At 55.3% G+C, this 133,513-nt stretch overlaps 10 protein-coding genes across 23 annotated transcripts in view; 3 read left to right on the top strand and 7 right to left on the bottom strand.

The window, feature by feature from the left end:
- Nucleotides 1–7,184, bottom strand: part of PRMT1 (protein arginine methyltransferase 1) — a 9,565-nt gene extending 2,381 nt beyond the window's left edge. Inside the window, exons 1-8 of one of the 4 annotated variants that reach the window (XM_047836636.1) lie at nucleotides 7,043–7,129; nucleotides 4,798–4,851; nucleotides 4,163–4,264; nucleotides 3,200–3,355; nucleotides 2,995–3,058; nucleotides 1,208–1,350; nucleotides 349–436; nucleotides 139–254 (exon numbers count right to left, since the gene is read on the bottom strand). In XM_047836636.1, the coding sequence (XP_047692592.1) occupies nucleotides 139–254; nucleotides 349–436; nucleotides 1,208–1,350; nucleotides 2,995–3,058; nucleotides 3,200–3,355; nucleotides 4,163–4,264; nucleotides 4,798–4,851; nucleotides 7,043–7,078 (759 nt within the window). In that variant the 5' untranslated portion in view covers nucleotides 7,079–7,129. Of the gene's footprint in view, nucleotides 1–138; nucleotides 255–348; nucleotides 437–1,207; nucleotides 1,351–2,994; nucleotides 3,059–3,199; nucleotides 3,356–4,162; nucleotides 4,265–4,478; nucleotides 4,591–4,797; nucleotides 4,852–7,042 lie in introns of those variants that run through there. The other 3 variants (XM_047836637.1, XM_047836638.1, XM_047836639.1) reach the window with 3 other exon arrangements.
- Nucleotides 7,185–11,122: 3,938 nt separating this feature from the next.
- On the bottom strand, nucleotides 11,123–17,593 carry BCL2L12 (BCL2 like 12). Its single transcript, XM_047836282.1, has 7 exons — nucleotides 17,454–17,593; nucleotides 16,698–16,812; nucleotides 16,339–16,481; nucleotides 15,396–15,482; nucleotides 15,216–15,307; nucleotides 13,060–13,347; nucleotides 11,123–11,345 (listed from the first exon to the last, which is right to left on the bottom strand). Exons 2-7 carry the CDS (start codon nucleotides 16,802–16,804, stop codon nucleotides 11,295–11,297), a joined length of 768 nt encoding a protein of 255 aa, XP_047692238.1. The 5' UTR covers nucleotides 16,805–16,812; nucleotides 17,454–17,593; the 3' UTR covers nucleotides 11,123–11,294.
- Nucleotides 17,594–17,683: 90 nt separating this feature from the next.
- Nucleotides 17,684–23,197, top strand: IRF3 (interferon regulatory factor 3). 5 transcript variants are annotated; one of them, XM_047836280.1, is made up of 8 exons: nucleotides 17,690–17,878; nucleotides 18,755–18,927; nucleotides 19,792–19,963; nucleotides 20,049–20,119; nucleotides 20,800–20,992; nucleotides 21,091–21,468; nucleotides 22,314–22,429; nucleotides 22,940–23,197. In XM_047836280.1, exons 2-8 carry the CDS (start codon nucleotides 18,763–18,765, stop codon nucleotides 23,105–23,107), a joined length of 1,263 nt encoding a protein of 420 aa, XP_047692236.1. In that variant the 5' UTR covers nucleotides 17,690–17,878; nucleotides 18,755–18,762; the 3' UTR covers nucleotides 23,108–23,197. The 5 variants fall into 5 exon arrangements, with proteins under 5 accessions (XP_047692235.1, XP_047692234.1, XP_047692233.1 ...); XM_047836279.1 differs by having other exon boundaries at nucleotides 17,684–17,882; nucleotides 22,314–23,082; XM_047836278.1 differs by having other exon boundaries at nucleotides 17,685–17,842; nucleotides 22,314–23,082.
- Nucleotides 23,198–24,293: 1,096 nt separating this feature from the next.
- SCAF1 (SR-related CTD associated factor 1) lies at nucleotides 24,294–37,611 on the bottom strand. 4 transcript variants are annotated; one of them, XM_047836170.1, is made up of 11 exons: nucleotides 37,457–37,611; nucleotides 34,642–34,755; nucleotides 34,337–34,394; nucleotides 33,502–33,596; nucleotides 33,137–33,237; nucleotides 32,931–33,046; nucleotides 27,369–30,197; nucleotides 26,636–26,718; nucleotides 26,187–26,405; nucleotides 25,022–25,150; nucleotides 24,294–24,727 (listed from the first exon to the last, which is right to left on the bottom strand). In XM_047836170.1, the coding sequence occupies exons 2-11, from the start codon at nucleotides 34,747–34,749 to the stop codon at nucleotides 24,536–24,538; spliced, it is 3,930 nt and encodes a 1,309-aa protein (XP_047692126.1). In that variant the 5' UTR covers nucleotides 34,750–34,755; nucleotides 37,457–37,611; the 3' UTR covers nucleotides 24,294–24,535. The 4 variants fall into 4 exon arrangements, with proteins under 4 accessions (XP_047692126.1, XP_047692127.1, XP_047692128.1 ...); XM_047836171.1 differs by lacking the exon at nucleotides 37,457–37,611 and adding an exon at nucleotides 36,993–37,409; XM_047836172.1 differs by lacking the exon at nucleotides 37,457–37,611 and adding an exon at nucleotides 36,594–36,976.
- A 1,528-nt stretch (nucleotides 37,612–39,139) lies between these two features.
- Nucleotides 39,140–43,165, top strand: RRAS (RAS related). Its single transcript, XM_047835572.1, has 6 exons — nucleotides 39,140–39,337; nucleotides 41,277–41,364; nucleotides 41,507–41,609; nucleotides 41,694–41,802; nucleotides 42,605–42,723; nucleotides 42,801–43,165. The coding sequence occupies exons 1-6, from the start codon at nucleotides 39,185–39,187 to the stop codon at nucleotides 42,883–42,885; spliced, it is 657 nt and encodes a 218-aa protein (XP_047691528.1). The 5' UTR covers nucleotides 39,140–39,184; the 3' UTR covers nucleotides 42,886–43,165.
- Nucleotides 43,166–47,194: 4,029 nt separating this feature from the next.
- Nucleotides 47,195–75,309, bottom strand: PRR12 (proline rich 12). Its single transcript, XM_047835571.1, has 14 exons — nucleotides 74,761–75,309; nucleotides 73,106–73,218; nucleotides 71,915–72,076; nucleotides 68,514–71,830; nucleotides 67,308–67,968; nucleotides 64,346–64,737; nucleotides 56,791–56,907; nucleotides 56,403–56,536; nucleotides 55,624–56,096; nucleotides 50,256–50,381; nucleotides 50,051–50,148; nucleotides 48,804–48,950; nucleotides 48,611–48,706; nucleotides 47,195–48,202 (listed from the first exon to the last, which is right to left on the bottom strand). Exons 1-14 carry the CDS (start codon nucleotides 74,844–74,846, stop codon nucleotides 48,056–48,058), a joined length of 6,069 nt encoding a protein of 2,022 aa, XP_047691527.1. The 5' UTR covers nucleotides 74,847–75,309; the 3' UTR covers nucleotides 47,195–48,055.
- Nucleotides 75,310–75,545: 236 nt separating this feature from the next.
- Nucleotides 75,546–82,588, bottom strand: PRRG2 (proline rich and Gla domain 2). Its single transcript, XM_047836392.1, has 8 exons — nucleotides 81,960–82,588; nucleotides 81,398–81,502; nucleotides 81,176–81,273; nucleotides 80,812–80,987; nucleotides 80,621–80,660; nucleotides 77,442–77,580; nucleotides 76,452–76,598; nucleotides 75,546–76,133 (listed from the first exon to the last, which is right to left on the bottom strand). Exons 3-8 carry the CDS (start codon nucleotides 81,258–81,260, stop codon nucleotides 76,115–76,117), a joined length of 606 nt encoding a protein of 201 aa, XP_047692348.1. The 5' UTR covers nucleotides 81,261–81,273; nucleotides 81,398–81,502; nucleotides 81,960–82,588; the 3' UTR covers nucleotides 75,546–76,114.
- Nucleotides 82,589–82,795: 207 nt separating this feature from the next.
- NOSIP (nitric oxide synthase interacting protein) lies at nucleotides 82,796–98,124 on the top strand. The gene is made up of 9 exons (XM_047836391.1): nucleotides 82,796–82,934; nucleotides 92,644–92,714; nucleotides 93,265–93,370; nucleotides 94,413–94,494; nucleotides 96,870–97,029; nucleotides 97,121–97,239; nucleotides 97,408–97,595; nucleotides 97,719–97,827; nucleotides 98,018–98,124. Exons 2-9 carry the CDS (start codon nucleotides 92,645–92,647, stop codon nucleotides 98,087–98,089), a joined length of 906 nt encoding a protein of 301 aa, XP_047692347.1. The 5' UTR covers nucleotides 82,796–82,934; nucleotide 92,644; the 3' UTR covers nucleotides 98,090–98,124.
- A 10,057-nt stretch (nucleotides 98,125–108,181) lies between these two features.
- RCN3 (reticulocalbin 3) lies at nucleotides 108,182–121,570 on the bottom strand. The gene is made up of 7 exons (XM_047836357.1): nucleotides 121,434–121,570; nucleotides 120,765–121,012; nucleotides 118,714–118,916; nucleotides 117,401–117,573; nucleotides 112,546–112,606; nucleotides 108,974–109,173; nucleotides 108,182–108,755 (listed from the first exon to the last, which is right to left on the bottom strand). Exons 2-7 carry the CDS (start codon nucleotides 121,004–121,006, stop codon nucleotides 108,648–108,650), a joined length of 987 nt encoding a protein of 328 aa, XP_047692313.1. The 5' UTR covers nucleotides 121,007–121,012; nucleotides 121,434–121,570; the 3' UTR covers nucleotides 108,182–108,647.
- An 874-nt stretch (nucleotides 121,571–122,444) lies between these two features.
- On the bottom strand, nucleotides 122,445–132,350 carry FCGRT (Fc gamma receptor and transporter). 4 transcript variants are annotated; one of them, XM_047836353.1, is made up of 7 exons: nucleotides 132,215–132,350; nucleotides 131,195–131,278; nucleotides 130,421–130,675; nucleotides 128,969–129,244; nucleotides 123,897–124,166; nucleotides 123,075–123,191; nucleotides 122,445–122,774 (listed from the first exon to the last, which is right to left on the bottom strand). In XM_047836353.1, exons 2-7 carry the CDS (start codon nucleotides 131,262–131,264, stop codon nucleotides 122,695–122,697), a joined length of 1,068 nt encoding a protein of 355 aa, XP_047692309.1. In that variant the 5' UTR covers nucleotides 131,265–131,278; nucleotides 132,215–132,350; the 3' UTR covers nucleotides 122,445–122,694. The 4 variants fall into 4 exon arrangements, with proteins under 4 accessions (XP_047692309.1, XP_047692311.1, XP_047692312.1 ...); XM_047836355.1 differs by having other exon boundaries at nucleotides 130,421–130,672; XM_047836356.1 differs by lacking the exon at nucleotides 132,215–132,350 and adding an exon at nucleotides 132,116–132,133 and having other exon boundaries at nucleotides 130,421–130,672.
- Between the last annotated feature and the right edge of the window lie 1,163 nt (nucleotides 132,351–133,513).

The following is a 133,513-nucleotide window of genomic DNA, read 5'->3' as shown; positions in this document are numbered from 1 at the left end:
CCTCCGGCGCCACCTCTGGCTGACAGGTCAGACTCCAAGACAAACACCTGGACCTGAGGTCTTGCTCAGGCCCAAGTGGCGGCCCTTCCTTGTCTCCAACCCCGGGGACAACCTGGCCACACACTCTCCCCACCTCACCTTTATGAGGCAGGCGTTGGTGACCAACTGCTTGGGGTCCACCACGTCCACCAGGGGCTCCTTGATGGCCACGTCTTTGATGCAAGACATGTCAAAGCCATATACGTTCTCCCACCCTGGGGAGGCAAGCAGGGAGGAGGGTGAGCCCGGCAGGGGGCGCTCAGGGCAAGCCAGTCCCGCCCCATGGGCGTCCGAGGGACCCAAACTCACAGTGGATCTTGTAGTCTTTGTACTGCCGGTCTTCAATGGCCGTCACATACAGCGTGGCCCGGTCTGGGAAGATGAGGCCATCGGGTGCCTGCCGAGGGGGAGGGGGAGGGTGTGAAGGATGGGGGGAGACTCGGGACACCGGCCCCAAACCTGGACAACTTGCGTCTCTCTATCCATCCACACACTCTATCTCCGTCCTGCCCACCTGGACTCCTACAAGCGGCCTCTTCACTGGTTCCTGGCTTCTGTCCTCACGCCTCATCTAGGAGCACCTAAGTCAGACCTGTCCTTCATAGGTTCTGAAGGATCTGCAGGACCCTCCCTGGCTCCTCTGAGAGGAGAAACCAAAGTCTCATGGGAGTGCTCAGGCCCCCTGCACGTTCTGTTTCTTCAGTCCACTCCCTGTCCCTCAACACACAGTAAAAACTCTCCTGCCCCAGGACCTTTGCACTAACTATTTCCTGGGCCCAGGTGCTCTTCCCCCCAGGATGTCATGCAGCTTTCCCCTTGACCAGGTCTCAGTCACCTCCCCCTGGGAGGCCTGCTCTGATCTGAGCACCCGGAAGCAAGGCCCTCCAGCCTCTCCTATCCTTCTGCCCTGCCATGTTCTTCTTCCCAGCACCAACCACCTCCTGACACTCCTCGTCAAACAATGTCTAGCTCCTGGTGCCTGTAACATCCCATTTTGGCTCCTGGCCCTCCGACATCGGAGTGGTCAATCCCCTGTACGAAGTCCCCTGTGTGGGAAATATCTGCCATGGCTTTTGTCTTCTGCCCAGACCCCGACTGACAGGTATTCAACACGTGGCCGAAGGAGCCTAGCCCCAGCGCACAGCCCCCACCCCGCCGAGGGCCTCACCAGCCACTTGTCTCGGGCATAGAGAACGGTGTTGAGCATTGACTCGTAGAAAAGGCAGTAGCCCATCCACTCGCTGATAATGATGTCCACCTTCTCCACCGGAAGCTCCACCTCCTCCACCTTCCCCTTGATGATGGTCACCACTGCAGGGGCAGACAGAGGCACGTGCACCCAGCCCTGAGGAGACCCGTCTGCTTGCCTCTGGCAGGGGAGGGAGTCGGCAGGTGGGGGGGGGCAGGGCCTAGGGATCCCACTGAGCAGCCCGTTTTATCCAGGAAAGGTTGGGGGCCGCATTTGGGCATCTTCAAAGAACTCGACCAGCTGAAGCCATGCTCTGTGAACTCAGGGTTTTTTATTTCTTGTTTTTTAAGTAATCCCTATGCCCAACGTGAGGCTTGAACTCACAACCCTGAGATGGGAGAGTTGCACGCTCCACTGACTGAGCCAGCCGGGCGCCCCTCTGTTAACTCCATTTTAAAATTCATCCATCACTCTGGATATTTTTAAGGCAGAAGCAGAAATTTTGTATGGGTTAGGCATTAGGTGATATTAAGACTTTGTCGTTAACAATATGGTCATATTTTTTGAATGGCTTCATCTATTAGAGACACACACAGCAGGATTTACAGGAGAAATGATATAATGGTTGAAATTTGCTTCAAATGGAGACATTTAAAGCTGACTGATAGATACCTGGGGGCTCATTATATTAGTCTCTCTCTCTTAATTTATATATACTAGTCTCTTAAAAAAAAAAAAATCACTTCAGGGGCATCTGGGTGGCTTAGTCAGTTAAACATCTGACTCTTGATTTCAGCTCAGGTCATGATCTCCTGCTTTGTAAGATCAAGCCCTGTGTCAGACTCTGTGCCGACAGTACAGAGCCTGATTGGGATTCTCTCTCCCTCTCCCCGGCTCGTGCACACACTCTCTTTCAAAACAAATTAACTTAAAAAAAGATAACAATCACTTCAGTTTCTAGGATGCTAGGAGCCTCCACAGCCCGAAAACCCACCATCTTCTCATATCCTCTGCCCCTCGAACCTTGCAGGTGGGAACTTAAAAGCCATTCGGTGGGGTGCCAGGGTGTTTCAGCTAAGCACCTGACTTTGGCTCAGGTGATGACCTCACAGTTTGTGAGTTCAAGCTCCACGCTGGCCTCTGTGCTGACAGCTCGGAGCCTGGAGCCTGTTTTGGATTCTGTATCTCCCTCTCCCCCTCTCAAAAATAAATAAACGTTAAAAAAAAAAAAAAAAAAAAAAAGCAACGCGGCAGCATCTACACAATTTGTATTTTTGACCCGAGCATCCTACTTTTATAAAACTGACCTCACGGACACGCTAGTTCATATGTGAGATGACGTTATGTGCGAAGGGACGAACATCTCAGAAGCTGCTTACGTGTCCGCCCCCAGAGCCTGAATAAGAAAGCTGAGGTGGGAGCGCCTGGGTGGCTCAGCCGGTTAAGTGTCCGACTTTGGCTCAGGTCATGATCTCACAGTCCATGGGTTCGAGCCCCACATCGGGCTCTGTGCTGACAGCTCGGAGCCTGACGCCTGCTTCCGATTCTGTGTCTCCCTCTCTTTCTGTCCCCTCCCCTGCTTGTGCTCTGTCTCTTTCCATCTCTCACAAATGAGTAAACGTTAAAAAAAAAATTAAAAAAAAACAAAAAAGAAAGCAGAGGTGTGTGCATCCAATGGGGATTGTCGAACCCCACTGCCAAGGGCCCCGGGGAAGTGGGAAATCACTCATTCCATCCCCACAAACCCATTCTCTTCCTGGGCTCACCATGGTCTAGCTTGTTGGCTTTGACGATCTTCACCGCATAATCAGAGATACTGGAACACTCGATCTGGGGGCCCAGAAAGAAGGGAGGGTGAGACTCCCCCACTCCGACCCTCAGCCCCCCGTTCCCCTCCATCCCATCCCTGAGCCCTAAGGGGCCCCTCCCCGTCCCCAGGCCCAGGCCCACCCGCCTGCCCAGGACACTCACCCCGATGACCTTGCGGGCTCCGGCCTTGGCAGCGAACATACAGAGGATCCCTGTGCCCGATCCCACGTCCAGCACCACCTTGTCCTTGAAGAGGTGCCGGTTGTGAAACATGGAGTTTCGGTACGTGAGGGTGCGTACCTCATCTTTCAGCATCTCCTGGGGGGCACGAGACACAAACACGCCATGAGGGTGCCCGCGTCCCCAGCTGGAAAACGGGGCAGCCTGGCCCCTGACACACTGGTGGTCTGGAGAGCTAGAGCTCAGCCCTCCCACTTCTTAGTCCCCTTGGAAGAAGTCATTTCTCTTCCACATGCCTCCGTTTCCCTATTTGTAAAATCAGATTGGATGGACTAAACTCCCTTGCACCTTGGCCCGATTCTATTGTTGCCTCCTAAGCCCTAGTGATCTCTGGCTTTTACCCACTCAGTGCCACCAAACTGTTCACTTAAAAAAAAAAAACCAAAAACCAGTGTAGTTTGTTATGTATATTTTACTACAGTTAAAAAAAAAAAAAAAAAGAGTCCTTTGCAAAAAAAAAAGAAAAAGCAGAGGTCCTCAGAATCCCACCCCAGGCGCTTTCTGGGATACCAGCTTCCAGAAGGTGCAAAAGGGTCCAGAAGCCCTGTGCATCCGGGCGGGAGAGGCTGGGGGGGCAGTCCCACGACCGGACACTAGAGGGCGGCAGACACCAGCTGACCCTGACCTCTGGCTGAAGTCGCAGGCAGGGAGGCAGGCAGGCAGGCGCCCCAACCCCAGCCTCCCAAGAGCTAAGGGCTGAGCTCCATCTCCAAGGCAACGGCTGGGAGAGGCGACCCCGGGGTGTGTGCCTCCTACCCAGAGGGGCGGCCAGGCCCGCTGCCAGGGGAGGCAATGCGCATGCGTGGGACATTAAGTTCCAGCCCTCCGGAAGATGCACATTAACCCCCTCAAGATGCGGCAGCTTTTGGAGCTGCTCACACTCACCTCGTGAATGCCGAAGTGAGCATAGGAATCAAAGTAGTAATCTTTGGACGTCATGTCCTCAGCGTTGGGCTTCTCGCTGCTTTCTGCTTGGCCACAGGAGACCTGGGAGGGGTGGACGGGAGCATGGGTCAAATCTGGTGGCTCTCCAAGCCCTCTCAAACATTCAGGTCCCTACTTCTCCCTCCCGAATCATACCATGGCAACCCTACAGCCCCCGCCTGCCATCTTGCCTCCCCCAGAACCCCCAAAACCTAACAACCCCACTTTCCTCTTCCAGGACCCCCCCAGAGCACCATCCAGGGGAATACCCCAATACCTCAGCCACGCCTACCATCTCTCCAGTTTCTCTGCCCCCGTCTCTAGCTCAGCCCACAGCTGGGGAGGGGAGGGGAAGGCAGAACTGAGGCAGACACGGGAAGGGCAAAGGGGGGCTGGAAATGGAGTTAAGGAAGTAGCCACAGTATTTGGGGAGGCCAGATGGGAGCCACAAACCTGCAGGGGGTTTGTGCTAACGGTTTGGGGGCACAGGGTGAGCTGGTTTGAAGCAAGAGGAATCATGGTTAGCCGGCTAGAAAGGGCCTGATGTGTGGCAAGATATATTTATGTGGGGAAGGGTCTCACAAAAGGATATTTACTTCTTCAAGAGGCGGCTGGAGGCTCATCCCATTAGCCAAGGTGGCTACAAAATTCTAGGAGAGAGTAACAGGGAGAAAGGATTAGCTACTGGGAGTGGCTAGGGGAGGGCCAGGCCAGGGGACCCCCAGCTCACAGGGGAGGGGGTGTCTCCTGCAATTTGCCTATTCCTTGGCGGGGAGTGGTGGCAGAGGGAGCAAGTAAAGAGGCAGGGCTGCTTTTAAAAGGGAGGAGGGGAGTGGGGGGAGAAGAGATGGGGTTCTGTCCCAGCTATGGCTGGAGAGATGGTGGCCCGCCCCCAAGTTGTCCCTCTCTGGCCAGGCACCTGACCATCCACACCTCCCCCATCCAGGCCAGAGGAACTGGCACCCGCCAGGCACACAGGCACTGCCAGCTGTCGCTCCCCCTCATCATCTAATCCCCCCAGATTATGTGACACTTCCTGACACGCACCCCCATCCTGGGGTGCCATGAGTAGCTGGCGGGGGGGGGGGGCTGGCAGGGTGTACCCACTGGGCATCTGCCACCGCTGCAAACAAGTCTCTTGTCTGAGAGGGTTCCAGAAAGGAGGTGTGGCACACAGGCAGGGCTGGCACCCTGGCCACTAGCTCCTGCCTTGGGCTCAGGGAGCCCCCAAACAAAACCAGCTGGAGCCAGTCTCCTAGCTAATTACCCTCTTCCCATGAAGGCAGAGTCTGGGGAAGGAGGCCAGACTCTGGAACCCCTAACCGGTCAATCCCCATCCCAGGACCCAGGCCCTAAACGTCCCCCCCCCCCCATCCCACCACAGCCGCCTATCCGCCCCGTGTGGGGCCAAGTCCTGAGACAACTTCTAAGGAAAGTACTTCCTCCACCCACACAGACCCTGGTCCAGGAGCCAGCCAAGGAGGATAGAGGGGTCACTGGAGTGACCCCTGGGAGCTGCCTGCCCCCAATGCTACAAGGGAAGAGGAGGGAGTTCAGAGGCCCCATCAGATTACATCTCTTCCAGATGTGATCATCCTCTGGGCCCCAAGAAGCATGAAGTCACAGACGTGACCCACACAGCTCCAAGCTCCACCCCCACCCCACCCCCAGCCAGTGAGGACACCTACCTATACAGGGTGACGGGTAAGGGGATTTCCCACTGGGACCCATTTCTGAACACCACTAATACCACGACCAGGCAAGTCCCAAGAGAGCCTGAAACAGCACCGAAGGCAACCCCACATGGCTGCACGAAAACTAAACCTTTCAGGAAACCATTTCAAGCCTCCAGGCTCAGGACCCTCAAACAGGGCTTCAGGAAGGGGGGAGGGGACCATACCCCACCTTCGCGTATGCGCCGGGGAGAGAAAGATCTCCAATAGGAGGTAATTTATATTCCACCACATCCTTTTCATAGCAGAGACTCTCCCTCCCCTCGCCCGGGGAGGTGGGCTTTGGGGCACGCCCCATGAAAAAGATGTCCCTCCCACACACCCAGACATGGCCACAAGGGGGTGCACGACGCCTTATCGGGAAGGATCTCCTTCAACTAGAGGCCCCCCCACCACCCAGAGGGAGGTCACAGGGGCATGCCCCATCCCCCCAGCTCCCAAAGTCCCGGGCAGGGGAGAATCCACGGACAGGAAACCGGGGGCCCGGTGGGAACCAATTCTTCCTCTTCCTCCAATCCCAACCCATGACTGCACGGAACCTGGACCGAAGCCTAAGCAGATGCCTCGGTATCAGGAACGGCGTTGTAGAGAGTCGAGCTACACTGCTCCCCTCGAGAGACCCTTTACTTGTCCGAGGAACCGAAGTAAGCCCACCCCGAGGGGTACAGAGCGATCCCGGGGGAGAGGGCTGGGGGCCTCGGAGGGAGGGTCGGAGCCTCCTCTCCGCCCCCCCGGGGCGCCCCTCCCCCGGTCGGGGGCGGGGCCTTTGTCCCGCACGTGGAGCCCGCCGGGCCACCGGGCACGGCACACCCCCTCCCCACCCACCGTGGCGCGGCCACGTGGGGGCCTGGCCGGAAGCGCCCCCAGCCCTCCTCCACGTGGGAGGGGGCACGACACCCTCGGCTCGAACGGGTGCCGCAGGCCCCCGAAAGCCAGGAAACCCGCATCCCAAACTGTATCCTGGGATCTGGAGCATGCGCTTTCCCCTCCGTACGTCCGAGACCCTTCAGCCCCAATCCGCCCATTCGGAGCCCCTTCCCCACGACGAAGGCACAAAACATCGACCCCAAAACCGCCTCCTATCCCCGGCGGCGCTCCGGGCGCTCACCTCCATGATGCAGTTCGCGGCCTCGGCTGCCGCCATCTTCACCCGCACCTACTCCTCCTCCTGCCGCCGAGACCCCCCCCTTTCTCCGCACTCCCCCGGGACCGCCTTATACCGGAGGGTCCACAGCCCGCCCACCACGACCCCGCCAGGAGATCTCATTGGCAATGGAGGCGGCCCGTCTGAGAATATCGCTTAGCGACTGGGCAAAGAAGACGCCCATCAAAGTTGACGGGCCCGCCCAGTCTGGTGTGCGGAGCCCCGCCCCCTTAAGTCGACGGGATGGGAAAGACGGTCCGTCTATCGTAAGAACTGCGACTATGATTGGGCAAAGTCTACCAGAAGTTCCCTCCCCTGCTCCGCCAAGCACCGCCTCAAAATTTCCCGGTGGGCCCCGCGCTAAGCAGACATCTTGAAAGAGAGCTGTCCATCACCTAAACAACCCGCCTCTTAATAGCTGCTATTGGTTTATCCGGAATGTGACGTCATGAATACTTTGGACAAGCCCTGTCAAGCTGCTGGTCTCAAGGGGAATGCGGCGATTGGCCCACGAGGAGGGAGGGAGGGCGGTCTTTAGGCTCCAGCTATTGGCTCAAAGGAACTGTCACTCCTCCTCCCTTGGAGGAGGCTTCTCCAAGGAGCCTTGGGTGGCTTCTCCCAGCCCTATGGGAGTTCAGAAGAAACAAGGGAGTTTGTGCCCACTTACCTGAGGGACAGTGAGAGGCTCAAAGAAAAGGAGGGCTTGTCTGGGTCCGAAACAAGTCAGCTATAGGACTCAGGCCTCACGACATATAGCCACCTAGTCCTCTACCTGACTGTCCCGAGTTTTCTAAATACAACCCTGCTCAAGCCACTTGGCCTTTGCCGGGTCCCCGCCCCCGCTGGAATACTCACCTCCCTTTGCCTGTCAACTCTTGTACATCTTTCTGGGCACACCTGAGATGCCACCTCTTCCGGGAAGCTTTTCTCCTCTTGCAGAAAAAATTACTACAGACCTTCCTGACTTATGATGGGGTTACGTCCCTGCCCCCAATAAACTGATAGTAAGTTTAAAATAACGGAACTTGAAAATGCATTTAATCCACCTAACCAGCCGAAAATCATAGCTCAGCAATGTTTGGAATACTTACATTAGCCTACACTTGGGCGACATCATCCAACACAGAGAGTATTTTATACTTAAATGTTGAATATCTCCTATAATTAATTCATCGAATGCTGTTAGCATGATTGTATGGGTGCAGAATGGTTATATGTGCATTGGTTGTTCACCCTCGTGATTGCTTGGCTGTGAGCTGTGGCGTAACATGAGAGATCAGGAGCCCAGGGAAAGATCCAAATTCAAACTCAGAGTATAGTTTCTAATGCAGAGTGTACCCCTTTCACACCAAAAATTTCAAGTTGAACCATCATGAGTGGAGGACATCTGCAGTTGAATGAAGGTGAATGCAACCCGAGGAATATATCCATCACCCCACAAATTTCCTTCATGAGTCTTTTGTAGTCAGTACCTCTCCCACCCACCCCCACCCCAGAAGCGATCACTTTCTGTTTTCTGTGGCTCCCATGTAGCTTTTTCTTTTCTAAAATTTCAAATGAATGGAATTATACAGTATGTTTTCTTTTGTGTTAGTCCTCTTTCACTCAACATAATGCTTTTGAGAGTCATCCCAAGTCGTTGCATGTAACGTTTCTGCAAACTTTTTTATTGCTGAGGAGAATTCCATCCTAGGGATGTATCACAGTTTATCCATTTCCCTGTTGATGGACATTGTATACTTTGGGGGGCTATGAAGATAAAGTGGCTATCCCTGTTCATGCAGGAGTCTTTCTGTGGACTCATTGTCTTTTATTTCTCTTGGGTAAACCTAGGAGCAGATGGCCAAGCTGTATGCTAGGCGTATGTTTCACTATAAGACATTCCCAAAAAGTTTTCCAGTGTCTTCTACTACTTTGCATTCCCATCAGTGATGCATGAAGAACCCCTGTTGCTCCACATCCTCACCAGCACTTTTGAAGATCAGTGTTTAAGGGTGTCTGGGTGGCTGAGTCAGTTAAGCCTCCGACTTCCTCTCGGGTCATGATCTCACAGTTGGTGAGTTCGAGCCCCACATCGGGCTCTGTGCTGACAGCTCAGATTCTAGAGCCTGCTTCAGATTCTGTGTCTCCCTCTCTCCGCCCCTCCCCTACCCATGCTCTGTCTCTCACTCTCGCTCTCAAAAATAAATAAACATTAAAAAAAATGGTATTTAATTGTAACCATTCTGGTGGAAATGAAGAGGTGTGTCATTTTGGTTGTCCTTGGCATTGTCCTGACCATGAATGTTGAACGTTTTCTCATGTGCTATTGGCCATCGGTAGAATTCCTTTTTTGTTTGTTTGTTTCTTCATTTATCTATTTTTGAGAGAGAGCACGAGTGCTACTCTTGGGGTCATTTTAAACAACAAAATCACCATAAAAAGTACAAATATGCAGGGGCGCCTGGGTGGCTCAGTTGGTTAAGTGTCCGACCTCAGCTCAGGTCGTGATCTCGCGGTATGTGAATTCAAGCCCCGCGTTGGGCTCTTGTGTTGACAGCTCGGAGCCTGGAGCCTGCTCCGGATTCTGTGTCTCCCTCCCTCTCTCTCTGCTTCTCCCCTGTTCGCACTCTGCCTCTCTGTCTCTCTCTCTCAAAAATAAATAAACATTTTTGTAAAAAAAAAAAAAAAAAAAAGTACAAATATGCAAAAAAATGTAGCACTAAACAGATTGAGGAAAGGATACTCATTTGCAGCATGACAGCTGAAACAAGAGGGCAGAGTGCCATCTGGCTCAACCTTAGCCAAAAAGGTGCACAGTGGGTGTCAGATCTTTTGCTGCCCTGGACGTATGCATGCCTACCAACAACCACCGTGTTAATTTGGGGATTACAAATGAATTTTAGCGAGTAGGCAAAATTCACAAATCTGCCGTCTGTGAATGATGAGATTCAACTGTAATTGGCTTCCTGTGTCACCTTGTACAGACCGTTTTGTATATTTACAAAGAGAATTTTTTGAAGGGGGCTATAGCCCTAAAAAGGTGACAACCCCCTGGTCTATAGGTAGATGAGTAACTGGCCAAAAAGACTCAGAAGGAGGGGCACCTGGGTGGCTCAGTCAGTTGAGCATCCGACTTCTAATTTCAGCTCAGGTCATGATCCCAGGGTTGTGGGATCGAGCCCCACCTCGGGCTCTGAGCTGAGCATGGGGCCTGCTTAAGATCCACTCTCTCTTGGCGCGCCTGGGTGACACAGTTGGTTCAGCGTCCGACTTTGGCTCAGGTCATGAGCCCCCACGTCAGGCTCTGTGCTGACAGCTCAGAGCCTGGAGCCTGCTTCAGATTCTGTGTCTCCCTCTCTCTCCACTCTGCCCCTCCCCTACTCGTGCTCTCTCTCTCCTTAAAAAAAAAAAAAAAAAAAAAAAAATTCTCTCTCTCTCTCCCCGGCTCACACACTCTACCTCTAAAAATAAAATAAATCTTCAAAAAAAAGGGTGGTGTTCCGGGTGCCCCGTGTAGGAAGATCATAGCTTTCGTTTGGAAATAGCTGGAAAGACTTCATGGCCATCAACACAGGAGTAACTGGAATGCATAAATCATGCAACAGGAAAACAAAATGTAATTAGCTGGAATCATATCTGTAGATATCCTCAAGTCTGCAAGTATGATCAGGTGACACACACTTGTAGGTGCTCCAAAGAAATATTTCTAAAAAGAATGAATTGGCTCTTTCCTCAAGTTATAAGCCAGACAGAGAGAGAGAGAGAGAGAGATCTGAGCCAAATCTCCTACTTATTTATTTTTTGAAAGTTTATTTATTTATTTTGAGAGAAGAGAGAGACACACACAGCGCGAGTGGGGAAGGGGCAGGGAGAGAGGGAGAGAGAGAGAATCCCAACCAGGCTCTGCACTGTCAGCACAGAGCCCGATGAGGGGCTCAAAGTCACAAACCACGAGATCTCATATGACCTGAGCCCACATCGAGATGCTCAACCGCCTGAGCCACCCGGGCGCCCCCAAATCTCCTACTTACAACTCTAGTTCTCAAGATAAAGGACAAACCATTGAATACTTGAAAAAGTCTTTAATGTGAAAAAATTTAAAACAATTTCTTTTTGGCAGAAACAGGCAGGGCAACCCACCCCACAACCCTGAGTGGAACAGGAAGGTTTGGCAAAGCACAGGAAGAGCATAGAGACATGAGGTCTAATCTGGTAGCAGCTTCTGAGGAAGATCTCAGTCCAGGGGTAAGTTCAAGTCCACGGGTGAAATGGCCAGGATGCCCTCCTGGAGGGGAAAAGTGGAAGAACCCGTGAGCATTCACGCAAAGAGCCTGCCCTCCATTCACCATGGCATCTACGCCAGCCCAGCGGGAGCAGAGACAGGGAAGGCAAGGAACCAGACAGGGCGGGTGGACAGGGATCCAAAGAAAGGATCAGAGACCCCTGGGTGGATGGGGACGGAGTCCTAGAAAAAGGGAAGGAAAACAAAGCCCCAGGGTGGAGAGTAGACAGAGAGACAGGGAACAGAGACTCAGAGAAGGGGAACAGTCCTGGGGTTTTAACAATTAAGAGCCTTGGCTTTGTGTCAAAGTCCTAATTCCCATCCTCTGCATGAGGGACTTTCCCGGAGTCTCCATAAAAGCAGGAAAAAATCCAAATCCCATGAGGTGGTTGTGGGGATTACGTGGAATCATTCCACTAAAGTCCTTGGCGGTGCACGCGGCCAAAAAATAAAAACAATTTCGCATAACAAACAAGCTTCGGCACCGAGCTCCAGACACGGTATCCACTGTCCCCTCCACCCTCATCTCCTCCCTGAGCCAGCTCAGTCACCTACCTCCTCCGAACTCCCTAGAACTCCCTACTTCCGGCTCGCCCTCTACGGTATTCCCCCAGGCGGCCGCCAGAGGGCGCAGGTTAACACCTAAGTGAGCTAGCGTCCCTCTGCCCGGAGGGCTCTAGGGGGCCCCAAGCTCACAGATCCCCGCAGGATCTGGTCGCCCCTTCTGTTGTCATCCCTTCGCTCACCCTCCTGAAGCGCTACTGGCCTCCTCTCTCTACTGGCTCCTCAAACACATCTGGCCAGCTCCTGCCACTCTGTGAGGCAATGGTTACATTCTGAGAGCAGGGCACACATCGTTCTGTCACTGAATCCCCACAGCCAAGAGGTAGGTAAGTGAACGGTGCCCGTTGGGCAGGGGCCGGGGGGGGGGGGGGGGGGGACTGATGCTCAGGTAGCTGGGGACAGTTGCCAAGGTCACACTGCCAGCACACTGGAGCCCAATCCAGCTCTGAGCCTGACACTGGATTTAAAGCAGTGAGTAAGGTTGCTAAGATTCCCAGGTCTTGTGAAGCTGATACGTCAGGGGCAAGAGAAAACAACAAATAAAAGGAAATAATAAGTCAAACAAGTGACTTCTGCCATCTGGAAGCAGCTGTCCTATAGAAGGAGGTAAAGCAACAAAGAAGGAAAGGAAGTGGGTGGGTGGGTATGGAGGTGGCCTCAGCTTTAAATGAGGACCCAGGGAGGCCTCACTGCGGGTAACCCCCGAAGGGAGCAGAGGAAACCAGGCAGGGGGCTATCCAGGCAAGTGCATTCTGGCAGGCAGTGTCAGAGAAGCAGTCACCAGGTAATCAAGCAAATGCCTACAGGGTGCCAAAGATGATCCCATTTTAGTCTTGACGATAACCCTCTGGGACAGGTACTTCTACTCTCCCCGTTTGACAGATGAGGAAACCAAGGCCCAGGAAGGGGCCTTACTTGCTTCCCACTCATAACTGTTAACGTTTGCCAGCATGGTTTAAGCGAGGCATGGGGTCTGCACGGATCACCTACTACTGGTGTACAGAAGGCGCGCAATGGACACGGAACAGATGAATAGTAGGGCTCCGAGAACACGCGTGAGGTCTGAAAAGAAGGCGAAGAAGCCACCCCCCTACCACACAGACACAAGTTACAAGTGGGTAAAGGGAGGCCAAGAGAAGCTTTGGCAGCTCACCCAGCCCCCGTGGGCCTGGATCCAGGGCGCGAAGCTGTGCACGTGCTCCACGCTGAGTCCGGCCAGGGTGCCCCCCAGCCCGGCCACGCGGCGGCTCAGCTCCATGGCCAGGGCCAGGCGGGCCAGGGGCTCCGGGGAAGGCGGAGGGGGCCCAGGGCAGGGCAAGGAGGGGCGTGCGCGACGGGGCAGAGGGCTGCTCTCCCGGCAGGAGAACAGCTCCACTAGGCGGGCGAAGGAGCCCGCGGAGAGGCGGGCCAGCTTTCCGCGCAGGGCGGGGTCCAAGGCCAGCTGTGGGGTGGGGAAGAGAAGAGGCCGGGTCTGCCTCGGTTGTGCCCCCGTGGCCAGCCAATAGGAGGATAGGAGGCGTGGCTTCTTGAAACGAGTGCGTTTGCTACTAATAATGTGAGCCACGCCCCATCCATCACACCAGCCAATCATAAACGAGCCTCTGATCTCTGCCAAACCACTCCTAGGAAAGTGGACGAGAAGTTAAGGCAAGGCCTGGACAGCCAATGAGGGCCAAGTCCCTCTTAGCCGAGTTCTAGAATGTTAATCTTATAGCCACGCCCCCTTAGGGGTTCCCTGAGAGCACCTGAGGCCAGGCTAGTGCCTGCAACCTTGCCTTCCACCATACAATACTACAGGATTATACACTGCCCAAGTTCCTGAGCCAATCAAGGTCCGTGACAGTCATAAGCCAGACCTCCTCCGCAGTCATTTCCCTTCACATTCTAAGTCATGCCCCTCTATAGTTAACAAGGGCTTCAGATTTTTTAAGTTTTATTTTTAAGTAGTCTCTACACCCAAAATGGGGCTCAAACTCACAATCCCGAGATCAAGAGATGCATGCTCTTCCGACTGAGCCAGTCAGGCGCCCCCAGGGTTTCAGATTTCAGACAGCCCTCTCCAAACCAACCCCCCTCCCACCACCATACAGTCCCTAACTCCTTAACTGGTCTCAGTCAGTTTCAGAGATCTAGTTTGGAATGGCCACACCTCTTCTCTCTAGGCCACGCCCCTCTGGCGATGAATGCAAACCAGTTTAAAACACTATCCTGACCCTAACTAACTGTGGCTCAACACGTAGTGGAGAAACTTAGCACGTCTGACTCCATATTGCTTCTATTTCCCTTACTGCTGTGACCTTTAATTTAGAAACTTCTGCTTAGCCCTGCACGTAGGCACGTTGCAGCTAAGATTTGCAAAGACCATATTTTACCCGAAATCTGCCTCACCATAGGAGATAAGGAAGGTACCTACAGGGGTCCCTGGGTAGCTCAGTCAGTTAAGCATCTGACTCTTGATTTTGGCTCAGGTCGTGATCTCACAGTTCATGGGTTCGAGCCCCGTGTGAGGAGCCTGTTGGGGATTCTCTCTCTCTCTCTCTCTCTCTCTCTCTCTCTCACATCCTCCCCCACTTGTGCTCTCTCTCTCTCTCTCTCAAAACAAATAAATTTTTAAAAATTTTTTAACATTTATTCAATTTTGAGAAAGAGAGACAGAGCATGAGTAGGGGAGGGGCAGAGAGAGAGGGGAACACAGAATCCGAAGTAGGCTCCAGGCTCTACGCTGTCAGCACACAGCCCGACGTGGGGCTCAAACTCACGAACTGTGAAATCATGACCTGATTTAACCAACTGACCCACCCAGGCACCCTCAACTTTTTTTCAAAAGGAAGGTACCTACAGAAATGACCATGCTATGTATGAGATTTACAGGAATGACATGACCAGTTTCCTGTACACAAAGATCAACTGACCAAGGACAAAAAACAGTTACACAACCTCCCTCCGTTATCTACAGATGTCAGTCACCCTTTGACTCCCAACCCCCTCCTGCTTCCCCCCCAATCCCAACATAAAAGAGGCCCAATCTCATGCTGAGGGAGATTGCTGTTTGGGTGGGTAGTCTGCCCGGTTTGCTCCTTTTCCAAATAAAGTCACTTTCCTTACCCCATATCTTGCCTCTCGACTTATTGGCCTGTGGTGCTGTGAGCAGAATGAGTGTGGACTTGATTGCAAACCCTACACTGAAGGCTAGTCCCACCCTCTCCTCACTTGACCGTCTAAAGAGAATACAGATCCAGCTTTGGATCCCAGGGCCCAACCATCCCGCGATTCCTATCTTAGCTAAGGGTGGAAGAGACCGCCCATCACCTTCTGGTTGATGACGTCTGCCTCTTCCTCCAGCAGGGCCACCAGCTTCCGCAGCAGGGCTTCCTTCTCTGTGGGTGGGGGACCCTGTAACTCTGGGGGGACAGAAGAGAATTCGGCTGGGAGCAGAACTCTGCCAACCCTTCCACCCTCCTCCTTCTCCAGGGCCCCTGTGTACCTCACCTGGGCTAGGTGGGGATCTCAGTTGCTCCTGGACCAGCTGTTCTAGCCGCTGGGCCACCAGAGCATAGAAATCCGGAGTAGCTGGGCCTGGGGTGAAAAGAGCCAATGATGGATCTCCGGGACATGGGGAAGTCATGGATTCTCTCCGTGTCCCCACCGCCTTGCCAGGTAGCAACGATCTCCATTTCACAATGGGGTAAACTGAGGCCCAGTGAGCACACTTGGCAAAAGACCTTTGTACTTTCCATTTTATGGTGTCCCCCCCCACCACCCCGCCAACTGGACTGAGAATGTTAGAGCTGAACTAGACTTTGAAGATTATCCCAACCAAGGAAACAAACACAGGGTGCTCCAGCTATTATCACTCTATCCCTTGCTGGTTTCAAGTGTCATCAGCTGGTCACAGGACTCTTCTCCCCAGCTGCGAAATCCTTTTCAAGCTAGCTCTCCCAGTAGCCATTACTAGTCTATCCAGGCTCACATACGAGAGGAAAGAAACCTTCTGGTTATTCTTGATCAAGTCCAATGACACCTCCCCCCACTCCCCTCATTCCTACTTTGCTAGTGGAGAAAAATAGGAGCAAGGAAGAAAAGGAATGTCTCAGAGACCTGTAACTAAATATCCAGGGAATTGTGTTTGAATGCCAGGTCTCCTGCCTCCCTACTGGGGATACTGGTGGGCTACAAAGTCCTAGGGAGAGGGAAGCATGCATGGAAGGAGAGAGATAACAGATAGAAAGGGACCAAGAGTTCTCCTGAAGCCAGCTCACAGAATGGACAGACAATGTAACTGGGGGCAGGGGGAGCACAGAATGGGGAGGGTAGTCCCCACTCAGCTCCCCCTTTGAGCTGAATGATCTTGGACTAGCTCATCCTTTCCATCTGTAAGAATCAAAGCTCCTGGCCCTGCCAGTTCATGGGTGATCTAGGGAAAAGCTCTTACCAGGCTCTGAAACATAGCATGGGCGGAGGGGCAGGGAGCAAGGCCGAGGGGACTCAGGAGGAACTGCTCCTCGCCCCAGGGGGCAGGGAAGACATCTTCGAAGACGGCTCAGGAAATCTGTTGGCTCCTCCTGGGCAGGACTCCTGGGGAAGGGGACCTCAGAGAGTGACCCCGGAGGCTCCTTGCAAGCAGTCCCTTTTTCCTCCCACTGAAGGCCTCTCACTGCAACCCCAGGGACAAGGAATAGAGCCAGATATAAAGAGAGGGGAGTGCAGGCAGGCTGAGACCAGGCGCAAGAGTCAGAGGGGGGGCCCCGCCCCAAATGCAGGCCCCTGAGGGAGGAGGGCAGCTCCTCTTACCTGGGTGGGGTTGGAATGGGGGACCCGGCGGCCTCACCTCGCCTAAAGAAGGCCGCTAGGACTCTCAGCGTGTCCTCCCGGAGCCCCAGCTCTTCCGAGCCTGCCATGGGGGCACCTGTGAAAGAGGGAACTGGGGGATGGACTCCAGGGTTGCACTGCATTGGAGGATTGGGGCCCAAATGCCTAATCCCTGAATAAGGAGAGGATCAGGACTCGTGAGTCCCCAAGGGAGGAAGGGGCCGAGAGTCCGAATTTCCAAGTCCTTTAGGGGAGTTAGGGCCTGGGGACCCAGATTCTTGAGTCCTCGGAGAGAGAAGAGGGATGAGGAGGAAGACTCCTTGATGCTTGGAGAGGAAGAGGCTGGGGACCCGGATTCGTGGGTCTAAGGGAGGAAGGCACTGGGAGCTGGACTCTTGAGTTTTCGGAGAAGGGGGATGGGGAATCTGGATTCTTCAGTCTGAGAGAGACGAGAACTTGGGGCTCCGACTTCTGGGTTCTGAAGGCAGATACCAAGCTTCTCAAGCTTTTAGAGAATCGGGAACTACGAATCCCAGCAGGCTTCATGGCAAACCTTCCCCGCGTTCCGCGCTAGCTCGCCGCGCAGCCGGCCTGGGAAGTGTAGTTCCACTATCTGACTGAGGCTGGCATCTTGGGGACTCGGGACGCGTGGATGTCGGGGAAGCGGGACCGAGGTGCCCGCTCCTAGATCCCGGCCTCTCCCCTCCTCACCCCAGCCCCCGCGAACGGCCGGCTTACCTGGTGCCGGGAGCCACCTCCCCCTCCTCCTTCAGTGGACTTGGGTAAACTTTTAGAAGTTCAACTTTCCCGCGCCTGCGCAGTGGGTCGGGTTGGTGCCGGCCCTGTCGCCCAAGGGGCGGTGCGCGGGATGCCCACCTAATTTGCATGTGACGTTCCCAGCATTCCCTTGGCCGGAAGACCTTAAAAGGTATGGTTGGGAAGGGGTGGGGGGGACGTCCGGGCTCTTGGTGCCGCCTCTGGCTCAGGAGTCTGTCAACCATCTGAACGTAAAGTTTTTATTTCGTGAAATCGATAGAAAAAGAAAGGGCCACTGCTCTGAAGCTCAGCTGACGAGAAGGAGGGTGTGCAGCTGCAAGTTCGAGAGCTATCGGACCCCAAAAGCAGGGGTGGGTCCTAGCACTCTGCGCGCCGAGACCCTCTGCGTAGGTAGCAGGGCGGGGAGGGGGGGGGGCGGGTAGCTGGGGAATTGGTGACGTCCGGAGTGAGAAATGGGTGAAAGGATGGGTCTACCCTGATAGCACAGAGGGGCACTGTGTACTCCAGGGAAAGTGAAGCAAAGAGGAGAAAAAGTGAAGCAACCCGGTGCTGGAGGTCGGCTGTAAAAACAAAACAAAACAAAACAAAACAAACAAAAGAAAAAAGTAGCGGGGCGCGAGGAGGTTGCGGAGATCGGAGGCGTCTGCACTAGGGGATGAAAGGAAGAGTGGACCCAGAAAATGGAAGGCAGTCCACTCTATGAAGTGTGTGTGTGTGTGTGTGTGTGTGTGTGTGTGTGTGTGTGTGTTGGGGGGGGTGCCCTAGAGGAGGGAGGCTGTTTGGGGGGGGGGGATGTGGATGGAGGGTCTACGATGGAAATGGGGGAGGGGCTCTTCTGTGGGGGAATTGTAGGAGGGGTCAACAACAGGGATAAATACGGGAGGTAGAGATCTACAAGTGAATAGCGTCTGCACTGAAATAACTAGGGGAGGCTCTACCTTGGAAGTGGAGGTGACTGCGTTGGGTGATGTGGGGGAGGGGAGAGGAGAAAAGGGTTTATAACGGAAGAGGGAAGGTTCTACGCTGGCGGAATTGAGGAGGTAGAGGGCCCGGACAGAAGCAGCTAGAGAAAGGAGGTCGGGGGGGGGGGTGTCTCGAATTGGGGAGCCTCTCCGGAGGATGAAAAAGAAGGGCTCTTATGTTGTACCCAGGAAAATATACGTGAGGGACCCTGCACCGCGGTCCCGTGAGAGAGAGAGGTCTGGGTGTGGCACCCTCAGGCCACATGGGCCCCCAGCCCACGAACTGCTCTCTAAGCGCAGGCCGAACCATGGGTACCCAAAAGCCGCGGATCCTGCCCTGGCTGAAGTTGCAGCTGGACTTGGGGCGGCTGGAGGGGGTGGCCTGGCTGGACGAGAGTCGCACGCGCTTCCGCATCCCGTGGAAGCACGGCTTGCGCCAGGATGCCCAGCAGGAGGACTTCGGCATCTTCCAGGTGAGTGAGCTTCCCGGACGCCCGAAACCCTGAGCTGCCAGCCAGGCGGGATGGACTCCCAGGGGGTGGAGCCGGGAAAGCGGGGTTAGCACGCCTGTGATCGGCCCGAGCTGACGCTGGCAGTTGGAGGTGGGTGGAGTTAGGACAGGACCCGGCCGGGTTATCGGTGCCGGGGTTATCGGTGTCGACCGCAGGCAATGTTGGAGCGGCCAGTTTCCGGGAAAAGAACCGGAAAAGCGGGGTAATTTCTCGAAGGAAATGCATCCTGGGGGATTCAGAGCTCGCAGAGGGCGGGGGGCTTGGTCATAGAATTCTGGGGGCGGGGCTTGGAACCTTAGAGGCGAGACTTGGCCCCCAAGCTGAGGTGATGCCCCACCAAGTTAGAATATACCAGTGGTGCGGTACCCCGGGTTAGAGTGTGAGGGGGCGGGGTTATTACAGGGTATCCTGGGGCAGGTTGGTGGCAGAGTTAGACACCCAGTAGGACCTGGAAGTTTGGCTTAGAAAGCAAAGGTTTTCAAGGCGCCTGAGTGGCTCAGTGGGTTGAGCATCAGACTTCAGCTCAGGTCATGATCTCGAGGTTGGGGAGTTGGAGCCTCATATTGGGCTTAGTGCTGTCAGCACAGAGCCTGCTCTCCCCTGCCGGGTTTACACTGTCTCTCAAAAAACAAAACAAAAAAGTAAAACATTAAAAATTAAAAAAAAAAAGAAAGCAAAGGTTTTCAAGAAGTGAAGATAGGGGATCTTGGGGTGCAGACAAGCCAAGGGAATCCTGGAACCTTGCCAGGTTAGAGCGTGCCAGGTTAGAACGTTGGGGCAGGGGGTCTTAGTCACCCTCGCTATCCTGGTCAACTGGATCCCCAGGCCTGGGCCGAGGCCAGCGGCGCCTACACTCCTGGAAAGGATAAACCTGATCTGCCCACCTGGAAGAGGAATTTCCGATCGGCCCTGAACCGGAAGGAGGTGTTGCGTTTAGCTGAGGACCGGAGCAAGGACCCCCACGACCCCCACAAGGTCTATGAGTTTGTGAACTCAGGTGTGCCAGAAATGGGGCTTCACGTGGAGGGGTGGGATTTTGAGTGTCCCCGACACCCTTCTCCACTTACCACCTTCCTTGACAGGAGCTGGGGACTTTCCTGAGTTGGACACCTCTCCAGATACCAATAGCAGATGCAGTCCCTCTGACACCCAGGTCAGAACGCATCCCGACCCTCCTGCCCTCCTGTCTCTGGCCCGTCTTTCTCTCTGTCCCCATGGCCTTGTTCAGGCTTCCTTTTCTCCCCCTGGACCTTCGCCTCCGTCTTCCTCCTGAGCCTCCCTTCTCTCCCCTGCGGTCCATTCCCAAACTGAGCTAAAGCTGACCCTGTCCCTCCCCTGCTCATAGCCCTGCCATGGTTTCCTGGCATCCTCAGGAGAAAATTCCGTTTTCACCAGGCATTTAAGGCCCTAATATACCTTCCCAGTTTCATAGCTTCCCTTGCTATTTAGGGTACCCTCAGCCTCCTGGGAACCCAGAACCACCCTCCCCTTGGTCTTGCTGATGTCTGCGTTGGGGTAGGTCCCCCTCTGAAGTCGTGTCCAGCCTTCTCTGCCCAGGTCTTGCTGGCACAGGGCCAGATCCTGGGGCCAGATTTAGCCACTCCCCTTGGGCTGGCAGTAGACCCAGCATATAGCAGAGCATGTATTTTGCCATTCTGTGCCCACGGTGGTCTCCCACCCCCACCCGCAACTGGAAGCCCCTTGAGGGCAAAGCTCAGCTGTGACTCCTCTCTGGGTCCCTACACTGCTGGGCACAAAGGCCTGGTCTATATGGCGTCTCCAGAAAAGGCTGTGGAAATGCCTGGGTCCTTTTCTTTTTTTCCTTCTCTCCAGGAAGACATACTGGAGGAGTTACTGAGTGACATGGCCTTGGCCCCATTCCCAGGTGGGGGGCCCTCGAGCCTGCCTATGGTCCCTGAGGAGACCCCTCCATTCTTGCTGAGCCCCAGCGTAGACATCCCTGCCCCCTGCCCAAACCTGCAGCCCCCGGAAAACCCACTGAGGCGGCTGTTGGTGCCTGAGGAAGGTGAGCGCCGACTCTAGGGTGGGAGGGGCTGGGGCGATGGACCCCCTTATGCTCACTCAATCCCCCTCCCCCTTCATGTCGCTGCTGCCGCTGCTCAGAATGGGAGTTCGAGCTGACTGCCTTCTACCGGGGCCGCCAAGTCTTCCAGCAGACTGCCCTCTGCCCGGGGGGCCTGCGGCTGGTGGCGTCAGATGCAGACCAGACGCTGCCTGGACAGCCAATAATCCTGCCAGACCCCGGGGTGTCGCTGACGGACAGGGGCGTGATGGGCTATGTGAGGCGTGTGCTGAGCTGCCTCGGTGGGGGGCTAGCTCTGTGGAGGGTGGGACAGCGGCTCTGCGCCCGGAGGCTGGGGCACTGTCACACGTACTGGGCCTTGGGCGAGGAGCTCCTCCCTGACAGTGGCCACGGGCCCAGCGGCGAGGTCCCCAAGGATGAGGAAGGAGACGTGTTCGACCTGAAGCCCTTCGTGGCAGGTGAGTGAGGCAGGGCCTTAGCTCTGCTGTGGAAAGAGCGTACCCCAATGGTTCAGAACTCTGAGGTCCGGAATGGAATTCAGAGGACTGAACTTCGGCCTGGGGCAAAAAGACTGGATTGCTCTGAGTCTGTCGGAGAAGGGTCTCCTCTGCCTGGAGCCGGTAGGCGGCCGGGGGCGCGGTGTGCGGAAGTGCTCAAGGAATTACCTGCCACAGTCATCACGATCACCAGTTATTAATACTTACCAGGATAGGGGGCCAGAGAGATGCAGGAGAGAGAGGTCCTTCAGAGCTTTGCTGTCTGATAGATAATGTCTGCAGTGCTGGAAACGCTGTGTGTGTGCGCTGTCGGGCGTGGTACCCGCTAGCGGTGTGTGTGTGTGGCTACTCAGTACTTAGAGGAGGCCAATGCAACGGAGGAAGGGACTTTTAAATGTTGACTTTAATTAGTCACAACTTAAATGTGAATGGCCACAGGGGCTACTGGCTCCTATCAGGAGAGGGTGGCCTTGGGGGGTTGAAGAGCAGTTAAAACTGCCAACCACCTGGGCCTCCAGAATCCTGGAACGTCCCTGCGGGAGCGCGCTCCTGTCCCAAGGTGGGGGGGGAGGGGGGGGGCGGTGCACATCTTCCAGCCCCACCCCATGGGAGGAGGAATGTTTAAGATTGTGCCACCACTGTGGGGACTTGGCCCAGATCAGCGGCCATCTGGTCATGGTGGTGTAGGGATGTTGGGCTTCAGGTCAGGGATGAAGGTGAGGCTGTTTGTTACTCAGGTCTGGGGGGCAGGGAGGGGGAAGGGGAGGGTCTTCTTCCCATGCCTCACTAAGCTCTCGGGCCTCCAGAACTGATTGCCTTCATTGAAGGAAGCGGACACTCACCACGCTACACCCTCTGGTTCTGCGTTGGGGAGCCATGGCCCCAGGACCAGCCGTGGATCAAGAAGCTCGTGATGGTCAAGGTGCTGCGGGCCTGGGCTCCTGGAGCTAAAGGGGGGGGGATCTTAACAAAGGGCAGAGGAGCTACAAGTCCCAGAAGCCCCTCTGAAAAACTACAACTTCCAAGAGTCTCTGCAACCACCAGATTCTCATCCAGAGGAGCTTCTGGGTGTCCCTCTCTTCTCCTCACCCCTACAACCTGTTTTGAACTCTCAAAACCATGTGGAAGTCGGTGGACTACGAGTCCTCACAGTCTCTGTGAGGAACCACAGCTCCTAGGAGTCCTTCTGACCACAAGCTGCTCAGCCCTAGCTTCTGGGAACCCCTCCAGCACCTCAGCCCTAGGAAACTTCTTGGACCTCTGGTGGTTGTGGTTATAGGGAAAACTACAACTTCCGGCCGCCCTGGGCCAAATAGTTCACCCGGAGTTACAGTGTAGGGGCTGCTGGGAGTTGTAGTCCACTCAACCCTACCCCTGCCCGTGAACCAGGTGGAGTGTTTTCCCTGACCGGTTTCCCCCCCACTTCCTGCAGGTTGTTCCCACTTGTCTCAGGGCCCTGCTGGACATGGCACGGTCAGGGGGCGCCTCCTCACTGGAGACCACCGTGGACCTGCACATCTCCAACAGCTACCCACTCTCCCTCACCTCGGACCAGTACAAGGCCTACCTCCAGGACCTGGTCGAAGACATGGATTTCTAGGTCACTGGGGAGATCTGACCCCTCACGCCTCATGGACGATGGCCTCTTGTGCCCTCACCTTGGCCAATAAACTGTTTCTTACCACTGTCACCACTTGTGTGTCTGGTATTCAGGGTCTCCGGGCTAGCCCTGACGCAGGCCAGGCATTATTCCTTCTTAGGGCATCAGCTGACCCCTCTGTGCAACCCACAACCCAGATGCTCACTGCCCAAGGACCAGACACTGCAGGGGCAGCTGATACTGGTCACCTCCTTTCCCCTTCCCAGGGACCTGGTGAGGAGGTGTGACAGTCACCTCCGTTTTATAGACCAAGACACTGAGGCTTGGCGAAGAGCAAAAGTCAGACAGTAGGAAACACAGGACGGGTTAGAAACCAGGCTGGATTCCAGGGTTGCTGCTCTGCGAGGGAGGCCCCAGGGCAGAATCTAGAACCTCTGTCTCGTTTATAAACAGTTCAGGCCCCTGTCCAGTAAGCAGAGAGCCTTGTCCTGTTGGCTGGGGGCACCTCGGGTCCCCTCCCAGCTCCTGCCAGGTGACCTCTGGCCCTGGACTCCCTGCTGCGTGGGGCTGGAGCAGGCAGTCGTAAAGGAGCTCGGTGCCCCAGCCCTGAAGCCCGCCCACTCCGGTGACCCAGGCCTACTACCTCTCCTCACCACGTCTGGGTTCTGGGTAATGTGGACTGACGAAGGCCAGTGTGGCCCGGACTCACTGTGTGGCCCTTGCCGCTCTGTGCCTCAGTTTCCCTCTACCTCAGGAGAATGGGTAATATCACCCCAGCCTCGAAGGACTGGTAAAAAGGGAATCCAACTAAATGGGGGACAAAAGTCCTGTTGCTGAGGCAATTCCAGGGCAGACAAATAGCACCCAGGTGCCCTTAGCCTGGAAGACACTGAGCAGGTGGGACCTGGGACCCCAACCTCCCACCCGCCACCATTTTCTGTCAACAGCAACCACTTGTTATGTAGCTGATACGGCGGTTCTAAGTACGTCGCTTGCCTGGGTCTTCGTCCTTGTAACACCCACTTCAAGGATCAGGAAACTGAGGCCCAGAGAGGGAAAAGCACTTCCCCCGAGTCACACCCTGCTAACCACCCTCAGACCTGGGTCAGACCTGGGCAAGTCTCTTCCCAACCCTTTCCCAAACTGGTCTCTGAAAAGAAAGGGCTGAAATCATGGGGCTCGGGGCTAACATTTCATGAAATCTTTAATGAAACTGGGGGAGGGGCACAAACAGAAGGGAGGGGCGATGGGGACAGGCTTGGGGGCAAGGGGCACAGGGCTGGGCAGGGCAGGGGGCTCTCCTCTTCCCTGCAGCAACCCTCCCCCAATCATCCCACTGACGGGGCGGGGGAGGGAAGTGGGGAGGTGGAGCCATAAATACGTCCAGAATTCCAAAGAGGCGAAGGAGGGAAGGGGTGGCCGAGGGTCTCAGAGAGGGGGCAAGGGCAGGCCTGGGCCACCCTTGTCAGGGGGTCCAGGCTCCTTGGGCGGCCGCGGGGGCCCTGGGGGGTCCCCCGGCTTGCGGCCATGCTTGCGGAAGTAGCGGTAGCGTTGGACGTAGGCCCGCACCAAGTTGCTCACCTTCACTGGGTTGATCTCCCCGCTTTTGCTGTGGCAGATCTAGGGGGTGAGAGGCAGCTGTGGTCACCTCCAGCCCCCCAGGGTCCCCTCCACCTGGACTGCTGACTGCTGAGCACAGCTGCGAACTGGGATGGGAGCCGCTCCCCCAGATTCCGGACCAACACCCCTACGTGTCCCCCTGATGTCAGCGGGACAGGCCCAGGTGGGCTTGAGCAAATCCTGTCCCCTCCTCACCTTCCACACTGACCCACCATCCCCGGCTCCCCATGCATGCACATGTCTCCTTCTTGTCCTCTCCCCACTTCTGTGGATCTGTCCCCCGCTGGGCCCCACCTTGTGGACAGCCTTCCTCAGGATGTCCTTGTACTCCTCCTTGGTGATGTCCTTCTTCTGATAGTACGGCTTGATGGCCAGCTTCACCTCCTCCACTGCCCTCTCCTGCGTGTGCAGCTTCTTCAGATACTGGCAGAGGGGGCGACGGGGAGGGAAGGAGGGACAGCAAAGGCCGGATGAGTTCCTGCGGAACCCCAGGCCTCCACTCACCTGCCTGCCAGCTCAGCCTCCTTGACACATCCAGCTACTCCTGGAGGTGGAGGTCCTGCTCGGGATCTGCCCTGTGTTACCCTTGCTGCGGTCACCCCAGACCACAGGCCAGGCCGGGCCTCTGAACATCACTTGAACATCACCTAGGCTGGACCTGGGGCTATCCCCGGTGGCCTTGACCAGGACACGTATGTCCACTGCCCATACAAAATTTACACGAAGTAAGATGGGGGCGCTTGAGTGGCTCCGTTGGTTGAGTGTCCGACTTCGGCTCAGGTCACGATTTCACAGTTTGGTTCAAGCCCCGCACCGAGCTCTATGCTGACAGCTCAGAGCCAGGAGTCTGCTTCAGATACTGTGTCTCCCTCTCTCTCTGCCCCTCCCTCACTTGTGCTCCCTCCCTCTCTAAAATAAATAAATAAGCTTAAAAAAAAAATTACACAAAGTAAGAAATAGGCGACACCATCATCTGGCAATTGGCTGTTTGACCAGAATGACCTTTTTGGACCTGACCGAAAGGAAAACCGGCCTGAGGCCTGTGAGTAGAAGCCAGACGTAGCTGAATGAAAACTGGTTTGTTCCCACTCGTGCATTTGAATCAAAGTTTAGTTCCTTGGGGTGCCTGGGTTCCTTCTTCAGTCGGTTAAGCATCTGGCTTGCACTCAGGTCACCATCTCACTGTTATTGAGTTTGAGCCCTGCATTGGCTCTGTCCTGACTGCTCTGGATTCTGTGTCTCCCTCTCTCTCTCCTCCTCTGCTGCTCACACTCTATCTCTCACTCTCTCAAAAATAAATAAACATTGAAAAAAAAATTTTAGTTCCATACAATTCAACGACTTCTGTTTTATCTGAGTTCCCACCTGTTGGCATCAGTCTGCTATTCTCCTTGGGCCCCTGCACTTCAGCATCTGCAAAACTGTCACCATCAACCCACCTCTCCCAAACCCAGCTCACCTTGTCTGTGTCCCCACGTCCCTCGGAGCTGCTGCTGCCCTCTCGCTTGTCAGATGCTGCAGCCAGCCCAGTGGGGGTGGGAGGGGTAGAGCCGCAGCCCCCCAGGGGGAGGCTGCCAGGGAGCAGGTAGCTGGAGGGGCCAGGGGGCAGACCCAGAGAGGTGGGCACAGGAGCTGGGGTCACCCCCAGACTGGAGGGTGGCTTTCGGTGGCTGAGGATCTGTCGGAAGAGGTTGGAGAGCGGATGAATAAAGGGAGGGGGAGGGAAAGAGGGAAGATGTACCCCCATCCTTCCCACCCTGATTTCCAAATTGTCCCAGAGGCAAGAGGCCCCTCCTCCTGCCGACCCCTTCCTTGTCCCAAGGTCTGCTGAGAATTGTAGTTCCTCTCCTAATCAGAGTCAGGGGACAAGAAGAGGGACTGTGGGGACTCTTCCCCAGAGGGGCCCACCTGGTTGGTGGCCTGGATCAGCTCCTGGGCCTTTGCTCGGCTCGCCAGATTGGCTTCTTCCATCTTGAAGAGAAGTGCAGTCACTGCAAGAGGCAGAGAGTTGAGGACAAGGACATCAGGAGCTGACACAAGAGGTCACCTAGGCACCTGCTGCCGTCTTACCCCCGTCTCCCCCCGGGGGAGAGACCATAGGTTTCGGGCTCAGAACTGGGAAAAGGGGACCTTGGCCAGTGAGAGAACGGCTCCGCACCCCACATATTCTTAGGACTCAAGGTATGTGTGTGGTCCGGGGGGGAAATAGGGCCAGGTCATTCAGGGACGAGGTAGCGGCAAAGGTGAGATTCTGTCTCAAGCCCCCTGTGCCCTATTGCTATCCCTTAAGGGACAACGCTCCCTGCTCACCCTGTTCTTCCTGTTCCCTCCACCACACCCAACCTCGTCCACCTCCGGGTGGACCCCAGAACACGGCCCACTCCTCCAGCCTGTGCTGGGCTGGCCACCCCCTCTCCCCCCCACTCACGTGCCTGCTCTCCTCCAGCACAGCCAGACACCTACCAGCCTTCTAGACAGCCCCTCATCAGCCCTCACCCACCCAAGCCCCTCGCAGTCTGGGTCACTGTGCGCCTACCCCCTCCAAAGCATCCCCACTGCCTCCAAGCCTGTCCCCACAGGACCTGGTCCTCCCCAATCCTGTCTGTCCCAGCCCGCGCCCCCCACCCCAGGGCACACTCACAGGCCAGGACACCGCTGGTGGTGCAGTCCACACCAGCAGGCAGGTTCCAGGGCATGGGCGGGGGCAGCGTGGGCAGCTGGGAGACACGGGTAGCCGGTCCATCCTCTGCCCCTGAGTCACCGGCTGTGGACCCCGCGCTAGGGGCAGTGCTCGGGGCAGCTGCGGCCGTGCTGGTGGCCGTGGTGGTGGCAGGCTGCTGCTCTTCCTCCTCCTCTTCTTCCTCCTCCTCCTCCTCTTCCTCCTCCTCCTCCTCTGCCCCGCCTCGGACCCCAGCCTCCTCAGCGGCCTCCTCGGGAAGGAAGGAGACCTCGGGGGTCTTGCAGCTGCTGTCCACGGTCTGGGAGTCCGGTGTGAGTGCAGGGGGGGGAGGGGCTGCCTTAGGGGGCGGGGTGCTAGGGGCCTTGGCCGCCCGCTCTTCCCCGGACCAGGAAGTCTCCTCTACCCCCTTGGCCCCCGCTGCCTGGCTGCAGCTATCCGCCTTGGACTTCTTCAGCGTCGCAGGGCCGCCGCTGCCCCCACCGCTGCCCCCGCTGCGGATCTTTTTCCTGGTCTTGGATGGCTTGGTCTTTCCCTTGGTCCCCTTGGCTTTCTTGGCCCCAGCCTTGGCCTTGACCTTGGTCTTTTTGGGCTTGGTGCTGCCCGGAGCTGCTTTGGCCACCTCTGCAGGGGCCCGCTCGTCGGGCTTGAGGAAAGGGGAGCGGCTCTCCCGGTCGCGGCTGAACTTGACTCCGATGGAGCCCAGGCCAGCGGATGCGGCCTCCTTGGCCGGCGTGGTGCTGCTGACGCCTTCGCGGATCAGCACCGCCACCTTAGACTGCAGCTTCACCTTCCGGGAGGAGGAGGAGCACGACGAGGAGGACGAGCCGGAGCCGCTGCTGACCGGTGGCTTTGGCGGAGGCCCCGAGGAGGGCGCTGACTCCTTGGGAGGCCGAGCCTTCTTGGATGACCTGTCCCTGTCCCTATCTCTGTCCCTGTCCCGGTCCCGATCCCCCCCATCCAGCGCCTTCCGCCGTGATCCCTTCTCCCGGGAGGAAGAGGAGGAGGAGGCGGCCCCGGAGCGGCGCCGGTCCTTCTCGCCGCTCTTGCCCCCCCGCTCCTCGGCACTCAGTCCCTCTGAGTCGTACAGGACCTCGCGCTTGGGCGACGAGGCCGGGGCCGGCGACGGGCCTCGGGGGTCGGACTTGTCCGGCCGGCCCACGGTGATGGTCCGCTTGATGGCGAAGAGATCGTGGTCCGTGAGGTCCTGGATGGAAGGTGGCACCGCCCCCCTGCGGCGGCTGTCACGCTCTCCGCCCAGGGAGCTGGAGCCGGAGGGCGGCTGGGTGGGCACCGGGGCCTTCTCGCTGTCCCCAGACCGCTTCTCGCCCCGGGACCGCGACCGCTTCTTCTTCTTCTTGCCGCCGCCGCCGTCTCGGTGCTTGCCACGGTGTCGCTCACGCCTCGAGGACGACGACGAGGATGTGGCCGGGGGCGGGGAGGCCGAGCGCCGCCGCCGCCGCCGCTTCTCCCGGGACCGCGACCTGCGGCTGCCCCCGCGGCGGCGGTCGGTGCTGCGCGAGCGGCGGCGGGCGGAGCGGGACCGCGAGCGGCGGCGGGCGGACGACGAGGCGTGAGAGCCCGGCTTGCGGTCCCGGGAGCGGTGCTTCTTGGAGTCCCAGGGGGAGGCCGGGGCCGGAGGGGCAGGCTGCGCGCTGGACGACGACGACGCGGCCTCCTTGGCCTCGCCGCCGCTCCGCTTGCGCTCCCGCCTCGACTTCTTGCGGGTGGGGGGGCCCGCGGGGGCGGCGGCGGCGGCCGGGGAGGGCGAGCGCTGGCGGTAGCGCTCCCGACGCTGGGTCAGGATCTTGCGGCGCAGGTCCAGGCCGCCCCAGCGCGTGTCCGCGGTCGGCGGGGCGGGCGCCGGCTCCCCCAGGTCCACCTGCAGGGCGCCCTCGCCGTCTGACTCGGCGTGCAGAGACAAGAAGTCGTCCCCCTCGGGGGCGCGGGGGGCAGGTGGCGGGGGCGGGGGCTGGGCCGCCGGGGGCGCTGAGGCTGCAGGAGGGGGTCGCGCCGCCCGGCCAGCGGCCCGGAAGAGGGAGACTGCCACCCTGGGCTCCTCCTCCGGCTGGACGATCTCGCCCTCCTCGATCTCGGAGTCTCCCGGTGGCAGCAGGGTTGGCGGGATGGCGGCTCCGCCGGCCGTCACCACCTCCACAGAGACCTTGCCTTCCCGACAGGCCTCCGCCTCCGTCCCCACCACGAAGACGCGACGGCGGGTGGCTCCGTCCACCCGGGTGGAGTCCACCTGTGGAGGCGTTCCAGGGGCCGGAGTCGGTTGTGGGGGCTGGGGGTCCGGGCGGGGGCTCTCATCACCTGGGAAGTCCTGGCTCAGACTGTTGTCATCGTAGATGCCCGCCAGGGTCTCGGAGATGCGGCTGATGCTCTGGGACAAGCCTTCTTCCTCCTCTTCTTCCTCTTCTTCCTCCTCTTCTTCCTCTTCCTCCTCTTCCTCCTCCTCCTCCTCGGGTGAAGGAGTCCCCGCTGAGGAGCTGGGGTTGGAGCCAGTGGGCTCGAAGGGGTCGTACTTCTGCTCCGGAGCAGGTGGTGGGGAATAGGCCTCGTCGGTGGGGTGGAAGGGGTCATAGATGTCGAATCGGGGGGCAGGTGGGGCTGGGGGGGCTGGAGGAGGTGGAGGCGGGGGAGGCGAAGGGGAGGAGGATGAGGGGGAAGGGGAGGGGGAGGAGGACGCAGAGGATGGGGCAGGGGGTGGGGCAGGGCCCCCGTCTCCAGTGCCCAAGGTAAGGAGGTGACGGGCACAGGAGGGTCGTGAGGAGTGAGACTGCGGAGACACTGTAAAGGAAGAAAGGAGACAGAGAGCCCCAGTCAGGCACATGTCCTCCTCCCTGGGCCGTGCAGAGGGGGCCGCAGGCCAGTGCCCCGGCCACCACCCCACTCTGGCGGCACCCTGCACTTTGCACGGGACAACTCACAGATGCTCCTAATGACTCCAAGCTGGAGGTACTGCGTCCTTTCAGGAGGAAACTGAGGCACAGAGCACTGCAGTATCTTCCCCAAGGACACACAGCAGGGAGAAGGACACACACAGAAGGGGGGGTGCAAACAGCCAATGTAGCCACTGAAGCCACTGAGCCTGTGCTCCCATGTCCTGAGATACACACTGGCCTGCAGCCCAAGAACCCCCTGACCAGTGTCACCACAGAAGACACATGCTAGAGAAGGGTCGCTGGGATTTGAACCTAAGACCGCTGCTCCAGCTGCCTCTTGTGGGAATCTATCCTGTTTCCTGAAGGGAACTGTGGGCGGCTGAGAAGGTGAATCTCCCTCTCGAGAGCCCAGGAAATGGCAGAGCCAGGGAGCCCTGACAGCCGGAGTCCACAACCCACGCACTTCACTCTGTGACGAGCCCCATCTGAGGGGCAACATCCGCTCAGGACTCAAAGACACCGCCAACGGGCGACAGGAACAAGCAGTGTTCGCCCCTCCACATGGGCCAGGCATCGTGCTTTCCTGCCTAACTTCATCTGTCCTCCTGAGACCCTGCTTTCTGAGGACGACGCGGTCTCCATGCCATCAGTCCCACACACGGTGACAACGGACCTGGGCCGCACCTCCGGACACACACACTGGGGTCCAGAGGCCCCACTCAACCACCTATTACAGGGACCCTGAGATGGCAAGGGCACCAGCATGGTCATGTAGACAGTGACAGGACAGCAGGGGCTTAAGAGGGCAGTGCCAGGGGCGCCCTGGGTGGCTCAGTCGGTTAAGCGTCTGACTTCAGCTCAGGTCATGATCTCACAGTTTGTGAGTTCAAGCCCCGCCTCGGGCTCTGTGCTGACAGCTCAGAGCCTGGAGCCTGTCTTAGATTCTGTGTCTCCCTCTCTCTCTCTGCCCCTCCCCAGCTCATACTGTCAAAAATAAATAAATGTTGAAAAAAAATAAAAAAATAAAAGAGGGCAGTCCCAGAGCCACCTCTCAATCCAATCCTAGGCTCTGGCCCTCACCCGTGACGGGACCAAGGACAAGGAACTCAACCTCTGCCTGCCTTGGTTTCTTCATGTATACAATGGGCATGCACTCATTCATTCAGTACAGTTTTGCTGATCGCCTATCTTGTGCCAAGCTGTTTCAGGTACTAGGAACAGAACAGTGAACACAACAGACAAAAGTCCCTGCCTTCAAGAAATCTCCATGAGCCACGCAGAAAAGTCTGCCAACTGCTGAGGGCTGTGGAAGAAAATAAAGCAGGGAGGACGGTGATGAGAGCATTCACACATCGCAGGGATGAGGGGACTAGGTGGGCAGCTGTGTGGAACAAACCAGACTGCGCCCGGCCCCACAAGGACTCGGTGAGCACGAGCTATTCCTACCCTGCTTACGAATTATTACCACCACCAGAAGTGTAAAACACAGACTAGAGCGGTCTGGAAATGCAAGACGGCCCCTCCTTTATGTAATCTTTATACGATATGGAATCAGGGATGAGGTTTTTTTTCCTAAAGTTCTTAATAACTTCCAAATGAAGAAAAACACTTCTAGTAAGAAAACAAAACATAACCCCAGCATCTCCCACCAAACAGCTCTTACAGTCCAGATACAACTATATCACTGAAGGCCTGGCACCAAATTCCCAACGCCTTCTGTTCTTGTAAACAAAGTTTTATTAGGACACTGCCACGTCCATTTGTTTATTTATCCTGTAGGCCTTCTAATTTTAAAAGAAATGAAAAGTTTTTGGGGGGTTCCCCAAGGGCGTGGTGGACCCTGAGTACCATGCCCCCTGAGCCGAATGGACAAGACATTTCGCAGCTATAAAAAAAGGACAAGGGAAACCGAAACGGGCACAGCGTGTGTGAGCCACGGTCGGCTGCGAAACAGTCACTTCTGGCTGACCGCGCCGACCTCTCCTCTCCATCCCTCCCAACTGTGGATGCACATGAAGGGGGGGGGGGGGGTAGTCTAAACCAGGGATTCCCACCGGGGTCCTGGGGGCCGGAAACCTCACCGAGGAACTGGTTAGAAATGCAAATTCCCGGGCCCCACCCCAGACCCACTGAATCAGAGATCCTAGAAGTAGGCCCAGGGACCCGTGTATCGACAAAGTCCTCCTCCTCGTGACTCTGATACCCGCCCAAGTCTGAGAAGCTCTACGCTGCTCACAGGGCTTAACACTCAAAGAGACCTGGGCTACAGGCTCAGGGCCCAGGAGCACCACTCATCTACTGGCTGTGCCACCTTAAACAAGGGACTTCCCTTTTTCAGATTCGTCTCCTCTGGAAGATAGAGATGCTAAGAGCCTCCTCCCCCCACCCCACCCCCAATCCCAGGGAGACGAATTCCCAGTGCAGTTACACTGCCACGTAGCGCCCTGGACACGGAGTGCCTCACACGTGCCGGCCAGGACATCAGCGTTTGCTGTAGGTACATAAAGCCTTGCAGTCTAACAGGCAGAGGCTTAAAGATTTTGTCTAAATGACAGGATCGCTACTGTTACTACCAACAACAGCTGACTCGTGCAGGACTCCGAGGCCGCCTGCTCAGCTCTGCCCTGGCCCCACATACCCGTTTTGCCTGTCCTCCAGGCCCTGAGACGGGGCAGCAGGCTAGGCACCGGCAGAGGGATGGGATCCCTGTCCCCGATTCGGACCTCGGCCACCAGCTCCAGCATGTCCTCGCTTCTGCAGGGCAGAAGGGGGTGAGTGAGCCTGAAGGAAGCTGCCAGCTCCCCCGCTAAAGGCCTCTCCCACTCCAGCTGCCCAACTACTCACTCGCCAGGCCGAAGGTCCAGGTGGCTGGGAACCCAGGTATCTGGGGGATCCAGAACGCTCACCAGCCCCGCGAGGAAGCTGTCTGCGGCCATGTCCAACACCTGGAATAGGCCGGGAGGGGTTCCAACCCGTCCCTCTCACGTGAGGGCCCACAAATCCCACTTCCCCAGCCCCTAAACCTTCAGGAACCCAGGCATCTGAGAACCGGAGAAAACGCAGAGATCCAACCAATTCCCTCATCCTGACTTGCCCCCAGGACCCAAGGGCCCGGCCCCAGGGATGATGCCCCCAACCCCTCCAACACTGCAGCTGATCAGCACCCCAACCCCAAGAGTCTGGGCCCCCAGCCCCCTGCTCTTACTCACAGTAGCCGTGTCAGTTCCCCCTGACTCCTGGGAACGGGGCTCTGACCGTGGGCTCCGGCAGCCCCTCCATCGAAGGCCGTGACACCGGGAGCCATCTGGAGAGAGATTTGCATGGGAGATTGGACACAGGGACGAGACACAGAGACTCTGTGGAGTCAGAGGAAAGAGGAGCCTGCTCGGGCTCTTGAGGAGGGAGCCAAACTCCTGCCTGCTCTCCCTGCCTCCACCCCTCAGCTCCCACCTTGGGGCCCAGAAAGACTTCCCCAGCGCCGTTCCGAGGCGCTCTCACCCACCTGACCTCCTAGCTGCCCTCAGGATGGATTCCAGACAAGCCAGCCTGGCACGAGAGCCTTGCGGTGACACAGGTCCCATGGAGCTCTCCTGCCTCACCTCCTGCTCACACCCCAGGCCTGCCAGTCCCAAAAAACCACAGCTCGGTCCTGCAACACGCCCCTGTGCTGTGCGCCTGCTGGGTGCCTCTGCCTACCAGGCTTTCCTCTTTACCAGACAACAACTTCAGTACATCCTTGGAGACCCAATTCACCGGTCTGCCCCTCTAGGAAGCCTCCCCAGACCCCATCTCCTCCACACTAGCTTAACTGGGCCTCCTGCGCTCTCCTAGTGCCTCGGGGCCACCTCTGCGCTGTGACTGTATCTCCCCTCCACCAGACCGCGAGCCCCTCCAAGGCAGCCATGGGGTCCAACCCATCTTTGGCTCCCCGAGCCAGCACAAGGGTGGTACCCGGGAGGCCTCAGAAAGTTTTTAGGAATGCAATTAGGATAAAGAATACGGAGAGATGGGACGGAGGCTAAGAGGAACCAGAACCCATCGTACCTTTATCATTTGGCAGATCCCCCTGCAGGGAACTTCCCACAGCCTGCTGAATGGCCCGCTAGAGAAAAGGTGGAGGGTGGAGGGGGTGGAAAGAAAGGGCAGTCAGGGGACCCGTGCAAATGGTCACAAGCTCTGCTCCTGGGAGACAGCCATTCTAGACACCCCTATAACGAAACTCGAACCCTTCAGAGGAGCCAAGTGTCCAGGCCCCCAGCCCCTCCTCCCCCCAGGGCCCAGGAGCTAGGCCCTGACATCTGCATTTCCAGCCCGTCCCTCCCTTGGCCCCAGACATCTAGCAGCCTTACCAGGATAAAGGCAGAAGGAGAAAGCGTGGGGTCTCTGTCCGGGGGACCATCGCCCAGATCCTCGCCCGACTCCTCTGTCTTCCCTCGAGACTCATCTTCTTCCTCCATGGTCACCTGGTGGTTGAGGGGGTGAGAGTTTGGAGTGGAGGCAGGGGTGGGGGGTGGTGGGAGGGGCTGGAAGCAGAGGATGGACGCAAGGATCTCCAGGGCCTCCGCCACGGCTTTGACCAAGCATCCTCCTCAGCATCCTTCTGCCCTCTGACACCACACGCCAGTCCTTGGGCGAGTCCCGGGCCCTGAGCAGACGTCGCAGAGACCAGAATGGCTCTCCTCCCTTGCCTAGATTTCTACTGCTTCCTTTCTTGCAGGGAGGCCTTCTGGCCTCCTATTTCAACACTCCACTCCCCAGTCTCCACTTAAAGCTTCCCCCACAACCAAGCTTTAAGACCTCCCTGCCTGCCCCCACGTTGGCTGATGTTTTTCCCGGTTGAGTTGTGATTTCAAATACTGTGTCCCGCAGTCCCCTAAACTCTCCTCTCCCAAACTGAGATACGTGCCAGTGTACTGAGTATACCTCAGATACCATGCAACTCCCTAAAGCGGCAACGATTCTCCTCGATGGTGAGGGACCAAAAAAAAAAAAGAAAAAATTGGTTTATACACAAAAAATGGAGCTACAAGAGTGATGTACAAAACCAACACCAGACCGGAAACACTACTTTCAGAAAGGCATGCGGAGGACATCCACCTATCACCAATCTGCCCATTGTGGGAGATCATGGCTAAAGCCTTCATGAGGTCACAGAAATTCTCAGATCATTCGGAGGTTGAAAGATTATCCTTCAGACTGGTGGGTGTCTCGATTAGGTCTTCAGAAAGTAGGAGTACTCCAGCTGTAAGCTTCCTTAGAACCATCCAATCTGCTACTGTGAAAACACTATCCGGGTCTCCAGAGTTCCCAGAAACCTTTAAAACCCCTGACTCTTTATGCTTCTCTGTAGACGGGCACCACAAGAGTATCTACCTCCAAGAAGGGCGGTAAGAACTGAAAGCAAAGGGACTTTCTGCTACAGAGTTAGCACAGCCCAAGCGCTCAATACAAAATAACAAAAATTAGCTCCAAGGCCCGGGTTTACCGCACATCTACCTCCCCCATTCTCCCAGCTGCACACCTGCCAAGCAAATGCATCGGTCCTGGTCTCCTTCCTACCACAGCATTCCAAGCTCTGCCCAAGCTCCCACAGGCAACCTCCCAGACAAGAGCCTGTGGCTCCTTCACTAACTCCCACTAACGTGTCCCGCCTTGTTAAACCCCTGTGGACAGTTCCCAGCCCTGGAGCTGCTCTCCAGCACCTCTGGGAAAAGTGCATGTTATGCAGAACAGTGACTGCCACACAACAGGGGCTTTAGCCAAGACCTGCTGAGGACAGACACACAGATCCCCAAGCCCTCCGCGGTGTATGAAGATGCTCCCCTGCCCATTTAGATATGCCCCAGGCTTTGCGGACACATCCACAGTTTTTTATATCTTTTTGACTGAAAAGGTTCTGCAGACATTGCTAGGTCCCTCTAGATCAGTGCTCCCCAAACTACGGTCTGAGAGCAGTACAGTGCTTTGCAATTAGCTTGTTATAAAAAAATAAAAGTAAATCGAACACAGTTGAAAATTCTTCACGGTGCATCACAAGTAGTACGTGGGAATATTAATTAATGGGACTTTGGCATTAAATACACATGTCAGTATGTCCTAGCTCTTAACACAAAAAATGCACTTCTTACTGTAGATCAAGGTCAAAAGAGTCTGAAAAGCATTGCACTAAATGAGTCTCGATGATCCTACATACAGACTTCCCCAGACTAATGTGGGCTAATTCCAACTCTCTATAGCTCCAGGGCAATGCAGAATTTTTATCAACATTTTTCATTTAAATTACATTATAAAGTGCACGTACATTTGAGCTGGGCAAATTTTCCAATACTCTCCTTTGTCTTGTTCTCCACGCGATTACCCAGCCCCAAAAGGCATTCGAATTGCTCCAGGCATAAAGACTGTACTCTTGCAGTCACACTGAAAGCCACCTAGATGGTTCCAGGTCCTTCTAAGTGCCCCCCAGCCTCCTGTCACCCATATTAGACACTCTCAGACGTTAGAGACCCATCCAGGCCTCTCAGCACCCGTCAGTATTTGCCTCCCTCCCTTGGTGGGCACATCCCACCCCCCTGGGTGGCCCTAAAAGACTTCCTAGCCCTCCAACAGTTCTTCCAGACCCGCTACATGGCCCCAGACCCAGGTAGGTGAGCCGCATCCTCAAGGCACCCCATGTAGACACTCCCAGTCCTAACAGACATACCCCGGGCGCTATAGATGGCTCTGCAGATACTCCTCTGCTCTTGCAGACCTCCTTCACCCTGGGACATATCTCAAGATCTCAAGATGGCCCCAGAACCCTATAAACAGACCCTAGCTTCGGGTCAGCCCGTAAAGACGATCAACAGTGTCTACAGATATGACCCAGGCCAGCTATGTGATGGAGGGCAGGCTCCAGTCTCAGTCCAGGCCCGGTGGACATCCCCAGTCCTCTCGGGGACGCCCCGTAGATGCCCCCCGGAACCCACAGACGCGTCCCGGGGCCTTGAGAAGGCCCCCCGCTCGGCGCCAGGCTCCGCCGCCGCTGCCGGGCCCGAGGCCGCCCCGCTAAGCCCGCCAGGCCCCGCGGCGTGTGGGGAGGACCCCGGGACAACTAGCGACCCGACTCCGCCCCGCCCACCCCGATAGGCCCGAGCCCCGCGGCCCAGACTGCCGCCGCCATCTTACCCCGCCGCTCGGGCTGCGGCTCCGGCCCCGGCGCGGGGCGGGGCGGGCTGGGGGGGCTCGCGAGCAGAGGGAGGAGAGGGGCGGAGCTAAAACGCCGCCGAGCTTGCCGGGACTTCAAGTACCGAGCACGGTGCCGTGAAGGCTGGTGGGAAGGCTCCGGACTCAATTTCCCAGCAACCAATGGGGCACATAGGCATGAGCGCGCGACGGACGCCGGGAGGCGTAGTCCGCACGTCGCCTCCGTCGCGCGGGGACAGCAAGGAGGTGAGAGGTGAAGTGGGCGGGGTTGCGGCAGCCCGCGACGAGGCCCCACGGTGCCCTGCGCGCGCGCGGAAAGAGCTGCGGAACAGGAAGTGATGTAAGACCACTCAGCCCGACCGCCGCAAGGGAATTGTAGTTCCGAGGAGTGGGAAGTAGAAAAACAGCCGGACTTGCTGAGTTGCCCCGCCCACTTTCTGGGGATCCCAGAATCCCGATCTCCTAGTCCTCTCTAAATTTAGAACCAAGGAGCCTGACGTACAACCTCCTCCTCATTTAGGACGGAAAAGTCCAAATTCTGATTCCTCTCATTCAGCAGAGAAGCCTGGACTCCCTATTTCCCTCCTGCCTGGGACTTGGGAGTCCGACCACTTCTTCCTTCCAACCAGGAGTCTGGCCCTCGGCCCTTCCTTCCTCAGACCATTGCTGGTCTCCAGCTCGTACTTTACACAGACACAAGTGTTCGGGCTCCCCACCTGAATTCCCTCGGATCTAGAATTCTGAATCCCCGAACCCAACCCCTGAACCCAAGAGTCAGGGCACCCAGCTCCCTCCTTTACGGAATACAGTAGTAAAGACTCCCAGATCCCCTCCTCCCCGGGACCCAGGATTCCAGGCCTCCATCCTCATTCTCTCCGAGAGACTCAAAAGCCTGGGCCCTCAGCTTCTTCCTCCTTCAAGCCTCAGAAATCCTGGCCCTAGGCCCTTCATGACTCGGCCACCCCGGCTTGGGCGAGCTGGCTCAGGGATCAGGAATGCAGTGATCTCACGGCCCCTCCCTGTCCCGTTACGCGGCTGTCCCCCCTCCAGGGCCCCATCTCCCCTCCCAGTCTGCCTTCCGCTTGGCTGGGACTCCGGGAACCGGAAGCCTGGGTCCCTTAGCGGGCGGAGACTCCAGCGTCCAGCCTAGACACCCGGGTCGGAAGCCTGGCTAGGATCCCAGGACGTAGGTGGAGCTTCCCCTCAAGACCCACTCCTTCCTCCGAGCGCGCCTATATACGGCCGCGCGCGGGCCCACGAGCCCCGCCTACTAAAACGAAGCCTCGGGGACGGTGCCCTGAGAAGCAGTCTCCGGGCTCTTCATTTGCATAGCACCTCCCCGAATGATCTTCCCGACCCGTCGGTCGAGAGAGTGAGAGCGCTTATTAGCATAGCCCCGCCCTCAGGGGCCCGCCTGCTGAGAGCGCGTGGCGCTGCCCTGGGTGAGCACAGTTCTTTCATTAACATACTCCCGCCCCATTTGGAATTCCCCTTCACAGCGAAAGCCTTTCCCCTTCCCTTATTAGCATAGCTCCTCCTTTTCCCTGGCCTTGCCTCCTCCCAAGTGTCCCAAGACTCGAGTCCTTCTCTCCGGAGCTCATGATTATGCAGTAGCCTTATTAGCGCGGCCCACCCCTAGGCCCCGCCCGGCTCCCCCCCCCCCCCCCCCCCCCGCCAGGCAGTAGCGGCGGCGGCGGCAGCGGTGGCGACATGAGCAGCGGGGCGGCGTCCGGGACTGGGCGGGGGCGGCCCCGGGGCGGGGGGCCGGGGCCCGGGGACCCCCCACCCAGCGAGACACACAAGCTGGTGGTCGTGGGCGGCGGCGGCGTGGGCAAGAGCGCACTGACCATCCAGTTCATCCAGGTAGTGGGCCCTCACCCGGGGGGGTGTCCCCGGGACCCAGAACTGACCTCTTTCTGAGACCCCTATTTCCCCTCGATCCATCACTGAGCACCTCTTACGAGACCTTCTAATCTTAAAAAACCCCCTCAGATTGTGACCCTGAGCCCTCCCAGGGCCTCCACCCCTTCCACCCCCTACACAAGGGGCATATACTGGCATCCTGAAACCCACCATCCCTCCTCCCAGTACCCTGCTTCCCTGCTGACCTGGGCATCTCCTGGGAGCATCCTGAATCCAGAAGTCACCCCATTTAGACCCTAAGCACTCTCATAGGGGCCCCCACCCCCAGGTGCCACCTTCTCCTACCTGAGCCCCATCTCCCCCAAACCTCAGATCCCAGCTTCCTGCCTGAGCCACCCAGAGCCTAATTGGGAGATTACCCCAGCCTAGATGCTTAGCTCTCTCAGAATCTAGAAATTATGCCCAGACTGCCTGGGACCCATCTGGGACCATCCAGTCCTGAGAGAGGCACTCTTAGACTCAAGGGATTTCAGAAACATCAGTGCCCCTTGGCCATTGCAGAGAACTGTAAGACTACAAGTCCTGGGGATCCCCCATCCCCCAAGACCCAGACCTCCCCCCTCTCCCCAGGGAAACCACCTGCTCGTCCATCTTGAATTTTCCTCCACTCTAAATCCTTGAGCGCCTCTCCGAAACCTTGGCTAGCCCCCAAATCATCTCCATCTAGGAAGCCCCAGATTCTTGACCCCCCTGGAAAGACCTGCTCTTTGAGAGTTTCTTTGACCCTATAAATGCATCTCAGGGTGTTTGAGACTCTCTAGATAGGCACCTATATTCTATGACAAACCTCCCAAAAGTGCACCTTGGGGCTCTCCCCCGTTCTCACTCCTGAGCTTCTCCAGTTGTGTTCTGAAGACACGCCCCTAGTCCCCCCATGGGGGGGCCTGGTCCTACTCCCTCCCTTCAGGACAAGCCCTCACCAAGCACCCCCACCCCCCACCAACAGACAGGATGCAGCCCTCAGGCCCCCAGCTGCCAGATCACCCCTTCTCTCCTGAAAGATCCACCCCTGCCCAGGAAACCTTCACCCCATTCCCAAGGGAAACCCTCCCACCTTAGAAAAACCTTAAAAATTAGCTATCTGTTTCTGAGATGCTACCGCAGAGGCCCCTGGGCCCCAGACCCCTTGAGAGCCCCCAGCCAGTGCCTGCATGGACGCCCTGGCCTATATAGAAAAAGGCCTCAGCCCTGGGCCCCTTGCACCCAGGGGCAGACCCAAAGCTGGCCAAAGGCCTGGCTGGAGGCTGGCCTGACCCAGGCAGGAAGGGAGGGGCCCAGACTTTGGGCGGGGCAGTTTCTCTACTGCTGGATTGGAACTGGGACCTTCCCCTGGGAGGAGACACTAGAAGCTGTGGAGGAGGAGGAGGAGGGGAGGGAGGAGGAGGAGGAAGAAGAAGGAGAAAAAAAGAGGGAAGGGGAGGAGGAGGAGGAGGGAGAGATCTAGCCAGGCAGATAGTCTGGACAATAATAGCTCCCAATAACTGAGCACCTACTATATCCAGGCCATACAGTAAATGCTTAACAGGAATTTCCCCGAAGCTCACAAATACTGGATTAAATGAGTCCTATTTTTATCCTTAATTTCCAAATGAGGAAATTGAGGTTCAGAGAGGGGAAGTGATTTGTTCAATGCTGCACAGCCAGGACATAATCATGATGTAGGAGATGTATTTTATACTAGAAAGAGAGGACCAGGAGAGATTCAGAAAGGAGACAGGGTAGGGTGGGAGGAAGGGACAGAGACCCACAGAGAGAGGAACGGGGACCCAGAAAGAAGGTGGGGGAGGCAGAGAAAGGCAGAGCCCAGGGGCAGGGCTACATCATCTGTGCTGCAGCACTGAGCAAACAGCAGTAACAGTGTCTTCTCCCTCCCCACCAGTCCTACTTTGTGTCTGACTATGACCCAACCATTGAAGACTCCTATACGAAGATCTGCACTGTGGATGGTGTCCCGGCCCGGCTGGACAGTGAGGGCGAGGGAGGCAGGGAGCGGATGGGGGGATGGTGGTGGGGCTGAGGGCTCCTGGCGGGGGGGGGGGGGGGGGGGGGTGATGGGGGCGGCCAGTGGGAACCCCATCCCCAAGGCAGCCCCTCTCCGCACGTCTGCAGTCCTGGACACTGCAGGCCAGGAGGAGTTCGGTGCCATGCGGGAGCAGTACATGCGCGCCGGCCACGGCTTCCTGCTGGTGTTTGCCATTAACGACCGCCAGAGGTGAGGAGTAGAGGGCGGCGGAGCGGGGGTGGGGCGTGGGGCGGGGAGGGCGGCTAGACCTCACACCTCTGGCTTCATCCGCAGTTTCAACGAGGTAGGCAAGCTTTTCACGCAGATCCTCCGAGTGAAGGACCGAGACGACTTCCCCATCGTGTTGGTTGGGAACAAGGCAGATCTGGAGACACAGCGCCAGGTCTGGGACACCCCCCCCCCTCCCTGCCCCACCCCGGGGGACCGCATCTCAAGCCTGGGAGGCTCCTTCCTGGGCTGCGTCCTCCAGCTCCCCTGGTCCTGCTCCCTCCACGGTCACACGCCATCACTAAATGTGTTGCTCCCAAGTTGGATCTCCTGAGTTCCCAGCCTTTCACACAGGACTTCCCAGGAGAGATGGCTGGATGGCAAAAAGGGCACCTGCCCCCCATCCCCAGGTCAGCCAGCCCCAACTCTGCTCCGTCGCCACCTCTAGTCAGCCTCCCACCCTGCCCCCCACTGCGCTGGCCCCTTCCCTGCTCACGACCCTCCCTGGCTCCCCAGCGCCCCCAGGAGAGAACTCCAGCTCTTCCACAAGAGGTGATACCCACCGTGTCTGGTCCCTTCCTTTCTGTTCTCTCCACTTCCTCCTATACACAGAGGCTACGTGATTTCCACACAGAACTCCTCTTTTAGATCAAGCTTTGGGGGGGGGGGGGGGTTCCAGCCTTCTGAGCCTTGCTCAGGCCTCTCCAGGGAACACCCAGACTTCTCTGCGGGGGGGGGGGGGGGGGGGACTCAGTTATCTGACGTTCAGAAGGACAAACGTCTCCAGAGCCTTCCCTGACTACTTAGGTGGTGCTGAGCCCTCTTGGCATGTCCCCCGTGATCCTCTGGGAGCTTTTCCCTTGAGCCCCTGCACTTCGTAACCCCCATTAGAGCATATAGTGTGATTTTCTGCCTCCCTCGGTTGGGAACCACCCTGAGTGCAGACACCCGACTCCTTCCTGTGTCCCCCCTCCCAGGTCCCCCGATCTGAAGCCTCTGCCTATGGCGCCTCCCACCACGTGGCCTATTTTGAGGCCTCTGCCAAACTGCGCCTCAATGTGGACGAGGCCTTCGAGCAGCTGGTGCGGGCCGTACGGTGAGCGGAGCTCCTCCCCTTCCGGTCATCCTCGTTCTCAGCTCCTGTGACCCAAACTCACTAGCTTCTTCCCACAGGAAGTATCAGGAACAAGAGCTCCCGCCCAGCCCACCCAGCGCCCCCAGGAAGAAGGACGGGGGCTGTCCTTGTGTCCTCCTGTAGCTCCGGCGGCGGCGTGAGAGGAGCAACCAGCACGAGCTCTTGGGACCAGCTGCCCTCACCGAGCCTCAGTTTCCCCATCTGGGTTTCCCAGGATACACTACACCCCCATCTGTAATTCCTGGCTTCCTCCAGGACATCGCCACTGTGTGCCTTCTGCCAATATGCCTCCTTTCCCCACCTGAGCCCCTTGTTGGGGTGAGGGGCTCCCGGGCATCCGGGTCACTGCTGTATATAACTCCCCTCTCCACCCCTAGGGAAATAAACGTCACTGCCAATGTCAGAAAATGCTTTTTAGAACGGTTCAGGGGTGGTGGGTGAACTCAGGGCACACCTATAACCATCCGATCTACAACCCTTTGCTTCTTGGGGAGGGAGGTGGGCAGGGGCCAGAGAATAAGCCAACCAGGTGTCTGGACTCCTGCTTCATCTTCAGCGGGACCACTCTGCCTTTTGTGTTTTGGTGGCACGGGGGTTAACATCTGAAATGTTTTTTGGTTTTTTTTTTCCTCTTTGCTGTAAAGTTCTAGAACAGTACTGTTCAACAAGGTAGCCGGTAGCTACAGGCAGGTTTTTAAATGTATTGGATAGTGGTGTTCCAGAAGATTCCAGAATCTTGGAAACAGGCAGCCACTACAAACCCTGCCTGCCTCCTAACCACCCCCAATACATATTGAGAAAGACATTTTGGCTGCAGAAAGAAGGGACAGGTGGGTGGAATGGTGTCCAAGCAGCTGGCTGGCAAGTTCTCGGCTCCAGAAAGTTCCCAATTGGGCTGACTTCAGAGTCCAAACCCTCAATGACCTGGGGGCCAGCGTAGACACATCTCATTTGAGCATATGTCCTAGGAAGGGCTGAAGCGTGGGGCATCATAAGGCCACCCAAACAAGTTGCTAGCTCGCTTGTTTGGGAACCCTTGCATGCCCCCCCATTCGACCCAGGACCCCCAATTCTGTGCTCTATTTGCTAACCTGAAACGCTGGCGCCAGGCCTGGAGACCACCACGTGCCCCATCTCCGATGCCTGACAAGCGTCCCTGAACCCCAACACCTAGTCCACACACCTCCACTTGAGAACTGTCACCAAGGATCTACTCCCTGTCTCCCTGTATCTGCTACGTTTGGACAGAATCTCCAGGCCCGATTCCAAAGTCCTCCCTTCACACCCACCCCAGAACCCACTTCCTGGTTCAAGGGGAGACGAGGGCCCTCAGCAGCACCTCCATCTTCTCAGCTGCAGAATGGGGGTAGTCACAGAGCTACTTCGGAGAGGTCTTTAGGAACCGGATCTGCACCCAGAAGACAAACACAGAGCTGGGAATATCGTAAACGCTCTTTATCAATGACGGAGGCCCCGCTGTCCTCCTCTTGCCCCAGAACCATGAATGTCCCTCTGTATTCCAGATTCGAACAATGATTAGCTAAATATCCCTTTCCGGGTTTCATTATCACAGAATCCTTGGCCTGCATTCAACCTTCCGCCTTGGGAATAAGCAAGGCTCCAACGTATTGTGCTACATGTTCACTCCCTCTACCCTGACAGGGAGGGAATGGGGGTGGGGGGGTGGAGTGGGGCGGTTCTATCACTTTCCAAACAAGGTCTGACATCGCCACCTAACCCCAGCCAGAGGCGAGGCGCTCTCCGCAGGGGCCAGTGGAGTCCTAGGCTGATGTCCCTCCCTCTCCCTGGGTCCCCCTGTCAACACTGCGTGCATAGGAGACCCGAGTCTTTTTTGCATTGTCGATCAGGGCCAAATTCTTGGCCGGGACACCCTGCTTCTTGAAGGACAAAGATGCACTTCGAAGAGGTGACCAAAGCTACCGCTTACGCCCAGCAAAAGGCACACGTACAGACCCACGCGACAACTGGCAGGCCATTTTCGGAAGGCTTGCGATCACCACCGTTCCAGAGCTCATCAGACAACAGTGAAGAGGCTGGCCTGGCCTAGTTGGCGGCTCTCTAGGCATGTGCATGCCTGTCCCACAGTTCCTGCCCTCCCCTGGGCTCTGGCGGGTCCTGCCAATGATTTGAAGCCTCTCGGGCTTTTGCTGTCCCTCCTTATCCATCTTTGCCATCTTCCCTTTCTGCCATCTCTCGGACTTCCGGCAAGCCCCTTGGGCTCGCCTGCCATGCGGAACGGGAGCTAAAGGCCAGGCGGTGCCAAGTGCATCGAACGCTGTTTTCCTTCACGTTGACAAAGTCCATTTGACAAATGACGAGACTGAGGACAGGGGCTGGGATCCAACTCACCTGGTTAGTGCTGGAGCTGGCATTCAAATTCGGGCAGTTGAATTCCAAGGTCCAACCACAAGGTACTCCTGCCCCCAAAGGGATGATACTGCCCTGCCACCCACCTTCTGAACAATCCACCCACTTTGTATAGCAGAGCTCCTGCGGGAGATCACGGTGATCTCGGAGGCTTTGGCTCTTATTTGACAGAACAGTCCAGAACCTTGAATATGCCACTGCCTCTCAGTGGCTGCACCCCAATGTGCTACAGGCCATGGTTCAAGGACACCAGTGGTCCATCCTTACCCCTCCGAACTCAATTCTAGAAAGCCCACGGCCCAGGGGCACCTGGGTGGCTCAGTCGGTCGAGTGTCAGACTCCAGCCTTCAGTTCGGGTCACGATCTCGTGGTTCATGGGTTCGAGCCCCACAATGGTCTCCACGGTAACAGCGTGGAGCCTGCTTGGACGCTCTCCCCTCTCTCTCAAAATAACAAAATAAACTTAAAAACAAAAGCCCACGGCCCACCACTGAGTCCCATTAAGATCCTTCAGCGTTACTGTAAAACCAGCAGAATCATTAATATTGGCCTAGACGATATCCAAAGTTGTAGAACAAATTGGGGCTCTTCCTCGATTTCACCAGGAAGGGAACCTATCTAGAATGCAGATGGTCTACCCTTAAATCTTACACCAGGTCAACACCTGCCGCACACCTATCATCACTGCTGAAGCCAAGGTTCTAGAATACCAACAGTCTGTTTTGGACAACCGTCCAGGCTCTAGAATGACAACAGCTTACTCACTACTTTCTAAAGCCAGGTTCCAGTTGACCTCCAAACGTTTAACTCTTTAGAACACTGCTCCTCCAACTTGAGTGTCTATTAGAATCCTCCCAGGATTTTACTAAATAGTGGGTTCTGACTCAGCAGATCTGAGACTCAGCCCGAGCTGACGTTTTCTAGAAGGTCTCGTGGGACAACGGACATCACTCCAAGGGCGGCAGTCCTGGATCACGCTTTGAGCAGCAGCAAATCTCAAGAACCCAGGAATCCATCCACCACTCCGTCTACTGGCCTCTCAACTGCCAGTCTGCTGGTGACCTTGGAGTTTCAGGGTTCAAGAGCGCAAGAGACCCACCCTTCAGTCTACATTAGGCAACCCTCAAAAAGCTGGTCAACTCCCTACACCTGCCACAGCCTGTGCCGGTTTAAAAACACATCTAAGAATTCCTATCCTTTTCCATCCTCAAAGCGGAGCTGAACTGCCCTCTGAGTGGGTACTGGGTTTAATAACTCCCTTTCAATGAACAGTATGGATGAAGCAATGGTATATTAGGACATAAAGGTCCTGTGGCTTCCTCCTTGCTCTCTCCCTGGGAAAAGCCAGCTGGCATGCTGTGAGGACACTGAAGCTGCCCCATTGTGGGGTCCACATGGCAAGGAAGCGAGGCCTCCGGCCAACAACTGATCTGCACGCCTTAAAAGCAGATCCTTCGAGGTGCCCGGGTGGCTCAGTCAGTTAAGTGTCAGACTTCGGCTCGGGTCACCATCTCACGGTTCGTGAATTCGAGCCCCGAGTCGGGCTCTGAGCTGACAGCTCGGCGCCTGGAGCCTGCTTCGGATTCTGGATCTTCCTCTCTCTCTGCCCCTCCCCCACTCACGCTCGGTCTCTCTCTCTCTCTCTCTCTCTCTCTCTCTCTCTCTCTCTCTCCCTCCCTCCCTCCCTCCCTCTCAAATATAAACAGCAACAACAAAAGAAGTAGACCCTCCAATCCCAGTCAATCCCTTCGGGTTGCTCTCGCTGACCAGACTATAACCTCACAACAGACCCTGGGACGCGAACCCCCAATTCCTGATCCTCAGAAACCAGAGGATAAAACGTTTCTTGTTTTAGGTCGCTAAATTTTGGGGTGGGCCAATTTTACCCAGCGAGACGTAGGGGTGCAACGACCCCAGCCCAACCACTGCCCGGGCTCCAGAAAAGCCATGTGCCAGAGAAGGCCAGACCCTCTCTCTGCCTGTGCCATCCCTCGGCCCACCCGGCACCCAGACGCCGTAGGACAGAGGCACTCCAGCCGGCCGATAAAGTGTTTGCCGTTGGGTTTTCGTTTGGCTGGTTGTGTGTACACAGTGTATACAAGTTGAGTTGTACAGAAGCCCAAGAAAGAGCAAGAGACGAAGGGTGGTGGGGAGGGAGGAGCGGGGGGGGGGGGGGGGGGCGGTTAGAGAGAGGGGGAGGGGAGGGGAGACGGATAAAAAATAGAACCACATCCAGACGACGAGGGGTTGGGGCGGTGGGGGGGGGGGGGCAGACACAGACAATCGCAGTAGAAAAGGAGTAGGAGGGCCAAAGGGAGGGGACCCTCCTTCCCCCTCCACCTCCCCAGCCCCCCACCCCAGGTATGTACAATAAATAAGATTAAAAATAATTAACAAGATGCGTTTTCCCCCTCCCGCCCAATGCCGAATGCCCTGGGGGAGGGAATGGCCTTTAGCAAAGATCTTGGCCTGTGAGGGGGGGTTGGGGGGAGGGGGTCCCCCAGCTCTCTGAAGCCACCCCGCCCCCCCTCAACCATACATAGACTTTTCCTATACATTATGTACAAGGTGGAGGGGGCGGGGCTGTGGCCATGGAGAGGGGATTGGGCCAAGGTGGGGAGGGAAACCGTTACTAAATAGACATTTATACATATATATAAATAATTTCTCTGTACACCGGACAGCAGGAGGGGCGGGGAGGGAGTGGAGGGGGGTGTGGGAGAGGGGAGGAGTCGAACTTTGAACCCTGCCCTTGTGGGGGCAGCATGGACACACCCTGACCAATGACCCCCCCCCCCACCCCCGACTTCCCTGGCAGGCAGGGCCCAGGGGTTAGCTCCTGAGGACACAGTTCTGTCCCAATTCTCCGTTCGTGGAAGAGGTGGCTCCCCCAGGCGGGGTGGGGTCACCCACAGCGGCTGTGGGCCTGTGCTTGGGCCAGCAGGTCGCTGAAGGAGTCGAAGAGCTGTTCCAGCCACGGCTGGTTCCGCATGCATTGCTGGACTACCTCCTCCTGACCCAGGTCCTCAGCACCGCCCTCGATGGCCAGGGTCTGCAGGGCGTTAAACAGGGAGCTGGGGCAAGTGGCCACCAGGGTCTGGGGGGGTCTAGGGATCAATCTCCCGAGGAGAAGGGTGGCTGGGAGCTGGACTCCTGGGTCTGAGAGAGGAGGGGCTGTGGGTTTGGACCCCTGGCTCTGAGGGAGGAGGGGGCTGGGGACCAGGACGCTGGGTCTGAGGGAGGAGGGGCTGTGGGCTTGGATCCCTGGGTCCGAGGGAGGAAGGGACTGGGAGCTGGACCCCTGGGACCGAGGGAGGAGGGGACTGGGAGCTGGACCCCTGGGACCGAGGGAGGAGGGGACTGCGAGCTGGACTCCTGAGTCCGAGGCAGGAGGGGCCGGGCCCAGGGCAGAGCCCGTAGGGCCGAATCCCAGAGCAACGGGCGCTGCAGGTGGGCTTACCTGGTCCCTGCAGCGCAGGAAGGTGTGGTACTTATAGTGGTGGAGTGAGTGGTAGAGCGTGTAGTATCCCGACTTGTCCAGCTCCACTTTGAACTCCTGGACAGAGGAGAGTGGAGAAGCCTCACCCCACTGCCCAGCCCGGGGCCTTTCCTCTTCCCAGTCGCCCACACCGCCCGCCCAGCCGCGGCCCCACCTGGGCTCGGACCACGCTCCTCTTGAGCTTGCTGAGCGTCTTGCGGTTGTAGGGCTCCCCCGCTGGCCGCAGCCGCACGGCCCCCTCCTCAGGGGAGCCCTCCCCGCTCTGCTCCACTTGCAGCTGGGGGAACGTGTGCAGGGCGTCCTGCGGGAAGCCGACCGGTCAGTGGGACGTGCCCTGGGCCCACACGCTCCAAACCCACCATCCGTTCTCAGGTCATCAGGTGCCTCAGTTTCCCTCAGGCTGTGGATCAGGGGATCCCTGGGGAATCTTGGTCTCCTCAAAGGACAGAGGAACCTACGCCTGTCTGGGGACCCTTATTAATGTGCTTTGTGGCCCGGCCTGAGATTCCCAGAGACCCCTGACGTTCCACCCGGGATTCGCAGCACCAGCCTTACATCCTACTCAACATTTTGAGAATCAGCCTAAGATCCAGATTCCCCAGTGCCAGGCTGACATGCAGCCCCAGAATTCTAAAACCAGAAGAATATTCCATTACCACGGAAGTTTTAACCCTAGCATAACATCCCACCCGGAGTTCTAGAACCAGATTATCACTCTATCCCGCATTTTCTGAGGGACTAACATCCCACCAGGGATTTTCTGAGCCAGCCTGAAAGTCCATCCCAGAATTCCCAGAATTAGACCAGTATCTGCCCAGAAATGTCAAGGCCGGACCAACGTTCCATCCCAGAATTCCGCTGCCCTAACAATCTGCCCCCAAATCTCAGCACCACACAACCATCCCCCCCCCCCCCCCCCAATCAGAGCTGCCTGAATAGTCTGTTCTAGAATCCTAGGCCATTCCAGAAAGAAAATCATCTAGATGACTTACTACCGAAACCTAAGGTGCTAAGAAGTCCCGCATTACGATGACAGAGAAGCCATCAGGATCCGCTTAACACTGTCCCACGGCAAGGCCTGGGTGCAGGCCCTAGTCTACCTTTTGCCTCCAAATTTGCACTCCAGAGCCACGCTCTGATGGGCTTTCCCAGCAGCCCACCCCAGACCTTCACTATGACCTCTCTGCACCCTCCAAGCCCCCTCCATGCAGGCCTGCAAGGAACCTAGAGACTCCCTCTTGCCAGCCCTGCCCTCAACTTTTCTCCTGGCCAAGCCCGGAGAATGGTGCCCCCCGCTCAGGGCCTCATGCTCTGGGAGCTCCTCCGTGGCTGACAGGTGCACATCTCTCCCGTTCATGACTGCTGGGCCCCGGACACCTCCCGCCCAGGCCCCACAGGCACCTGGAGGGCTGGGCTCAGCGACAGCCGCTTCAGGACTTTCTTCTTGTGCTCATTCAGGAGGCCGTCGATCTTCCGCATGGGCGGGAGGTATAGCTCATCTAAAAGACCCGGAGGGGCGTCAGAAGAGCCGAAGCCCCACAATGCATGGGGGGAGGGGGGTGCAAAGGAGGGGTCGGGGACCTTCTCTCCCAAGGCCTCAGCTCACCATGCGTGTCCTCCAGGGCCTGGATCATGTCTGGGTCGAGTGCTGTGCTCACCAACATCTCCACGTAGCTCCGGTACATCTCCCGCATCGCCCGGGTCTTCAACAGACGCCCAGGTACTGCCCGCTCTGGGGGGAACAAGATGGGACTTCAGTTCACTATTCCGCCTTCGTTTGAGGCCGCCTGTGTGGCAGACGGTGTTCTAAGTACCAGGCCCAGATTCACAGGGAGCGCCCAGTCCGCTGGAGAAAGTCCCCAAGTACCAGCGTCATGTACTCTGATGGTGGAGTCACAGGCATTGATTGTTAACAAGTTCAGCCTGGCAAGCCAGGGAAGGCTCTTCCAAGGTCACACAAGAGCTAAGTCTTGACTGATAGGCAAGAGCATTCCAGGCCGGTGAACTTCACGTTTGACTGGTTCAGCGTAGCTTCAATCAAGTCTAAAGAAGCAGCATCATTGGTTTCCAAACCAGTGAATCCAGTCAGAGAGATCGCATCACAAAGAGCAAGACTGAGGGAGGAGGTGGGAGTTGAGACTACACGGGTCATGCAGGCCAGACCTCGCAGGGCCTCCATCCAATATGAGGTGGAGAGAGTAGGGGCTTTTTCTGGTGGGTACTAGGGAGCCATGGGAGAGCTGTGAGCAGGGGAGGGGCAAGGGTCAATGTGGAAAGGCACCTCTGAGGACAGGTAGGGGATGGATTGGAAGGATGATACCAGAGGTCAGGGTAATGGACCAGGTAAGAAAAGATGCTGCAGCAGGGCCATAAGGACAGGATCTCGGGCAAGAAGACAGGAGGGCCAGTGTCTGGGCCAGGGCTACAGGAAAGCGCTGAAGGGCTGGGGACTTCCCAGTCGTGGACGTGAGGGAGCAAAGGCTGGAGGCTGGAGATCTGGCCCTCTGACTGCCTAGCCAGTGGGGCTATCCTGGAGACACGGAAATTAGGACAAGGAACTCAGTGGGATCTGGAGGGAGGAGGCTTGGGGGATGTCTGGAGGGGGACCAGGGAGAAGAAATGAGTGAGGCTCACTGGAAAGCTGAGCCTGCCAAGTGAGAAGTGAAACAACAAGGCCAAGGTCAGGACTTGAGGGACACTCACATGAAACCCAAGAAGTATCGTCGGGGAGAAAAAAGATGCAGGACGGCTATGAACAGCCCTAAAAGATCCCTTAGGAAGAGGCAGGAGAAACGTCTGTTTGACTCAACCACATGGAAGGTCCGTGGGGACAGCTGTTTCAGAGGCCAGAGTGACCACTTGGCAGCAGCAGTTGGACCCCCAGGCCTTGGCCCAAACCCTCCCATGGCTCCTAACTCGTTCAAGGTAAAATCCTTCCAGTGGGAACGCAAAGCCCTGGGCTTCTTGTCCCTCCAAGGTCTGGTCCTGTTCCTTCTCTGCCCTCACTTCTCACCCTCTCCTCTTACTCACTCGCTCCAGCCACTGGCCTCCTTCCTGATCCCCAGACACGCCCAGCCTGGAATGTTCTCTCTCCCAGTCACCCAACCCCAACCCTGTTGCCCTCAGATCTCTGCTCCAGTGTCATTTCCAGAAGCATTCCCCGACTCCCCCATCCCCCGAAAACATCACCCTCTAGAATGCCTGGATACTCTTTACTAAAACCATTTTTCTTTTTTTCTACGTATCTACTATTTTTTTTAATTTTTAAGAATTTTTAAAAATTTTTAAATGTTTATTTATTTTCACATTCATTTATTTTTGAGAAACAGAGTGAGACAAAGCTTGAGCGGGGGAAGGGCAGAGAGAGAAGGAGACACAGAATCTGAAACAGGCTCCAGGCTCTGACCAAGTGGTCAGCACAGAGCCTGATGTGGGGCTCGAACCCACAAACTGTGAGATCATGACCTGAGCTGAAGTCGGAGGCTCAACTGACTGAGCCACCCAGGTGCCCCAAGAAATTTGTAAAGTCTTTGTTTATTTTTAAGAGAGAGAGAGAGAGAGAGAGCGAGAGCAAGCAGGGGGAGAATCCAGAGCAGGCTCCAGGCTCTGAGCTGTCAGCACAGAGCCCAACACGGGGCTCAAACCCATGAACCGTGAGACTACGACCTGAGCCAGAGTTGGACGCTTAACTGACTGAGCCACCCAGGCATCCACTGAAACTTTTTCTTTTTTTTTTAAATTTTTTTTTTTAACGTTTATTTATTTTTGGGACAGAGAGAGACAGAGCATGAACGGGGGAGGGGCAGAGAGAGAGGGAGACACAGAATCGGAAGCAGGCTCCAGGCTCTGAGCCATCAGCCCAGAGCCCGACGTGGGGCTCGAACTCACAAACCGAGAGATCGTGACCTGAGCTGAAGTCGGACGCTTAACCAACTGAGCCACCCAGGCGCCCCTGAAACTTTTTCTTAATGGCCTTTAAGCCTAGCCAGCCTTACACTGATGATTCTTCACATTGTTTTGTATTCTGTTACATAACATGTTTATCCAACGGATGGACTCTCCCAAGCTAGACTGGAAGCTCCCATGAGGACACATATTATTGTTTATTCTGTTCACTGCTGGGACCTCGTTCATGGCACATAGTAAGTGCTCAATAAATATCTGCAAAAAGGGGCCAAGGAAGCTACAGGGGAGGAGACTAAAGAGAGAGAGAGAGAGCAGACAGTCACTGCAGCATCTTTCTACAACTTCTACGAATACAGGAAAGGAGAGAGCATCAGCTTGTAGCACATGGAGGGTCACCGCTCTCAGACAACCCAGAGTTAGTTTAGTTCTAAGGCCTCCTGGGCTGAGCAAAGCCTTCAGGGCATCCATACATAGGTCACACTCACCCTACCCTACCCTAGAGGGGCTCCTGGTTGAGTGAGGTGAGGGGAGGCCGACTCAGACCCATACCGACCCCTTGGCAAGGAAACGGCTCCCATAAACGTGTAGAGTTCACTTCCCCCCATTTCAGAAAATTCAGAGCTGTCCACGTGTGTTCAGAGCAGCATTATTCACAATAGCTAAAAAGTGGAAACGATCCAAATTTCCACCAACTGGACGGTAGATAAATAAAATGTGGTCTGTCCACGCAGTGGAGTATTATTCAGCCACAAACAGGAACAAAATCCTGATACCTCTACAACATGGATGAACCTCAAAACGTTAGCGAAGTGCGCGAAGTCAATTACCAAAGACTACGTGGTGTGTGATTCCACTTACATGTAATATAAGGCAAATCCAGAGATTGTAAGTAGCTGGTCACTTAGGCCTGGGGGTGTGGGGGGAAGGGAGAAATGGGAGTGATAACCAAGGGGTACAGGGTTTCTTTTTGGGATACTGAAAGTGTTCTAGAATTGATCGCCAAGATGGATGGATAACTCTATGACTATACTAGAAACCACTGAATTATACGTTTCAAAGAGGTTCATTATATGGCATGTTAAAGTTAAACTTAAATTTGTAAGCTGTTGAAGAAAAAGGAAAAAAAAAATTGAGGGCCAGGGAAGGAAAGACCTGCAAATCTAGGCCTTTGCTAAGTCTCCTCCCTTGTGGCACCTTCACAACCTGTCTTTAACTGCTTCCACCTGGCCTGATTTAGCATCGCACTGCCCAGTTAAAAATAAAGAAAGAAAAAAAGACTACATTTCCCAGCCTCCCTTGCAGCTTTTGTGGCCACGTGATAGAGTTCCAGCCAATGGGGCAGGAGAGGTAGGATGTGGGCCACTCCCAGATCTGGCACTTAAAAGGAAGGTGTAATGATTCACTCCTTGGCCCTTGAGTCCTTTCCTACTGGCAGGACCTCAGCTTTTGGGGCTGCTGGGCTGCCTCTGACCTGGGGGAAGGCAGAGCGACAAGAGGAAAGGAAACTGGGACCCTGGACAACCTTGCGAAGAGCCTCTGATTTTCCAAGAGATTCCCACTTTCAGCAGGGCTTTGACGAAAGAGAATTCTCTCTTCTTTAACCGTGTGTACGCTTAGTCTCTGTTAAAACGGCTACCCCTGCCCTATTCCTAAAAAGACATGTGACCTCAGGCAAGTCACATCGACTCTTGGTGTCTTGGTTTCCTCATCTTTAAAATGAGGAAAATTCTATAGGACCTACCTCTCAGGATTTGTGTAAAGATAAAACAAACCAATGTGTAAAATATTTAAAACGATGGCCTGGCACCTGGTAAGCACTCAATTAAAAGGCGGCTGTTATATTTACTGTGTGTGTGTGTGTCTGTGTGTGTATGTGTGTATTTTGTTGCTGTTACTGTCACCACAAACCAGACATCATTCTAAGCAATGGAGCTCATCTTTGGTGCTTTACTATAGGTGAGTACCCTCCTATATGTTTTATCTGCCATTAATCTGTTTTATAAGTGAAGACACTACAGCATAAAGAGATGATGCCTCTTTCCTGGAGTCACACAACGAGTCACAGGGAAAACCACAACCTCTGGGCCTCCAGGACAGACATTGGTCCCCCATGTTCCTCTGCCCTCAGGACCTGCTTCCTTTTTTTAAGATTTTATTTTTAGGGTCGCCTGGGTGGCTAGGTCAGTTAAACGTCTGACTTTGGCTCAGGTCACGATCTCACGGCTCATCAGGCTCCCTGCTGTCAGCATAGAGCCCGCTTTGGATCTTCTGTCTCCCTCTCTCTGCCCCTCCCCCACTAGCATGCGTTCTCTCTCTCTCTCTCTCTCTCTCTCTCTCAAAACTAAACATTTAAGGGGTGCCTGGGTTGCTCAGTTAAGCGTCTGACTTGGGCTCAGGTCATGATCTCACGGTTCATGAGTTCGAGCCCCGCGTCGGGCTCTGTGCTGATGGCTCAGAGCCTGGAGCCTGCTTCGGATTCTGTGTCTCCCTCTCTATCCCTCTCCGACTAGTGCTCTGTCTCTGTCTCTCAAAAATAAATAAAGGTAAAAAAAAAAATTAAACATTTAAAAAATAAAAACGAATAAGGATTTTATTCTTAAATGATCTCTACACGCAACGTAGAGGGCTCGAATTTACAACGTCAAAATCAAGAGTCACACGCTCCACCCACTGAGCCAGCCAGGGGCCCCATAACATTTCTGTCCTAAGACAGAAGAACAGGCCTGAGGCTTCACTGGCCACATCCCAACTCGGGTGGGACGCCACACCCCAGCCATGTTATGTGCTCCTGGTGCCTCAGTCTCCTCATCTGTACATGAGGGCAGTAACGGTATCTACTTAGTAGCACTGCTACAAAAATTAAACAAGTGAATTCATCGTGTGCAGAGCGGTCATCTAGTCAGGGGCCACGTGACTGACACATATTGCCATTATTTCAATTATTGTCACTGTCTCACCGATACCACCCGGAGCCCTCTGGACAGCGCTCACCCACGCCTCCTTCTGATGCCCCGGATTCCCTTCCTCTTGCCTCCCCACCCGCCCTGTGTGGCTGCCTAGGGACTCACCGTCCTCGCTGGGTGCTCCCGGGGATGACTCGGAGTCCGAGGAGCTGCCTGGTGGACCCCCACCCGCCGAGGCATTTCCTGCCGCCTCCTTCAGCCACTTCTTCCTCTTCTTGGGGGGCGGCTCGGCCTTCACCTTGGTGGGCCGGGCCTTGGGCAGCCGGGAGGTGGCGGGCTGGCCCGCGGTGAGGCTCCGCTCAGGCCGTGTCTGCCGCCCGCCCGCGCTCCGCTCGCCCCGTAGCGGCCGCTCCCCACGTGTCACCCGCTCTTTCTCCTTCTCCTTCTCGACAGGCCGAGGTGGGGATGGCTTCTCAGGGGCGGGGGGCTCGGGCGCAGCTGTCTCAGGCGTCTGCTCTGGGGGCTTCTCACAGACAGTCTTATCAGGGGTCTCTGGCTTAGGAGGTGGTGCTGGCGCCTTGGGAGGCGGGGCAGAACTGGCCCCAGAAGACGCAGGGCCCTTGGCCTGCCCAGAGCGCCTGGAAGGGAACACGGAAGGGACTGTATGCAGTCAGCAGCCCCTAAGAAACCCAAATTCTCCTCTTGAAATCCCCCTGCCTCGCCAGCAGCTCTAAGCACAGAACCAGCTTCCCCTCTTGCCATCTGTTCCCTCTCGCGGTCACTGCCTGGCCCCCCCGGCCCCAGACTGGAGTCTCTTTCTCTCTGGGTCTCTGTCACCCACCCTGTGTCCACTCTCCCTGACTCTGCCTCTTCTCTTGAATGATCCAACCCCATGCCTGTAGACCCTGCCCACCAGCTGCCCGCCCCTCGGCTCCCCGTGGTACCTGACGGGCACTGGGGGCCGATGCCAGGGTTTCCGAGCACAGACCCTCACATAATCCTTCTTGTTGACGTTTTCCAGGAACTTTACATAAAGGCGCTGATACCGGTTTTTCGCGTCCCCAAAATACCCCAAATACTATGGAGGGAAAGAGGCACAGGAGGAACTCCTTCATCCACCCCAGCCAGGCAGCCAGATACCAAGACTCCCACCCCACCCAGGGCCCCCGCGGCGGCCACAGGAGCCACTGGAAACGGAGCCCCCCTGCTGGACTATACCCGAGACTAGGCATGAATCACAGCCATGCGTGAGGAGGACCCCGGCTTCCAGACCTCCCCCCCTCCCACCCGGGGCTCTTGAGCCCTCACTCCCCACCCCCCGGGCAGGCTTACATTACTGGTGGCACAAAACTGCCGCTGTCCGTCCTTGATCTCCGGAGTGAACTTCTGCAGCAGCGCCTTCTGCACTCGCCAGATGGGTGGGGGCTCGCGCCCCGTCTGCAGTGCCAGCTGAGGAGGGGTACAGTGAGGCCAGCAAGGTCAGCCCTCGTTCCTGTCCTTCCTGCCCCCCAATTCCTGGCCCGATGTCCTCCCTCTATACCCGCTTAAGAGAAAAGGGACTGAGGTCGACAAGCCATCCATCAACGAACACTGACAGCCAGATGTCTTCTGGCCGTGTGATGTTCTCAGCCCTGGGGAGGCAGCTTGAGTCTGGCCACGTCCTCCTGTGGCTTACCCCAGTCCTCGCAGTCAAGGCCGTTGGTTCTTGGGCTGCAAAGTTTTGGTTATAAAAACTTCACGGTGGGATGGCATAAGCCTCTGTCGCGACTTAACGTCATGACCGACTCCTGAGCGCACACCCACCATTTTCCAGAAAGCGTACTGGACCCCTGGGTCCAGTGACGAATAAGACTGACGCCTCTCATGGGGTCTTTGTCAGAGAAGTGACAAGATAGACAAGTCGATAAATGAAATAGGGCGCAGTGGAGGCTTGTGCCGAGAACAGACAGGTGACAGTTTCCCAGAGACCATGTATTTGATCAGCGAATCGACAACAGGGCAAGACACGGTGAGGGTAAGGCCCCCCCTTCTCCACGCCCCCAACACACTCAGATAACCTCTCCACAACGCCGAGACTTGTGTGACCCTCAGCTGGACACTGGAAACTGAAGGATGTGGGCCAGACCCAATATCTAATCTGGGGGAGTGAGGGCAGTAGCAGGAAAACCAGACGGGGCACAAAAAAATAACAGCACCGAGCAATAAACGTGTTAATGGCAGACGCCCTCGTGGTCTGTGGGTTTGAGCCCCGCGTCAGGCTCTGTGCTGACAGCTTGCTCAGAGCCTGGAGCCTGCTCCGGATTCTGTCTCCCTTTCTCTCTGCCTCTGCCCCACTCACACTCTGTCTCTGTCTCTCTCAAAAATAAATAAACACTAAAAAAAATTTTTTTAAGAAAAAAATAAGGACCTCACATGCAATCTGAATCCAAGAACGCTTCCTGGAAGAAGGGATACCTAAATGAGTCCCGGATGGACAATGTCTTCTATGAGGGGGACCGCGCAATGACACAGGACAGCATGTGTGACAGTTGTGCGTCTAGAAGAAAGCAGCTAACAGACTACATAAGAACACGGGAGGCGCCTGGGTGGCTCAGTCGGTTGAACGTCTGACTTCGGCTCAGGTTATCTCATGGCTCGTGGGTTCGAGCCCCGCTTTGGGCTCTGTTCTGACAGTTCAGAGCCTGGAGTCGAGTCTGTGGCTCCCTCTCTCTCTGCCACTCCCCTCCCCTTGCAAAAATAAACATTAAAAAAAAAAAAAAAAGATAAGAATACGGACGCTACGGGAAATGTGCACCGGGTATTGTGATAACCCAGAGAGCCACGAAAGGTAGTCCTTGCGTTCGAAGAATCCATACTCAAGTGATAAACAGGATACAGATGGTAACTCCAATTGATTGGTCATGGCTGCCCTGAAAGCCAGGCATGGCCGGAGAAGTGCTGAGATCAATTAATGATGTCTGGCACTGGCAGCAGCTGTAATACTGGCGTTGGTGTGCCAAGCTATCTACTACCCACTCTTAGTTGGAGTTAGTTGTTTTCACCTCCACAATTAAAAAAAAAAAAAATTTAATGTTTATTTATTTTTGAGAGAGAGACAAAGCATGAGAAGGGGAGGAGCAGAGAGAGAAGGAGACACAGAATCCAAAGCAGGCTCTAGGCTCTGAGCTGTCAGCACAGAGCCCGACACGGGGCTTGAGCTCACAGACCGTGAGATCATGACCTGAGCGGAAGTCAGATGCTCAAGTGACTGAGTCGCCCAGGCGCCCCTCACCTCCGTGATTTTTTGTGTCCCTCAGATCAGCTAGGGGAGTGCAAAAAAGGGATTACAATAACCTGATGAAAATGAGGTCTCAAAATGCTCTCGGCTTAAAATTACAAGAGGCAGGATGAGACAAGGATGCCAGGGTCCTGGCCCCAAGTCCTTTTTCCCAGGCTGCTAGGTGGTTCCCAGTCTTTCCTCTCGGTGACCTTGGGAAGCCAGGTCAGAGGCCCAAGGATTGAAAAGTTCCTTTCAGACCACATCCTGCTCAGCTCCAAACCCCTGTAGGGCCCCCAGTGCAAGCTCCACAGTCTGGCACAGCGAAACTTTGCCTTAGTTTCCTTTTTCTTCTCCAGCCCCTGCCCAGCACGCTATCCAGACCCCTCAGAGTTCAGCAGATGAACCCCAGACTTTCTGACCCCCAGATTTTTGCATATGCAGTGCCCCCCATCAGGGGTGCCTTTTCCCCTCTCAATGTGAATATGAAGTTCTCAGAAGTCATCAGAGCATCCTTCCCACGGAGGGGGGGGGGGAGCCCACCCCCTCCTCAGTCTCCTCCCACTACCTAATCTGCCTCTTCTGAGTCGATTGATTCTCTCATTGGACGCAGGTCCCCTGGCTCACCACATCCCAGTCGAGTTTGGTGTCTTTCCCAAAACCACTCTGCCTCCCTGCCACCATCGTGCCCAATCCCTGGTATCATCCTTGCCTGATCTCCAATCAGGGCCAGTCAGTCCCCAGGCTGTCCCTCCTGCCTCTCCTCATGTCTATGGGATCACTGACCACACCCACTTCCCCTTATTAGGGAAGCCAACATGCCCAAAGCCCCTGCCCCTGCCCGATGGAAGCCAGAGCCGATTGGAGGAGACCTAACCAGGCAGCCAATCAGGAAGCAAATCATCTTGGCCCCAAATGCAGAGCTGGACCAATCAGATTCTCTTTTGGGAATCTGAACTCTGACAAGCAGAGACCAGGGCAGGAAGCAAGCAGCAAGATGAGAACGAGCCAGAAACACCTAGCAGGGTGGGAATAAGAAAGCTTTATGGTCAGTTAACAGGGAATCAGGGTCACAGGACTGAGGTGGTGGACAGACTGCCATCAGGCCTAGACATCTCCCCAGCCACCTCCCCGCTGGCGAGAAGCCCTAGCAGCTGCCGGAAAACCCAGAGAGGAGTCTCAAGCAGGCACCCGTTGATCTCACTCCAGCATAACCCGGCCCCTGGCTCACCTTCCCAGCCTTGGCACTCACTTCCAGCCACTCAACCCCTTGAGCCACAAGGACAACGCATTTTTGCTCATGACACGAGCTTTGCACCCTGCTACCTCCACCCGGACCACCCTTCCCCGTACATTTCTCTACCCCATAAACTCTTACCGTGCTCAGGGTCTACATCCTGCTAAATCTTCCACATCCCCGAGAACTGGGAGTTAATATTTTCACTCTCATTTTAGAGATGGGGAAGCTGAGGAAGGGGGCTAACCCCGCGCTTTCTAATTCAGCTGCTCCGAGTACGGTCCACAAGTGTAAAATACACACTGGGTGTCAAAGACTTGATATGGGAAAACTGTAAAACATCTCAGGAGCTTTTTCTACGTTGATGACATACTGAAATGATGGCTTTAAATACACTGTTACAGAAAATACAATGTGGCCAATCTCACCCATCTTTGAACTTGTTTGTTTGTTTTTTAAGAAGGCTCCACACCCAGCATGGGGCTTGAACTCACAACTGTTGAGATCAAGAGTCCAGTGCTCGGGGCCTCTGGGGAGCTTAGTCAGTTAAGAGTCTGACTCTCGGTTTCAAGCTCAGGTCATGATCTCGCAGTTTGTGGGTTCAAGCCCCATGTTGGGCTCCATGCTGACAGCGCGGAACCTGCTCGGGATTCTCTCTGTCCCTCTCTCTGTGTCCATCTCCAGCTTGAGCTCTCTCTTAAATAAATAAACTTAAAAAAAAAAAAAAAAAAGGCATGTGCTCTACTCATTAAGCCAGCTCCCCTATCTTTTAAGTGTGGGTACAAGAAAGCTTATTTTTAAATTTTTAAAAAATGTTTATTTATTTTTGAGAGAGAGGGAGACAGAGCACGAGCAGGGAGGAACAGGCATAGGGAGACACAGAATCCAAACCAGGCTCCGGGCTCCGGCTCCAGGCTCCGAGCCGTCAGCACAGGGCCCAACGCGGGGCTCAAACTCACAAACCGGGAGATCACGACCTAAGCTGAAGTCGGAACGCTTAACCGACTGAGCCACCCAGGCACCCCTGGATACGAGAAAGTTTAAAATGACGTATATGGTTCACTGATATTTCTACTGGACTATCATTGTTCTCGACCAGTGGCCTGTTGCCCATTTTTACACACCCACCAGCTAAAAATGGTTCCTAATTTTTAAAGGATTGTGAACAAAACAAAACAAGAATATGTAGCAGAAACCCTCTGACCTGCAAAGCCCGAAGTATTTATTGGCTGGCCCTTCACGGAAAAAGTTACCCAAGCTCTGCACTAGGTTTGCCCAAGAGCACTGAGATGGGTAACAGAAGCGAAAGTTTTAGGACACCTACTGTGTGCCACCCCCGGTTCCATAAAGCCCCAGGGAAGCATTAATGCCTGGATCCTCCCATTACCTGAAGGAGGAAATGAGGAAACGGAGGGTCAGGAAGGGTCAACACCAGCCCAGCCCAGAAGTGGCTGAGATTTAAGCCTGTCAGGTTAACGCCAAAGCTGGGCTCTCAGTAACGATGCCACCAGCCTGCCCCGACTCCAAGCACACAAACGAGTCTCCGGTGTCTGCATGAGTGGTTCAGTCCTGGGGCTGTGTGTCCCCCATTGTAATGCACACTCGTGTTGTATTTTAAGCATCTGAATCCTTGCCCGGCCCCGTGCCAGCTGGGAGGTGGTGTCAGAAAGCTGTGGCTCCTATCCCGGCTCGGCACCCACCAGCCGAACGAGTCCCTCTCTCTGAACGTGAACTTCCTCATCTGTAAAAGCTCTGTTATTCTGGCCCAGCACGGGGCGCCCAGCAGCATCCGCCGCCACTGTCACTGTCAATGTTTGACAGAATGGACAGAGAAAGGCTGAATCTGGTACTGAGAGCCCAGGCTCCTGGGGCCAACAGAGCTGGCGTCAGTCCCCAACCATGAAAGACTAGGAAGGCTACTGTACCACTCTACGCCTCAGTTTCCTTCCCTGTAAAACGGGGCTAGCAATCCCTATCGTGAAGGAGAATTATGAATATAAAACTTGGAGACAGACAATGGCGATAGTTACATAACGATGTGAATGTACCTAATGCCACCGAATGGTACACTTAAAAATGGTTAGAATGACGGGCCGCCTGGGTGGCTCAGTCGGTTAAGCGGCCGACTTCGGCTCAGGTCATGATCTCGCGGTCTGTGAGTTCGAGCCCCGCGTCGGGCTCTGTGCTGACAGCTCAGAGCCTGGAGCCTGTTTCAGATTCTGTGTCTCCCTCTCTCTGACCCTCCCCCATTCATGCTCTGTCTCTCTCTGTCTCAAAAATAAATAAACATTAAAAAAAAAAATTAAAAAAAAATGGTTAGAATGACAAATGTCATGGTATATACAGGCTACCACAATTAAGAAAAAAAGATCAAACTAAATTCTGTGGGGGCACCTGAGTGGCTCAGTGGGTTAAGCGTCTGACCTTTCTTTTTTTTTTTTTCAGAGAGAGGGCTCAAGTGAGCAAGGGGCAGGGAGAGAGAGAGAGAGAATCCCAGGAGGGACAGAGGGAGAGAGAAAGAGAGAGAGAGAAATGGGGGCTCACCCAATGTGGACTCAAACTCACGAACCATGAGGTCATGACCTGAGCCGAAGTCAGATGCTAAATGACTGAGCCACCCAGGTGCCCCCGTGTCTGACTCTCGATTTCGGCTCAGGTCTTGATCCGGGGTTTGTGAGATCAAGCCCCTCATCGGGCTCTGTGCTGACATCATGGAGTCTGCTTGAGATTCTCTTTCTCTCTCTCTCTCTCTCTCCCCCCTCTCTCTGCCCCTCCCCCACTTGTGCTCTCTTAAAATAACTTAAAAAAAAACCGACTAAAAATAAGACTACACTCTCAACAATAGCTAAATTATGGAAAAAGCCTAAATGTCCACCAACTGACGAATGGATAAAGAAATTGTGGTTTATATACACAATGGAGTACTACGTGGCAATGAGAAAGAAATGAAATCTGGCCCTTTGTATCAACGTGGATGGAACTGGACGGCGTTATGCTAAGTGAAATAAGTCATACAGAGAAAGACAGATTCCATATGTTTTCACTCCTATGTGGATCCTGAGAAACTTAACAGAAGACCATGGGGGAGGGGAAGGGAAAAAAAAATGGTTAGAGAGGGAGGGAGCCAAAGCATAAGAGACTCTTAAAAACTGAGAACAAACTGAGGGTTGATGGGGGGTGGGAGGGAGGGGAGGGTGGGTGATGGGCATTGAGGTGGGCACCTTTTGGGATGAGCACTGGGTGTTGTATGGAAACCGATTTGACAATAAATTTCATACTAAAAAAAAAAAAAAAAAAACCTTAAAAAATAAAATAAATAAAAATAAAGATAAGACGGTAAATAACACATTAAGTTCATCTCCCAAAGTACACGAGATAATAAAGCATAACACGAGTTATTAACCTTATAATTAATTCATCCCGCAACGTCTCCGTCTGAAGAAACAACACCCGAGATTAAATTCAATGCGATGATGTACATGAAGGGCCACACGTGTTCCTGGCCCCGTAATCAATACCCAGTCCGTGACAGTGACTAATATGAAGAAGGAGCTTAGTCTTCAGGGTCACCATCAAGGGAACCATGGCTTGCTGACCCACCAAGCACTTGCTCAGTCTCCTGTTCTGGGAGACGCACTGCACGAGCACCTGAAGTCACCTACCCTCACCAAGCACCCCTGCTATTAATCCTCTGGTCCAAACCTATCTGTCCCATGAACCGAGTGGAGCAGAGATCGGCAAACTTTTTCCGTCATGGAGCAGAAAAGAAAGATTCTTGGCTTTGTGGGTCAGCTAGCCTCTGCCTCAACCATCTCACCCCGCCACGCTATGGGCGCTAGAGGATTTGGAAACGTCTGGGCATGGCTGGGTGCCAATAAAACGTTATTTATAGGAAGAGGTCGTGGGCTGCACTTGGCCCATCCAGGCCAGTTTGCCAACCTCTGGAGTAGCGTAACTGGGAGCAGTGAATGCGGCGATCTGCATAAAGTGTTTAAGATGTGGCCTCACGCTCCCAAATCATTGGCTACTCAATTTACAGGCTACCTCGGCGTGCGCGCGCATTCACAGGTATATTCTGTCGATTCCACACGCGTCCACCAACACGGCATACCTCGCCAAGTCACCACTCTCTTGGCTTGTGCCATTAAATTAGAAGCTTTACCGAGACCAGGACCTGCCTCCTGGAACCCCAGCCCCCACAATACCTGCAATAAATGTTAACCATCGCTCTCCTTTATGGGACACACACGCCCCCCCGCATCTCAGAGCCCCGCATGTCCTCTGGATGTTCTGCCCCCATCGGCCTGTGGTTTCGGGGCCTGTCACCCGGCAGGCATTCCATAGCCGCTGAGGGACCAAACCCCCGGGCCCAGCGTGCCATCCCGGGGACTCACCTTGAGGGAAGGGATGTCCTCGGCGCGGATGACGAATTCGTCGCGCTCCCGGAAGATGCCCTCCCCGCCGCTCTCGCCCGCCTCCTCGTCCGTCTCCCCGCACACGGCTGCCGTCTCCTGCTTCTTGGCCAAGTGCAGGGGCCGGGCGTCCGGAGGCTCGGGCTCCTCGGGGGACGGGGCAGGGGGCTCCTCCGGCGCGGGGGCGGCCGGCGGGGGCGGGGGCGGGGCGGGCGGCGAGGGCAGGGGCGGCGGGGCGGGCGGCGAGCTGGGCGCGGGGGCCACCAGCGGGGGCGGCGAGGGCAAGGCCGGCGGTGGGGGTGGCGGCGGCGGTGGCTGCGGCGTCGGGGCGGGGGGCGGCGAGGGCGGGGGCTTCTCCTCCAGCAGCGGGGGCTCTGGGGGCGAGAGGGGCGTCAGGGCGGACTACAGCACCGGCACCGCGAGGCCCCCTCGGCCCTCACCGCGCAGGTCCCTCAAGGCCGCTGTCACTGTCAATCAGTATCAGCCCCCGCCCTCCTCTCCAGCGTCCCAACACAGCCAGCCCCCTTCCTGCTGTGCACCCCCACATCCCTCCTGATCAACGGGACCTGTTCTCCACCGAGCACCCTAACACCCATCTCTGCTGCAAATCCCGCTCACCTCCACTTGTTATTCTTCTGCTCTTGCCCTTCCTCCTAATCAGGGCTCCTGAGGCTGCTTACCTGTTGCCTGTCCCCTCCCCGACTTTCCTTGTTATTTTTTTTCCAGATTTTATTTTTATGTAATCTCTACACCCGAGATGGGACTGGAACCCACACCCCTGAGATCAAGAGTCTCCTGCTGCACAGACTGAGCCAGTCAGGTGCCCTTCCCCTCCTGGACTTCTATTTATTTTTTAATGATTTTTTATTTATTTTTGAGAGAGAGAGAGAGAGAGAGCGCGCGCGCGCGAGCGTGTGGGCGAGCGGGGGAGGGGCAGAGAGAGGGAGACACAGAATGCCAAGCAGGCTCCGGGCTCTGAGCTGTCAGCACAGAGCCCAATGCAGGGCCTCGAACTCATGAGCTGTGAGATCATGACCTGAGCCGAAGTTGGACGCTTAACGGACTGAGCCACCCAGGCGCCCCGCTCTGGGACTTTTAATACCCACCTCTGCCTGAGGAGGCCAAAGGAAGACTATTCCCTTAACTTCTCTCTCCAGTGTCCTAATAACCCTTCCCACCCAAACGTGGTGCTCTCTCCCCACCCCTCTTCCCAGTCTCTAAATACTCTCCCCTTCTGTCCCTTATATTGTAGCATTACTCAATGTCCGCCCCCCCCCCCCCCCCCGCCCCCACTCCCCATTAAAACCAGTCCTCTCTGGGGACACGTGGGTGGCTCAGTCAGTTAAGTATCTGACTCCTGATTTCCGCTCAGGTCAGGATCTCACAGTTCATGGGATCGAGCCTTGCACCGGGCTCTGCGCTGACATTGCAGAGCCTGCTGGATTCTCTCTCCTTCTCTCTCTTTGCCCCCACACCCTTGCTTGCCTGCACGTACACTCTAAACACATAAACATTAAAAAACAAAAAATCAGTCCTCTCTTGTCTCACCACAGACCCTTCCTCATCCTTCAACGGTCTCCAACCCCAGTCCATCTCCCCCTTGACCTCACCCCAAGTCCCTCCAAAGCTCCTTGCCCTGCCCTGACGTGGCTCCTAGTTCCCAAATGCCATTCACCAGCCCTTGCACCTCTTCTCTTGTTCCGGAACGTCCCTTCCAATGCCAACAGTTCAACTCCCCCAAAGCCCTTCTGCTAGGTCAAAGTCCCTCCAGGAGACCCCCTTCCCAGCTCCAGAGGACCTTCTGAGCCCCTGAAACCCATTTCCCACACCTCATGCCCATTTGAGTCCAGAAACACCGCTCAGTTGCCTCAAAGCCCTTGCTGGCTCTCACCTCCCATCTTCCACCTTCCGTCCCAATTCCCCAAGCATCCACTCTGCACCTCTTCCTCCTCATTTCCTGCTCAGGGGGTCTTGTCCTCCTCCCCCCCCAAGCTCTCCCTGCCCTTCCCTCAGACTGCTCTGTACTCTCAAGATCATTAATGCCCTCCACTTCCCACTGAACTCTCCAAGGGCTTTTCTAACGGCCCCCTCTACTGCCTTAAAATCCCTCCTGATGCCTAAAACTGCTTCCTCTCAAGCCGTGTCCTGAGCTATGAGGCTTCCAAGGTTCTTGAACCCCAATACTCGCTCCCATTTCAGCGAACCCTGACACTCTGTTTGTTCAGAAGCCCCCGGCATTTCTTCTCACCTCTGCCCTTCAGCCTCCCTCTCCATTTCCCACTCTTCTGCAACCCCCTAGAAGTGCTCTCCCTTCCCTAGGACACCTCTGAACCCTCAAACCCTCATGAACTGCCCCCGCTGCCTTCCTCCAAATCAACGCCTTCATTCCCTCTCCAGTGAAGCACCTTAAAATTTGCCCAAAGCCTCTCCCAGGACAGAACACCATCCAGACCCTGCCATACCCCCAGCCTTTCCCTCCTGCCCCCCCCTCCATGAGACCCAACTAGTCAATGTTCCAGTCTCTTTCAACTACCCTCCCAAGTCTCTCCCTACCCCCAGATACGTTTCTGTCCTTTGCCATACATCTCTAAATCCCAGCTCCTTCTCAGATCCCATAGCCTCACCAGTTTTAAAAGCTCTCTCAGTACCCTGTCACCCACCTGTCCCTATCACTTATAACCTGCCCCATTTCCCACATTCTCCAGTGCCCACCTTGGGGCCCCTTAGCCCACTTAGCATCTGTGGGCAAATTAGAAAATGCTACCTTTCTTACTAAAAACACCTGTTTGCCCTCGATTAACAAGTTACTTCCGTAAACAAGAGAATCTACTTCATCTACGTGAACAATGTCCCTTAAACAGTGCACAACCTGCACAACTGTACCCTGTGACCTGAACAACAGGAAAGCCCCTTCCCGCCCCCAAACCATCATCCCCGAGCTCACCGGGTGTGCCATTGCTGCTAGGGAGCCCCGGGAGTGGGGGAGGCCCTGGCACTGAAGCCTCAGTTGCCAAGGAGGGCACATCTGGGGTGGAAGTGTCCTTAGGCCCAGCGAGGGGTGGGTCATCAAGAGCGGAGATGGCTGAGGAGATGCTCTCCTGCAGGTCCCGGTTCTTGGCCACAGAGTCTTCTTCGTCCGAGGAGAAGGAGGGCAGCGTCTCCAGGTTGCGCTTCAGCTCCTCGTCCAGCCGTTTGCAGGGCGAAGGGCAGCCCAGCCCTAGCCCCTCGCTCTCGGCCGCCTCCAGTGCGCCCCCCAGCCCGAAGGCGCCGGCAGGCGGGGGGTGTGGCACAGTGGGGGCGGCAGGGGGCTGGGGCTGCAGGCCCCGGGCCGGCACAGAGGGCGGCACGCTCTTGGGGGGGCTGAGTGGGGGCGTCAGGCCGGCCTGATAGAGTGGCGGATGACGCTTGCCTGACTTGAGGAAGTCCAGGAAGGAGGCCATGAAGCCGGACTTCATCTCTGGCTGCTTTTCTTCCACCTCCTTGATCTTGGCCTCAATCTTCTCCCGAGTCAGGCTGGAGTCCAGGCTGTTGTGGTCAGCGCCGGATACAGGGTCGCCTGACGAGGCTCCCAGACCCTCACCGGCCTTGGGCACAGACAGCTTGATCTAGATATTGGGGCGATGGGGAGTCAGGACCCACGAATCTGGGGCCCCAAGTCCCCTCCCCCATCAGAAGCAGGAGCACAGGCCCCCAACCCTCACTTAAGACCCAGGTCAAATTCCCACTTTCAGCCTGTAGAACTCTAGAATTCAAGCCCACAGACCCCTTCTGATTCCAGAATAGGACTGGAGTTCCTCCCTCGATGCTCCCTGATCTTCCTTTGCTTACAGACCAGGAACCCAATCTCCAGACCCTCCACCCGCACCCCCAAGATGCAGGAATCTAGGAACCCCCGATCGCTGGTCCTTTAAGACCTAGCACCTAAGAACCTAAGCTCCAATACCCTGTACCTCCCTCCCTCCAGACCCCAAAGTGTCAATTCTCAGATCCCTCCAACAGTGGAAGCCTGGAATCCCAGCCCAGAGATGCATTTCCTCACAAGTTTCAGGAACATAAACCACAGCCCCCATCACGCCCCAGAACCTCAACCGTGGCCCCAACCCTCCGCTTTCTTGAAAACTTAAGCCATCCAGACCCCAGTCCCCCTCACCTTAAGTGGCTTCAGGGGCTCCAGCCGTGTGCCCCCTACCTCCTCGGCCTTCCTGCCCCGACCACGGCCCCGGCCCCGAGGTTTCTTGGCTCCATCAGTGGGTGTGGAGGCTGAGGCTGGCCCAGCAGTGGTGGGGACCTCCAGCGGGCGGATCCGGGGCCTACCCCGGGGCCGGGGTGGGCCATCCCGCTTGGCCTTTGTCGGCTTGCGGCCACGGCGCCTGGGGCCGTCGGGGCCTGGGTTGGGTGGACAGAAGTCGATGTCACCCAGGGGTGAAAGGGCCGGGCGGGAACGGCAGCTGGACACCAGGTCGGGCAGGCGCCGAGGGTTGAGGCGGATATCAGCGGGCACATCGGCCTTGTCCTCATCCGCCTCAAACTCGTACTCCTGGGCGTACAACTTCTTGGGCGTCTGGAAGGGCGGGTCGCGGCGCCGTAGCAGGTGGAAGGAGGACGTCTTGAGCAGCTTCTTTGGCTTGGTAGAGCAGAAGATGGGTGAGGTCAAGCCTCCCTTGGGCTCGGAGGCAGGTGGCGGCGGTGGAGGGGGAGGCGGGGGTGGCGGGGCCGCCTGGTGTGGCCCACTCTGGATCAGGCCCAGAGGCTCAGCATTGACCGTGGAGGGCAGCTCAGGCGGTTTGTTGGGGTCCAGGCCCAGGCCCGGCGTCTCAGGCCCAGCTCCAGACGCCCGGCTAGGGCAGTAGGGCCCATAGGGATCATAGGCAGGGGGGCCCGGAGGCGGCCCAGTCCCCGCCTTGGGGTCACCCTCGTCCTCAGGCGGCCCGGCCTTGCCATAGTCGTCTGCCGCCCCTCCGCCGAACATCTCCTCCATGGTGGGGAAGAAGCTGCGCTCCTCGTCTTGGAGCAAGGAGTCAGGAAAACAGATGGACGTGAGTGGCACAAAGCGGGGGGCCTTTGTGCCTTGCGGGCTGGGGCTGCGGTAGGCACCTGAGGGATCCTTGCCCTCGGTATTAGGTGGGCCTACGCCAGTGTCACCAGGCCCTGGGGGCAGTGGCTCCAGGGCCCCAAGCAACTCCTGCATAGCGCCTGGGGGCTCCAGACTCTCCTCGGGTCGCAGGCGGGGGCTGGGGGCACCAGGCTCCAGGCCGTGGCTTCGGAGGTGGGCCTCAAGCTGGAGGGGCATGGGTGGCGGAGGTGGGGGCGGCGGCGGGGGCGCCTGGGGCGCCCCATCACGGGTGGCTGGCTCAAGGAGATGAACGCCAACCTTGGGGGCACTGGGAGAGGGGCTGGGGGCGTGGCTAAGGACAGAAGGGAGCAGTTGTGGTGGGGGAGGCGGAGGCAGCACCAGTGGGAGGTCAGGGCCCCCGGCCTCCAGGAGGAGGCCGTGGGGTGTGGGCTGGGCAGGCTGAGCCGTGGGAGGTGGGGGCGGCGGGCTCTTTTGGAGAAAGGCCCCCAGCTCCTTGGCACCTGCCCCATAGTGGACCACTGAGGTGGCCAGCCCCTCGGGTGTCTCGCCACCTCGTTCCGGCCCTTTCTTCTTCTCCTTCAGCCTCCCCAGGCCCAGCTCCAGGGCTGCTGTGGCACCCTCGTCGAGGCTGGCACTCGTCCGGATGACACTCTGCAGGTGATACCTCTGGGGGTCTTCCTTGGCCAGCTCGTAGGGTGTGCCTGGTGGACCCCCGGCCCCACCACTACCCCCAAGTCCCTTGGAGGCATCCGCTGCCCCATCTTCACCCACCAAGCCGTCTGCCCCTGAGGTCCGCGGGGGGCTGGGTGCCTGTAGGAGATGCTGGATGAGGAATTCCTCATCTTCCGTGCGCTCGGCAGGAGGCCCGCCGGGGCCAGCCAGCAGCTCCGAGCCATCCCCTTTGCCTTTGTAGCCACCTGCTCCGGCTGCATAGCTGCCGGCTCCCGGAGGCGCCAGGAAAGGGGCCGAGGCCAAGACGGAACTCAGGTATTTGCCAGGGGCTCCCGGAGAGCCGACTCCAGGCGGGCGGCCGGGGGCAGGCGGCGACTGCAGTGGGCGGATGATGTGAGAAGGGCTGGCCTCGCCGCCACCCCCCAGGGAGCTGGGCCCCCAGCCACCTCCGTGACCCGAGAGCGCCGGGGAATGGCCAGTACTGTAGCTGAGCGAGGGGCTGGCTGTGGGCAGCCCCTGGGAATGGGCAGCTGGCCCGGGGTATGGCTCACCCTGAACCCCATACAGCTGCCCCTGCAGCTGATCCGGGGAGTAGCTCTGACACGTGGCTAGGCCAGGAGGCGGGGGGCCACTGGGGGGCTGTGGGGGCCCCCCTGAGTAGCTAGGGCCTTTGCTCAAGTCCTGTGCTTGACCCCCTCCAAACCCTTGCCCGTAGGCCTGGGGTCCTAGAAGCCCTTGGGGCTGTCCAGGGGAATAGGCTTGGCCCCCGGCCCCGCCAGCCCCAGAGGCCTTCCCAGTAGCATAGGCTGCTGCTGGCCCACCCAGACTCTGGCATTTGGGTGTGGCGGTTGAACGGGGCGGGGGGGGCCTGTTGGCAGCACCCGCAGCTGCTCCATAACCGCCTTTGCCTGTCTTGTAACCGGGCGACTGAATGATGGGGCGGTAACCTCCACCGCCACCCGCAGCCCCACCTCCTCCAGCCGCCTCTGGGCCTGCAGCCCGGCCCGATGCTCCAGCCGTGGCTCCGCTGGGCCCAGCCTTGCTAGGCTCGCCAGCACCAGGGGAGGGCTCCCCGCCGCCCAGGGGGCTACAGGCCAGGTTAGCCCTGTGGCCCATGGAGGAGTAGCTGCCTCCACAGCTCAGGTAATGCTGGAGGGCGTGGGCTGGTGGCGGGGGCGGCGGGGGCTGTGCACTTGCCGGCCGCTGGTAGTGCTTGATGACGGTGTCCTGGCGGGGCAGGGCCCGCTCGGGTGGCGGGGGGCCCGGGGCAGCACCCGAGAAGTTGTAGAGCTGTGGGGAAGATTGCTCGGCGGCAGCAGCAGCAGCGGAAGAGGAAGCCAGCAGGTTGAACTGAGTCGGGAGGTGGCGGGGGGGTGGGGGTGGGTCAGGAGGGCCAGGGCGGTAAGGAGGGGTCTGGGCCGGGCCGAGACCAGCAGGCCCCAGGACACCGCCCCCTGCCAGGCGCTCGAAGCCCAGCGAGGATGGCACCGTGGGTGCTTGTGAGGGCTTTAGGTGCAACACATCATGAGGGGACAGGAGCCCGTTAGCTGGGGGACTGAATGGGGGATCTTGAAGGCTGAGGGACGAGGGCACTGGAAAGGGGCGGCTGCCGAAGGAAGCCGGGTGCTGGTAGGCCGACAGGGCAGAGGAGGATGGAAAGGTGCTGGAACCCGGCAGGGCGCCCGAAATGAAGAGCTCCGTGGGGCCTGGCGTGTGCATGGCTAGGGATGACGGAGAAGACCACAGGTCAGGGTGGACCACATGCCAGCCCCACCCTGGCCCTCCTGGGTCGGCGCTGGGCTTACCTGTTTGCCAGGAAGGACTGCGGAACTGGGAGAGGAGAGAGGAGGCAGAGGGGCCAGGCTGGGGGCCCCGGGACTCCAGGGCCGAGATGAGGTTCATGACGGAGGCGTCGGGCCCTGCTGAGCCCGCGTGGTGGAGGCCAGTGTCGAAGAGTCCAGAGAGGCCTGGCCAAGGACAAGGGGGTTAGAGTCAGCAAAGTGGGGTATAAGGCCAAGTTGAAAGGGAAAAGGAAGAGGCCAAAAGCAAGTCAGGTCAGGGAAAAGGGTTGGAAAATGTAAAGAGATAGATTCCAAGGGGATAAAGCGGACACAGCCAAGCTGAGGAGACAGGGCAGAGGATAACAAAGGGGAAAAAGGAAAGCAATAAGCAGGATGGAGTGTAGTCCAATCGTAAGGGCAGGGAGCCCAGGAGAGGAAAGGTAAACAAAAGAGTAGAAAAACCCAGAATCAAAGGAAGTTGGGCACAACAGGACAGAGTTCTTGGTGGAAGGGGGAGGGAGACACAAAAGGATTTGGGCAATTCTAGCAAGGAAGGGGAAAAGATGGGATGACTGGAGCCACTTAGTAGGAAGAGGGCAGGTCTAAAGGGATTGAGTTCAAGTGGGAGGATCCAGAAAAAAACAAAAACCAAAAAAAAATAAGGAGGAGACAAGGGAAGGAGCCAACCAGGAAAGTTAAGGATCAAATTGGATAATGTAATCTACTTGCAGGTCCACCCAGGAAGAAGGAAACCAATCAGAATCATTAGAGGTAGGACTACAGGGAAAAGAATAAGGTGGTGGGCAGACCCAAGGAAAAAAAGGGAGGTCCAAAGACTTAGAGCCAATCAGAAAGAAAAGGAATCAGGAAGAACGAATTCAGAGCGCCAAGGAGCCAAGAGGATGGGCAAACCTAGAGGGAAAGGATTGGGGTGGGATAGACAGGAGGAAAAGCCTGGAAGAGAAGGTGGGATTTGGGGGCTGAGGGGACGGGGCCAATTGGAGCGAAAGAGGCGGGGCCAGAGACAAGGGTGGACGAATCCAGCGTGAAATTGAGCAGGGACCAGCAGCCTCAGAGGCAACCAATCAGAGGAGAGGCAGCAAGGGGCGGGCCAGGACGCAGGGCACGGCCAATTAGGAGGGGTGGAACTTTCAGCAGCCAACCAGCTGCCTGGGAGGGAGGGCCAGCCCAGGCGGGGCGGGACGGGGGCCGTACCTGCTGGGTGGTGGTTGGTGGCATAGCTTTGCAGTGGGTGGGGGGCCGCGTAGGCCTGGCGGTGTAAGATGTCGGTCTCGGGGTGCGAGGTCCTGGAGCTGCCATAGACCAAGCTGGGGGGAAGGGAGAGATGTTAGGGTGTCCTCTGCAGCTACCCTAGGAGAATGGAACTCAGCAAATCCCCCGGGGTGTGGGGGGAATCTTACAGCTGACTGGGGGTTATCCCTAAGGAACCTTGGGCCCTAAAGGAAAGAAGACCAAGGGAACCGGGGTACCCAATGAAAAGAGCCATGAAACATTCCCCACTCAAGCCCCAATAAATAGAGCCCAGATAGTCTCACGTTTACAAACAGACATGCACAACGACGAGGCAAACAGAAGAGGGTGAAGAGTCAGAGGGAAGTGCCCCAAGTTGAAAATTCAAAAGGCATGGACTTCCTACCGAGCCCACTATCCCCTGGACGACACAAGGCCCCGGGGCCCACCTGAGGGGTGCACACGGACGCCCACTCTAATGCAGACACGTGGGAACACATGACCCTGAACCTCATATAGGGTCCCGAGTCAGGAGCAGGAGGTAGATTGTTCCCCAAAAGGCTGGGATGGGGGGTGGGGAGGGGATAGGACTAGGGGAAAGTACCAGGTACAAGTGTGAACATGAACAACGTCCATCCCGCAGGGTTGAGGTTCAAATGCATGGGCCCTTGCAAAGCCAGGTGTGTGTGCAAACGACTATCCAGCTCACCCGTGGGGAAGGAAATATACAGAGCGAGAAGTCCCAAATGGAAAATCCTAACACATGTGGGGTCATGCCCAGCCATGCTGGGAAACCCAGGAGGTGGGGGGGTTGGGGACAGGTGAAGAGTGAAGGCAGGACATAAACAGCAGGAAGGGGGCTGATTCGCAGGTGAGCAGGGTGCCAACTAAGCACCAACAGGGCCCACGCTCACGCACACAACCACACACCAGGGAAATATCTGAATCTTCCCATCCAACGGCCCCAATTCACGGCTGGGACTCAAGAGGTCAAATACTCCGCTCCTCGCCATCCACTAGGATTCTCTGCCTTTGGGGGTGGGGGAGCCCAAGGGGGCGTGTCTCAGATTCCAGGACCCCCCCCCCTCGCGCACACACAGAACCCCAGCTTGGGAAGGGGGCGGGGCCCCATGCCCACTCTGCGCGCGGAATTTCGGGGGGGGGGGCCCGAGTGGCGCGGCCTCGCGCAGTCCCGGAACAATAGGACGGGAGGGGGGGCTCCCCCCAGGTCTGCGTTCTAATTCTCCTTTCCATCCCACCTATGCAAGAGCAGAGCCCGGGATGCAGGGAGGAGGGATCAGCAAGCCGGGAATCCAAGGATGGGGGGAAATCCAGGCCTTGCTTCGCCAGTCCCTCCCACCTTCCCAGGGCCTTTCCGTCCGAAATTGTTTTGCACCCCCATTTTCCCGCTGCATCTCTCCCTTTGCATGCCGGAGCTGGCTTTGGCGGAGTTTGCAATTTGCAAACTGGGGCGGCGGCGTTGTTGCAAACCGAGGAAGGCCGCTCCCTTGCAAGCCGGAGGGGAGTTTGCGATGCACGCTTCGCCAGGCGGGCCAGGCCCGGCCGGGCTGGGCCCCCACCCCTTGGCCCCTTCCTCCAGGCCACCCTCAGCTCCTTACCTAGCTTTCGCTGACCTCTCGTAACTCCATCCCGCCCCGGCGCCGAGCGGGTCCCCGAAGCCGGCGCTGGGGTAGTTCCTGTCCATGAATTGGCCGCGGTGGAAATTGGGGGGAGGGGGAGGGAGGGAGGGAGGGAGGGGGCGCGCGCGCGCTCTCCTCCGCCGCCGCTCCCTCCGCTGCTGCTTTTTTTTTTTCCCCTCTCTCTCTCTCTCTCTCTCTTTTTTTCTTTGCAGCCGCCGAAGGCCCGGGAAGGCCCCGGGCTGGGGAGGGAGGGGGCAGGGGCGGAGGGGCGGGCAAGGGAGGGGGTGCAGCCGCCGAGCCAAGGAGGGGGGAAGGGGGGTTCCCCCTGGAGGGAAAGGGGGGGTAGGAGGGACCCCGCTGTCTCCGCCTTTGCCCCGGCGCTTGCAAGAGAGAAGGGAGGGAGCGCGCTCAGGAGGGGGCGTCCCGGGCGGCCCCGGGGTGGGTGCGGGCGCTGGGTGCTCGCTCTCTCGCCGCCGCCGCCGCCGCCTCCTCCTCCTCTGCGCTCACGGTGCAGCCATCTTTGCACAAGGCGGCTGGGGGAGGGGGGAGGGGAAGGGGGGGCGGGCGGCGGGGTGTCTGGCTGCGCTCCGCTTCCTCCCACAATCCCGTGCAAATGCAAAAAAAAAAAAAAAAAAAAAAGAGAGAGAGAGAGCGAGAGAGAGAGAAAGATACAGAGCGCTAGCACGGCCTGGGGGTGTAGGGCGCAGCGTTTGTACAGAAAGCCAACTCCGCCGTGCGCAGACGCACCCGGGAATGCAATTCAGTTTGATTTTTATTTTTTATTTTTTGCGTTCACTTTTTGTCTCTTTTACAAAAGCATTGTAATTTACGAGAGAAGCACAACTCCAGTCTCCCGGTGCAATGCGAGCCTGACCCCAAAGAGCACACTTGCAAATATGCCCCCCACCCTTTCCCTGGATTGCAGAGCGCCCGTGTGCGTGCAAGGAGAGCACACGAAAACATGCGCGTGTGTGTGGTCCGTAGCACTGGAGGGCGATGGCCTTGTCACACCTGCTCACTCACGCGAGTCGGTACACCGGGCCCACGCGCCGGGGTCCGAGTTTCCACGCAAGCCTACCCCCGGGGGGCGGGGCTGCCGGGTACCCCCACCGTCAGGAGAGCGTGGGGGCCCGCGAGTAACCCGGGACGAGGGAACACGTTGGCCGGGGATACGCGTGTATCCGTACTTGGCGGAAACACGTGTGCCAGGGTAGGCCTCGGGCCGGACGACCACTACTCCCACCACTCCTCAAGCTCAGCTACGTGGTTTAAGAGGCCTGGGGGCTCTGGAATCCGCTGTGAATCTGGGGAACACCAGCTCTGAAACAGCTCTTCAGCGAGGCCTCCTGAGGCTGCATGAGGAGGGGCACAATGGAGAGTCAAAGACCCGGCTGTTTTTCCCCCCTCAACTAAGACCACTCCGACCCGCCCGCGGGCGTCTCAGCCAATCGCGGACCCTCTGGGTACAAGACCCACCCTCCTGTAAGGCTCCACACCGACAACGCTGGGCCACGCCCCCAGACAATTGCATAGGACCCCGCCCCCGCGCTCCAAGCCTCGCCCCGGATAATAAGCTCAAAATTCCAAGTCCCGCCCCTGAGCCCACGCCCCTCCTCTCGCAGCATCCTCCCCTCTGAGCCCCACCCCCGGGTAGAAGCCCAGCCCAGTACCTGGTGTAAGGGGGCGGAGGTGCGTCGTGCACCCCAGAGGCCGCCAGCGCCTGCTCGTAGGTGGGGAGACCTGGGGGTGGCGGTGGAGGCAGGGGCGTCGGGGGGCCTACATTGCCCAGGGGACTCAGGGGGTTAATGAGCTCAGCCCTGGGGACAGAAAGTACACTGTTAGCAGGAGAGACCTACAGGATAGAGAGATTTGGGAGGAGGAGGGAAGACCTAGGGACACAGAGACTCTGAGGGTGGAAGGGAGAAAGACCAGAGGAAATGAGGGTCACCTTGAACCTGACCCGCCACACAAGAGCACCTCAGAATGAGAGGCGGACGAACACAGGCAGACAGGCATCAACTGCTGAGACATACTCATTCACAGACATACATGTGTTCCAGACACAGGGAGAGTCATGGAGAAAAAAAAAACAGCCCTGCAGAGAGGTAGGCAGACACACACTGATACAGACATAACACAGAGATACACCCAGTCACAAATCTCCCAGTGCCCCTCTTATAATAAACTCTTCCTAAAAACCCCCAGACCCACTATACTTCCAAGACTGACACTCAAGCACCTTTTTAGACCCTGCCACTGAGAAACACATGCCTAGACAACTCATAAGGCACACACAAACATGTGTGACAGCCTGTCACCACGGAAACTGACATGCTGCAGACACCCAGAGACCTTACCGCTAACAGCCTCGCCAGACACGATACACACAGAGTGATAGTCACACATAAATACGGTACCATGAAGACACGCAGCAGATACTGAATGAGCTCCTACTGTGTGCCAGCTACTGAGGATATTGTCAGACAGACAGACAGACACGCAACTGGACATACGCAAGCTCACAGACTGACTTTCCATGTGATAGTCTTCTCAGACCTTTCCTCTGGTGCCCACCTGCCCCAATCCTTGACCCGTCTCCTCCTTCCTCTCCTCCCCCTGCTTTCCAGCCCTCAAACCCCTTCTCTCTGAATCCCCCTTACTCTTGGGGACAGGGCTGCTGGCCTCTACCCCGTCGTCGGCAGTGCAGATACCAAAAGGCTCCCAAGCTGGCCAGGACAATGAGCAGGATGCCCGATGTCAGCCCCACTGCCAGGCCTGCTACATCCACACGTCCACGCCCTGCAGTGGGGAAGGGGGGGGGGTGGCACCATGTCAGGGGCTGTCACCCACCTCAACAACCCAATGCCTTCCCACAGAGGGAGGAGTACAGGCCAAGAAGCAAAGCAGAACTGGGGCCACTTCCTAGGTATGTGACTCCAGGCAACGGAACGTACTCATTTCTATAAGCCTCCATCTGCTGCCCTGTAAAATGGGAATACTTCCTCCCCCACAGGCTGTGAAATTCATTGAGATCAAACACATAAAGGGTCTACGATAACTTCATCCAGGACTAGAAAATATGGCAGCTGTATCCCCGTGGTGACAGAGGCCCCTCCCTGGACACAGTGTGGCTTGAGTCCCTCCTAAACAAAATCCATCTGGGTAGGGAGCTCAGCTGCCCCCACACTGACCATTGCCCGATTTAGCAAATAATAATGTATGATACCCTATTAAATACTAATTTTAGATATACAATGAATAATTTTTTTTTAGTATAACTATGTCCCATGTAATATTTAGGACACTAGGGGTGCCTGGGTGGCTCGGTCACTTAAACATCTGACTCTTGACTTAGGGTCAGGTCATGATCTCACAGTTCGTCAGTTCAAGTCCCAAATCTGGCTCCACGCTGACAGAGTGTAGCCTGCTTGAAATTCTCTCTCTCTTCTCTCTGCCTACCCCCCCCACACCCCACACTCGCTCTCTCTCTCAAAATAAATAAATAAACTAAAAATTGTTTTTAAAAAGGGGCGTCTGGGTGGCTCAGTCGTTTGAGCATTTGATTTTGGCTCGGTTCATGATCTCATGGTTTATGGGTTCAAGCCCTATGTCAGGCTCTGTGCTAACAGCTCAGACCCTGGAGCCTGCTTCGGATTCTGTGTCTCCCTCTCTCTCTGCCCCTCCCCTGCTCACGTTCTGTCTCTCTTTCTCTCAAAAATAAAAACATTTAGGGGTGCCTGGGTGGCGCAGTCGGTTAAGCGTCCGACTTCAGCCAGGTCACGATCTCGCGGTCCGTGAGTTCGAGCCCCGCGTCGGGCTCTGGGCTGATGGCTCGGAGCCTGGAGCCTGTTTCCGATTCTGTGTCTCCCTCTCTCTCTGCCCCTCCCCCGTTCATGCTCTGTCTCTCTCTGTCCCAAAAATAAATAAAAAGCGTTGAAAAAAAAATTTAAAAAAAAAAAAAAATAAAAACATTTAGGGGCGCCTGGGTGGTGCAGTCGGTTAAGCGTCCGACTTCAGCCAGGTCACGATCTCCCGGTCCGGGAGTTCGAGCCCTGCGTCAGGCTCTGGGCTGATGGCTCAGAGCCTGGAGCCTGTTTCTGATTCTGTGTCTCCCTCTCTCTCTGCCCCTCCCCCGTTCATGCTCTGTCTCTCTCTGTCCCAAAAATAAATAAACGTTGAAAAAAATATATAAAAAAAAATTAATTAATTAAAAAAAATAAAAACATTAAAAAAATTTTTAATAAAAAATTTTAAAAAGAACATACTTAGACTAAAAAATTTATTCATGAGCATTTTTTAATGTTTATTTATTTATTTTGAGAGAGAGAGAAAGCATGAACAGGGGAGGGGTAGAGAGAGAGGGACAGAGAGAATCCCAAGCAGGCTCGGAACTGTCAGGGCAGAGCCCGACACGGGACTTGATCGCACAAACTGTGAGATCATGACCTTAGCTGAAATCAAGAGTCCAGGTGGATGTCTTAACCCCTTAACCGACTGAGCAACCCAGGCATCCCTATTCTTGTGTGTTTAAAATTCAAATTTAACTGATGGGGGTGGGGGTGTCCTGTGTTTTATCTAACAACACTTCCCCTCTGGGACACAGTCCCTTTACCAACCAGGCCACTGAGGGACGAGACCTCAACTCTGAAGGAAGAGGAGAATCCACAGGAAGGCTTCTGAATTTACCGGGCTATGAAAAATCCATTTATCAATGGGGGAATTTAGGGACCTCCCCCCAGCAACAGATCATTGGGTGTCTAGAACTCGGGGGGACCCTTTGCTAGGACCCTAGGCCTTTAGCAATCCAAGGCCATGCTTCTGAGGAGAAACAGGCACACAGGGAGAACTCCAAAGGTCTGTGAGGCCCTCCTCTGTCTTGCTGCTGGGGAGACTTCCTGTAGCACTGGGTGGGGAGCTTTCCTCAAACAGTGAATCCCTGGTGGCTTTTAGCCCCCTTAACGAAGAGCTGCGCCCAGAAGGCAGGCCCTCCAGATTCTGATATGTTTCAGGTGGATTCAAGAAGCCACTGGGCCTCACTAGGCCAGCAGCGAGGTAGTTACCTCCCCTAGCAACCAGGCTCCAGTGTGAGGACTCCAGCAGACCCAGGGCTTGTTGCTAAGGGGCATCCACCCTAGCAACCAGGCCACGGGGAGGGGTGGGGCATCTGGTACCAGGACGGGGTTCCTCCCTGGGCAGTGGGCCTTGGGTCCTGAGCCTGGCTAGGTGTGGTTGCTAGGGAGGCCTCCTTAGTAACCAGGCCAAGGCTGGGATGGGCCCGTGGGGGAGGGGAAGCCAGCCAGGTAGTGAGTGCTGCAGGCTTCCTTGGTCCGGCCTGGCCCGGCCTCGTTGCTAAGGAGCAGTCCCCCCTTAGCAACAAGACTGCAGCCATGGTGGGGCCTTAGAACTCACAGGAAGGGTTGGGGGTGGGCGGACTGGGCAGGTGAGGATGCATAGGCTTCCAATGCCCGGCCTGCCTTGGCCAGGCCCTGTTGCTAGGGAGCAGTCCCCCTGGCAACCAAGCTGCAAAAGGGGCCGGGGCTCTGCACTCCAAAGAGGTTAGCACCTCTGAGCCTGAAGCCCGACAGGCCCCTGGGCTGTCACCCCTCTCTCCACCCGCACTTCCTCCTTCCTAAGGACAGGAGGCCTCCTCCAGATAAGTGTGGCAGGGGCTCTAGTCTCAAAGGAGGGGACTCTTTTGATAACTACCTCCAGGAACTCAGGGAGCATGGAATTTGCAGGAGGCACATTTGGGGCAGGGGGTGTGGGTTTGGACCTCCACGGGAAGGGGGCTGCCTTAGCTGCACAGAACAAGAGGGGTCCCCCCCACACCCCCACTCACCTCCTTTGCCATTGTAGATGTAGCTCTCCCAAAAGCGCTCCTTGAAGGGGTAAGAATAGAGCAGGTGGAAAGACAGCATATCAGCTGGGAGAGTCCATCCCCCCAACCTGCCCGCGCCCCGACTTCTGAGACCCAGAGTAGAGGGAGTTGGGGGCCAGGACATCCCAGGGCCTGGGGAGAGGGGCTCTCACCGTCAGAGTGTTGTCCTCAAAATACTCCCGTGCCTCCTCCCAGGAACACCGCTCCTCACGACACTCCCGTTCCAGGTTCCCTGGTGTGAGGAGCTCCAGGTCCCAGTGATTGGCTCGTGGAATCCGGCTACGGCTTCTTAGAAAGCTCTGGGCTTCTGGGAAGTCCAGGAAGACTTCTGCACCCAAAGAACATGAAACATAGAGAAATGGGGGGCTCCCGGGACTGGGGACATGGAAGAATCTCAACCTCAGGGGATGGGGAGCTATGGAGTGCTCAGGGAGGAGGGGACTGGAGGCAAGGGTTCCTGAGTCAGGGGAAGGTGGAGTCTGCGCCTGGACACGGGCTCTTCCCCCAGACACTCACCTGGGTCTTGGTCCCCACTGGGTGAGGTGTCCAAGCAGGTGGTCAATCCCAGGTACAGAAGCAGCAGAGAGGGGGAGCCCCTCATATTTTATGAACACCTGAAACGGGGCGTGGTGGAGACATCAGGTGCCTCAGCCCCTGGGGAATGGGGCCAGGTCACCCTGACTGGACTCTATGGTCCACAAATTGTAATGATTTGTAATAATAATAGCAGACACTTACCTAGGCTGTATCCTGGGCCAGGTAGTTCAAGGTAGTTGACCTATATCAACTCCATTTAGTTTTCACAGAAGTGCTGTTCTTATCCCCGTTTTACAGATGAGGAAACTGAGGCACGGAGAGATAAAAGAATTGCCCAAGGTCGTGCGATTTGCAAGATTCAGAAGCAGGATTTGAGTGAAAGCTGTGTGCGCCTCCAGAGACTGGGGCAGGGAGCTTATCTTTTTCTCTACCGGGTCTGCAGCGCCCAGCATGAATTTTGGCACATAGTAGGTGCTCTTAAACATGTCTGTTGGTGATCAAGATTCCTTTCTTCCAGGTAGTTTCCACCTATACTTGCCTCTCCCTGTGCTCATTACCACATCCACCCACAGAGATCAAAGATTACAGGAGAGACCAGAACAGGAGAGGCAAAGAGTATATTCTTGGGTCCAGGGGGGCAAAGGGAGTGGGGGTCCTGGACCCCTGGGACTGGGGGACCCAAGCTTCTGAGTCCCAGAGGGGCAGAGAACTGAGGGACCAGGGTCTCCAAGCCAGGCTCTGCCTCCAGGGGACATTCACTTACCTGCCCAGACCTGTGAGCGACTGTCCCCTCTTCTTTAATTGGGGCTTCCTGGGCCAGGCCAGCTAAGGCCAGCTGTGAATGGGGGATAGGGGAGAGGGGAGGGGAGCGAAAGGAGGGGTGCCCCTCTCCCTGTAATCAGACGGATCCCGGTTTCTGGCAGAGGGGCGGGGTTTGTGATTACCTGTCCTGGGCGGGACTCAGGTAAGGGACAAAGTATTTAAAGGGACCTTGGGATGAAGGGCCTAAGGTCCAGAGCCTTGTAGGGACGCCAGGGTTCCCGACACCGACACCGTGGAGGCACTTAGGGGATTGGATATGCACCTCCTCCCTTGTTTGTCCCCTGGGATGGAAGCTTGCCTGGGTGAGCTAGGGAAATAAATGTCTAGGTGTCCAGATGCCTAGATGTCTAGAAATTGGTGGGAAATGTATGCCTTGGTCCCTGGGGGTAGGTGGTCGATGCTGTAGTAAATTCCCGTTTTCTGAGGTGATCTGAAGGACTTTGACTTCCGATTTCTCACTTGCTCTCCTTATAAATTGGAGACAGGGGAGTTGTCCCTTCTCAATTGTCTCTCAACACGCAGCAAGAAAAGTGGCTAATATACTTGGGGAAGTGAGCTTCCCGATCTGTAGAGGAAGTGGTTAATCCTTCAATTCAGACTTGCAGAGACGCAAAGCCTGGACATAAGCAGTAAATCGTCCGCCCTGGGAAATGCCTAGTGTATACTAAGCGTGCTCTATACTCGTGCCAGCGGCACCAACCGGAACCTTCGACTAACTACTCAGGTTTCCGGAGGGAGCGAGAGGAGAAGGGAGGACTTACCAAGTCAGAAGAGTATCTCGGCAACTAGGGGCAGCTCTACTTCCGGTCTTTTTTCCGGGCGGAAGTGGGCGTAGCGCTGAGGGGAAAACAGCCCTCCTTTCCGGTGTAGGGGCACACTTGAAGAAGCGACGGAGGGTCGAGGAGTCGTTTGTGAGGTGAGTTCCAGGGAGTGGGGGGGATCGTGTTGCTGCGATCGCTTTCCCGCGGGCTAGACTTCTGGGGTCCTGAGGGAGACAGGGACGGGGTTTCGAATTCCCGACTCCCTGTCAATCATTAATAGACGACTCCAGGCGCCCCCTGTCTGAAGCTGAACTACATCTCCCGGCATCCCCGGGAGGTAGCCAGGCCTCCACCCGGCACTTCTGAAGTGTTGGTATTCCACCGTAGAGGGCTATGGGCCGGGGGTCCCAGGGGAAGGAGGAAACTGGGACTCTTGGGAGGGTCTAAGGAGTGGGACTTGAGGAAGAAGGACCCCCTTTCCTGGCCTCAGTTTCCCATCTGTGACCGGGAGGGCGGAGGAGATTGTGCAGTCGCCCGCCGCTGTCTTCTCTGCATTTTTTTTTTTTTTTTTTTTTTTTTTTGACAACTCCTTCCTTCTCAGAGTTGGTGGAGGCTTTAACCTTTTCCTCTGGGGAGGTCTGGGGTCAGGCCGACCTGGGTTCTCATCCCGATGGTGCTGTTGAGTCGGTGTGAACTTGGGCTTCGAAGGGTTTTACTTTAACGTTTTATTGTGAAAATGTTCAAACTCACAGAGAATAATGTAAGAATCCCTATCGCCTATGGGGCGCTTGGGTGGCTCAGTCGGTTGAGCATCCGACTTTGGCTCAGGTCATGATCTTGGGGTTTGTGAGTTCAGGCCCCCTGTCGGACTCTCTGCTGACCGCTCGGAGCCTGGAACCTGCTTCAGATTCTGTGATAACGCTGCTGAGAATATTTGTGTGAGAATTTTTGTGTGGACGTGTTTTCATTTCTGTCGGAAGCAGCGTTGCTGAATCAAATGGTAACTCTGCCTTTAGGCTTTTGAGAAACTGCCAGACTTTTCCACAGTGGCTGCCCCAGCCTCCATTCCCACTCAGTGTGTAAGGGTTCCAGTTTCTCGACACTTGTTATGATCTGACTTTTCGGTTGTCATCCTCCTAGTGGGTTTGAACTGGTATCTCACTGTGGTTTTTTATCGCATTAAAGTTTTATCAGGGCGCCTGGGTGGTCCAGTCGGTTAGGCACGTCAGACTTCAGCTCAGGTCATGATCTTGCGGTCTGTGGGTTCGAGCCCCGCGTCGGGCTCTGTGCTGATGGCTCAGAGCCCGGAGCCTGCTTCAGATTGTGTGTCTTCCTCTCTCTCTGCCCCTCTCCCCTCCTCTCAAAAAATAAACATTAAATAATAATAATAAAATAAAAAGTAAAGTTTTATTTATTTATTTAGAGAGAGTGCACCCGTGAACGGAGGAGGGGGAGAGACAGAATCCCAGGCAGGCTCTATGCTGTCTGTGGGGCTCGATCTCATGAATCATGAGATCATGACCTGAGCGAAAACCAAGAGTCTGATGCTCAACCGACTGCGCCACCCAGGCACCCCTATTTAGTTTTAAAGATTTTTAAAATATAATTTTCTAATGTCTATTTTTTGAGAAAGAGAGAGAGAAACAGAGTGCGAGGGAGGGAGGGGCAGAGAGAGAAGGAGACACAGGATCCGAAGCAGGCTTCAAGCCATCGGCCCAGAGCCCGACCCCGGGCTCGAACTCACGAACCGTGAGATCATGACCTGAGCCGAAGTCCGACGCTCCACCGACTGAGCCACCCAGGCGCCCCAAAGTCCAAAATCTTTACTATCCTGACCCTTTTTGATTGATCCCTGCCACGTTCCTTATGTTGAAGCCCTCGCCAGCAATATGACTATTTCGGAGATTGTCTGTGACGGACAAAATGAAGGTTACGTGAGATCGTGGGAGTGGAGTCCTACCGCATGGGGCTGGTGTTGTTAGGACAGGAGGAGATGCCAGAGAGCACGCTTTCTGCCCTGTGAGGACACAGCAAGAAGGCAGCCAGCTATCCGGGAGCCAGGAAGAGAGAGTCCTCACCAGAAGCTGACCATGCTAGCACTGTGATCTTGGACTTCCAGCCTCCAGAACCATAAATATCTCCACAAATAAATGTCTGTTGTCTAAGCCACATTCCAGTAGATGGAATTTTGTTCTGGCAGCCCTAGCTGACTGATGCAGATAGGAAGAGCCAAACCTGCACTGTAAAGTTACATTTTTATCCTTTCCGATAACGGGTATTGGCACCCTGCGAATATACAGTTCCCTTCAGTCTTTCCCTTAAGGGCATCCCTCAGCAATCATTGCCTCGTCAACTGTGTCGTCAGGGGATGCAAAATGATTTTCCACTTCTTTTATTTATCTTTTCTTTTTTTTTAACGTTTATTCATTTTTGAGAGACAGAGACAGAGCATGAGTGGGGGAGGGGCAGAGAGAGAGGGAGACACAGAATCCAAAGCGGGCTCCAGGCTTGGGGCTGTCAGCACAGAGCCCAGCGCAGGGCTTGAACCCACAAACCGTGAGATTATGACCTGAGCTTGAAGTTGGACGCTCTACCAACTGAGCCACCCAGGTGTCCCTTTAAATTAAAAAAAAAAAAAGTTTTGTTTTTTTTTTTTTTTTAACGTTTATTTATTATTGAGAGACAGAGAGACAGAGCATGAGCAGGGGAGGGGCAGAGAGAGAGGGAGACACAGAATCGGAAGCAGGCTCCGGGCTCTGAGCTGTCAGCACAGAGCCCGACGCGGGGCTCGAACCCACAAACCACGAGATCATGACCTGAGCTGAAGTTGGACGCTCAACCAACGGAGCCACCCAGGCGCCCCTAAAATTTTTTTTTAATGTTTATTTATTTTTGAGAGAGAGAGAGTACAAGCAGGGGAGGGGCAGAGGGAGAGGGAGACACAGAATCTAAAGCGGGCTCCAGACTCTTAGCCGTCAGCACAGAGCCCGATGTGGGGCTTGAACCCACAAACTGCAAGATCTTAACCGCAGCCAAAGTCAGATGCTTAACCAACTGAGCCACCCAGGTGCCCCTGCATCAGCCATTATTAATAGAGAATCTCTGGGGGTGCCTGGCTGTCTCAGTCAGAGGGGTGTGTGATTCTTGATCTTAGGGCTGTGAGTTCGAGCCCCATGTTGGGCGTAGAGATTACTTAAATAAATAAAAACTTGAAAAAAACAGAGAATCTCAGATGCTCACTTTTGCTTTTAGCAAACTCTCTCGGTACTGCTTACCCCCCATCCTAAGTCTGTGATTTCCTTGAGTGTAATTAGCTCCTTGGTTTCCTTTAACACAGAAGCCTTCATACCCCTGGAATGGCCTGGCACACAGCTTTTAGGGAGAGGGGTGTGTGGCATTCTCTAGGTTCTCAAAGGGATCTCTGACCCCACCAAAAGGTTAAGAGCCACTGGTTTTAGAGTTCAGAAAACGAACTGCAGAAAAAGACGGCAGGGAGTCGGTAATTTGAACGCCAGCCAGAACCATTAGCGTGTTAATGGTATTGTGGTCATGGTTTTTAAAAGTCCCATTGCAGCGCTGTGCCCTGTGCCCTTCGAGCCCTAGCTGCTAGTCCCAAGAGGCCGTGCAGCACTTTACTAAGTGGCTAGTTTGACTTGAGGGACTGAATGTTTCTCGGTTCTTTCATTTTAATTCATTTAAATAGAAACGCCAACACTAGACCGAGTTATCGGAAACCTTGTAAGCGTGTTCGAACAGAGGCGGTATGTGAATGTACCTTGGCAGCTGTAAATCACAAAACCTAAATAGAGGTCAAGTATCTCCAGTGAAAGTTTCGCGTGTGAATTGAAATGTGTTGAAAGAGTAAAGCATAGTCCAGATCTTGAAGGCTTTGTACAAAAAAAAGGGGGGGGGGGAATGGGTTGGCCTGTGTCCTCAGACTGTCACCCTCTTGGGAGGACTGACAGTTGTCACGTGGTTAAGGGGGCAGCTCCGCAGCCTGCTTGCCTGGGTTCCCCTTCCCAGCTGGGGGATGCCCGAGCCTGTTTCCTCCCCCGGAAGTGGGGCGTGATGATAAGCAGGAGATAGGATTTTGGAATTTCTCTGAAATACTAGTGACAGCAGATGGCAGTAGTTCTGTTCTCTGTTTTGAACTTGGCCCTAATGAGGAGACCATACAGCTGTGGTGGGTCCTGCCGCGGCCGCCCACCAGCCCATTAGCCCGTGGCCAGCAGCTCTTAAACTTTTTGGTCTCCGTGTCGTAAAAGTCATCCAGGACTCCAGAGAACTTTTGTTTATGTGAGTTCTATCGATTCATATTTGCTGTACCAGAAATTAAACCTGATGTGAAAAAAGGTTTTTACGGGCGCCTAAGTGGCTCAGTCAGTAAAGCGTCCGACTCTTGGTTTCAGCTCAGGGCATGATCTCACGGTTCATGGGTTCGAGCCCCGCATCGGGCTCTGTACTGACAGTGTGGAGCCTGCCTAGGATTCTTCTCTCTCCCTCTCTGTCTGCCCCTTCTTCACTCTCTCTTTCTCTCTCTCTCTCTGTCTAAATAAACTTTAAAAAAGATGGGGAGCCTGGGTGGTGCAGTCGGTTAAGCGTCCAACTTCAGCCAGGTCACGATCTCCCGGTCCGGGAGTTTGAGCCCCCCGTCAGGCTCTGGGCTGATGACTCAGAGCCTGGAGCCTGTTTCTGATTCTGTGTCTTCCTCTCTCTCTGCCCCTCCCCCATTCATGCTCTGTCTCTCTCTGTCCGAAAAATAAATAAACGTTGAAAAAACAATTTTTAAAAAAAAAGAAAAAGGTTTGGGGCGCCTGAGTGGCTCAGTCGGTTAAGCGGCTGACTTCGGCTCAGGTCATGATCTCGCGCTCCATGAGTTCGAGCCCCGCGTCAGGCTCTGTGCTGACAGCTCAGAGCCTGGAGCCTGTTTCGGATTCTGTGTCTCCCTCTCTCTAACCCTCCCCTGTTCATGCTCTGTCTCTCTCTGTCTCAAAAATAAATAAACGTTAAAAAAAAAAAAAGAAAAAGCCAAAGGTTTTTATTGAGCAGTAATTCACATAACACAAAATCATCCATTTAAAGTGATATATACACTATTTTATGCAATCACCACCACTTATCATTCTAGAACATTTTCATCACCCCAAAAAGAAACCAGAAAGTCACTCCTCACTTCCCCTTCTCCCATCCTGTGGTAACCACCATTCTGCTTTCTGTCTCCATGGATTTGCCTGTTCTGGACATTTCTTATACGTGGAACCCTACGATACATGGCTTTTGTGCCAGCTTCCTTTCTCTTAGCATAATAAAACGTTATTTAAAAATCGGCTCCCGGGGCGCCTGGGTGGTGCAGTCGGTTAAGCGTCCAACTTCAGCCAGGTCACGATCTCGCGGTCTGTGAGTTCGAGCCCCGCGTCGGGCTCTGGGCTGATGGCTCAGAGCCTGGAGCCTGTTTCCGATTTTGTGTCTCCCTCTCTCTCTGCCCCTCCCCCGTTCATGCTCTGTCTCTCTCTGTCCCAAAAATAAATAAACGTTGAAAAATAAATAAATAAATAAATCGGCTCCACACCCACTGTGGGGCTTGAATTCAGGACCCTGAGATTAAGAGTCACATGCTCCACCAACTGAGCCAGCCAGGCGCCCCTAAAACATTTTTAAAACCCAAGGATGCAGAAGCATACATTCAGTTTGCGGTGGGAGCAATGACATCCTCACGTGTCACGCTGTCTCTGGAAAACTCCACTGTGCACTTATGAGAGAACGAGAGTAACAAAGGCAAACACATGTTAGTATTATTATGGAAATAGCTTGTGGACCCCCTGAAGGTATCTTAGGAACCCCTCTAGGATCCCCGGACCTTACTTTGAGAACCGCTGCCCTAGGCAATGGCTTCACTTCTAAGAATCCTTTTGCCCATCTGAAAAATGGTCATGGGCCAGACTTTATTTATTTTTTTAATTTTTCTTTTTAACGTTGATTTATTTTTGAGACAGAGAGAGACAGAGCATGAACGGGGGAGGGGCAGAGAGAGAGGGAGACAGAATCGGAAGCAGGCTCCAGGCTCTGAGCCATCAGCCCAGAGCCTGACGCGGGGCTCGAACTCACGGAGCACGAGATCGTGACCTGGCTGAAGTCGGATGCTTAACCGACTGCGCCACCCGGGCGCCCCAATGTTTATTTATTTTTGAGACAGAGAGAGACAGAGCATGAACAGGGGAGGGTCAGAGAGAGAGGGAGACAGAATCGGAAGCAGGCTCCAGGCTCTGAGCCATCAGCCCAGAGCCTGACGCGGGGCTCGAACTCACGGAGCACGAGATCGTGACCTGGCTGAAGTCGGACGCTTAACCGACTGAGCCACCCAGGCGCCCCATGGGCCAGAGTTCAGAGAGTGGTTGAGGTTGGACAATCAATGAGATGGGGGCACAGAGAGCTGGCGTGGGGTCAGGGATCTAGCAGTGTTCTGTGGGACTGTTCCATTATCACCTGGCCAAGTTAAAAAAAAAAAAAAAAGGTTGCCTCTGTAGTTTCTCCTTTTACTCTCGGAGGGAAAATGTCTCCGGCCATGGCCATGAAGCCAAAGAGTGTAGAAACCCCTGTCATTGGCCACAAGACAAGCAGCTGTGTGCCAAATCCCACAGAGGGTCAAGGCAGTTGACAACTAAGAATAGAGTAGGGAATTTGGCCATGAGGAGGTCAATGCGACCTTCATGAGTGGCAGTTGGGGGGGCTGGGGCTGAAGCCAAAGGGTGGGGGGAGGAGTGCCTGGCAGGTGAGCGAGGGGAGACAGCAGGTGCTGGATGTTTGGTCAAAAGCTTGGGCGTGAGGGGAAGTTGGAGGAGGGCCATGGGTCAAGTTGGGGTGTTTCACCAAGGTTAGCTGTCGCAAGCAGCGCAGTGGCCACCACTGGGGTGAAATGGTTTGTGTCTCGACTGGGGTGGCAGTCACAAGGGCATACATCTCTGTCAACACGCATCAGACCTATGTCCATACACCGAAGAACAAAAATCAGCCTCTGAGAGGAAATCGCCAGTAGGGGGAGAGCGAGATCCATAGCTCGGAGAGGGAGAGAGTTTTGTGGTTCAAGTTCTGAATGTGAAAGACAAGAGTCTGAAGGCGACCAGAAGAGGGGAATACAGACAAAGTTACTTTTTGCAGTTTGGGAGTCCTTGGCTGTGTCCCCCCGCCCCTGGCTCCCACCCCAGCCTTCTGGACCTTTCTCACAACCAGAGAGCCGGAGAGCATATTTCCTGAACACCGCCTATGTGCCAGGCTCTGAGCAGGACTCCTTCAGCTGTCACAGAAATCCAGTCCTGGCAATGAGATCCCATGGTTATCCCAGGGATGATTAACTTTTTGCCAAATTAAACCAAGGCTCAGAAAAAGGAAATGGCCAACCTAGGGTCACAACAGCCAGTGCGGGGCCAACCCTGGACTCACGCCCAGGCTGAAGGTCATCTTGCCCCATCCTTGATCCCTATAGCCTACAACCCCCTCCTGTAGCTCCAGCCCCTGATTAGCCCCCAGCGACACATGGGCAACCACTCCGATATGCAGAACACATACGCTCTTGTTTGTAAGTATTCTTTAATACGCACTATCTTGGGGCGCCTGGGTGGCTCAGTGTGGTGGTTAAGCATTCAACTCTTGATTTCCGCTCAGGTCATGATCTCACGGTTCGTGAGTTTGAACCCCTGTTAAGTTCCGACCTGACAGTGCAGAGCCTGCTTTGGATTCTCTCTCCCTTTCTCTATGCCCTTCCCATGCTCCCTCTTTCTTTCTCTCTCAAAAATAAGTAAAACAATAAAATGTACTATCTTGCACACACGTAGATTGGTAGTAATTCTGTTTTATTTTTTACATTTTATGTATTATTTTAGAGAGAGTATGTGCACATGAACAGGGGAGAGGGGCAGAGGGGGAGAGAAAGAGAATCTTAAGCAGGCTCCCCCCTCAGCACAGTGTCCAACTCAGGGCTCGATCCCACAACCCCAGGAACATGACCTGATCCGAAATCAAGAATCAGATGCTCGGGGCGCCTGGGTGGATCAGTCGGTTGAGTGTCCGACTTCAGCTCAGGTCACGATCTCGCGGTCCGTGAGTTCGAGCCCTGCGTCGGGCTCTGGGCTGATGGCTTGGAGTCTGGAGCCTGCTTCCATTCTGTGTCTCCCCCTCTCTCTGCCCCTCCCCCGTTCGTGCTCTGTCTCTCTCTGTCTCAAAAATAAATAAAACGTTAAAAAAATTAAAAAAAAAAAAAAAGAATCAGATGCTCAACTGGCTGAGCTACCCAGGTGCCCCTTACTTTTTTTTTTTCTTATTTTTTATACCCAGTGTTAAGATCCACCTGTGACACCTTGCATGTATCTAGCAGATTGCATCTCACTGCTGGATGGTCTCCAGAATGGGCTGTCACCACCCATTCTCCCAGGGAGGGACATCAGGTGCCTTTGACTCCCCTCTGGTATAAATAACACTGCTGTGGACATCCTTGGGCATGCTCCTTGTGGGTGTCTCTGAGAATGTCTTTGGGGCCCATCACCCACGGTGCAGAATCACCTATGTTTACCTTGCTAAAGTGCCACCAGCCTGTGTTCCAGGAGGCTGACCCTGTCCACTCTCCCCACTGCATTGCCTTAAAGGTCCTGAAACCGATCATGTATCCTCACCAAGCCCTGGTCTTACCCAGCTTTTTGAAGTTTCACCTGATGATAGGTATGAAGTGCTATCTCACTGTGGTTTTCACCTGAAGAGAGCTGGATTATCTCTCCATACGCTCGTTAGTCTTTGAGCTGCTTCTGTAAGTTGCCTTTTCACATCCTTTGCTCATTTTCCTGTCAGGGTGGCTGTTTTTTTTTCTTGTTGATTTGCCAGAGCCCCATGTACAGTCAGTTCCGCTAGAACACCTGTTTTGAAAATGTAGGGGCGCCTGGGTGGCTTGGTCGGTTTAGCGTCCGACTTCAGCTCAGGTCATGATCTCACGGTCAGTGAGTTCGAGCCCCGCGTCGGGCTCTGTGCTGACAGCTCAGAGCCTGGAGCCTGTTTCAGATTCTGTGTCTCCTTCTCTCTCTGCTCCTCCCCTGTTCATGCTCTGTCTCTCTCTGTCTCAAAAATAAATAAACGTTAAAAAAAAAAAGAAAAAAAAAAAAGAAAATGTGAATTCCGGGGCACCCAGCTGACTCAGTCAGTTAAGCATCCGACTTCGGCTCGGGTCATGAGCCCCGGTTCGTGAGTTCGAGCCCCGCATCGGGCTCCGTGCTGACAGTGCAGAGCCTGCTTGAGATTCTGTCTTTCTGCCCCTCCCGACTCATGCTTTCTCTCTCTCTCTCAAAATAAATGAATAAACTTAAAAAGAAAGAAAGAAAATGGGAATTTATCCCGGTGCAATCGATCATGTTTGGAAACAATTGGACCACAGTGCAGATTTCCCCTTTGCTTACACGTGCTTTCATCCACCCAGGCGAGAAGGGGGTGAACCCCCCAAAACCGCACTCCACTGCAGTGAGCCTGTAGGCATACACCGAGCACGCACATGCATACATAACCCCAAACAGAACATCTCTGAGGCCCCTCACTTCACCGTGTCTGTATGTAAGGAGCCCCACGCATCCTCATCTGCAGCCAGAACTTCTCGATTTCAGAGAACCCTCCTTCCACCACCTCAGTCACTTTCCAAAGTAAAATGCTGTCTTTGTTTTTGGAGTCTGTGGGTATTTCCTAACCAGTCGACGCGTGTGAGACTGTCCTCCGCTGACCCACCCCCTGTTTTCCCATCTGGCAAAGCCAGGGGCAGGTCGGCTCCGAGGGCCTGTCCTCCCTGGGGCCTCCCTCCACCACAGCCCTGCAACTGTCCCCTCCTCCTCCCCCCAGGATGACCCGGCACGGCAAGAACTGCACGGCAGGGGCCGTCTATACCTACCACGAGAAGAAGAAGGACACAGGTACTGGGTTTGGGAAGGGGGACAGTTGTATCTCAGAGGCGCCATCTCACTTTGCACCTCCGGCTGTGTCTTCTGGGCATGTCTTTTTCCCCCCCACCCCACCCGACGACCGATGGTCATGACACTAAGAGTAACAGCCCACGCGATCCCGTGCCCCTGCAGTGGGCGCTTGTGGGCGTGAACTCATCTGAGACTCCCAGCTCCCCACTGAGGAAGGAATCGCTGATGTCGTAGCCATATTCCAGAGGCAGAAACTGAGGCCCAGAGAGGGCCAGGCCCTTGAGTCTGGGCTGAGGGGAGTCAGGCGTGAGCCTCTCTACCTGGCTACTTCGGTGACAGCCTGTCACTTACCCTCTGGATTGACACCTTCCTGAGGGTTATGCCCCGCCCCCAATGCACACACACAGCCCGAGCTCTTGACTGCCTGTCTCTCGGAGTCCCGCCCAACACCCCCCCCCCCCCACGCAAGTTCTCTCTGTGCCTTTCTCTTGGGGTTTTGCAAGGGGCACGTCTCCTGTCCCTCCATCCCTCTGCCTCTGTCTGTCCCCAGCGGCCTCAGGCTATGGGACCCAGAACATTCGACTGAGCCGGGATGCTGTCAAGGACTTTGACTGCTGCTGCCTCTCTCTGCAGCCCTGCCACGACCCTGTTGTCACGTGAGCTGGGGAACTGCACTGGGGGGTGTGGGGAACCGCCTGCACAGCCAGGGCGCCCTGGGCAAGCCCCTTAACCCCTCAAGAGCCTCAGTGTGCTCATCTGAGACATGGGCATGATCCTAACGTGTTCCCCAGGGATGTGGAAAAGAATACATCCGTAACAGAGGGTAGGGCCCTTGGATCATTGCCTGGCACATAATAATAGCTTATGTGTGGAGCATTTACCATTCCCCGCCTTGTGGTCTGGCAGAGGCCTCGGTGAGATAATGGGTACAAGGTGCTTAGTCCAGTGACTAAATATGGGCTCACTTTACAGGTCTGTTTTACAGACATAGTGACGAGAGCAGACTGTGGCTCAGGGTCCCTGAGGCCACCTGCAGGTTCAGTGATTCATTGGAAGAACTCGCAACTCAGAAAGGTGGTTAAGAGTCAGTGACGGCTTATTACGGTACAAAGATGGAGATTAAGTCAGTAAGGGGAGAAGGCATGTGGGGCCGAGCCCAGGAGGGACCAGGATCGAGCCTCCAGTTGTCCTCTCCTAATAGAGTCACACAGACAGCGCTAGTCTCCCAACAACGACATGTGACAGCAGGCAGACATGGGCGCCGCCCACCGGGGGAAACTCACGGGAGCCCCAGCGTCCAGGGATTTTACTGGAGGCTGGTAACTCAGGCATGGCGTGACTTTGGTCTCCAGGCCCTCCAGAGGTCTAACCTCATACCACATGGCCCAGCCACCTCCCCCACCAGGTGAACTAAGACACTTTTATCAGGCAGCACATTCCAAGGGCTCAGAGGCTCCCTCCTGGGAGCTGGTTCAAGGGCCGGGTCCTTTGGAACGTGTAGGGTTTGGAGAACGCGGCCCGCTGAGCTAGCCCTTTATTGCACAAGATTTTCCCTACAAGGCAAAGCCAGGAGAGTGAAAATGGCGTGGTCACCTCAGAGAGCTGTGCTAGGCACCGCGTGACCTGCCGCCTGGAAGACGCTTCGTGCGTGCCCAGGGCAGGGAGCCTATGGCTTCCCATCCCGTCCTGTCCTTACAGCCCGGATGGTTACCTGTACGAGCGTGAGGCAATCCTGGAGTACATTTTGCACCAGAAGAAGGAGATCGCCCGGCAGATGAAGGTGATGGGGATGGGGGCACGGGCGGGCGGCTTTGATCCCGAGCTCACAGAGCCTCTCTGACCTTCTTGTCTAAGTTCCTTTTCCCTCTGAGCCTTTGCCTATGCTGTTCCCTCTGCTTGGCGCACCGTCCCGTCCCGCTTCTCCTGGTTAGCTCCTCCTTCTCCAGATTTCCTCCCAGGCATCGCCTCCTCTGACCTCCTGCTACTCCAGGGCCTCCAGGGTCTGCGCCACCCCCCCCAACCTTGACACTTATAGTTGTGACTCAGCCTATGGCTGACATGTGCCCACTTCTGCCACTAGATGGCGGGCCCCAGGGACAGGGAACAGATCTTTTGCCCACCCCATGGCCCTAGGTTCTCTGTGAACACTTGGTAAATTGACTGATGTCACCTCATCTCTCTGGGCCTCGGTTGCACTGCCTCTGAAATGGGCTGACAGGACCAAATCAGAGGGCGCTGCAGGGCGTGTGGGAGATGCTCACAGATCAGAATTCTCGAGGCATTTACTTGGAGTCATGCCCACTTTCCACGGCTGAACTCATTTTGTGGGTAGGAGGGACCCCGTTTATCGCCGTGTTTGAGGCGCAGCTGGTCGATCTCCCTCCTTTTCCTGCCAGGCTTCCTAGAGCTCCAGAAACACTGAGGGTTAGATTCTTTGTTTTTGTTTTTGTTTTTAATGTTTATGTATTTTTGAGAGAGAGAGAGAGGCAGAGTCTGAGCACGAGCAGGAGAGCGGCAGAGAGAGAGAGTGGGAGACACAGAATCTAAAGCAGGCTCTAGGCTTCAAGCTCAGCATAGAGCCTGACACGGAGCTCAAACCCATGAGCCGTGAGATTATGACCTGAGCCAAAGTTGGACACTTCACCGACTAAGCCACCTAGGCACCCTATTTTTTTCTTTTTTTTTAAGTTTATTTATTTATTTATTTAGACAGAGAAATATCAGGGGGGGCGGGGAGGGGCAGAGAGAGAGGGAGAAAGAATCCCAAGCAGGTTTCTCACTATCAGTGCAGAGCCTGACGTGGGGCTTGAACTCATGAACCCAAACCTGGGAGATCATGACCTGAGCTGAAATCAAGAGTCAGATACTGGGGCGCCTGGGTGGCTCAGTCGGTTGAGCGTCCGACTTCGGCTCCGGTCATGATCTCATGCCCTGTGAGTTCGAGCCCCACATCGGGCTCTGTGCTGACAGCTCAGAGCCGGGAGCCTGCTTCGGATTCTGTGTCTTCCTCTCTCTCTGCCCCTCCCCTGTTCATGCTCTGTCTCTCTCTCTGTCAAAAATAAATAAACATTAAAAAAAAAAAAAAGAATCAGATACTTAACCCACAGAGCCACCCAGGCGCCCCAAGGGTTAGATTCTTGTTGAGCCTTTTGTCTTGAGTGAGTGGCTTTCCCTGTGCCTATACCCTCTGCGTGGCTTAGTGGCCGCCTGGGTGCTCCCTCATCAGGGTGACCATGCCAGAGGTCCTCCCGAGCACCAGTTCCCCTCCGTCTTCTCCTCACGCAGCTGGGTGGCCCGGGGCAGTCCTAGAACCCAGCACTGTGTCCCTGTGTCTCCACACACCCGTACCACCTGCACACTTAGGGTTCTGTGAACGTTCATTGCTTCTTAACCCTCCTGGAGCTCGCCTCGAGGGCAGGACAGGATCTACAGTACCTACCCTGTAAAATCAATATAATATGGCCCACGGGCACATGAATCGAGCACTTGCTCTGTGCCGAAAATCTCCCGCGTAACCCAGTGAACCTCCGCGGTCAGTCGCCATTGTTAGCCTGTTTTACAAATGAAGAAACTGAGGCCAGGAGGAGTCACAGCACTTACTGGAGGCCACAGAGCTCCTCGGTGATGGAGGCAAGGTTTAAGCTCTGGCCATCTGTCCCCTGCCAAGCTGCTGACCACCCTGCTGCCTAGGAACAAAGAGGCCACTGACTCCCAAACCAGCTAAATGGGAAATGACCTAAGTGCCCTGCAGTGGGGGAAGGGACGAGCAAAGGCAGCAGAGCCACACCACAGATTACAAGACCCACGGGTTAAAGATTCACACCCTGTCACTTCAGCATCTGACTGCGGCTCAGGTCGTGGGTTCGAGCCCTGTGTTCACCGATAGTACACAGCCTGCTTGGGATTCTCTCTCCCTCTCCCACTTGGGCATGCGCCCACACGCGCTCTCTCTCTCTCTCTCTCTCTCTCAAAATAAACTTTAAATAACTTAAAAAGACTCACACTCAGGCAGTTACCAGCCTCTACTAACTGCCGCTGCCAGGACCGTCCCCTGTGGAGGCCTCGGTTTACCCGTCTGTGAAATGGGAAGAGCCACCCTCCAACGCCACAACGCACGGGAAGGTGCCGAGCCCACTTCTTTCTCGCTGCCCACAGGCCTACGAGAAGCAGCGGGGTGCCCGGCGTGAGGAACAGAAAGAGCTGCAGCGGGCGGCGGCGCAGGACCAGGTGCGGGGCTTCCTGGAGAAGGAGGCAGCCATCGTGAGCCGGCCCCTCAACCCCTTCACGCCCAAGGCCGCCCCTGAGACCGGTCCAGGTGAGGGGGAGCGGACTTGCCGGGGAGCGCGGGTCCCGCAGGCCCGGGTGCCTCCCTGGGTGCGGCATCCGGGCCCCTCTCCCTCCCGCAGATGATGCCCGCCCCGGGGCCAGTGCAGGCCCCACGGGCAAGGACAAGGACAAAGCACTGCCCAGCTTCTGGATCCCGTCGCTGACCCCCGAGGCCAAGGCCACCAAGCTGGAGAAGCCTGTGAGCATCCCCAGCACCCTGTGCCCACTTGGCACAGAGGACCCGAGTCCCCCAGTGTCCCCAGCGCCTCCTTCCCTGCCCGGGACCCCCATCCTCCCTCCACCTGGCCCCAGCCCGGCCTGTTGACCGGCCCTCCCCCCCCCCCCCCCCGCTTCCTGTCCTGCGCAGTCGCGCACCGTGACCTGCCCCATGTCTGGGAAGCCGCTGCGCATGTCTGACCTGACACCCGTGCGCTTCACGCCGCTGGACAGCTCCGTGGACCGCGTGGGGCTCATCACACGCAGTGAGCGCTACGTGTGCGCCGTGACCCGCGACAGCCTGAGCAACGCCACGCCTTGCGCTGTGCTGAGGCCCTCGTGAGTCGCCCGGGGAGGATGACCTGGGGACCTGCAGGGCTGGGCCGGGTCGGGCAGTGTGGCTGTCCCTCGTCCGAGCGGGGCCTCTCTGATCGGTGTCTCCTACCCTCACTCTCACCGAAGTGGGGCCGTGGTCACCCTGGAGTGCGTGGAGAAGTTGATTCGCAAAGACATGGTAGACCCCGTGAACGGGGAGAAGCTGACAGACCGGGACATCATCGTGCTGCAGCGGGTGAGCGGTGACCCGCCTCCCCAGGACCCTGCCCCCTGTCCTCTCCCTATGCCCAACCCCGCCCTGCCTCCTCCACGCCCCACCCCCGCCTTCCTAAGCTGGGGTCCTGCCTCACCTTGCGGGCTGGGGGCCCGCAAGGGGCCCTGCAGCCCGACCTGCCTCCACCTTGGCCTTGTCCCCACCTCCCCAGGGCGGCACCGGCTTCGCGGGCTCCGGAGTGAAGCTGCAGGCTGAGAAGTCCAGGCCGGTGATGCAGGCCTGAGTGCACAGGAGACCAAATAAACAGGCTTGGACTCACTGGCCCTTGTGGTGCCTTCGTTGGCCTTGCGGGAGCCCTGGGGCCACACGGGGAGCCCTCCAGCGTGCGCCTGCTGCAGTGCCCCAGTGTGAAGGCATAGGCTAAAATTACCTTTAAGGTGGTCTGACGTTAAGAGTAAAATCCGAACTGAGCCCACACGCCCGGCGTTAAAACTGGGCAAGAGCGGCCAGAGGTCAAGGTCCCAGCTGCGACGGTAGGCAGGCGCCGCTTTGACAGGCCAAGTAGAAACCCCGCCACATCTTTTTGAGTCCTGCCAAATTCGAAGCCCGCGAGATGTCCAGGAAAGCCTCTCTCCCAAGTAAAGGGTGGTGAGACGCCCAAAGGAAACAAAATGCAGTGAGAGCAGCCGGCACCCAGTCAGGAGCCCTCCTCCCTGACCCTTGACTGCCGGAAGGCCAAGAGCAAGAAGAAACCCTCGTCTAAGGACGCCAGAGGCCGGGGGCTGCACAGTACCCGGCAGGTGTGGAGAGCCGAGGGTGCAGGGGGGAGGAGGCCGCAGAGGGTGGGGCCTGGTGCACCTGCCTGGAGTCAGCTTACGGAGGAGCACAGGGGCAGGTCTTAGAGCTCTGTGGGTTTTTTCTCCCGTTTTTTAAATTTAGTTGTTTTTTTTTTTTTTTTTAATTTTTTAAAATGTTTTTATTTACTTTTGAGACAGAGAGAGGCAGAGCATGAGCAAGGGAGGGGCAGAGAGAGAGGGAGACACAGAAACCGAAGCAGGCTCCAGGCTCTGAGCTATCAGCACAGAGCCTGACATGGGGCTTGAACTCACAGACCCTAAGATCTTGACCTGAGCCAAAATTGGATGCTTAACCGACTGAGCCACCCAGGCGCCCCTTTTAAATTTAGTTTTTAATGTTTATGTTTGAGAGAGAGAGAGAGAGAGAGAGAGAGTGCCAAAGCGGGATGAGGGGGTCAGGGCAAAGAGAGAGAGACACACACACAGAATCAGAAGCAGGCTCCAGGCTCTGAGCTGTCAGCATAGAGTCAAACCCAGGGCTCGAACCCATGAACCGGGAGATCATGACCTGAGCCGAAGTCGCAGGCTTAACCGACTGAGCCACCCAAGCGCCCCTAGAGCTTTGTTTTCAATGACCATCGACTCATAAAAGCACCCGTGGGCAGTGTGCAAAGTAGAGCATATAGTCAAGCGAAGATCAACAAGCCTTAACGTTCCCGCCCTGAGGGACACCTAGGTTCTGTCTTCTAGGGCTTTCTCCACGTGTGTACACGAGTTGGCTCAACCAGCATGACATCTCAGGGCACGTGCTGTTCCGTTCAGCGGTCTCTGCCTTTTCGCTTCTGTAAAAAGTTTTCATCGAACGCCCAGACCCGACTCAAAGGACCGGGAAGTACCCTTCGGTGCTCTTTGGTGAAGACCCTGTCTGGTGTCTGCAGGAGAAGGTTTTGGTAGGAGGGGGGTGTATCATCCTTGCACCCTGGAGAGCACCCCCCCCCCAAAATCCAGCATTTTCTCCCCCAGAGCTTTCTCGGACCTCCCTTTGATCCCTAGACCCCAGAACCTGGAAACTGGCCCAGTTGCCACTGACATTCAAGGGCAGGCCTTGCCATCTGGGCTTGTCGATCTATGGTCCTCTTGCGTCTGGGCCACAGTCCTGGGGGAGGGACGCTTGTACCCATTTCACAGAACAGCCCACTGACCCTGAGAAGATGCTCTTGCCCAAAGTCACACTGCTCAAGGCTGTAGCAGAAGTCAGGTTCACTTAGAAGCCAGCCGCCTCCAGAGACCTCCCCACCCCCAGCCCTGCCCTTCCTCCCATCCTCTGTACCTTTTCCTCCCCCAGGTATCTCCACATTGTCACCCCATGAATCTCCCCCCCCTCTTAGTGAGCTCCCAGCCAACCCCTTTCTACCTAGAGCATTTCAAGCCACCCCTCGGTCCCTAAACACCCCCAATCTTCAGCCTGTTTTTTTTTTTTAAGTTTTATTTATTATTTTGAGCGAGAGAGCAGCGGAGGGGCTGGGCGAGAGGGAGAGAGGATCCCAAGGAGGCTCCATACTGTTGAACCGCGAGATCATGACCTGACCCGAAGTGGGACACCTAACCGACTGGGCCACCAGGTGCCCCATCAGCCTCTTCTTTTTTTTTTTTTTTTTTTTTTTAAGTTTATGTATTCATTTTGAGAGAGGGGTGGGGAGGGGCAGAGAGAGAGGGAATCCCAAGCAAGCTCTGCACCCGCCATCAGCTCAGAGCCCAACAAGGGGCTAGAACTCACGAACTGTGGGATCATGACCTGAGCCGAAACCCAGAGCCAGACGCTTAACCAACCGAGCTACCCAGGCGCCCCTCAGCCTCTTTCTTAATCGCCCACAACCACCCCTGGGACCTTCCAGTTTTCTCTCAGCCTCCTCAGGGACTCCAGTCTTATTCACACGTGTTCAGGCCAGCCCTGCCACCACCGATCAAAGCTTCCAGGATTCCCAGCCTTGCACCTGTATTTCCACAAGGGGCCTAAATCCCCCTGATCCACGGGCCCTTCGAGACCCCCCCTTTGCGGAGAGGCGGCAGGGTGCAGGTCAAGGTCCGTCCAAGAAAGTAGTTTCCTTTGAGGTTTCAAAGGGGACAGTGGAAGCAAGGGCCTCCTGGCAGCTTGAGCCGCAGCAGTGGAAGGGAGAGGAGGAGGTGCCTTTTCTCAGCAGAGGGCCCTTAGGTGCCACTTGGGAAGTTGAGAGCAAGAAAGAGGCCAGGGGAAGTGGGGTGGGGGTGCCTGCAGTGGCTCCGGCCTCAGCTGGCCTGCAGAGGGCACTGGCAGGCACTTGCAATTCTTAAGGCTTTTAGTTGTACGTATCTTTAAATGTCTATTTATTTGTTTTGAGAGCGAGAGCAGGGGAAGGGCAGAGAGAGGAACACAGAATCCCCAGCCGACGCCACCCTGTCAGCACACAGCCCAAGTCGGGTCTCGATCCCACGAACCGCGAGACCATGACCGGAGTCCATGACCATGACCTGCAGTTCTTCAGGCTTTTAAACAGGGAGATTTATTCTGGAAAGGAAAACTATATAGACAGGGGGCAATTCCTTGGTTGTCCAGGGAGGGAGCGGGATGGGCTAGGAAGGAGTGGATAGCAGGAGGCTTGGGGGAGGGGCAACGGGAGGGGTATCTTGATTGTGGGGGTGGTTGCATGACTGATTCATCAGAATTCATAGATCTGTAACCAAACAGCGGACTTTATGGGAGTTAAAAGTCAAATTTAAAAACTAAAAAAATAAGGGGGGGGGGGTGCCCGGGTGGCTCAGTCAGTTAAGCATCTGGCTCTTGATTTCAGCTCAGGTTGTAATCTCACGGTTTGTGGGTCCCCAGCCCCCAGTCGGGCTCTGTGCTGACAGTGCAGAACCTGCTTGGGACTCTCTCCTCCCTCTTTCTCTGCCCCTATCCTGCCCTCTCTCTCTTGCTGTCTCTCTTTCTTAGAAACAAAGAGAAGGAAGGAAGGAAGGAAGGAAGGAAGGAAGGAAGGAAGGAGAAAGAAAGAAAGAAACAAGAAAGGAAGGAAGGAAGAAAAGAAAGAAAGAGAAAGAAAGAAGGGAAGAAAGAAGGAAAGAAAGAAAAAACTTAAAAGAAATCAACAATGATTCCACTCCTAGGTATATAACCCAAGGAGACTGAAAGTCTGTCCGTGCAAAAACTTCCACATGAATGATCCTAGCGGCACTAACCGTGTTAGCCGAAAAGTGGAAACAAGCCAAATGTCTTTCAAGTGCTGAATGGATACTCAAAACATGGTATAGTCATCCAGTGAAATATCATTCAGCCATAAAAATGATGAAGTACGGTACCTGCTACAACGTGGATGAACTTGGAAAACCAGTATGCCGGGCAGCTGGCTGGCTTCAGTCAGAAGAGTGCGCGAGACTTGATCTCGGGGTCGTGAGTTCAAGCCCCAAGTTGGGTGTAGAGATTACTACATAAATAAAAACAACAACACAGTATGCTAAGTGAAAAGCCAGCCATAAAAGGTCACATGATGTATGATCCCTCTTATATAAAAAGTCCAGAATAGGCAAATCTTTTAATTTATTGGAAAAATTTTAATGTTTATTTATCTTAGAGAGTGCGAGTGGGGGGCACAGAGAGAGAGAGGGAGACACAGAATCCGAAGCAAGCTCCAGGCTCTGAGCTGTAAGCACAGAGCCCAACGCGGGGCTCGAACTTGTGAACCGCGAGATCATGACCTGAGCTGAAATCTGAGCCCCCCCAGGCGCCCCAGAAATGAACTTTTTTTTTTTTAACCACACTGGTAGGCAAGGAAACAGCGATAATTTGGCAATATCTAGTAAGAGCTAAAGATGCCAACTCCACGATCCCACAATCTCTACTGACCTATACATCCCACAGAGGCACAAACATGCTCAAAAAAATGTGAACTAGGGGGCAGCCCGTCAGTTAAGCATCCCAGTTCAGTTCAGGTCACCATCTCACGTTTTGGTTCGTGAGTTCGAAGCCTGCATCGGACTCTCTTCTGTTGGCGCAGAGCCCACATCAGATCCTCTGTCCCCCTTTCTCTTTGCCCCCCTCAAAAATAAACAAACAAGAAAGAAAGAAAGAAAGAAAGAAAAAGAAAGGAAAAGAAAACCCAAACTAGAATGTTCCCAGTACAGGGTGCCTGGCTGGCTCAGTCAGAAGAGCACAGGACTCTCGATCTTCGGGTCGTGAGTTCCAGCTCCACACTGGGTGTAGAGATTACTTAAGTAAATAAATCTTAAGGGGCACCTGGGTGGCTCAGTCGGTTGAGTGACCGACTTAGGCTCAGGTCATGATCTCACAGTTTGTGGTGAGTTCGAGCCCCACGTCGGGCTCTGTGCTGACAGCTCAGAACCTGAAGCCAGCTTCAGATTCTGTGTCTCCCTCTCTCTGTGCCCCTCCACTGCTCATGCTCTGTGTCTCTCTCTCAATAATAAATAAATAAATATAAATAAAATAAATAAATAAATAAATAAATAAAATTAAAAACAAACAAACAAACTGAAAACAGCCTAAATGTTGGTCAGTGGAGAACTGGTTAAATCTTCGTGGACTGAACTGAAATGGTCTTCAAAATATATTCTGAATTACCTCAATAAAAAATAAATTATAAAAACTTAAGATCGGAGCGTTCTGATTCAAAAAACTGTTAAGTGGAACAAGAAAGGTAAAAAACATTGTTAGTCATCTGCCCTTCTTTCTATTAAAAAGAAAAACAGTTTGTACATATTTGCCTAAATCTATGTAAATTCTCCCTGGAAAGAAACACTGGCTGCCTGTGAGGAGGCGAACGTGGTGGAAGAAAGACTCATTTTTAGCATGTAACATCTTGTACATTTAGAATTTTGTATCCTATGAGTATACTGCCAAAATTTAAAAATAAAATGTGCAAAAAGACAAAAAAAAAAAAACCTGGGGAGAGGCACAAAGGGTGACAAGGTGCAGGAAATCTTTCGTAATGAGCTGTCCCATACAAGTAATTTGTTGCTGTATTATTTTGATTAAAAAAAAAAAGTTTTCAAACATGTAGCTCCCCCAGAGATCTACAAATCTGCCCTACTCTCATAAACCAGTTCTCCACTTGCAGCCACTAGGGGGCAGTATATTACCATAATTAAAAGCTTGGATTCAGACAGGGAATCGGTTAGGTTAAGCGTCTGACTTCAACTCAGGTCATGATCTCATGGTTGGTTGGTGAGTACAAGCCCCACATTGGGCTCTGTGCTCACAGCCTGGAGCCTGCTTCGGTTTCTGTGTCCCCTCCCCCCCCCCTGCCCCCACACCCGCTCTCTCAAAAAATAAATAAACGTTTTAAACATTTGGATTCAGACACACTTGGTTTCAGATTCCAACCCTACCACAGATACCAATTATAAACTCTGGATAAAACAGAAAACATTACCCAAAGGCACTGGAAAGTGAACCAAACCGCGCAGAAACTGGAGGGAAATTGACAATAAAAAAGAAAGGCAGTGGGTGGTTTCTCATTTGTACAGCCTGGGGGTAGGTTCTGGTCCTAGCCAGAGGGGCAGCTAAAAACACCAGGGGAAAAGTCCAGTCTTCCTAGCTTGAAGCACCAGAACAATAGGAAAGTAAGGTATAAATACTGGAAATCCAGGGTGAGGGCACTCCAAATATTTTTATAAAAACTCTGCTCAAATATCTAGCTGACCCTGAACCACATCTGCATGGGGTACACTCCAGGAAGCCCAGCTAAACCTAAAAAAATGTGAACTGAAATGTGGGGTACAAATTTCATAGGAGGGAGTTTTACAGAGATTACAGTTTGAGTTTAACCAAGTTAATGGGTTGTTTAGGGGAAAAAAAAAATCAATACTCTTCAAAGGAACATAACAGACTCCAGAGTTTCTACAGTGTATCCAGGATATACTCTAACACTACTCAAAATGGAAACAAATAGGAAAATATGACCCATTCTCAAGAAAAAAGGCAGTAACCTAAGACCAACACCAAAATGACCCATATATAGGACTCCATATGGACAGTTCGAACCCTCCTTTAGATCCTACCTCTGTCTTCCTTTCTCTCTGTCCCTCCCAACTAGCGCGCTCTCTCTCTCAAAAATAAACATTAAAAAAAAGTATATGTCTAGAAAAATATCTTAGTAGAAAAATAAAACGATAAAAAAATGGAACAGAAATTCTAGAACGAATTCGCTGGATACAAGTCTAATATTCAAAAATAATTGTATTTTATATTGTAAAGACAAGAAGTTAGAACATGAAATTTATTTTTAAAAAAAATTTTTTTTTTTCAACGTTTATTTATTTTTGGGACAGAGAGAGACAGAGCATGAACGGGGGAGGGGCAGAGAGAGAGGGAGACACAGAATCGGAAACAGGCTCCAGGCTCTGAGCCATCAGCCCAGAGCCCGACGCAGGGCTCCAACTCACGGACCACGAGATCGTGACCTGGCTGAAGTCGGACGCTTAACCGACTGCGCCACCCAGGCGCCCCTAGAACATGAAATTTAAAAATAACTTCTCTTACAATAACATAAAAACCATAAAATACTTAAGGATAAATTTAACAAAGGACCTAAGACCTTTATTCTGACAACTACAAAACCTACTGCTGAGAGGATGCCAACACTTGTCTCACTGGAGAAATATACTATGTTCATGGATTGGAGGATTTAATGTTAGGATGCCAGTTCTCCCCACATTGGTCTATAGGTTTAGTCTTGCCCTGGGTTATTTCCATCTCTTTCCCCCAGAAGGAGAACAAAAATCATCAAATATGGGGGGGGCTAGGACTTGACCTAGAAATTTTTTTTTCAATTTTTTTTTAATGTTTATTTTTGAGAGACAGAGAATGAGGCAGGGAAAGAGGGAGACAGGGAATCCCAAGCAGTCTCCACACTCTCAGCACAGGCCCAGTGAGGGGCTTAAACCCACGAACCACGAGACCTTGACCTGAGCTGAAATCAAGAGTCAGATGCTCAACCAACTGAGCCACCCAGGCGCCCCTTCCTTTCTACTTTAGTTGCTTATGATTTTTTTTTTTAATTAATGGGCTTTATTTTTTTTTAAGATTTTATTTTTAAGTAATTGGGTGTAGACCCAATGTGGGGCTCAAACCTACAACCCCAAGATCAAGAGTAGCAAGCTATACCGACTGAACTAGGCAGGTGCCTCTACTGGGCTTCCTTTCTTTCAAGTTTATTTATTTTGAGAGCAAGACAAAGAGCATGATGGCGAGGGATAGAGAGGGAGGAAGAGAATCCCAAGCCGACTTCCCATTGTCAGTGCAGAGCTGACGCAAGGCTCAAACTCACAAACCATGAAACCATGACCTAAGCCAAGATCAAGAGTCAGTTGTTCAACTGACTGAGCCACTCAGGTGCCCCTAGGCTTTATTTTTAAGAGCAGTTTTGGGTTGGGACATCTGGCTGGCTCCGTTGGTGGAGCATTCGGCTCTTGATCTCAAGGTCATAACGTTAAGCCCCACGTTGGGTGTAGAGGTTATTCAAATAAATAAAAACTTTTTTTAAAAGAGTTTTGAGTTTAAGAAAATGAAAGAAAAGTATAAAATATTCCCATACATACCCCTTTACCCCACCCCAGTTTACCCTCTTATTAACATCTTTTTAAAAAAAAACCATTTTGGGAGCGCCTGGGTGGCTTAGTCGGTTAAGCGTCCGACTTCGGCTCAGGTCATGAAATCACGGTCCGTGAGTTCGAGCTCCACATCGGGCTCTGTGCTGACAGCTCAGAGCCTGGGGCCTGCTTCAGATTCTGTGTCTCCCTCTCTCTCTGACCCTCCCCTGTTCATGCTCTCTGTCTCAAAAATAAATACACATTAAAAAATAAATAAAAACCCATTTTTAATGTGTATTTATTTTTGAGACAGAGAGAGAAAGGCGGGGAGGGGTTAGAGAGGGAGACAGAGGATCCAAAGCAGGATCTGTGCTGAGAGTGGAGAGCCCCACGTAGGGCTCGAACTCACAAGCCTTGAGATCATGACCTGAGCCAAAGTCAGATGCTCAACCCAACCGATTGAGCCAACCAGGCATCCACCCCCACCCCCGCCTTATTGACATCTTGCATTACTGTGATACTTAGTTATAATTGCTAAGCCAACATCGATACATTATTATTAACTAAAGTGCATAAATACATTAGGGTTCACTCTTTGTGTGGTACATGCTAGGGACTTTGTTGTTGTTTGAGAGGGAGGGACAGAGGGACAAAGGGGGAGAGGGAGAGAGAGAATCCCAAGCAGGCTCCACACCCAGCGTGGAGCATGACACAGGGCTCACTACCAGGACCCCGGGATCATGACCTGAGTCAAAATCAAGAGTTGGACTCTCAACTAAGCCATTTTGACAAAAGTACAATGACATTTATCCAGCATTAGCATATCATACATAACAGTTTAACTGCCCTAAAAATCCAGGGAATATATTTTTTTTTTTTTTAGAGAGAGAGAGAGAGTGGGGGACAGAGGATCTGATGCAGGCTCCACACTGACAGCAGAGAGCCCGACGCAGGGCTTGAACCCACAAACTGTGAGATCGTGACCTGAGCCTAAGTCAGATGTTCAACCAATGACTGAGCCGCCCAGGTGCCCCAGGAATATATCTTCTTAAGATTTTATTTTTAGGTAATCTCTACTCCCAACATGGGGCTCAAACTTACAACCCCCAAATCAAGAGTCACATGCTCTACCGACTGAGCCAACCAGGTGCCCCACATCATTCTTTTTCCTTGGTGTGACATCGCCTGGGGGAAGGTTCCACGGCGTATTTACCCCTTCTCCTGTGGATGAGAGCATGGGCTGTTTCTGGCTTGTGGCTCTCCTGGTTAAAGCTGTTACAAACCTTTTGGTGACCTTATTCTTATAGATCCTTTGGGAGCTCTAGAGGAGAATTTAAACCAGTGGGTCTCACAGGGCTGCACGAGGAATAAATGCCTGTACCGTCCCGTCCTTCTGTCCCAACTCAGCAGCAAAGACACCGCCATGTTAGAACCCAAGTCAGCTCACATCTACTCAGGACCCTCCTCGGGCTCCCAGCTCACTGAGTGCAAATTCTGCCCCCGCCTCTCTGGGTCTCTGCCCATAACTATCTCGTCTCACCGCAAAGCGACCCAGAAGACCTGTCCACGGGACCCTGTACCACCAGATTCCAGCTCTCTGTTTGCTCTTACCTCCCCCGCCTCTCCAGCTCACTGACCCCATTCCAGCCACACCGGCCTCCTGGCTGACCCACACACGCGGGGCACACTCTGCTGTTCCTGCTGTTCCCTCTGGCTGGCTGGCTCTCCCTCCAGATGTCCCCAGGGCTTACTTCCTCATTCTGTTCACCAGGGAGGCCCCCACCCCCAGGCCACTCAGCCAATAGCACACTGCCATCCTGTGCTCTCCAGGGGGCTCCAGGAATGCCCTCAAAACCTGCTGACGCCTAGAGCCTCCTCTCCAAACGCCTGTGCCCCCTCCTTCCGGCCCACAGTCCCCCTCCCCCCCAGCTCCCAGGCACAGCCCCCAATTCCTCCCCAAGGCCCCCGTCACCCCCTCAGAGACACACAGACAAGGCCCCAGGACTGGAATTTATTGCCTCCCTGGCAGAGGGGAGGCATTCTGGGGGCCGTGCCGGCAGGCGGGCGAGTCCTGGGGGTGCTGGTGGGGTGCGGGGCGGGGAGTGTTTCTCTGTTGTGGAGTGTGAGGCCCAGATTCGGAGCTGGAATGGTCAGTGGCGGCTCTTGAAGGCTGAGCTTGACACGGGGGGGCCCTGGGCTGGGCTGGGGGGTTCTGCCAGTGAGAAACGGATGGTCACTCACCCTTTGTGTCTGTGAGACCCCGGGGGAGGGGAGGGGGCAGGGAGGGGCTGCAGCGTCCTGGAGAAGTTTGACCTGGTGGGTCCCTGAGAGCTCAGGGGGACAGGGACACAGGGTGGGTGTGGCCACATCCCGCAGGTCCAGATGGGGAGGGGGGCCTGGCCACCGGGGCCCCTCCTCCGGTCATCCCACGGGGCCACAAGGCTGTAGCGGGCACACTGGGGCTCAGAGCTCATCGTGGTGTCGCGTGAGGTCCTCGCCGTAGTTGGTGGCCTGGCTGCCCACGAACATGTTCCAGTTACTCAGGATCTCAGCCTTGCTCAACCGCCCATCCTGGAGGGAGGGTCAGAGGTCAGCAGGGATGACAAGGGGCCCTGCCTGTGAGACTCCTCTCTGGACCTCTGTGGCCCCCCCAGGTCTCCGTCCCCCTCTCTCTGGCTCTCCGCTCCTCCCTTCCCGCACCCCTCTCAGTCTGTCTGTTGGGGCCCAACAGGGACCCCGGCAGCCCCAAGGTGGGTCTGGTCAGTTCTGCAGAGCCCACCCCTGCACACCTTGTCGGTGTCGCTCTCATGCAGCAAGTGGTTGGCCTCCACCAGTGGCTGGTCCTGGGCCGGGGGCAGCACCCAGTGGCCGACCTCACTGCCGTCCAGCCGCCCGTCCTTGTTCAGGTCACGGAAGTCCCGGAACTGCTCGCGCTCGGTCCGCACCCAGGCCGGCTCCTCCTCCCCGGGCTCGGCCGAGTACAGATCCGCTGAGTCGGGCGACAGGGGTGACGTCAGGCGGTTTGGGGCCGCGACCACCAGGGGCTCCGTCCGGTCCCCGACCGCTCCTGACCAAGGGGCCCCGGGCAGCCCCCTTCGCTTTCCCTGGCCTCGGTCTCCTCCTCTGTTTGAATGGGACTAACGGCAACACCCCATTTACAGGTGACAGTCCTGCTACAGGGAAAGTGACTTGACTGATCGATCCTTTCCTCAACTGGCAATCAGTCTGAGGGATACACACGTGAAATGCTGTGTGCCACCCTTAGAACAGCTCACCCCGCTTTCAGAACCTCCCTCAAGGGGCACCGGGGTGGCTCCGTTGGTTGAGCGGCGACTCTTAATTTTGGCTCAGGTCATGATCTCAAGGTTTGCAGGTTCGAGCCCCGCACTGAGCTTCGCACAGAGCTGACTTGGGATTCTCTGTCTCCTCTCTGTCCCTTCTCTGTTTACTCTCTCTCTCCCAAAAAATATATCTAAAAATTTTTTTATAATTATTAAAAAAAAAACCAGTGTGGAGCCTGCTTGGGATTCTCTCTCTCCCTCTCGCTCTCTGCCCCTCCTCTGCTCGTGCTCTCTCTCTCTCTCTCAAAATAAATAAATATTAAAAAAAAAAAAAAGTTACTCCCTATCCTACCCCCTGCCCCCCTTCAGCCCCTGGCGACCAGTAATCTAATTCCTGTCTGCATGAATTCTCCTATCCTGAACATTTCATATAAATGCAGTCATACGATATCGTGGCCAAACTCGTGAACTGGGAGATCATGACCCAAGTGGAAATCAAGAGCCTCAAACAGAGTGAACGCCCCCCCAGGTGCCCCCGTTTTCTTATTAAAGTGTAGCTGCCACACAACATCACTTTGGTTTCCTGTACCCCACCGCGACTCAGCGCGCTGTTTCCAAGACTTACATACTTTGTAGCATTGTATTAATCCTTTATCCCTTTGTATGCCCCAATAACATTCCATTGCCTGGATAGACCTTTCGTTCGGGCGTTCATGAGCTGAGGGGAATTTGAGGGGCCTACAGGTGACTGTACCTGCTGGGTGCTCTATGACCGCCTTTAGAGGCAAGGACACCGAGGACGAGGAACTCATGGGCGGTCACACAGCTGGGGGGGGAGGCAGGTGGGAAGGAGGCAGGCCGGCTGTGAAGCCCGCACCCCGGAGCACGGCGCACCCCCACCTCTCCCACCCTCCCTGACTCGCCACCTGCCCCCCCTCCCAGCCTGGCTCAGGTCCCGTGACACCCCCTCAGTACTCCTCCTTCCCGTTCTTCCTCATACCATTCAAATCTGTGAAGTTAAGGGACCCTGGGGAGTCCGGAACTCCACGGGGAAGAGAAGCAGCCTAGGGGGGTCCGGGTGGGACCCTGGGCTCGGCCACCTGAACTGACGTCCTGCTCCCCCTCAGTCAAGTATCTATCCCTCCGGGCCTCAGCTTCCTCATCCGTAATATGGGGGAATCACAGCCTCGTAGGGGTTGAGGGGGGCATTAACTGAACTGATGAGGTGCTAACCACTTAGAACAGAGGCCAGCATGTGACAGGGTGCCAGTTTTCGTTCTTAGTCAGTGACGATGCTTCAGTTCTTGCTTACGGGGGTGGGGGGGAAGACTTCTACCCTCATAGATGTAAAAAAAAAAAAAAAAGAAAGAAAGAAAAGAAAAGAAAAAAATGAATTATGCTTAAATAAAAAGGTCTTGGGGCACCTGGATGGTTCAGCTGGTTAAGTGTCTGACTCCGGTTCAGGTCATGAACCCGCGGGTCATGAGTTCAAGCCCTGCACCAGGCTCTGCGCTGACGGCTCGGAGTCTGGAACCTGCTTCAGATACTTCTGCCCCTCCCCCACTTGCGCTCTGTCTCTCTTTCTCTCTCTCTCTCTCAGAAATAAATAAAAAGGTCTTGAGAGGCCTGGCTGGCCCAGTCGGTAGAGCATGTGACTCTTCTTGGGGTCGTGAGTTCGAGCCTCATGTTGGGTGTAGAGATTATGAATAAATAAACTTAAAAAAAAAATGCGTTGGGGCACCTGGGTGGCTCAGTCGGTTCACCATATGACTCTTGGTTTCGGCTCAGGTAGTGATCAGTTGGTCATGAGATCGAGCCCTGAGTCGGGCTCCGCACTCACGTTACGGCATGGAACCTGCTTGGGAGTCTCTGTACGCGCCCCCCAACCACTGCCCCTCCCCCACTCATGCTCTGTCTCTCTCTCAAAAATAAACATTAAGGGGGCACCTGGGTGGCTCAGTTGGTTAAGCAACCGACTTCGGCTCAGGTCATGACCTCGCGGTCCGTGAGTTCGAGCCCCGCATCGGGCTCTGTGCTGACAGCTCAGAGCCTGGAGCCTGTTTCAGATTCTGTGTCTCCCTCTCTCTGTGACCCTCCCCCGTTCATGCTCTGTCTCTCTCTGTCTCAAAAATAAATAAATGTTAAAAAATAAAATAAAATAAAATAAATAAATATTAAGGGGCGCCTGGGTGGCTCAGTCGGTTAAGCGTCCGACTTCAGCTCAGGTCATGATCTCACGGTTCGTGAGTTCGAGCCCTGCATCGGGCTCTGTTCTGACAGTGCAGAGCCTGGAGCCTGCTTCGGACTCTGTGGTCTTCCTCTCTCTCTGCCCCTCCCCCATTCATGCTCTGTCTCTCTCTCAAAAATAAATAAACATTAAAAAAACACTTTATAAAAAATAAACACAAAAAAATTTTTTTAAAGAAAAAGAAAAGTATTTTCAAACTTGAAAAAATATCCATGTTTAACAGCTTTCCCCTCAACTAAATTCTTTGCCCCTCAAGACAGGGGTAGAGGTGGGGCTGAGGGCAAATTTGGGGGTGTCACAAGACCACCCCCCAAATTCGGAATAACAGGAGACACAGCCTTTGCTGTGCAAATACAAGTTCAAGACAAGCTCCCTGACTTCCCACCCCAACCAATGCAGCCCCTGAGGCCGGATTTTGTAGACTCCAGACCCTCCCAGGAAGGAACCCGGTGTGGGATATTCTCTGCTGTATCCTCAACCGCTACCATGCAGTAGGTGTTCAATCCATGTTTCCTGGTCCTGGCACACAGTAGGTGCTTGATAAATGCTCTTCTGGTCTGGCACATAGTAGGTGCTTGATAAAAATTGGCTAGGCCCAGCAAAAACGTGTACTCAATAAATGTTTGCTAGGCTTGACACACGGTGGGTGATCAATAAATACATGAGGGGCCCAGCACACAGTAGGTGCCTAATAAATTCCTCGTGGCTACATGAACTCAAGCAGTGCCCCTGCCCCCACTTCAGAGGGCCATGGCTCTCCCATGGGTGGTATACACTGGGCTGTTCGGGAGAAGACAAGCGTCCTCAGGGAGGGGGATCAGGTTCAACTCACCAATGTACTCCTCCACTTGGACGTAGCCATCTTTGTTCTTGTCCAGATCTTCCAAGGTTTCCTGGGGAGAGTGGCATTGGGTCAGGCTCTGGGGGAGGGATGTGAGGTTCTCTCCGGGAATTCTGGCTCGGCTGTGCGGCCAGGCATCAAAGCAGTCTCAGCACGGTCTACCCGGCCGGGGCTTGGGTGGCTTTCTGGGGTGCACAGTGATGCAGGCCCTACCTGGGGGGGGGGTGGCCAGGGAACCCAGATGTCTTATACAGAACACACAAGGAGATGTGTCCCGCATCGGTAACATTCTTCTCACCCCCGAAGCAGACACTCTCCAAGGGCAGAAGCCTCTTCCCATTTAGCAGAGCCTAGACCCTAGCTCCCTTTTACCTATAAGCAGGACATAACTTGGTGGACCATTGTAATGTACAATACCTCAGCTCCTGGTGTTTTTCTCCACTTTGGGTTTTTTTTTTTTTCTTTTTTAGGTTTTACATTTATTTTTGTGAGAGAGAGAGCACAAGCAGAGGAAGGGCAGAGAGACAGAAAGAAAGAGAATCCCAAGCAGGTTCCGCACCATCGGCACAGAGCCCGACGTAGGGCTCGAACCCCGGGAACTGTGAGATCATGACCTAAGCGGAATGAGTCGGACACTTAACCCACTGAGCCACCCCGGCGCCCCTTTCTCCACTTCTTGAGCAAACAGCTTCTGTTCCCCACTTTTACATTCAAACTCACTCACTATAGGACAGTGCCGCGTCCGACACCCCACTATGTTTTCTAGCAGAGACAGCTCCAACATCTTAGGGTGGCCAGAAAAAATACGGGAGGCTCACTTACATTCAACTTTCAGATGAACAAGCAATAATTCTTTAGCATAAGTATCTCCCCACACAGTATTTGGAATATACTTATGCTATAGGACACAGTTACATTTGAATTTCAGATAGGGGTGCCTGGGTGGCTCAGTCGGTTGAGCGGCTGACTTTGGCTCAGTTCATGATCTCGTGGCCCACGGGTTCGAGGCTCACGTCGGGCTCTGTGCTGACAGCTCAGAGCCTGGAGCCTGCTTCTGATTCTGTGTCTCCCTCTCTCTCTGCCCCTTCCCTGCTTGTGCTCTGTCTCTCTCTCTCTCTCTCAAAAATAAACACTGAAAAAATTTTGAATGTCACATAGTTTTTCAACATAAGTATGTCCCAGATATTGTGTGGGAGATACTTATGCTAAAAAAACGTATTTGTTGTTTACATTACTTGTCATAAGTTCAAGTATAATTGAATGCCCTTTGTTATTTGCTAAATCTAGTAACTCTACGATACATATATTGAAATTCCTGTTATTTCTTTTTTTAATGTTTATTTAATTTTGAGAGAGAGGGGGATGGAGTATGAGTGGGGGGGGGGAGCAGAGAGAGAGGGAGACACCGAATCCGAAACAGGCTCCAGACTCGGAGCTGTCAGCACAGAGCCCGAATGCGGGGCTCGAACTCGGGACTGGTGAGAGCACGACCTGAGCCAAACTCGGAGGCCCAACCGACTGGGCCACCCAGGTGCCCCTCCTGTTGTATCTTATAAGTGACTCTTCTCTGTGTTCCCTTGATATAGTACAGTTGGGGCTAATAGCAATGTTTTGAAATCCTACGTGTGGGGAGGTTGCACCTGACATCCGTGAACGTGAAAGATTAAGAGTGGAATTCAGACAGAGGCTTTTGGCAAACTTCTTCCATAAAGGGCCAGATAGGAACTATTTCCGACTCAACTCTGGAGCTGTAGCACACGAAGTGTATGGGCCTAGCCGTGTTACAATAAAACTTTATTTACAAAAACAAGCTGTGGGCTGGATGGCGCTGCAGGTTACATAGTTTGCTGCCCCCTGGTGGGCACCACGGATTCAGCTGCTGGGGTTCAAATCCAGGCTGTGCCACTTTCTAGTCTGGGTGATCTCAGGCAAGTCTCACCTCTCTGTGCCTGCGTGTCCTTGTCTGTAAAATGAAGGTGACTGCCCACCCCCACAGGGTTGCCGTGACAATTCGATCAAGGTAACGCTTAGGTAAAGGTGTTACGACGGTGCCCCCGGCACACAGGACGTGGCGATCAGGGTCTGTTAAGTAATCTCAACTCAGGGGCCGCCTGGGTGCCTCAGTCAGTTAAGCGTCCGACTCTTGGTTTCCACTCAGGTCATGATCTCACGGTTTGTGAGATCGAGCCCCGCACTGGGTTCTGCACTGACAGCGCAGAGCCTGCTTGGGATTCTCTCTCTCTCCCCACCCTCCCCTCTGCTCTCTGCCTCAATAAATAAATACACGTTAAAAAAATAATCTCAACTTAGGAGAGTAAAGAGGTGTTACAACATTATCTACTAGTGAGTTCCAGAAGGCTGGGTTAACATCTCTCCTCTCTGGATCCTTTTTTTTTTTTTTTTTTTTTTTTTTTTTTTTGAGAGAGAGAGAGAGAGAGAAAGAGCATGAGTGGGAGAGGGGCAGAGAGACAGAATCCCAAGCAGGCTCTGTGTCATCAGGGCAGAGCCTGACGCAGGACTTGATCTCACGAACCGGGAGATCGAGACCTGAGCTGAAACCAGGAATCAGACGCTCAACCGACTGAGCCACCCAGGTGCCCCTCTCCTCTCTGGACCTTTGTCATCTCCAGAGTGGGCTGGACATCAAGCCAATAAAATGCCCTAGAAATATCTAAAGCCACTGCAAGCACACATCCCAGTGGGTCCAGTGATTCCCTCCAGAAGGTTTATCCCATAGCTATACTGACGTGTGTGTGTGTAAAGGGACGTAATGAGCATCTACCATGGGTCAATTTTGCAGTTTGGCATGTACTAACTCATCTAGTCCCTGTAACCAGCCTTCATGTATGGATATTATCAGTACCACCATTTTATAGATGAGGAAAGGTCTAGAGAGGTTAAATAACTTGCCCAAGATCACACAGCCAGAAACTGCAGGGCTGGGATTTGAACCCAGGCCTTCTGGCCTCAGAGCCCTCGGTCCTAACAGGCTTGCCACAGACCCTCAAAACAGCTCTGAAAATGGAAACACAAGACAGGGGTTAGCCGTGGGGACGGGATGGAGAGTAGGGTCGAGGATGACTCACTTTTTTTTTTTTTTTGCATCTTTTGGGCATTTAAACACATCAGTAAGTTAGCTATTTTAGAAATACACATAATTATATTTGAAAACTAATTTGTGAGGGGTGCCTGGGTGGCTCAGTCTGTTAAGCATCCGACTTCAGCTTGGATCATGGTCTCATAGTTCGTGAGTTCGAGCCCTGCCTCGGGCTCTGTGCTGTCAGCACGGAGCCTGCTTCAGATTCTCTGTCCTCCATTTTCTCTGCCCCTCCCCAGCTCACGTGCACATGATTCTCTCTCTCAAAAATAAACAAACACTAAAAATAAATACATAAAGGGGTGCCTGGGTGACTCAGTTGGTTAAGCTCTGACTTCAGCTCAGGTCACAATCTCACGTGGGTTCGAGCCCCACATTGGGCTCTGTGATGACAGCTCAGAGACTGGAGCCTGCTTTTGATTCCGTGTCTTCCTCTTTCTCTGCCCCTCCCCTGCTCACGTTCTGTCTCTCTCTCAAAAATAAACATTTTAAATAAATAAATAAACAAACAAACAAATAAGGGGCGCCTGGGTGGCTCAGTCGGTTGAGCGTCCGACTTCGGCTCAGGTCATGATCTCCTGGCTCGTGGGTTCGAGCCCCACGTTGGGCTCTGTGCTGACGGCTCAGAGCCTGGAGCCGGCTTCAGATTCTGGGTCTCCCTCATTCTCTGCCCCTCCCCTGCTCGCGCTCTGGCTCTCTCTCAAAAATAAATAAACATCAACAACAAAAAAATTAAAGTCTATTAAAGTCTAAAGAAAGATATCCTTCCACTATAAAATGGAGAGGGGATTGGTGAAAAATTACAAATAGAACGTCCATGTATGGGGGTGTGGTCAGATTGGGGTTTTCCTGGAGTTTGGCCACAACTGGGGCTTCGAGAGGCATTTCTGGGGAATATGTTTTCTTTCTTTTTTTTAATGTTTTTCTTTTTGAGACACGCCCACGCGCGCGCGTGCACACACACACACACACACACACACACACACACACAGTACAGTGGGGGAGGGGCAGAGAGAGGGCAAAGAGACACAGAAGCCAAAGCAGGCTCCAGGCTCCTGTCAGCACAATGCGAGGCTCGAACTCATGAACCGTGAGATCATGACCTGAGCCGAAGTCGAACACTTAACTGACTGAGCCACCCAGGTGCCCCAGTCTGTCTGGGGGATGTGTTTTCTTTAAAAAAAAAAAGAAAAAAAAGTAGTTTTATTTATTTATTTTGAGAGAGACAAAGACGGTGTGAGTGGGGAAGCAGCAGAGAGAGAGAGAGAGAGAGAGGGAGAGGGGGAGGGGGAAGAGGAGAGAGGGAGAGAGGGAGAGAGGGAGAGAGGGAGAGAGGGAGAGAGAGAGAGAGAGAGAGAGAGAGAGAGAGAATCCCAAGCAGGCTCTGCACTGCCTGTGCAGAGCTCGATATGGGGCTCGAACTCATGAAACCGTGAGATCATGACCTGAGCAGAAACCGAGAGTCAGACGCTTAACGGAGCCACCCAGGCGCCCCTGGGGGATTCTTCTAATGGCAGGCTGGGGGCCCAGACCCCAAATGTGACCACAGGAAGGGGAAGGCAGAGCCAGGAGAGATTGGACACAGGGAGGCCAGGAGTCGGGCAAGGGAGAAGTTGCCCTCCATTGATCTGTTTGTAGCCTGGGTTCCCGGGCACTGTTAGGCTGGCCCTGACGTCAAAAGCCTGGGTCTGGGGTGGGGGAGAGGAGAAGATGGGAAGTGAGGAGCGGGCTCCTAGGGCCCTCACTCACAGCAATCACGATGTCCCGCATGTGAGGGAATTCCTCGGGGTGCAAGAAGGCAGTCAGCTCCTCACGAGTGGCCATTGAGTCCCCGTCCTGGTCCGCCACCCGGAAACGCCGCTCATCACGAGCCATCATCTTCTTGTAGGTTTCGGCGTCCTCTACGTCATGAAACTCTTCACCTGGGGAAGGGGGATATCTCGGTCAGGTGTGCTTTAATGGAGGGACTACGAGGCTGGTTGAGGGAAAAGCCAAAGGAATCCAACTCAGTGGAGTCAGGGCAGGAAGACCTCACAGAACCCATAATAATTAATAGAGATTCATTATTTGCATATAGTATCTACCCTGCAGTGAGAGCTTATTATATGCTCTTTACCTACAAAATTGCATTTAATTCTCACACCCACCCCCCACACACACACACAAGTAAAAGGAATTCTTTCATTTATTCTCACTTTATGAAGGAGAAAATAGATTCCCACAGAGAGGAAATAAGTGGCCCAAAGTCATAGGGCCAGGAATGATGAACTCTGAGTGGACACTGGCCCTTGGGGCCCCAAGGTCACCCTCTGGTGCAGTAGGTTATACTGACTCGGGCTAAGGACAGAGAGGAGAGGAAGGGCATTTTCAACAAAGGGAACAGTATGAGCGGAATGTGGAGATTTGAAGAGCGTGATGAGTTCAGGGAAACCGAGGGAGATCCACATGGCTGGCCAGAAAATGCAGAAAAAGAAAGCCAGAGCGTTGAGCCAGGCTGGACTGAGTTGCTGGGAATCTCCTTTGGAGGCTCTGGGAAGCCATGAAAGGCTGTGAGCAGGGGAAGGTCAGGGTCGGCTCTGGGTGTGGAAAGCCCCTCTGGGATTTGCATGAGGGACAGGCTGGAGGAGGAGTGTGGGGTGAGGGTCCAGGAGGGAGAGAACATTAGCTGTGGGGGTCACAGGGCTGGGGCATGGCGACAGACAGGAACATTTACCATGTCCCCAGCCAGCCAGGGGACAGGGTGAATGGATTTGGGGTTCTCAGGATGAGAGGTCGGAGATCAATGGTCAGGATGACAGAGTATGACAGGTAGATGTCCCTGGTCAACGATCCCCCAGTCGCGGGGTTATGGACGTCGCGGATGCCGGAGCCAGAAGCCAGAGATCAGAGACGGGGAGTCTCAGGGTGATGGGGTACTAGAAGTGGGTAGACCCTGCTCAAGGGTTAGAGGTCAAAGCTTAGGGATTCTGTTTAATAAGCGAAAGGTTCTCAGGATGAGACTAGCAAAAAAAGTCAGGGTCACGATGTGTGTGGGGAGCGGGAGTCGGGGTCTCGCCGCGTACCGGGCTCGTAGTGGCCATAGGTGGCGTTGCGCAGTTCCTCCCAACCCACACGCCCGTCGCGGTCCGTGTCGTACGTGTTCCAGGCCGCGCTCACCGAGTCCCGTATGTGCCGCTGCTGCGTGTGCGCGATCCAAGCGCGGAGCTCGGCCAGCGACACCCAGCCGTCCCCATCCCCTGCGCGGTCCATGCGGTCCACTATGCGCCTGCGAGTCCGGGCGGGGCACACGTCAGTCCCGGACTCCGCCCCCCCGGAGTCCCGCCTCCACCCAGGCCCCGCCCCTGGAGCAGAGCCACGCCCCCACTCGAGACACACCCTCAGAGAGCGGTGAAAGCGCGGTCCCAGAGCCGCCAGCACAGCTAGGGGAGGCACGTGTCAACCCCAGGGCCGCGCCCAGCGCGGGGCTCCGCCCCCTCAATCCAGGCTCGGCTCCCAGAGGCTCTCACGCCCTTTCCGAGGCGCTGCGGGCCTACGGCTGGCGCCGCGGTCCTCCACAAGCCCGGGCTGGGGGAAGGACATACGACAATCCAGGGTCACACCCTCCACTCCAATTCTGCCCCTAGACCCTCACTTGCTCCATCTGTTTGTCCGAGTCGGGGTGGGGTGAGGGAGCGAGGCGCCACATCGCGCCCCTCGCCCGCATGGCCCCTGTCCCAAGCCTCTCTCTGAACTCTGATGGCCACGGCCACACTCACCCCTGACATCTCACCGTTTTAGGCCCTGCGGGTCTTCAGGCCATCCCTTCCAACCCGCCCCCTGCCCCGCCCGCCTGGCTGCACCGGCCCATTGCAGGTGCGTCTCCCCACAGCGCCGCCCTGGGCTGCGTCCCGCACCTCTTCCCTACCTTTCCCTGACTGTATCAGGCATTGGCCTAAGACACTCGCCCGCAACCCCGCCGGCTTGGCCTCCATCACTCCCTTCCCGTGCTCTGGCCAGATCACGTGCACCTTGGGGTCGCATATGAAGCCCCTGGAGGCCCTTCCTCACACACCCTCTCTCGGGCCGCTCCAGTCGGATCCCAGGCCCCCGCCACCGGTTTGGGTCCTTGCCCAACCGCTCACAGAGCCCACAGGGAGCGCTCCCCTGGGTCGCTGTCCTTTAGCCCCGCAACCCAGCCCCTAGGGTTGACTCCCAGATGGCGATGCCCAGGTCGCCGCCCCCTCCCGCTCTGGGCTGTCTCTGCTCTGATCGGTCTGGAGCTGGAGTCCCCAGGACTCACACCCTCCCTCACTGAGGTTCAGGCTGTTGTTCAGTCTAGGTGCAAATTCTGCCACCCCCTCTTGCTGTCTGTGTGACCGTGGGCAAGTCACTTAAAAAAAAAAAAAAAAAACACGAACAAACTCTCTGTGCCTCGGTTTACCCCTGTAAAATGGGGGATAAACACTAGAACCTACCCTACAGCCTGATTGTGGGGTTTGCCTAAGTTAACCCTTGTGAAGCTCTTAGAAGGGTTCCAGGTACTGTAGCAAGGGCTATTCCAAATGCGTTAGCCTATCGCTGCCTTTCCTCCTCCAACCCTCCTTCACCCAACCCCATCCAAGCACAATCTCCCAGCCAGCAGACCCAGTCACCGCCACTGTCTCCACCCTGGTCTCGTCACCATCGTCTCTTGTCTCCCGTGTAGACTACTCTAGTTGATTCCTCACTGGCTCCCTGCTTCTTGCCCCCTACAGCCTGTTCCCCCAAAGGTAACCAGGAGGATTCTGTTGAAACTTAAGTCAGCTCAGGTCCTTCCTCTGCCTAGAGCCCTCCCTTGGCTGTCATCTCATCCAGAGAAAAGCTGAAATCTTCACTGTGGCCTGAAAGGCCCTGGGCTCTTTGTTCTCTCTCTGCCGTGACCTCCCACCTTCTCCTCTTCGGTAGCCTCGCTGTTGCTCAAATATCAAGCCTGCTCCTGCCTCAGGGCCTTTGCATTTACAGTTCGTTCCCTCTGCCTGGAATGCTATTCGCCCATATACTCACATGGCTCAAATATTACCTTCTCACTGAGGCCTCCCCTGACCTCCCTGTTTAAAAATACAACCCCGAATCCTCCCTTCCATCTCTCTCCTACCCCAGACGGGCTCGGCTTTCCTCTGGGCTGAGCTGGTCGAATTCCTTGGCCACTTCCCGTCCCAGGAAAGCTTCATGGTCGTACTGGAAGTTTCCGTGGGCGTCATCATGAGGGGCCTCGCTCAGGGGGGCCGCCTGGTGCACCCTCCCCTGGCCGTGAGGGCCTGCGTCAGGGGATGGCTTGCCCTGGACCCCACGCCTGAGCAGCAGCAGTAGCAGCAGAAGTGATGCACGCCACATCATCAGTCCCTAGGGAGTGGTGGAGGCTAGGAGTCAGGGGTCACAGGAAAAAGGATAGAGACAGGGCAGAATGTCGGGCCGGCGGGGGGAGGGGGGTGCGGTGCGTGGAGAGAGCGAAGACAAGACAGACGATAGCAAGCTGCAAAGTTTAGGGCTCAAGAAGGGCCGGGGATGGGCCAAAGGGGGGCGGGGTTCTCCGAGGTAGGGACTGACTCTTCTGAGGGAGTCCCAGACTGGTCCCAGAGCCGTTAGTGGGGGTTTCAAGCGGGAGACGTGGCGTACTTCCCACGCCAAGTATGGGATGGGGTCGTGGCCAGAGAGAAATCATGCAGGCTCTCAGGCGTCCTTTGCAGCCTGGACTCAATTCCTCGACCCGAGCGAACCCGAACCGCCCTCCCTGGGCAGGCCACCCGCTCTCGCCTCCCTTTACCAGACAATCCAGCTTCGCTTCCCCCTACACGTTCCGCTCGGCGTTCTCCGTAAAGATGCCCCATTTGGCGGCTCTCCAGCCAGGCCCCGCCTCCAGCAGCTCAGAGGCCCGCCCTCCGACCAATGAGCGCTCACGAAGACCCCCCCCAGGGGGCGGGGCCCGTGAACTCCGCGGACGCCCCACGCCACGTCCACAGAGAATTGTGGGGGGCCCCCGAGGTTCCGCCCGCCCCTTCCCAGGGCCGGCGAGGTGGGCGGCCCCTGGAGAGACACGAGGCGGGAGGACTACAGCTCCCGGCAGGCCTCGCAGCTCCCTGCCCGACCACCCCCAGCTCTTCGATTTCGGGAGCCTCTTGGGAGATTTGCTTTTTCTTTGGGGGGGGGGGGTGGAGATGTATTTTTTTAAGTTTTGTTTTGTTTTAAGTAGGCTCCATGCCCAGTATGGGACCCGAGCTCACCACGAAGATCAAGAGTCACATGCTCCATAGACTGAGCCACCCAGACACCCCATGTTTGTTTCTTTGTTTATGTATGTATGTATGTATGTATGTATGTATGTATGTATGTATATGTAATCTCAACACCCAAGGTGGGGCCCACACTCACCACCCGGAGTTCGAGTCTCATGCTCTTCCAGCTGAGCCAGCCAGGCGCCCCAAGAGATGTATTTTTATCTTTCCCTTTGTCAGCATGGTTTTAGAAAGAAGGGAACCGAGGGGCCAGAGGCATCCATTTCTCTCAAAGAGGAAACAATGTTTCTCTTCCGCTCCACCGAGGAGTCGGGTCAGACTCCAGCCAAGAATTCCTCAAAATGCCTGGCACAGTGTAGGCATTCAGTATCTGTGAAGCTTATGAATGAAAAAGACATGACTCGGTATAAAATTGGTATATTCCACGGGGGCAACATGTTGGCATGGAGAGAGTGTGGAAGGTCAGGGCCAACACTGTTTATTCCCCCCACTCTGTCTTACTTCCCCCGGCCTAAAAAGTTGAAATGATAAGAACACAATGATTTGGGCCCAAACTCGCGTTTATATGTGGAGGTGGAAAAGAGTCATAATCATCAGGAGGGGAAACTGAGGCAGACCACAGGAGGAGATATCCAGAAGGTCATCGGGCCCAGGACTCTTTCTGGAGGCTCAGAAATACCAGGATTCCAGGAGGTCTCACAGCATAAAAGGGGCCTGACTACATTAGCTGGTAGTAGCCAGGAGGGGGGGTGGGGTGGGTGATCAGGCTGCTGCTGAGAATGCATTTATATCCTAAGAGTCAGCATCCTTGGGCAGGCCAGGAGTGGGCAGGAGGGCCCCTACATCGTCCCCACGGAGAGAGATCCAAGGGGCTGAGGAAAGAGGAAGAGGGGAGGTCATCAGAAGCTCGGAAATCCTCTGGGCTCCTGACTGCCCCTCCCCCACGTGTGTGTATGTGTCCCTCTGTCAGTCTTTCCCAGCCTCTGTCTTATTCCACAGGTTTCTGTCCCGCTCTGAGTCTCCGTTTCCTCCCTCCAGTCCCCACCTCTCTGAGTCTCTGTTCCTTTCTGTCTACATCTGTTCCCCCCTCCCCTCCGCCCAGGACTGCGTCACCCTCTCTTCTGGGGTTTCTGTCCCTGTCTCTGAGGCTCTTCCCGCTTCCTGCTTCACACCTGGCAGCCCGTTTCTCATCCTCCTCCATAGCAGAGCTCCGCCTGCAGCCGCCGCCGTGAGCAGTAAGAGGCCAATGACGATTCCAACCACTGGCATCGAGGATTTGGCTGGTGATTCTGCAGCCAGAGAATGGTGTGAGATGCTGAAGGGGCCCTCCAGCCCATCTGCATCAGGCCAGGGGGACTGGGCGGTCTCAGTGCCCCCTCCCCAACCTCAGAGATCCCAGCATCAAGTCCTGGGGGAACGGGTGTGGGGTGCGGGCGGAGGGAAAGCCGGCCAGCTGATGTCCTAGGTCTGTGCAGAACGCCCCCCGTGTTGCCTACAAGAACCGGCCGTAGCGAGAGGGGTCTCTGGCACCCTGGCCAAGGGGACCTGTAGCGGCAGGGCGTGTGTCAGAGAGGCAAAACAAGCACAGGGCAGCAGAAGGTCAGGTTCGTAGAGGACTGGCAGTCGCTGAGCCATAAATGGTCAGCCTCAGTGACGACCGGCAGCAGCAGACAGCAAATGACCAGACTAGCAGCAGCAGGAGGGAGGGTGGTTTGGCTTCCGGAGGCCTGTCCGCGCTGGTTAATGAGTTCCACCCAGGAGCAGCAGCAGGCCGGAAGGCAGACAGGCTCGGGGAGGGCAAGCGAGAGAGGACAGAAGGCCCCCAGGCTTTGGAGGAACTGGCAGCGGCGGGGCACAAGGCAGTCGGACTCGAGGACGCCGGGCGGCAGCGTGGTGGGAGCCGGTCACCCTCGGGAAGGACCGCTACAGCAGGGGGGGGAGCAGAGGCCACCAGGAGGCGGCAGGCAGCGTCATCGCGCGGCAGGACAGCTCACCCAGCTCCACAGTGAGGGGCTGCGGCAGCCCCGCGTGCTGCACCAGGCAGCGGTAGTGGTGCTCGTCGCCGCTTTTGACTGTCAGTGAAGACCAGGCGTGGAAGGAGCCGTCGCCGTTGGGGCCGAAGTCACCCTCGCCGGAGCCGGCTGCCAGCCCGTTGCGGAGGAACCGCAGTTGGAGCTCCGGGGGGTAGAAGGAGAAGGCGCTGCAGGTGAGCACAGAAAAGCCGGGGCTGCCGGGGCGGGCCTTCAGGCGCATGGAGGGTGGCTCTGCAGACGAACAGGCAGACGGACCTAAGCCTCGAGCCCGGGAGCCCCTAGGGCCAGAGCTGGCGAGGGGCCGGACAGGGACATACCCGGGCCTCCATTCCTTCCAGGACGCCCAGCACGTCCCACCAGGTGCCCTGCCTTGAGCCTGGAGAATATAGTAGTAACGGTAAAGGGATCTTCCTGGGGGTGGGGGTGGGGGTGGGGGGGAACCAAGCTATCCACAGTGAAGGTATCCACCTCTCATGCCTTCCTACCCTAGACGCGTACACAACAGGACATCAGTCATGTGCCAGACGCTCTTCTAGGCACTGCGGACACAGCAGTGAACGAGATAGACAAAAGCCCTGGTCTTCGCGGAGCTCACGTTCTAAGGAGGGGAGAGAGGCAAATATGTGTGTGCAAATAAACGAACAGGAAATAGGCTGTGAAAGTGTTGTGATGAGCGAAAAGAAGGCAGATCCTAAGGTCATTAAAAGAGAGTGAGAGGGGGGCACCTGGGTGGCTCAGTTGGTTGAGTGTCCGACTTCGGCTCAGGTGGTGATCTCACGGTTCGTGAGTTCGAGCCCCGCATGGGGCTCTGTGCCGACAGCTTGGAGCCTGGAGCCTGCTTTGGCTTGTGTCTCCCTTTCTCTCTGCCCCTCCCCTGCGTGCTCTCTCTCCAAATAAATAAATAAACTTAAAAAAATTTTTTTAAGTTGTTAATAAAATAAATGAACTGGACAAATTCCTAGGAAATACAACCTTCCAAAACTGACACGAGAAGAAATTAAAAAATTAAGTAGTCCTATAATGATTTCACAATTTTAATCCATAATTTAAATTTTCAACAAATAAATTTCCAGGTCCACATGACATCATTGGTGGATTCTTCAAAACAACCAAGAAGCAGATCTACATCTAATTTTTTTAAGAGTATTTATTTATTTGGAGAGAGAGAGAGCAGGTGTGCAAGCAGGGGAGGGGCAGACAGAGAGAGAGAGAGAGAGAGAATCCCAAGCAGGCTCCATGCTGTCAGGGCAGAGCCTGACATGGGCTCCGTCCCACCAACTGTGAGATCATGACCTGAGCTTAAATCAAGAGCTGGACACTTGACTGACTGAGCCACCCAGACACCCTAGACCCACAGCTAATTTAGGAAAAAGGCTCTACTGCAGTTCAGGGGGGGGCGGGGGGACAGGGTGGTGGTGGTCTTGCAACAAATTATGCTGGGTCAACTGGAGATCCATGAGGGACAAATGAAACTTGATCCCTTGCCTCACACCATTACCTGCAATCAACTCAAGATGTATCATACAGCTATATATGAAAACTACTTATCAACCAAGCCTCCAGAAGACATAGAAGAATACCTTCATAACTTTGGGAAAAGAAAGATTTCCTAAAGAGAACACACACAAGAGCTATAGATAAAAGATGGATGAGTTGATCTTCATACAAATGAAGAAATTCTGTTCATCAAAAGGTTTCATCAAGAGAGTGAAAAGACTGGGGCGCCTGGGTGGCTCAGTTGGTTGAGCGTCTGACTTCGGCTCAGGTCATGATCTCACGGTTCGTGAGTTTGAGCCCCGTGTCGGGCTCTATGCTGACTGCTCGGAGCCTGGGGCCTGCTTCGGATTCTGTGTCTCCCTCTCTCTCTGCCCCTCCCTCGCTCAGTGCTCTGTCTCTCTCTGTCAAAAATAATAAATAAACGTTACAAAAAAAAAAAAAAAAAAAAGACAATGAAAAGACAAGCCGGACACCAGAAGACACTCTATTTCCAACAGACCATCTGACAAATCCAAAGGACTCATACCCAGAATATATTAAGAACTCTAATAAGAAAAAAAAAGATAAAAATTCCAACTTAAAAATGGGCAAAACAGGGGCGCCTGGGTGGCGCAGTCGGTTAAGCGTCCGACTTCAGCCAGGTCACGATCTCGCGGTCCGGGAGTTCGAGCCCCGCGTCGGGCTCTGGGCTGATGGCTCAGAGCCTGGAGCCTCTTTCCGATTCTGTGTCTCCCTCTCTCTCTGCCCCTCGCCCGTTCATGCTCTGTCTCTCTCTGTCCCAAAAATAAATAAACGTTGAAAAAAAAAAATTAAAAAAAAAAATGGGCAAAACACTCAAACAGCCCCACCCAAAGAGCAGACACCTGACTGGCCAGTAATGTGCAAAAGTATACTCAACATCACTAGTCACCACCTCATTTATCTGATTTATAAATATTTATCTGATATATAGAGATATAGATATAGATATATATTTTTTAGTACGCTTCATACCCAGTGAGGAGCCCAACACAGGGCTTGAACTCATGACCCTGAGATCAAAAACCTGAGCTGAAATGAAGAGTTGGGACGCTCCACCGACCGAAGCACCCCAAATCTGATTTATCTGATTTTGCCAAACCATGTGTAAGATTCTCATTTACCCTGAGAAACATGAAAAACACACCACAATAGGATTCTGCCACACACCCGCCAGCATGGTTACAACTGGAGACAGACAATAGCAAATTCTGGCAAGTCTGTGAAGCTCCTGGAATTCTCATACATAGCTGGTGGGATTATAAAATTGGTTCAACCTCCTCGAGAAAGTGTTTAGCACTACCTATTAAGCTAATCCGATGCCTACACTATGATGCAACCATTCCGTGCATGGGTATTCAGTCAAAAGAAATGTTAACTACACAGTCGTATCAAAACACATATGTAAGAGGGACGCCTGGGGGCGCCTGGGTGGCTCGGTCGGTTAAGCGGCCGACTTCGGCTCGGGTCATGATCTCACGGTCCGTGGGTTCGAGCCCCGCGTCCGTGGGTTCGAGCGGTCAGCACAGAGCCTGGAGCCTGTTTCAGATTCTGTGTCTCCCTCTCTCTCTGCCCCTCCCCTGTTCATGCTCTGTCTCTCTGTGTCTCAAAAATAAATAACTCTCTCTCCCTTTGCCCCCCCCCTCTCAAAATAAAGAAAAATCAAAATTAAAAAAAAATTAAAGGCGCATCTGGGTGGCTCAGTCAGTTAAGCATCTGACTTCAGCTCAGGTCATGATCTTGAGGTTCTTGAGTTCAAGTCCCTCATTGGGCTCCACACTCACAATATGGAGCCTGCTTGGGATGCTCTCTCTCTCCCTCACTCTTGCCCCTCCCCTGCTCACTCTGTCTCTGTCGCTCTCAAAATAAATAAATAAACGTAAAAACATTCAGAAAGGCGGGTACAAGAATGCTCATTACAGCTTCATTCCTCAACAGCCCCAAACTGAAAAGAAACCATTCCTCGATGAACTGTGGTATGAACCGCACAGTGAAATACTACTCAGCAATAAAAAGCCATCAGCTACTGACACCCAGCAACAGAGAGGAGTCTCATGACACACACACTTGAGTGGAAAAAAGCCAGACACAAACGAGCACATGCTCACAGTTCAAATCAGTTCAAAATCAGGCAATGCTATGGTGATAAAAACCAGGTCCGGTGTTACCCTTGGGAGGTATGGAATGGGAGAGGACACGAAGAAGTGCTAGGGTGCTTCTGAGGTGCTGGGAATGTTCCAGATCTTGGTTCGCAGGTACATGGGCATCCATAAAGCTTAATCGAGCCATGTACTTCAGGTATGTAAGCTACACCCCCCAAAAAAAGAAAAAAAACACTATAGTGAAGTGTTGGACACTATAGTGATCGAATGGACAAAACAATGGCACGGGGGGACGGTAATGGGGGTGGCAGGGGGACACACTTTAACCAGGGTGATAGGGCCCTGCTGAAGGAGCTGATGTCCAAAATCAAACCGAAAGCATGAGAAGGACCCAGTCATGGCAGGATCCCAAGGAGGAGAAGTGCAAGCAGAGGGCACAGCAGGTGCAAAGGGCCTGGGGAGGAAAAGAACCTGACATTTGGAGGAGGGGGAGAGAAGGCCGCCACGGATGGGTGTTGTGAAATTACAATGGTGGAAAGCAGCTGGACCCAGCGACCCGTAGGCCATGGAGTAGAGGTTGGATTTTCACGTAAGACGAGAGAAACGCTAATGGACATTTTTAAGCAATGGTGGGCTAGGAGCTCGTTTATGTTTTAAAACATAATGGCTCCGTCAGTTAAGCAACTGACTCTTGATTTCAGCTCAGGTCAAGATCTCACGGTTTGTGAGATCGAGCCCCAAGTTGGGCTCTGCACTGACTGCACGGAGCCTGCTTGGGATTCTCTGTCTCCCTCTCTCTCTGCCCCTCCCCTGCACGTTCTCTCTCTCTCTCTCTCTCTCTCTCTGTCAATAAATAAACTTAAAAAAAAAAAAAAAAAGACATTCCCCTGACTGCTCAGGAGATGGTGTGCACGGAGGGCCAGGATGGAAGCTGGGATTGCAATATGGGGACACTGACGACAAAAGAGCTCGAATTCCCGCCCTTGAGGATTCCCCAGACATGCGCAGAAGTACAGCTCAGAGTGTGTCTGTGCCCTAATGGGGGTCACACAAGGCATCGTTCGAGTCCAAAGGAAGCAAGTGAGAAGGCTCCTGGGCCACAGGAAAGTCTCGCCGGCTGTGACACCAGAGGGACCCAAAGGGCAATGGCAGAGGTGACCAGATGGAGAAACGTGAGGCCAAGGAGGACGGAGGAGGCCCGGCCGAAGAGCCTGAGCTGTGGCCAGAGGTCTCTGAGGGCCAGCGGAGCGGGACAGGAGTAGGGAAGGAGTGTGCCATGTAGGGGAGGAGCTGCAGTGGGGCGACTGGAGGCTAGGAGGCCAGGGAAGGGGCTGGGGGAGGAGGGGGAGGCCCGAGGTGAGGGCGTGGGGATGGAGAGCTCCGTGGGGGTCAGAGGCGCCCCCGGAGGGTGCTCACCCTTCCACTCCAGGTTTCCGCGGCCTCTCTCCAGATGCCCCAGCAGCCGCTGGGGGCAGGAGTTGAGCAGGAAGGTCCTCTCCTTGCTGACCGCACCCGCCTCCTGCATCCACCTCTTACTGATGGTCTCAGTCTCAGGCCATTCCCCACTCCAGGTGCCCAGCTTGGGGTCAAAATCCATGAAATCCTCGCCATTCAGAGCAAACTTGGCCACGGGCACCGAGGCATTGTCAGGGCCCAACTCACAGCCCAGCAGGCCCTGCAGGGTGTAGGGACCTGGGGTGCCCAAATACAGGTAAGTAGGACCCAGGAGCAGGGGCCCCAGCTCCTCCTCCCTCAGACCCGGGAGTCTAAGCCACCAGCCCCCTCCTCCCCAGACCCGAGTCCAGACCCCCAGCCCCTCCTCCCTCAGACCCAGGAGTCCAGGCCCCCAGCCCCTCCTCCCTCAGACCCAGAAGTCCAGGCCCCCAGCCCCTCCTCCCTCAGACCCAGAAGTCCAGGCCCCCAGCCCCTCCTCCCTCAGACCCAGGAGTCCAGGCCCCCAGCCCCTCCTCCCTCAGACCCAGGAGTCCAGACCCCCAGACCCCGCCTCCTTCAGACCCAGACTCCAGTACTAGAGTCCAGGCCTCTAGTCCCCGCCTCCCTCAGACCCAGACTCCAGCCCTGCACCCCCTCCTCCCTCAGACCCAGGGTTCCAGGCCCCAGCCCCTCCTCCCCAGACCCGAGTCCAGACCCCCAGCCCCTCCTCCCTCAGACCCAGGAGTCCAGGCCCCAGCCCCTCCTCCCTCAGACCTTGGAGTCCAGGCCCCCAGCCCCTCCTCCCTCAGACCCAGGAGTCCAGGCCCCCAGCCCCTCCTCCCTCAGACCCAGGAGTCCAGACCCCCAGACCCCGCCTCCTTCAGACCCAGACTCCAGTACTAGAGTCCAGGCCTCTAGTCCCCGCCTCCCTCAGACCCAGACTCCAGCCCTGCACCCCCTCCTCCCTCAGACCCAGGGTTCCAGGCCCCAGCCCCTCCTCCCCAGACCCGAGTCCAGACCCCCAGCCCCTCCTCCCTCAGACCCAGGAGTCCAGGCCCCAGCCCCTCCTCCCTCAGACCTTGGAGTCCAGGCCCCCAGCCCCTCCTCCCTCAGACCCAGGAGTCCAGGCCCCAGCCCCCTCCTCCCTCAGACCCAGGAGTCCTGCCCCCAGCCCCCTCCTCCCTCAGACCCAGGAGTCCTGCCCCCAGCCCCTCCTCCCTCAGACCTGAGTCCAGACCCCCAGCCCCTCCTCCTTCAGACTGGGGAGTCCTGGCCCCCAGCGCCCTCCTCCCTCAGACCCGGGAGTCTGGGGCCCCAGCCAGCGCCCTCCTCTCTCAGACCCAGGAGTCCAGGCCCCCAGCCCCTCCTCCCACAGACCCAGGAGTCCTGGCTCCGGGCCCCCTCCGCCCTCAGACTCGGGGATCCTGGTCTTACCTCCTTCTCCCAAGGCTTTGAGAGCTTCAAGAAAGAGTTCCTGCTTGTTCCTCAGGTCTGTTGTCTCCTTCTCCCAATACCAGGACACCTGGTTTTCCCAGACCCAAGCCCCACACGGCTCGGCCTGGGCCCGCAGGTTATTGTAGCTCAGGTATTGCTGGGGTCCCAGCCAGCCTGATACCCAGAAGGCAGGAGTCCCGGGGGCAGGAGAGGACACAGCGGTGAGGTGGTACAGGAGGGAGAGATGGCTCTCTGCTGGAGAGAGACAGAGGTGAAGAGAGCGTTGGGGGGGGGGGGGGTGGACCTAGACTGGGGGCAGGAGGGATACCCTGAAAGAAAAAAGACTCAACCGCAGAGAGGAGAGACAGACCAGAGAGCGGGGAGACAGAGGCGGGGAGGGCCGGACCCAGAAGAGGGGGGCGGTGGTGAAGCCAGATTCAGAGAGAGGGAGACAGACTTGCTGGGGGACAAACTCAGCGTGGAGGACAGATCCAGAACGTGGAGGACAGCCTCAGAAAGAGGAGGATAGACTGGGGGAGGGGGACAGACCGGGGCGGGGAGCAGACCCAGAGGGAGGGCCCCGGTCCCGGCGGGGTGGGGAGGGGGGCACCGTCAGAGCGAAGCGAACAGGTGGTTCTCAAACACAGCGACCGAGGGAGGAAGAAAAGTGATACGGTGACAAGTGGCGAGGGAGGTCGTGTCCCGCCCGGGGGAAACCTCAGACTGCTCTTCCTTCGCCCCCTTCCCTCCGACCCGGCAGCCGCGGCCCCTCACCTGCGCGCAGTGTCGGCAGGAGGAAGAGCAGGAACCCGAGCCCCCAGGGCTGAGGCCGGGGGACCCCCATCCTGAGCGGGAGACCTGGGGCGGGAGGGGGCGCGTGACTGCTCCGGACCCCCGCCCCGCCCCTTCCTCCCCCAGCTCCCGAGGGGCTCGGCCACCACGCGCGCCCGCGCCTGTGGGCCCCGGGGCTCCGCGACCGAGCCTGGCCACCGCGCCCTCCTCCTCGGTGAACTTTCACCCCTTAATTTGATCCGTTTGGGTTAATTAATTACAGAGCCTGGATAGGCTGAGAGTCCTGTCTCAGAGCTCGGCCCCGCCTCTTCCTCCTCCCCCAGAGCCTGGAGTCCAAACCCCAGCCCCTCCTCCTCAGACTCGGGAATCCCGGCCCCCAGCCCCTCCTCCCTCAGACCCGGGAGTCCAAACCCCAGCCCCCTCCTCCCTCAGACCCGAGAGTCCGGGCCCCCAGCCCCTCCTCCCTCAGACCCGGGAGTCCAGGCCACCAGCCCCCTCCTCCCTCAGACCCGGGAGTCCAACCCCAGCCCCTCCTCCTCAGACCCGGGCGTCCTTACCCCCAGCCCCTTCCTTTCTGAGACCCAGGGGTCCGCGTCCCAGCCCTTCCTTCCCCAGAACCAGGAGTCCCGGCCCCCAGTCCTTCCTCCCTCGGACCCGGGAGTCCAGGCCACCAGCCCCCTCCTCCCTCAGACCCGGGAGTCCAACGCCAGCCCCTCCTCCTCAGACCCGGGAGTCCTCACCCCCAGCCCCCTCCTGAGACCCAGGGGTCCCAGCCCTTCCTTCCCCAGAACCAGGAGTCCCGGCCCCCCAGCCCTTCCTCCCTCAGACCCGGGAGCCCCTGCCCTAAGGCCCCCTCCTCCCTCAGACTTAGGAATCCCAGCTCCAGCCCCTCCTCTCTCGGACCCGGGAGTCCAGGGCCCCAGACCGCTCCGCCCTCAGACCCGGCAGGCAGTCCCGACCCCCGCCGGTCCTCCCCTGGGCCTGGGCCCCAGCCCTGCTCACGGCAACGAAGTTCCCTTCCCGCCTGCAGCCTTAGCTGGCTCCCGTGACTGGAGACCCCAGTTCCTCTCTCACATCCTGTCCGGAGACTGCTCCCTGACTTCAGGAATATCCAACCCCGCCCCTCAGCTGCCGGGCACACCCCAGGCCCTGGGCCCAGCCTCTGAGTATTTCTCTCTGCCTCTCTCTTGAAACTTTTTTGTTGTTCCCCCCGCCCCCCGCCCCTCTGGGGTCCCTTTCTCTGTCTCTCCCTGTCTTCTTATTTTGAGGTGTCAGCCACCCAGCAAGTTCATGACAAAGTTGACGAGCAACACTGTCAGAGTCCAAACTCTGGAGGTTTCAGTGGGTCCCCTTCTTCCCCTTCTTACCTCCTTGTACAACACCGCCGCTCCCCTCCCCCCCCCCCCACCTGACTAGCTCTTGCTACAGTGAAAGTTCTCTAAACACTTCTATATTTCCTCCTTGGAACCCGTCCCCAATGTGTCCCCTTAAAGTGGCCCTCCACTTCTTCAGTATCTTCTGATGGGGCCTCAATAACACAGTCCCCATATACATCGCTGTGGTGCTGAGAGGCCCCCTCCAGTCCCCTACCCCAGCCCACACTGCCGCTACAATTATACTGGAATGTTCTCCACTGTACTGGAATGTTGTGCACCCTCGGTATGTGTATATGCATACATAGAGAGAGGCTTATTTTAAGGAATTGGCTCATGTGATTGTGCTGGCTTAGCAAGTCTAAAATTTGAGAGGGGTGGCTGGCAGGCTGGGGACTCTGGAAAGAGCCGCAGTTCAAGTCCCAAAGCAGCAGGCTGGAGAGCCGATCTTGCAGATGGAATCCAAAGACAGTCAGCTGGCAGAGATCCCTCTCGCCTGCGAGGGGCGGGGGTCAGTTTTCCAGCGGATTGGATGTAACCCACCCACATTCTGGAGGCAAGTCCGCCGTACTCAAAGTCCACTGATTTCAGTGTAAATGTCACCCCGAAACACCCTCACGGAAACATCCAGAGTAATGTCTGGCCCAACATCTGGGGCCTGGGGCCCAGCCAAGTGGACACACGAAATTAACCCGTACCCATGGTACATCTGTGTTCAACTTCGCGAGGAAACTGTGTCCGTTTTCCTTCCTCTCCCTGGTCCTGCTAGAAAATCCACTAAAATCCACCCTGAGGGGCTTCCTATGGTGCTACTGAAGGAGCCCGGTTGCAGGTCCCACGAGAATCCTATTATAGCACCCTTGGTTCTTTCCTAAAATACCCTGAAAAACCCGCCATGCCCAGCTAGCCCCTCTGTGTCCCTAGGGAC

Source organism: Prionailurus viverrinus, chromosome E2 (assembly GCF_022837055.1).
Source record: "Prionailurus viverrinus isolate Anna chromosome E2, UM_Priviv_1.0, whole genome shotgun sequence".
NCBI lineage: Eukaryota > Metazoa > Chordata > Mammalia > Carnivora > Felidae > Prionailurus > Prionailurus viverrinus.
This window is presented reverse-complemented; position numbering and strand designations above follow the sequence as displayed.

Excerpts from the sequence above, each read along its gene's own strand:
- RCN3 (XM_047836357.1), bottom strand. The coding sequence starts at position 121,006 with ATGATGTGGCGTGCATCACTTCTGCTGCTACTGCTGCTGCTCAGGCGT. Across the intron at positions 118,917-120,764 it reads GAAAGCCGAGCCCGTCTGGG|GCGCATAGTGGACCGCATGG; the intron begins GTAGGAGAGAGA and ends CCGGACTCGCAG. Across the intron at positions 108,756-108,973 it reads ATGAGAGCGACACCGACAAG|GATGGGCGGTTGAGCAAGGC; the intron begins GTGTGCAGGGGT and ends CCCTCCCTCCAG.
- BCL2L12 (XM_047836282.1), bottom strand. The coding sequence starts at position 16,804 with ATGGCAGGCTCGGAAGAGCTGGGGCTCCGGGAGGACACGCTGAGAGTC. Across the intron at positions 15,308-15,395 it reads GAGATCCCCACCTAGCCCAG|AGTTACAGGGTCCCCCACCC; the intron begins GTGAGGTACACA and ends CTGTCCCCCCAG. Across the intron at positions 13,348-15,215 it reads CAGACGTCATCAACCAGAAG|CTGGCCTTGGACCCCGCCCT; the intron begins GTGATGGGCGGT and ends CCCACCCCACAG.
- RRAS (XM_047835572.1), top strand. The coding sequence starts at position 39,185 with ATGAGCAGCGGGGCGGCGTCCGGGACTGGGCGGGGGCGGCCCCGGGGC. Across the intron at positions 41,610-41,693 it reads GCCATTAACGACCGCCAGAG|TTTCAACGAGGTAGGCAAGC; the intron begins GTGAGGAGTAGA and ends CTTCATCCGCAG. Across the intron at positions 41,803-42,604 it reads ATCTGGAGACACAGCGCCAG|GTCCCCCGATCTGAAGCCTC; the intron begins GTCTGGGACACC and ends CCCCCCTCCCAG.
- PRR12 (XM_047835571.1), bottom strand. The coding sequence starts at position 74,846 with ATGGACAGGAACTACCCCAGCGCCGGCTTCGGGGACCCGCTCGGCGCC. Across the intron at positions 73,219-74,760 it reads GAGAGGTCAGCGAAAGCTAG|CTTGGTCTATGGCAGCTCCA; the intron begins GTAAGGAGCTGA and ends CCTTCCCCCCAG. Across the intron at positions 48,203-48,610 it reads TCCTGCGCTGCAGGGACCAG|ACCCTGGCCATCGAGGGCGG; the intron begins GTAAGCCCACCT and ends AACGCCCTGCAG.
- PRRG2 (XM_047836392.1), bottom strand. The coding sequence starts at position 81,260 with ATGAGGGGCTCCCCCTCTCTGCTGCTTCTGTACCTGGGATTGACCACC. Across the intron at positions 80,661-80,811 it reads TTGAGGACAACACTCTGACG|GAGCGCTTTTGGGAGAGCTA; the intron begins GTGAGAGCCCCT and ends TACCCCTTCAAG. Across the intron at positions 77,581-80,620 it reads CATCTACAATGGCAAAGGAG|GGCGTGGACGTGTGGATGTA; the intron begins GTGAGTGGGGGT and ends TCCCCACTGCAG.
- NOSIP (XM_047836391.1), top strand. The coding sequence starts at position 92,645 with ATGACCCGGCACGGCAAGAACTGCACGGCAGGGGCCGTCTATACCTAC. Across the intron at positions 93,371-94,412 it reads TGCCACGACCCTGTTGTCAC|CCCGGATGGTTACCTGTACG; the intron begins GTGAGCTGGGGA and ends CTGTCCTTACAG. Across the intron at positions 97,030-97,120 it reads CGCCCCTGAGACCGGTCCAG|ATGATGCCCGCCCCGGGGCC; the intron begins GTGAGGGGGAGC and ends TCCCTCCCGCAG.
- SCAF1 (XM_047836170.1), bottom strand. The coding sequence starts at position 34,749 with ATGGAGGAAGAAGATGAGTCTCGAGGGAAGACAGAGGAGTCGGGCGAG. Across the intron at positions 34,395-34,641 it reads CTCCTTCTGCCTTTATCCTG|CGGGCCATTCAGCAGGCTGT; the intron begins GTAAGGCTGCTA and ends CCTTTTCTCTAG. Across the intron at positions 30,198-32,930 it reads CTGGAGGACAGGCAAAACGG|TGTCTCCGCAGTCTCACTCC; the intron begins GTATGTGGGGCC and ends CTTCCTTTACAG.
- FCGRT (XM_047836353.1), bottom strand. The coding sequence starts at position 131,264 with ATGGGGGTCCCCCGGCCTCAGCCCTGGGGGCTCGGGTTCCTGCTCTTC. Across the intron at positions 129,245-130,420 it reads CAAAGCCTTGGGAGAAGGAG|GTCCCTACACCCTGCAGGGC; the intron begins GTAAGACCAGGA and ends TGGGCACCCCAG. Across the intron at positions 122,775-123,074 it reads GATGAGAAACGGGCTGCCAG|CCCCTTGGATCTCTCTCCGT; the intron begins GTGTGAAGCAGG and ends CTCTTTCCTCAG.
- IRF3 (XM_047836279.1), top strand. The coding sequence starts at position 18,763 with ATGGGTACCCAAAAGCCGCGGATCCTGCCCTGGCTGAAGTTGCAGCTG. Across the intron at positions 20,993-21,090 it reads GCTGTTGGTGCCTGAGGAAG|AATGGGAGTTCGAGCTGACT; the intron begins GTGAGCGCCGAC and ends GCCGCTGCTCAG. Across the intron at positions 21,469-22,313 it reads CCTGAAGCCCTTCGTGGCAG|AACTGATTGCCTTCATTGAA; the intron begins GTGAGTGAGGCA and ends TCGGGCCTCCAG.